The sequence below is a fragment of the Cervus canadensis genome, chromosome 10, assembly GCF_019320065.1.
Source record: "Cervus canadensis isolate Bull #8, Minnesota chromosome 10, ASM1932006v1, whole genome shotgun sequence".
NCBI classification, from domain to species: Eukaryota; Metazoa; Chordata; class Mammalia; order Artiodactyla; family Cervidae; genus Cervus; species Cervus canadensis.
In genome coordinates, this window is record NC_057395.1 from 37181437 (window position 1) to 37312540 (window position 131104).

The 131104-nt window shown below is 43.2% G+C and overlaps 1 protein-coding gene and 1 long non-coding RNA gene across 2 annotated transcripts; one reads left to right on the plus strand and one right to left on the minus strand.

Moving 5' to 3' along the window:
* Positions 1-49266: 49266 nt before the first annotated feature.
* Positions 49267-63929, minus strand: LOC122448516 (lysozyme-like protein 1). The gene is made up of 5 exons (XM_043479866.1): positions 63838-63929; positions 60463-60625; positions 59813-59971; positions 50291-50369; positions 49267-49493 (listed from the first exon to the last, which is right to left on the minus strand). The coding sequence occupies exons 2-5, from the start codon at positions 60599-60601 to the stop codon at positions 49424-49426; spliced, it is 447 nt and encodes a 148-aa protein (XP_043335801.1). The 5' UTR covers positions 60602-60625; positions 63838-63929; the 3' UTR covers positions 49267-49423.
* An 8990-nt stretch (positions 63930-72919) lies between these two features.
* LOC122447845 lies at positions 72920-91632 on the plus strand. The gene is made up of 3 exons (XR_006271398.1): positions 72920-73259; positions 77497-77632; positions 91401-91632. It is a non-coding gene; the product is annotated as an uncharacterized LOC122447845 (long non-coding RNA).
* Positions 91633-131104: the final 39472 nt, after the last annotated feature.

Here is a 131104-nt window from a genome sequence, read left to right on the forward strand (position 1 = left end):
TATTAGTTGGAGGCTAATTACTTTACAATATTGTAGTGGGTTTTGTCATACATTGACATGAATCAGCCATGGATTTACATGTATTCCCCATCCCGATCCCCCCTCCCACCTCCCTCTCCACCTGATTCCTCTGGGTACCCAAGTACTTTCTTTTCCCTTTATTAAGAACTTTCAGGAGACAGGCTGCCTTAATCCAAAGAAAGTATTCCCAGTTGTCGGGGGCTGGGGGAAAGTGCTTTCAGTACATGGCTCTGGCCTCACCCCAACCCATGGTGACTCACTTTTGAAATTGTGGCATGCAGGATCTTTCATTGCAGCGTACAGGCTTGCGGCACACATGCTCCGAGGCATGGGAGATCTTAATTCCTCCCACCCCCACCCCCCAAGCAGGGATCCAACTCTCCCTGACTACTTGACTCTGGATGTAGTCAACATGACTACATGACTCTGTAGAGCCAACTCTACATGACTACTGGAAAAACCACAGCTTTGACTAGATGGACCTTTGTCGGCAAAGTATAAAGAAAGCTGAGTGCCGAAGAATTGATGCTTTTGAACTGTGGTGTTGGAGAAGATTCTTGAGAGTCCCCCAGACTGCGAGGAGATCAAACCAGTCAATCCTCAAGGAAATCAGTCCTGAATATTCATTGGAAGGACTAATACTGAAGCTCCAATACTTTTGCCACCTGATGCTTCAAAGAACTGACTCCTTGGAAAAGACCCTGATGCTGGGAAAGATTGAAGGCAGGAGGAGAAGGGGACAACAGAGAATGAGATGGTTGGATGGCATCACCGACTCAATGGACATGAGTTTGAGTAAGCTCCAGGAGTTGGCGATGGACAGGGAAGCCTGCTGTGCTGCAGTCCATGGGGTGGCAAAAAGTCGGACATGACTGAACGACTGAACTGAACTCACTGCCAGGGATCAAGCCCATGTCTCCTGCATTGCAAGGTGGATTCTTAACAACTGGACCACATTGAAGTCCCACCCACTTTTGATATTTGTGTTGAATGTGGGTATAGGGCTCCATCCCAGTGTACTTTCTGTTTCAGCCTTTGCACTTTGTTCTGGGTGACTCACGGGCCCAGTCCTTCTATTGAATTATTTGGTACATGACTAAACAGCCCTGATTTGACAGCCATGCCATTTGTACCATAAGGTTTGGGTTTTGTGCTGGCAACTTGCTCCCCTCCTGAAAGCTCACAGTTACAAGCTGGGAGATGGTTTCCAAGCGACCTCTGTCATGTTTAGACTTGCTTTTATGTTATAGATAGCAAGCAAAGCAGTTTCAGATGGCGTGTCTACTTTGGAAGAATTTATAAAGAAGGAAAACCTAAAAAAGGAGTATTTTTAGTGGAAATTGTCCTTCATAATAGGGTCAATTGTGAGAGATCTTAAGTGAAAAGGACTCCCTGAGATATTCGGCCAATGTGTGAGGTAGTGAAACAAAACTTTGGATGTAAATTTTAACTTTTGAACTGAAAAATTGAAAACAGCATGTGCTACTGAAGATCAATGCTTCCATTCACGTATTGGCTAGCTTAGCATTTTTCAAGATCTTTCCTCCTCACCCTCAATGAACCAAGGTTTGTACTATACATCTTTTGTATTTTTTCCTATTAGTCATCCCTGGGCCCTCACCTTGAGATGTAATTTCCAGGGACCAAATATTTCAATGTAATTTAAATTTGTCTGCTCTGATTAATTTACATTTTATAAACAGAATCATTTTACTTCCTTCCATCCATCTCACTTTCTGTCAGTGGCGGGATTCCTCAAGCTTCCAAAAGGCAACATTACCTGAGCTTAACGTGAATTTCTGGTTCCCTGAGGTATAGCTCAGGGACATGCATTCCCACTTGACTTTTTAAAACTGGAAAGAGCACCTGGGGAAACACAGAAATGGTTTCAGATTTGACTTACTTTACTAGGTGAAGATCTGGTTTTGGGGGGTACTTATCTTAAAAAGTGATAAAGAATCCGCCTGCCGGTGCAGGAGATGCAGAAGATGCAGGATCCATCCCTGGGTCAGAAAGATTGCTTGGAGAAGGACATGGCAACCCACTTCAGTATTCTTGCCTGGAAGATTCCAGGAACAGAGGAGCCTGACGGGCTGCAGTCCATAGGGTTGCAAAGAGACAAACACAACTTAGCAGTGAGCACCTTAAAAAGGCCAGGTCTGAATGGTGAGGACAGAAATACTGAGAGGGAGATGAGTTTAAAAGGGGTTTGGTTTCTCAAATAGTAGTTTCTCAAATAGATAGTTTTTATCATAAAGGATTAGATAAGAGAAGAATATTGCAGTGACCTAAACTATTCCCCCCACCCACGAAATTCATATGCTGAAACCTTAAGCCCTGATGTGACTATACTTGGAGATAGGCCCTTTGGCAGGTAATTAGAGGCTTTATGAGAAGATGAGGACAAGACTGCTCTCTCTCTGCTGTGTGAGGACCAGCGAGGAAGTGACTCCCTGAAAGCCAGGAAGAGGTCCTTACCAGGTACCACATTATCTAGCACTTTAATCTGGGACTTCCAGCATCCAGACCTGTGAGAAACAAATGTCTTTTGTTGAAACTACCCAGTCTATTGTATTTTGGTACAGCAACCCAAGCAGACTAAGACAAATATGATTTAGAAAAGAGTTATTGATTACTTTTTCCAGTGATTTTAAACACATGAAATGTGCTCAGACACTCAGTCTGACTCTTTGCAACCCACATGGACTGTAGCCCACCAGGCTCCTCTGTTTGGATTCTCCAAACATTGGATTCTCCAGACAAGAATACTGGAGTGGATAGCAATTTCCTCTTCCTCTTCCTGGGGATCTTCCCAACCTCAAGATTGAACCCATGTCTCTTACATCTCCTGCATTGGCAGGCAGATTCTTTACCACTAGCACCACTTGGGAGGCCCAAACACATGAGATAAACATGACATTTTGGCTTTTTACAAAATAGTGTGTTTTTCCCCTTGTGGTCTCATGGTCAGGCATGACATCTTGCATTTCTCCTGAGTCTTAGTTTGGTTCAGTAGAAACTCTTTATCACACCTGTGCAGATTGCACCTAACAATAGGGCTGGGCATATTACAAGGAAGGAAACAAGTAAGTATCACAAGGTCAAGAGAATTGTTTTGCTCACCCCTGAATCTCTAGACCCAGAATAATGCACAGAAATGTAGTTGATACTCAAAACTCTTCTGCTTGTAAAGTAATTAGCCTCCAACTAATAAAAATAAATGGAAAAAAAATAAAAATAAATCAATTTTTTAAAGAAAAAAAAAAAACTCTTCTGCTGCATGAGTAGGTGGAGTGAAGACATGGAGCCTGGGGCTGGAGATGGAAAGAACCGACTTGGGACGCACCTGGGTCAGGATCTGCGTCTTCCAGGGAATAAAGAGATGCAAGGTGATGAGTTCCATTTAGCCTCAATTTCATCTTCAAAATGGGCATCCTAATACCAGGATTGCAAGGTGCTGGTGAAGATTTAGGACGAAAAGTACACAGTGTGGGGCAAGGGCCCAGAGGTGGACAGGGCCCTCTCTGCTATTGCAGCTCGTTTGCAAAAAAAAAAAAAAAACCAAGGGTTGGAGGTGGCAGAAAAGAGCTCATGGAAGAGCCAGAGCTTGATCAGCATTCTAAAGAAATAAGGATAAAGAGAAACAGAAAGATTTCTCATACCATTAAGGGAAATAGATGCTAAATATGTACAAAACATGAAAATCCAATCCAATTCAATATGCTCCAATTCAGTCAAGAGAAGGCAAACCTAAGCCAGTTCAATCCAATCCAATCTAATCTAGTTCAGTCCAGGACAGTCCAATAAATTTCAGGCCAGGCCAATCCAATTACGGCCAGGCCAATACAGTTCAGTACAGGTCATTTGAACCCAATCCAATCCAGGTCAGGCCAGGCCAGTCCAATCCAGGCTAGTGAAATGCATGCCAATCCAATCCAGTCCAATCCAGTCCAGTCCAATCCAATTGAATCCAGCCTAAGCCAGTACAATCCAGTCTAGTCCAATGGGATCCAATCCAGCCCAATCCAGGAAATTACAATCAAATCCAGGCCAGGACAGACCAGTTCAAAATAGGCTAGACCAGGCCAGGCAAGGCCAGTTCAGTTCAGTTCAGTCACTCAGTCATGTCCAACTCTTTGCAACCCCAGGCCTCCCTGCCCGTCACCAACTCCCAGAGTTTACTCAAACTCATGTCCATTGAGTTGGTGATGCCATCTAACCATCTCATCCTCTGTCGTCGCCTTCTCCTCCCACCTTCAATCTTTTCCAGCATCAGGGTCTTTTCAAATGAGTCAGTTCTTGCATCAGGTGGCCAAGATACTGGAGTTTCAGCTTCAGCATCAATCCTTCCAATGAATATTCAGGACTGATTTCCTTTAGGATGGACTGGTAGGATCTCCTTGCAGTCCAAGGGACTCTCAAGAGTCTTCTCAACACAACAGTTCAAAAGCATCAATTCTTCAGTGCTCAGTTTTCTTTAGTCCAACTCTCACATCCATACATGACCACTGGAAAAACCATAGCCTTGACTAGACAGAATTTTGTTGGCAAAGTAATGTCTCTGCTCTTCAGTGTGCTGTTTAGGTTGGTCATAACTTTCCTTCCAAGGAGTAAGCGTCTTTTAATATCATGGCTGCAGTCACCATCTGCAGTGATTTTGGAGCCCCCCCAAAACAAAGTCTGTCACTGTTTCAACTCTTTCCCCATCTATTTGCCATGAAGTGATGGGACTGGATGCCATTATCTTCATTTTCTGAATGTTGAGTTTTAAGCCAACTTTTTCACTCTCCTCTTTCCCTTTCATCAAGAGGCTCTTTAGTTCTTCTTCACTTTCTGTCATAAGGGTGGTGTCATCTGCATATCTGAGGTTATCGGTATTTCTCCCAGCAATCTTGATTCCAGTTTGTGCTTCATTCAGCCCAGCATTTCTCATGATGTACTCTGCATATAAGTTAAATAAGCAGGGTGATGATATACAGCCTTGACGTACTCCTTTCCTGATTTGGAACCAGTCTGTTGTTCCATGTCTGGTTCTAACTGTTGCTTCCTGACCTGCATACAGGCTTCTCAAGAGGCAGGTCAGGTGGTCTGGTATTCTCATCTCTTGAAGAATTTTCCACAGTTTGTTATGATCTACACAGGCTTTGGCATAGTCAATAAAGCAGAAATAGATGTTTCTCTGGAACTCTCTTGCTTTTTTGATGATCCAATGGATGTTGACAGTTTGATTTCTGGTTCCTCTGCCTTTTATAAATCCAGCTTGAACATCTGCAAGTTCTTGGTTCACGTACTGTTGAAGCCTCACTTGGAGAATTTTGAGCATTACTTTATTAGCATGTGAGATGAGTGCAACTGTGCAGTAGTTTGAACATTCTTTGGCATTGCCTTTCTTTGGGATTGGAATGAAAACTGACCTTTTCCAGTCCTGTGGCCACAGTTTTCCACATTTGCTGGTATATTGAGTGTAGCACTTTCACAGCATCATCTTTCAGGATTTGAAATAGCTCAACTGGAATTCCATCACCTCCACTAGCTTTGTTTGTAGTGATGCTTTAAGGCCCACTTGACTTTGCATTCCAGGATGTCTGGTTCTAGGTGAGTGATCACACCATCATGATTATCTGGGTCATGAAAATCTTTTTTGTATAGTTTTTCTGTGTATTCTTGCTACCTCTTCTTAATATCTTCTGCTTCTGTTAGGTCCATACCATTTCTGTCCTTTATTGTGCTCATCTTTGCATGAAATGTTTCCTTGGTATCTCTAATTTTCTTGAAGAGATCTCTAGTCTTTCCCATTCTGTTGTTTTCCTCTATTTCTTTTCAAGGATCTAGGAAGGGCTTCTTACCTCTCCTTGTTATTCTTTGAAAATCTGCATTCAGATGGGTATAACTTTCCTTTTCTCCTTTGCCTTTCACTTCTCTTCTTTTCCCAGCAATTTATAAGGCCTCCTCAGACAACCATTTGGCCTTTTGTATTTCTTTTCCTTGGGGATGGTCTTGATCCCTGCCTCCTGTACAATGTCACAAACTTCTGTCCATAGTTCTTCAGTTCAGTTCAGTCCAGTTCAATACAATTCAATCCAAACCAGTCCAATACAGTCCAATAAAATTCAATCCAAGCTAGGCCAGTCTAATTAAACTCAATCCAATGCAATGCAATACAATCAAATCTGGTCCAATCCAGGCCAGTCCAATCCAGTCAATCTCATCCAGTCCAATGTAGGGCAGTCCAATCCAATCCAATCCATATAATTCAGTCCAGTTGAATACAATTCAATCCAATCCAAAACCAACAGTATGATCTCAATAATAGTTTTTGTTGTTGTTGTTGTTGTTTTTTAAACTTGACCTTAAGGGCATGCACATTTCTGATTGGATGGACATGCTGTTTCAGTAAATTACCTTTGGCTAAAAGAGGGGTAAATTGGAAGGGTGACCATAGGTCTTCAATTGTATTTTTTTCTGTCATATTGTTTATACTTCTAAAAATAAAACAATGCAAAAGAATAAGAAGTGGCATTCTACTAGACTGAAAGGGGAGGGGATTCCAAGGCAGAGGAATACATTACAGATCTATCACCTAATTTTTTTTTTAACATTAGCAAGAGTGCTTTTAAAAAGCACATCAATCAGAAATGTTGTCCTGACTCCCCTTCCTCCATCTTTCCTCCCAACATCAGTTAAAGGGTGTTTCCCAGATCTCCCTTTTCTGAACCTGTGGTTTAAGTAGGTAGAAATCTTATGTCCTGAGCTATCTCACTGGATTTTGACTGTCATGTCCAATACTTGTGTACAAAACAGAAGAGGGTGAAGTTTCTGGAATATGTGATTACCTGCCTTTCTCGCCCCCTTATTCTCTCTTGGCTATTTAATCATGGGGGTGGGGGGAAGAAAAGAGCAGTGACCTTTGTGCTGAGTGTCACAGGCAGGACACAGAACACGACATACTCCACCCTGTCAAAGACAGTTTTTGCAGTTTTTCAACATTGACAACCCTTCCTTCAGAAACCCAGAGATCGCCCTTTAATTCCACACCCTTCACCTCCAAATAGCACCATCATTGGCTCCTTGACCCTTAAAGCTTGCAGGAAACCTGGGGAAAGGCAAAGAGCCCTGGGCCACAGAATGAATTGGCATCAAAAAGGGGTGGAACCCACATCTCCTAACGGCAAGTACAAACCTCCGGCATCCCTGACCTTGCCATCTGCTCCTGTACTGAGAAAGGTCAGTGTCACAATCTGCTGTCTGAGCCTAAGGCTTTTTGCAGCACTGAATGAGTTTGTTTCCCTTTGTGTTTTCAAGGCTGTACATTCCCTGCAAACAGTGCCCTGGCAACGATCTGTCACCATTAGTAATAATAACAGGCAGCATCACGTGGAGCAGGCGGGCTTGACATCAATCAGAGCTGCCCTCTGGCCGTGTAGGGAGAGCAGAGCCTGGGTAGTTCTGAACCAAGAATATGATGTGACTTCAATGCTATTTCTGGTATATACGCCTCTCCAGGGACCCAGGAGTGTACAGAGGGTAGGAGAGCTGATTTTATTGGAATGTCAATCTGTTTCACTTTTTATCACACATGGCATTTCTCTGAGCTCATTTCCTCCACCAAGTGTGGAGCTGTTGTGATTTATGTGGACAGAGGGCTCCCAATCGTGGGATCACACAACCCACGCGGCCAGGCTGGAGCCTGACCTGTTGCCTGCGCTGAGCGTGTTGGGTTTGGCAGCAAAGCCGCCAACCTTCGGATGATGTGCGAGGCAAATGTGTTCAGGCTTTCAGAAGAGGTGTAAAGCCTCACTCCGACCTGGCTTCCCCGGGAAATGTTCATTTGGATGCGTTTTCTGGTAGCTCCTTCTCCTTAACCCAGCTGTGAGGCTCATGGAGAGTGGTCTTGGTCACGTCTTAAAACACAGTTTCTGAAAAACTGAATCATGGGTTTCAGAGATTGCTCAGGGAAACAGAAATTGATGGGACTTCCCGGGTTCCTCTCCAGGCCTCCGTCTGCAGACCCTTCTCCCTTTCAGATAGCCTCCTCCAGAGCCTCCTCCATGTCAAATATCCGCCTCCATCTTAAAATAAAAAAGAATCGCCCCGTTTGCCCCCAAAGCATCCCTTTCTGTGTCACTGTCTTCCCCAGGATGTGTCTGTACTGGATGCCACTGAGTGCTCTGTGACAGTGCTTGGCACCTGCAGTCTTAGTGAATCCTTGCCCCCCGCCCAAAAGCTGTGCCACCTTTTCCTTCATGAAAGACGGGGAAACCAAGCCTTGTGGAGGCAAAACACCCTGCCCAAGGCCAGAGGCTAAGAGCCCACATCCTGGCTCCAAAGAGACTTCTTTCAGTGGTGAGCTCAGATCCCCCCAGAGCTGGCGTGGATATGCCTCATTTGATGAGTCACTAGGGAGAGGGAAGGCCATGATTTGGAACAACTTTGCAGGACATTGGGTCCTGGGCACATCAGAGGATTGGCTGATGTCTTCGCTGTGTTTGGTGGCAAGCCCACCTCCCCCTCTGCTCATTCTGGTCTCTATGTCCTCACGGGTGTTGACCTGAGAGTCCCTCTTGTGAACTGCCCACATGCCAATCTGCGTTCCAGAGCTGACTTGGGGTTCAGTGGGGATTGTTGCCACAGTGTATCTATACCAGGAGACCCCGACCCACAGAAAGGCCAAGCTTACTTCCTCATCTTCAATGTAAAACCCTTCTCCAAAACCACAATTCCTGTGCCAGGATTGGCTTTCAGGGTGATGGACAGTGGGATCGTCTTCTCTCTGGCCTCTGAAGGCAATTTCTCAAACAATGCAGAGCTCCATCAGGAGTTTGTTCTGGAATGTTAGGTCTTAAATACAAATTGACAAGGGCGTCAGCAGCCCGACCCTCACCCCATTTAAGACACATTACAGCTTACCTTCCAAGGAAGGGGCAGTAGTGAAGATGGTTCCTGTAAGCCTTACCCTGAATTCAAGTACTTTGTGTGTTTCTTGAGAACAATTAATTGAAATTTGACAAAAACAATCAACACTTTAATTTTAGGCACAACTAACAGTTTCTTCCTTCCCAAATCAAGAAATTCTCAAGAGGTCACAAAACTATGGGCAACCCCCAGAACACCAGAACAAAGATTTTTCATCAGGTCCAGAAATGTAAGCTTAGATCATCTCTTGCTAATTTGAAAAACCCGCATATGGCTTTTGATTTATGAATATTTTGAGATTTAACTTATCAAGCTTTAGAAAAGAAAGACTTGGGGTCCAGTCTCAAAAAGATCATCTAGTTACACTGCAGAGACATTGATGAATGACCTCATTACAGAGGGATGTGGAAGGGCCTCATTGGAAACTTCACGCTTACATCTCATTACTGTGAACAGCTCTGAGTTCTTGGAAAAGCTGCTCTGTTTTTACCTCGTGGACTTGCCAAATTGCAGAGCTCGAGGAGATGGCATCAGAGTACAGGTCCAGGGATAAGATTGGTTTTGGAAAGAAGTGATAGGACCATGGATGTGCTAAGTCACTTCAGTCATGTCCAACTCTTTGTGACTCCCATGGACTGTAGCCCACCAGGCTCCTCTGTCCATGGGATTCTCCAGGCAAGAACACTGGAGTGGGTTACCATTTCCTTCTCCAAGGACCAAGGTTCCTGAAGGTTAATTTGGATTCCAAGCAAGTTGGACGTTTGGGGCAGCCCCACCTGTGTGGCCCCAAGCATGTGTGGGAGGAAGGTTGTGTTGACTTAAAAAATAGTCACAACCTAAAAATTGAGGGTTATGAGAGAACTTTGTTCCCAGGAAGAGTCAGGTTATACAGAAGTTTGCAACGAAGGGGCAAGTAGTCTAAACAAGAACAGTGTTTTTGTTAATTAAAGAAAAGCAGATATCCCAAGACAACGAATTTAGCACTTTTCTGTGTAAGGAAAGATGCAAGAGTCTGGGCTCACTGAAATCTTTCCTTTCTTATGCATCTCAGCTATGTGGAGCTAGCATCCTGTGTTTTTCACATCCTTAGTTCCTCAGGACTCCCTGTAAGGAGAGGCTGCAGCCTGATGTCTGCTGATCTCAGGGATTCTTCTTCTTGAGTGTTCTGGAGGGCTGGAATCGTTGATGACTGTGACATCCTTGTATATTGCTATGGCAAGAAATACTCTACGTCACAGCTGGCAGCTGGATTCCCTCCACTGGACAGGAAAGGCCCTGAGGGAGAGAGAGCCTTGTCCTTGCATGAGGGAAGGCCCCCTGGGGAAGATGACGATTCCAATCCTGAGGATGTTCTGGACCAGATCAGTGTGGATGAAGGTGAAGGCAGCACACAGAACCCAGTGGCCCTGGAAGAAATTGTTCAGGACAGTGGGTCTTACAACTTTCAGTTCAGTTCAGTTCAGTCGCTCAGTCGTGTCTGACTCTTTGCAACCCCGTGAACCGCAGCATGCCAGGCCTTCCTGTCCATCACCAACTCCCGGAGTTTACCCAAACTCATGTCCATTGAGTCAGTGATGCCACCCAACCATCTCATCCTCTGTTGTCCCTTTCTCCTCCTGCCCTCAATCTTTCCCAGGATCAGGGTCTTTTCCAATGAGTCAGCTCTTCACATCAGGTGGCCAAAGTATTGGAGTTTCAGCTTCAGCATCAGTCCTTCCAATGAATATTCAGGACTGATCTCCTTTAGGATGGACAGGTTGGATCTCCTCGCAGTCCAAGGGACTCTCAAGAGTCTTCTCCAACACCACAGTTCAAAAGCATCAGTTCTTCGGTGCTCAGCTTTCTTTATAGTCCAACTCTCACATCCATACACAACTACTGGAAAAACCATAGTCTTGACTACATGGATCTTTGTTGACAAAGTAATGTCTCTACTTTTTAATATGCTGTCTAGGTTGGTCATAACTTTCCTTCCAAGGAGTAAGTGTGTTTTAATTTCATGGCTGCAGTCACCATCTGCAGTGATTTTGGAGCCCCCCAAAACAAAGTCTGTCACTGTTTCAACTCTTTCGCCATCTATTTACCATGAAATGATGGGACCAGATGCCATGATGTTAGTTTTCTTAATGTTGAGCTTTAAGCCAACTTTTTCACTCTCCTTTTTCACTTTCATCAACAGGCTCTTTAGCTGTTTATCGCTTTCTGCCATAAGAGTGGTGTTATCTCATTTCTCCAAAGAAGAGATACAGATGGCTAACAAACACATGAAAAGATGCTCAACATCACTCATTATCAGAGAAATGCAAATCAAAACCACAATGAGGTACCATTATACACCAGTCAGAATGGCTGCTATCCAAAAGTCTACAAGCAATAAATGCTGGAGAGGGTGTGGAGAAGAGGGAACCCTCTTACACTGTTGGTGGGAATGCAAACTAGTACAGCCACTATGGAGAACAGTGTGGAGATTCCTTAACAAACTGGAAATAGAACTGCCATACGATCCAGCAATCCCACTGCTTGGCATACACACTGAGGAAACCAGACTGAAAGAGACACGTGTACCCCAATGTTCATCAAGCGACTGTTATATAGCCAGGACATGGAAGCAACCTAGATGCCCATCAGCAGACGAATGGATAAGGAAGCTGTGGTACATATACACCATGGAATATTACTCAGCCATTAAAAAGAATTCATTTGAATCAGTTCTAATGAGATGGATGAAACTGGAGCCCATTATACAGAGTGAAGTAAGCCAGAAAGATAAAGAACATTACAGCATACTAACACATATATATGGAATTTAGAAAGATGGTAATGATAACCCTATATGCAAGACAGAAAAAGAGACACAGATGTATAGAACAGACTTTTGGACTCTATGGGAGAAGGTGAGGGTGGGATGATCTGAGAGAATAGCATCGAAATATGTATATTATCAAGTGTGAAACAGATCGCCAGTCCAGGTTGGATGCATGAGACAAGTGCTCAGGGCTGGTGCACTGGGAAGACCCAGAGGGATGGGGTGGGGAGGGAGGTGGGAGAGGGTTCAGGATGGGGAACACATGTAAATCCATGGCTGATTCATGTCAATGTATGGCAAAAACCACTACAATATTGTAAAGTATTTAGCCTCCAACTAATAAAAATAAGTGAAAAAGAAAAGAGTGGTGTCATCTGCATATATGAGATTATTGATATTTCTCCCAGCAATCTTGATTCCAGCTTGTGCTTCATCCAGCCCAGCATTTCTCATGATGTACTCTGCATATAAGTTAAATAAGCAGGGTGATGATATACAGCCTTGATGTACTCCTTTTCCTATTTGAAACCAGTCTGTTGTTCCATGTCCAGTTCTAACTGTTGCTTCCTGACCTGCATACAGGTTTCTCAAGAGGCAACCCTCACATTCTGCTTTTTTTTTTTTTTCAATCTTCTAAGAATGAAGTCATTACCTTCTCCTGTCCGCTTTGCTCCGTTCCTGCTGACCCTTGCCTATAGCCTCCCATCTTGGTACTCTGGCCTCTCCTGAGAGCTGGGTGCTGATGGGGGACACATGACTCTTATGGCACCTGTGACCTTCTCAGGTAACTCCTACCCATCTTTTTTTTTTTTTTTCTTTTTTAAGAAAGCTTGAGAACTTTTTAAATCGACAGTTCTTCATATACACAGATGTCCTTGTAGTTTCTCCTCTCATGTGTAAATAAAGCAAGAGCACTTAATTCTCATATCTCAACAGGAGACAGGACCCCAAGGAAGGGGGTCTACCATGTCCAGCCTGATTCTCCAGGGACTTGCCCCCCAGGGCCTGGAGCAGGCCCCTGGCTCCTAGACTGGCTGGCCTGGAGAAAAAACTGGCCTAGGATGACCCCTGTCTCCCAACCTGCCTTCTTGGGTCCCTGCTTAGAGTATAGATGCATCTCCACCTCCCAGAGCTCTGAATCCCAGACAGCCCATGAGTCCAGGGAAGTGTCCCAGGACAGGAGAAGCCCCCCATCCTCCTTATCCTGTTCCCTGTGCCCCAGGTTTCCAGGAACCATGCACTAAATAAACAAATACTTCAAGAAAGCAGGGAAGCTCCTGGGGAAGGAAGGGGTGAGTGAGCCTGCTCATGGCTTAGGGAGAGACAAATTCACTTGCCCCTAAGAAACTGTGGACATGGAACTGTCAGAGACGGGATGGGGACCCCAGGTGGCCTTATGCTGTAACTGAGACGAGACGGTCCTGCTGAAGAGCAGGCCTGGAATATGAGACCCAGCCCAGCAAGATCCCACACTTCCCAGGCCCCCAAAGGTAACTGCCACGCATCTTAAACTTAGAAGGTGGTGGACTTTGAGAGTATAACCCCTCACTCTCCCCACTTGCTCTCCAAGAGGAAAGTGTTTACGTCTGCTAACCCCCACCTCCTACTCCATCCCTCTGCCATCCCCTCCCCCGTGGTGACCACAAGCCTGTTCTCTATGTCTGTGAGTGTGATTCTGTTTTGTAGATAAGTTCATTTGTGTCATATTTTAGATTCCACATGTTAGTGATATCACACAGCTATAATTACATCTTTGAAGTGAATCTGTCTGCTGAATGAATTTTAGCATGAAGATCAGTTATTTTCTTCTTCTTAGGGAAGAAGAAAATGAAGTTGTAGTCATAATTTTTTCCAATCAGCGGTTTTCAATACACTTGTGAAACTGCCTGTTGTGAAAACAGTATTTTCTTTTCCAGACAGGGGCAATTAACTGGAAGTATTGAAATCTAGGCTATGAATATTGTCACCAACCTCAGGTTTTTATTTTAGCTCTTAAGAGGAAGGTCATAAACATGAGCGTTGAGATCAAGCTTCCATAATTGAAAGAACCTCTGCATAAATTTTTTATGTATGTGAATAACCACCCCATTTGTTGGTTTCTAACCCTGGATTTTACTGTGGGGTATTAAATCCACTTCCTGTTTTTTGCCCTAAATGGAAGGGAATGTGTTACATTCAAGAAACTCAGCTCCACCTGGACTGTTACTCCTGAGTGATCATTGATGACACATATCTCAATGTGCTTTTTCCCTCAATTTCAAGTCATAGTAACCTGCCCCTGGCTCATGCCTGCTTCTTCATTAAGAGCATCTCACTCTTACAACCTTTTCCCCTCCCATTACTGTTTGGGGCCTCAAGTTAACCACTCAGCTCAACATTTGATATAACCTGCTTTTGTCTCATCTTTCCCTCTGCCCCGTCCACTAACCGTCTTGAACAGTAGTCCTCTGGCATTTTGTTCAATTCCCCCTAAAATGATTTAGAAAAATTATATATCTGCTGGCCCACCTTAAGGTTGACACCTAAACTTTTTCCTAATAAATTTAAGTGATTACAAAAGATGTAAATCTCTAGTCTAATCACTGACATTGAAAAATAAACCTGTTATAGTTCTCTTTAAATATATCTAGTAGAATCTGAATATTACAGTTATTTGATACCTGTTCATTTAAAAAATGCATGGGCAAGCATGAGTGGGAAATTTTATTTGAAATCATATTTTTATCCCATTTTCTTCCCTAAATACCACCTTGCAGGCATGCTAAGTTGCTTCAGTTGTTTTCAACTCTTTGTGACCTTATGGACAGCAACCTGCCAGGGTCCTCTGTCCATGTGATTCTCCATGTAAGAATACTGGGTTGCCACACCCTCCTCCAAGGGATCTTCCCAACCCAGGGATCGAGCTCAAGTCTCCTGCGACTCCTGCATTGCAGGTGGATTCTTTACCTCTGAGCCAGTGGGGAAGCCCAAATACCACCTTAGAATACTTTTATTAGGAAATTTCATATTGGTAACCCTCCTGCTTCTCTGAAGCAAAACTATGATTACAAAATCAAAGTTTAAAAATGCTTTCATTTCTTTTCTTCAATGAAACTGTCATTAGTGAGATGTCTATGAAAGTATCATAACTATCTTATATACATCTTATATATATCTTATATAGTAAAAATATATTGGAACCATGCCTCTTAATGGGGTGGCTGCAAAGGGAGTGGATTTGGGGTCTTGATTAGCAAGAAGCCTCACCTACCCCGAAGATTTTATTTTAATTTTTTAAATTGAAGTATAGTTGATTTACAATGTTGTGTTAATTTCTGTTGTACAGCAAAGTGACTCAGTTACACACATATATGCAATCTCTTTTATATCCTTTATCCCTATATTTTAAATGATCCTGTGTTTGATATGCATTGTTATACCTTAGGGCAATGCATACCTACAAAGATGTGAAATGGGAAGAAGCAAGAGTTACCTTAATCAAATGAGAAAAGAGTGACTGTGAAAGAGGAGACAGAAAAGGAGAATCAGAAAATGCAAAATGCTCATGGATGGTTTTAGGGAAGAATACATCGTGGAAGCTGAGAATCTGAGAATGGATCCCCTTTAACAGTCCTCCCCGCCCCCCAGGGTTGTACAAGCCCAGTTCTGAGAAGATCGCCCTAAAGTACTACCATACCACGACCAGTAAGTGGAGTTTCTTCTGCCTTTCTTCTTTCGAGGAAAACTCTTCTGAAAGAATTAGTTACAAATATTTTGAATGTATTGAACATCAAGGTTTGGTGGGCAGGGGAGACTTTATTTCCTGATAATATTAATGTATTTACAAATACATTTTCTATTAAATCATCATATTTCCACTATGATTCTCTGTGACTTTGTCAGATGAATGTGTATTTTGTGTCTATTACCCCAACTGAGCTATGCATTCAAACCCAGGGCAGGTGCTGGCTTGGGCCATGACCCAGTGATGAAGGCGGGTCCCTGGGGATTTCATTCCTTCACTCTGGCCTCAGTGCCACAAAAGTGTTGCCTGGATAAGTTGACATGGACTTGTCAGCTTAACCTGGAATATTTCAAATACATGTTAATTAGTGCCAATTTACCACCATTTCATTTCAGGGGAAAAGAAAAAGACAGGCAAAATAATAAATGTAAAATTATTAATAAAATATCACCATGAGATTTCATCTAAGGCTACTGGCTCATAGATAAATATATCATTTTGGATATAACTTATGATGAATCATGAAAATATTATATATACGATGTATAGCTTGGATATATTAACAGCTTTTAAAATCTATCTTAGTTCTCTTCCAATCTATTATACTTTTTGAAACTGCCCTTATTTCCTTTGGTAATTAGGGCAGTTGTGTTGTTTTTTTTTTTCCTGAGAATCCCATTGGTCTTGAGACTGATTGTTGTTAACTATTTGTCTGCCAAATAATAAGTAATGAACCGTTTGAATTTGCCATCACAATGCTAAAAAGTTAAGGTCTGTTATCCAAAAATGCATTTTTTCTAGATTAAGAGTTATATCAAGGTTGAGTAGACTGAAAAAATAAACCTTACTCCCATTCCTGCTTTTCTGCCCTTCAGTGTGAAAAGCTTTTTTTCTAGCAGCTATCTGTACTATTCCGATTCACAGAGTCACAGTCATGAATTAACTGAACTTGATTTCAAGGTCAATTGATCCATCATCGAGGTTTTGGCATGAAAGTCTCCTTTCTTCTGGTGGAATCAAAGAACTGGAGGGGATTCGAAGAGAGTGGGGAAGAGGTGGGGAGATGCACAGATGATAGTGGCATAAGACTTGGTCAGGAATGTGGGTGTTTTCAGCTCAGGAACACCCTTTGGCTGATGCTGTATTACATTTTCTCCCATTGGGGAAAATTATCTTGAGGTGGAGTTATGTGGTTTGGCACATCTGATTTGTTCTAAGTCTGAAATTAAATGTGCCCTATGTGTTTAATTCCATATGGGAATACCAGAACATGGTGAAATAGGAATGCCAAGTACTCTGTAGGACTGAGCAAAGACATAATTCGATTTCGACCTCATCTATGTTTCTCTGGACTATGTTGTGATGGGAATATGGAAGCATTTTGCTCCCTTTTTTTTTTTAATCTTGACAATGAGAAGTAAGACTTTCTTCAGGGCCTTGAGTGGGATTCTTGCCACTTTGTGCAAGCTATACCTCACAGAAGGAGCATACATTTCTGCTGTCTGGCTGCATAAACTTTCCATGGATCGGAGTGAAATTAGTGAGAAGATCTCAAATTGGGGGTTGGAAGTCAGGACCCTCAAGTCTGTCTCCAAAAAGTCAGCTGACCTTGGGCAGGTTGCTTCCCACCTGTGGTCTTCAACATCATCTTTAAAATGAGTTTTTTTTAATTGGAGTATAATTACTTTACAATGTGTTAGTTTCTGCTGTACAATGAAGTGAATCAGTTATATGTATACATGTTTCCCCTCCCACTTGAGTCTCCTGCCCCACCCCATGCCTAATTCCACCCTCTAGGTAGATCATCACAGAGCACCAGGCTAAGCTCCCTGTTCAGTTCAGTTTAGTTCAGCCGCTCAGTCATGTCCAACTCTTTGCCACCCCATGGACTGCAGCATGCCAGGCTTACCTGTCCATCACCAACTCCTGGAGACTGCTCAAACTCATGTCCATCAAGTCAGTGGTGCCATCCAACTATCTCATTCTCTGTTGACCCCTTCTCCTCCTGCCCTCAATCTTTCCCAGCATCAGGGTCTTTTCCAATGAGTCAGTTCTTCGCATGAGGTGGCCAAAGTATTGGAGTTTCAGCTTCAGCATCAGTCCTTCCAATGAATATTCAGGACTGATTTCGTTTATGATTGACTGGTTTGATCTCCTTGCAGTCCAAGGGACTCTCAAGAGTCTTCTCCAACACCACAGTTCAAAAGCATCCTTCAGTGCTCAGCCTTCTTTATGGTCCAACTCTCACATCCATATGTAACTACTGGAAAAACCATAGCCTTGACTAGATGGACCTTTGTTGGCAAAATAATGTCTCTGCTTTTTAATGTGCTGTTTATGTTGGTCATAGCTTTTCTTCCAAGGAGTAAGCGTGTTTTAATTTCATGGCTGCAGTCACCATCTGCAGTGATTTTGGAGCCCCCCTAAAAATAAAGTCTGTCACTGTTTCAACTCTTTCCACATCTATTTGCCATGAAATGATGGGACTGGATGCCATGATCTTAGTTTTCTGAATGTTGAGTTTTAAGCCAGCTTTTCCACTCTCCTCTTTCACTTTCATCTAGAGGCTCTTTAGTGCCTCTTCACTTTCTGCCTTAAGGGTGGTGTCATCTGCATATCTGAGGTTATCGGTATTTCTCCTGGCAATCTTGATTCCAGCTTGTGCTTCATCCAGTCCAGCATTTCACATGATGTACTCTGCATATAAGTTAAATAAGCAGGGTGACAACATATAGCCTTGACGTACTCCTTTCCCAATTTGGAACCAGTCCATTGTTCCATGTCTGGTTCTAACTGTTGCTTCCTGACCTGCATACAGATTTATCAGGAGGCAAGTTAGGTGGTCTGGTATTCCCATCTCTTTAAGAATTTTCCACAGTTTGTTATGATCTATACAGTCAAAGGCTTTGGCATAGTCAATAAAGCAGAAATATATGTTTTTCTGGAACTCTCTTGCTTTTTCGATGATCCAGCAGACATCGGCGATTTAATTCCTCTGCCTTTTCTAAATCCAGCTTGAACATCTGCAAGTTCTTGGTTCACGTACTGTTGAAGCCTCACTTGGAGAATTTTGAGCATTACTTTGCTAGCATGTGAGACGAGTGCAATTATGCAGTAGTTTCAACATTCTTTGGCATTGCCTTTCTTTGGGATTGGAATGGAAACTGACCTTTTCTAGTCCTGTGGCCACTGCTGAGTTTTCCAAATTTGCTGGCATACTGAGTGCAGCACTTTCACAGTATCATCTTTCAGGATTTGAAATAGCTCAACTGGAATTCCATCACCTCCACTAGCTTTGTTTGTAGTGATGCTTCCTAAGGCCCACTTGACTTTGCATTCCAGGATGTCTGGCTCTAGGTGAGTGATCATCACACCATCATGATGATCTGGGTCATGAAAACCTTTTTTGTATAGTTTCTCTGTGTATTCTTGCTACTTCTTCTTAATATCTTCTGCTTCTGTTAGGTCCATACCATTTCTGTCCTTTATTGTGCTCATCTTTGCATGAAATGTTCCCTTGGTATCTCTAATTTTCTTGAAGAGATCTCTAGTCTTTCCCATTCTATTGTTTTCCTCTATTTCTTTGCATGGATCACTAGGAAGGCTTTCTTATCTCTCCTTGCTATTCTTTGGAACTCTGCATTCAGATGGGTATAACTTTCCTTTTCTCCTTTGCCTTTCACTTCTCTTCCTTTCCCAGCTATTTGTATGGCCTCCTCAGACAACCATTTGGCATTTTTTCATTTCTTTTTCTTGGGCATGGTCTTGATCCCTGCCTCCTGTACAATGTCACAAACCTCCATCCATAGTTCTTCAGGCACTCTATCAGATCTAATCCCTTGAATCTGTCACTTCCACTATATAATCATAGGAGATTTGATATGGGTCATACCTGAATGGTCTAATGGTTTTCCCTACTTTCTTCAATTTAAGTCTGAATTTTGCAATAAGGAATTCATGATCTGATCCTCAAGAGGGACAGCATACATATATGTATACATACACTTTCCATGGGTTGGAGTGGAATTAGTGGGAAGATCTAAATTTGGGAATTGGAAGTCAGGACCCTCAGGTCTGTCTCCAACAAGCCAGCTGACCTTGGGCAGGTTGTGTCCCACCTCTGGTCTTCAACAACCATCTTTAAAATGAGTATTTTTTTTCTCTTATTAAATTGGAGTATCATTACCTTACAATGTTGTGTTAGTTTCTGCTGTATAATGAAGTGAATCAACTATATGTATACATATATTCCGTCCCTCTTGAGTTTCCTGCCCACCCGTCCCCCCATCCCACCCCTCTAGGTCATCACAGAGCGTCAGGCTGAGCCTCCTGTGTTATATGGCAGCTTCCCACTAGCATCTGGTTTACACATAATAGTCTACATATGTCAGTGTGTGTGTATGCATGCTCAGTTGTTCAGTCTTATCCGATGCTGTGACCCATGGACTGAAGCCCACAAGGCTCCTCTGTCCATGGGATTTTCCCAGCAAGAATACTGGAATGGGTTGTCATTTCATCCTCCAGGGGATCTTCCTGACCCAGAGATCGAACCCATGTCTCAAACCCAAGTCTTCTGCATTTCAGATGGATTCTTTTCCACTGAGCCACCAGGGAAGCCCCATATTTTTTCCCTGGGGTCAATTAAATTGCTTTCTCTTCAACCTGTAGTAAACCTCCAAAATTTCCTTATAACTAGTTTTTGTTTTATTGTTTGGTTGTTGACAGCATGCAAGTTCCATGAGGCCAGGGATCCTGTGTCACAATTACTATGTCACTATTTCATAATGACAGTTATGGAATGGATGAATGAATAATGTTAGGACTAATGAGCAGATAAGGAGAAGCATTGCTGTGAAGAAGAACCATGCAACAAAGAATGAAAAAGGACATTGAAGCTATTATGGAAAATTTTCTGTAACTAAAGAACTCAAAGAGCTGGTCTCAGCTGAGAAAAGCCTACAAGGAAATGACACATGTGAGCAAAAGTTCTGTGAAAATAGGGCTCAGGGGGTCAACTCCTTTAGCTGTCTCAGTATTCTCATACTTCAGGAACTCTTGGGATGCTGGGAGCATGGAGAAGACATTTGGAGAAGCTGGATAGCATATCTTTTTTTCCTTTGTTTTAACCTAAGTACCTCAGTCATCCTCTCAGAAGCCTCCCAGAGTCCTTCTAGATTGTAGCATTCCTGCTGGGAAATTCAAAAGTCTTTTGAAAAGTAAAGTGAATGTATTAGTTGTTCAGCTGTGTCTGACTTTTGCAACCCTATGGACTGTAGCCCACCAGGCTGCTCCTCTGTCCAGGGGATTCTCCAAGCAAGAATACTGGAGTGGGCTGCCATTCCCGTCTCCAGGGGATGTTCTGGACCTGGAGATCGAACCCGGGTGGGTCTCTGCATTGCAGGCAGATTCTTCACAGTCTGAGCCACCAGGGAAGTCCTAAGAAGCAGAACATTAAATGAGGGACCAAACTTGATATCCTGAGATGACTGAAATTCAGGAAAAATGTTTATTTTTAGTTCTTCTCCCAAAATTAGACACACACAAAAAAATCCCTTTTAGTATGTTAGCGACAAGATAAAAAGTTAATTATTAAAATGAAGATTTTTGTTTGTTTTATGGCTCAGCTTCCCATTTGGAAAGAAAACATTTTTGAAATTCAATTTCCTGTGGAAAATTCTTTTGAAAAAAAGAAAATGGCTTTTCACAGGCCAAATCTTGGAGTTAAAAAATGTATCTTATACATACACAAATAGATGTGTATGTGTACATGTGAGTGTATATAAATATTTAGTATATACATTTACATTTTAAATCATTTTAGGGGGAAGTGAACAAAAAGCTAACACAGCATATTAGTTTAGGAGAGTTGCCCTGGCCAATATTCCAGTCCCAACAATAGAGATTCCTGCTGCGGGGGGGTCCCCAGCCCACCACCTTAGTTATCCTATTGAGTTCCCTTTTAACTGGGTGAAAGAGGTTGCCAGCAAATATAATCCCAAACTCTACCTCTGAGAAAGTGGATCTTTGCCCATCCTAAGTGAAGATGGAGTTTGTATTTGAAAAGGTATTTGAGGAGATCATAAGAACAATCTAGAGTCCTACCTCTTCTGTCTGCCCAGCCTTTCCCCCAGAAATCTTGCCTTTACATTGATCTTAATTTGAATCACTTTCTGCAGACTTACAGGGGTGGGCATGGTGCACACCTTCCTTTTAACCATCTAATGAGTCTGCCTGCAATGCAGATTCCTGGGTTGGGAAGATCCCCTGGAGGAAGACATGGTAATCCACTCCAATATCCTTGCCTGGAGAATTCCATGGACAGAGAAAGCTAGTAAGTTATAGTCCACGGAGTTGCATAGAGTTGGACACAACTGAGTGACTAACGCTTCCAACTTTCAAGTTAAATCCACTCCAACTTATTTCCTATAATACCTCCTCATTCAGGAGCACTTGCCACATTTCAACTGCGTCCCAGGCATGAGTGAGACACAGGGAACCCAAATACTGAGGACATGGCCTCAGTCCCCAGCAGCCTCGCCCTGCTCAGGAATGGCCATGTAAACACCCACCGTTGTGGCTCGTGGGGACATAGCCCGTCATCCGGAGGCCTGGAGGAGGGATCCCGCCCTTATCTTCTTCATATTTTGCAAAGTTGTTTTCACTCCTGTCTCCCCACATCCTTCGATTTCATTTTTTTTCTGTTTGATTTCACCCTTAGGTGAATTTACCAAGGGACAATTTACCAACCAGCAGCAGTTAAGGAAGCAGAGGCCCGAGCATCTCTCCCTCACGGGCTGTCAGACGAGCAGAGGAGACAACCTGCAGGAGGCATGCCCTTCCCAAAGCACCTGCAGACTCTTGTGTTCAGAGTCAGCCCCAGGTTCCCACCCTGAAACTCCATCCCACCAAAGTCATGGGCATCTGCCTTCTGAGAAAGTAGGCGGGTGGGCCAAGCGCCTTGGAGAGATGTACTCTCAGACTCATTTCCCTATTTTTTTTAGTGTATAACAAGGGTCCCCAACCTCCGAGATCTAAGACCTGATGATCTGAGGTGGAGCTGATGTAATAATAATAGAAATAAACTGCACAATAAAGATATTGTGCTTGAATCACTCCAAAACCATCCCCCTGCCCAGGTCCATGGAAAAACTGTCTTCCATGAAATGGGTCCCTGGTGCCAAAAACGTTGGGGACTGCTGATATATAGGTTCACAGGATTGTGTTTATTTATTTGCTTATTTACTTTTGGCTGCACTGTGAGGCATGTGGGATCTTAGTTCCCTGACCAGTGATTGAATCCTCACCCCCTGCAGTGGGAGGGTAGAGTCTCAACCACTGGACCACCGGGGGAAGTCTCTCATTTCCCTCTTTTGTTTTGGAAATTTCTTTTTAAATTTAAGAGACTCTCCACAGTGGCCAGGGGGTGGGGTCAACTCTGGCATCTCTGTGTGTGGCTACTTTTTGTAACATTCACCCCTGAATCCCTCTTGTTCAGTTCCCTGACCCTCTACGTCATTCTTGCCACGAAATCCTGTGGCTCTCTGCTCTCGCTCCCAGTGTTATTTCTAAGATGTGAGTTGGCACCACGGAAAGCCACCAAATAACCAGGGTGTCCTAGTCAGCCCAGCCTGGCCAGATGGAGTCCCCAAATGGGAACCTGACGGCTGATGAATTAAAATGTCACCCCAGTTGAATTTTGCCTGGATCTGTTCCTCTAAAAATGATGATGAAGTGCAATGGTTCCTATACAACCTGCCCAAGGCTTAGCATGCATCTCTTTTTGATCAGATGCTAAGCATTTAAAATATTCATGGAGTTTTCATACAAACTAGTCTCAGTGGTGTTAAACTTTCTGGGCACTTCGTTTTGCCCAAGTAGGATCTCGCGCACTGGTAACGGTTGCTATGCAGCCGGTGACTAGAATTCCTCCACAGTGCTAGTTTAGGGCTTAGCATTGGTTTTTCTCAGAAAGAGTTCAAACCCTGACTCTCAGATCCTGGGATCTTCTGAAAATTGAAGTTAATCCACAGCTTGATATAACAGGAGGTCATTTCAGTCTTTTATATCCATGCTTAGAAAGCACTGTGCTATTAACATTATTAATTCCCAAGAACATTTTTATACCTGACAGATTAAAGTTTATTTCCCAGTATTGAAAGCAAAATCTTGACCCCCTGGTGATTTCTGAAACTCTGCCTGGTGGGCGTGTAAGTCCCTTCATACTAAAATTAAGCTTATTTTCACATTCTTTAGGTGGGAAGGAACACGGGATAAATCAGTTGTGCCCATAGCTTGAGGTTTGCATTTCTGGAACTTGCCTGATTTTTTTTTTTTTTAAACCAATTAAGTGATATATTTCTGCTTGGGCACCCTGGGCTTGGTGGAGGACCTGATTCAGCTATTCAAGTTTTAAGGGAAGAATGGATTTCTGATTTCTCATGGTGACTTTTGACCAGAGATGCCAACGTTTTTTGAGCATATGGTCCCTTTCAAAAGTAAAAATACAAATGTGCACACATGCCATATTATAAAGCTGTGTTCTTAACAGCCTTTGATGGGAAAATTCACAAGTTACCACAGATTCTAGGACTCTGGTCATAAATCTCTTGTGCTCTCGGTCTCTGGTTAGGGAATCTGGGCTGGAAGAGAAGAAAACCAAGTTCCTGCTGGTTTAACTCACTCCCCGTGGGTCACTAGGAAGGATTTCAAAGGAGGTCTGACCTGATTCCTCCATGGCCTGAAGGGTACACACCCCCCAGTGGGCAGAGAGAGCTTGGACCTGAATCTGGCTCCTTCCCCTGCTTCAAACTTCCCTTGAAAGCCCCTGGGTCCCCCAGCCTGTGGGTGGCATTGTTGGAAGATGAACGCGATGCACAGGCCAGTGATTCACGTCCGTGTGGGTGGCCCCTGAAGGCCATTTGCAGAGGACGTGAGATTGTTTTAAAGCTTCATAAATGAGCAGCACAGGGCTCTCTGGGGGCCTATCCGGGGTTTACTCTTTCAAAGTGGTGTAAGCCAAGTCCAGCTACCCAAGGTGAAGCCAAGGTTAGGTTGCTCTGGCCGCTTCTCCGAGGCGGGGAAATGATGGGTTTCTCAAATGTGGACCTCCCAGTGGCCTTCTGGAAGGCTCTTTGTAGTCGTGGGAGCCACGGGTACAAAGGGAAGCCCTAGCCTCTTCCGGGGAGGGTAACCGCGGAGGCGCGGGAAGATGGTGAGCATCAGTCTTCCTCTATGCATCCTGATGGTTCACATCTGGACCCTCTGGATGCTCCCCTTTCCTTTGGTGGTTTCGGAGGTCAGCGGGGCTCCCCGACTGTGGTTAGGCCCACCTACACGGGGTCCGGAGGCAAACTCACCCCAGAGGCCCGGCGGAGAGTGGATAAGTGGGGAGGGTGTTTGGCAACTTCCCCGCAGCGCTGTGGACTCTCAGAGATACAAGTGGATTCTGTGCCAGACGTGGGGCCGCCCTTCTCCAGGGCAAGGAGCCTGGCCATCCGGGTCCGAGGGGGCAGCTGCCCAAGCTGAACAAAGACCCCGGGGTGGGAAGGAGCAGCCCCTCGAAGGGCCCTGCTTTCCCAAACTCCAGCCTGGACCCCGCAGGGCGGTGGAGGGCTGCCCCACGCCTCCCTCATTATGTAAAACCAGCCCTCCACCATCACTCACCCCAGCTTCCTGTTTTGAAGCGGCAACATAATGGAGCCTCTGTAGTTCGTTTGTTTGACTAAGGAATCTAATTCTGCTGCGTGGCTGGCTCCCAGAGTGGAAAGATAAAATTCAAACTGTCAGGAACTGTCAGGTTTGTTGGTTTGTTTTTTTTTTTTTTCAGGCCACAGGAAGTGGGGATGAAAAAAACACATCTCTTTCAAGTTAGGTTTGAGCATAATTGTAAGTCTATGGTCAGAAAGGTTTTATAAGCCCACCTGGACACAGGAAGGAAGGATTCCCATCCTGCTCTGTCAGGTAAAGGGCATCCTCCCAGGAAATGTGTCTTGGCTAACTCTGTACTTAAGAGCAGATTTCTGGGAGGCATCAACTTTTGCAAGTCAGCGAGCAGCCAGCTTGTGCTAAGTGGGAAATGGAGCATTTGGAGAGAAAAAATAAATTAGCCTTGGCACCACACCTTGACTTTTTCTTTCCCAGGCTGTAGAAAAAAGTCCCAGCGAATGGGCCAAAGATTATAGAGGAGAATGGAATTGAGGAAAATAAAAGCCTCGGAAATACAAAGATGAGAGTTTGGCCTGAGACATTCAACAAACACAGTCACAACATCCCTATCAATATGGTAACAAAGTCATTATGCCATTTATTCTGGGGGCTTCCTCTTCATATGATTTGGGTATGAATTGGCTGGAAAGGAGACTTGGGAAGGCTTCGGAACACCTGTGGTTGGTATTAGAAGCTGAGATGCCTCAGTCCTGGGCTAGTTTCCCTGAAGACAGAGGCAGGGCAAAGGTGACTATAAAATCTTTATCAACGTGCAGTTCTTTATGTTCAGAGATGCAGAGCATTCTTGGCATGAGAAATGCCAAAAAATCTACAATCCCGGATCTCTGAGGAATGGCATGAGCTGAAACATAAGGCACTGAAGAAGGTCTCATCCATGTGTCATGTTCTCAGCGGGTTTTCCAGGAGAAGACTTGTTTGTGGAGCATGTGTAGGTGAAATGGTTGGATCACTTCTGTTCCTCTCCCTCCCTCCACTTCCTCTCCTGGCTTTTGTTATCAGGACTTAGAGTCTAAAACTACAGAGAAGTTACATCCAGTCTTCTCATTCCTATTTCCTCAATTCCCTTAATTCACCTTGACCTTGATGTCAAAGAATGACATCTCTCTTTGTTAAGAGTTAACCCTCCTCCCAGCATCTCAATAGATCCAGCACTTTCAGGAGATGATGACCTGTACTTCATCAATAATTCCTCAGCCTCCAAGATCTCAGTAATACCTTATATATCTCTTCCAGAGTTGAGAAGCAGCAAGGAACCCAATGGGCCTTTATTTTCCTGCCTTAAACACTATAAACTCCCAAGAAAAGATGTGTATATCTGTCAGTGACCTGAGCCCTAAGAGCCCACGCCTCTCTGAGCCACATCAGCACGTGGCAAAGCCAGTAGACCTGCCCACTACCCCTGTATCCCCACCTTGACATGATGGGCAGCAGGATGCTGTGGGAAATGACCAAGTCTGGAATTTCCAAGCCCAGGTTTGGACCATGGCCTTGACACTGACTACTTGTGTGATTTGGGGCAAGTCACTGAACACTTACAAACTCTCCAAGTCTTGGATTCCTCCTCTGTAACAGGGTCATATCTACCTCACTGGGTTTCCCAAGGATGGAATGCTCTATGAAGACCTGTTCAGATGTAAGTTGTTTCCATGCTCATAAGCTGAATGATGAAGATCCTTATTGCCTTGACCTTCTGGTAAATATCATCATCGTCATCAATATTTACAGAATGTTCACAACACACTGGTCTCTGTACTGGGTTATAGGAAAACAAGATTTAATATGTCTAACACTACAACATTATCATCCTTCCCATCTTTCCCATCTCAAACCTGTTCCCCTCTGCTGGACCTTGATTAATTGCATCCCCATCCACCTATTCAACCAGAAACTTTAATGGCACACAACTCATTTCCTTCACTCATCACATTCAATGGGTTCCAAAGCTGATTAAGCAATTTTTTTTTTCCCAAAACACAGATTTCTATATAGAAGCCTAGATGGCTTTTTGTTTTGGCAAACATTAAGTCTGAACTCACTTGTGCTATTGCTTGGTCCATCACTATGTGATTCTAACGTAAGTTTACTGCATCCTCTCCCAGACTTCACTCAGCTCCTCTTTGCTGGTAATGCATGACCAGCTGCTTTCCACAAAGAATAGGCTCTTTCCAGCCTCCACATCCCTCCAGCTGTAGCCTCCACCCAGGAGTCTCACAAGCCAGCCTCCCTTCTTTGCTGCTCTCATCATTTATCTTTCAGTGTCACAGGTTGAATGTGTCATCTGAGAAGCCTCTCCTTCCATTAGAAGTCATCACTTTACCTCTGTTCTCCTGCATCGTTTTTGTTAGTATTACTATAGGGCAAGAAGTGGGACAGCCTTTTGGCAACAGTGTACACACCAGCCCCTTCCAACTTGGAAGCTCTTGAAAGCCCAGATGCTGCAAGTGTAGTAGTTGAATTCCACTTAAGTCCTTTTACTCAAAAAGCTTACATACTATGTGGGAGTCAGGCATTAACCACAGAGAGATCAATGACAATACAACAGACATCAGCTCTACCGGCCCCAAATGAGTGCTGTCTACTGGATTGTGGTGTCTGAGAGCAGGGGTGCAAACCCAGGACTCCCTAGACCCACGTGTGTAACAAACTCTACTGAGCAGCATGGCTTTCTCATCCTGAGCGTGCAGACCCATCAAGGGCAGCTTCTAGAAGGCAGTGCTAGCTTTACACTCAGCCTTTCACTTGTTCATGGGACTTGACTGAATGTCTGCTATATGCTGGACTCTAGAGAGTGAAACAAATCCAGTCCCTACCTTCAAGAAGCTTCCATCCTCCAAGCAAGTTTGGTGATATCATTGCCAAGGGAACCAGTGATTGGAAAGGCCTGAGGATGATAGTGAAACTGACCACTCAGAGCTGATGGTCCTGGATTGAAGGTACCTTCAATCTACCTTCATCTACCTCTGCCTTGATGATCAGAACTCCCAGGGCACCACCAAGAGACAGAAAGAGGCAGAATCACATTAAGCAACACCATGGAAATGTCACTTCTGATGACATTTTCAACCTTGTCCAACAGATGTAGGGCTGATCTGTAGCTGGGGAACTCTTGGGAACCATTAAAGAGATCCTGGGGACATCCCAGCCCACATGGGCTGCAGTGCTAATGATAGCGACCCTCATGACACAGATGACATCACGTTGGTTATGGTCAGATGCACAATCAGGAACAACCGGGGAGAATACTTCAATAGAAGACCATTTGAAAAACAAAAAAAAAAAATTATGGATAAAATCTCAGAGGACAACAAAGGAAAATTTAATTCTTTTTGAAGTAGAGAGCTGACTTTGCTTTTTGATTTTCTCGTAAGGACCTGAGGATCATCTTAGTTTAGAAGATTTGGTACAAATAAAAAAAATTTAAAGCATGAAATTATAAAACCATAGAGATGGTTGAGTCAAATTCTGTAGCTTTATAGAAATTTGGGTAATGAGAAATTTTGCCTTGTCCAAAGTCACGTGACGAGTTAGTGGCTAACCCAGGATGCGATGCCCGGTCTTCCCACTTCAGAGGCTTCTCTTGTTGCAGAGCACGGGCTCCAGAGCACCAGGCTTGGTTGTTGTGGCACACAGGCTTAATTTCTCTGCTGCATGTGGAATCTTCCCGGATCAGGGATCAAACCCATGTCCCCTGCATTGGCAGGTGGATTCTTTACCACTGAGCCACCAGGGAAGCCCGAAGTGTGTTATTTTTAAATACTTGCTCTGTGCAGGAGCCTGGGGTGAGCATTGCAGGGGCTACAGTGATAAACACGATGCTGCTTTTAAGGAATTTACAACCTGTGGGAAATCTGACTCATTTGGGGGAAAAAAAGACTTCTCCAAAGCAGATTGTGTTTTGTGTCATCACAGAGGTAGAAACTAAATGTGAGGCTATGAGAGGTTCAAAGAGATCACAATTATAATTGTGAAGATGGGGCTGAAGATGGAATCAAAAGGGGCCTCTCAAAGGAGCTGCCTTTGACCTGACCTTGAAGGATGGATAGGATTTCAGTAGTTGGCCATGAAGGGAGGGGGTTGTTACGGGAGGGGACCTGAGCCGGATGACCCCTGTCATTACAGACGTTCAAGGCCGAGGTCTGTCAGACACTCCTCACACAGCAGGGAGTCAATAGCATATGTTGATTGATTGCTGCTCTGTACCAGGGTTCCTGTCACTCATCTCTGCCTTGGGCAGGTGAGGTTCACAAGCGCTATGAAGTCTCTGAAGACCTTCATCATGTTCATGAAGCTCTTTGCTTCTCTGCTGTGCCTCTGCAATGTACCTAAGTGCCTGATTCAAATATTTGTCTCTTTCCTGCTCTCAGAACACACCTGACTTCCAGTCCACGGTTGTCAGTTTAGATGTGATGGTGTCCAATTTGCCTGGGCAAAATCTAAACCTAGGTTCTGGGGTTTTAGCTCCATCGTCTCCACAACTGGAGCTTCCTACTCCCTGGCTCCTGGATGTGGCTGCAGACCCTCTGGGTGTGAGGAAAGCACTCATGGGCATGGGCTGTGGTTCTGCCTGCCTTCCTTGCAGTGGGACAGTCAGGTCAGCTTTGTTAACCTGGATGTATTGTGCCTGCTGGACTTTCCTCTCCTGGCCTTTCCCCAGGAACCCATTAATTAAGCCAAAGTCTCTGCAGTGGATGTGTCCAACCCTTTCTAGAATTGGCAGCTGATGTTCTTTTGCTGAAGTGGTCAGACGCCCGATCTCAGAAGCTGAGAGCAAAGCCATTGTCTAGAACAGTGTGGAAATTCACTGGGGAGTTCTGTCAGTGGGACTATGTTGCAAAAATTAAAAATAAATGAAAGTTAATTTAAAAAATAGCTACAAGCAAAAGAGCCTTTAAGCTCAAAAATCACTTAGCAAGAAAAATTAGAAAGGATCCAGTATTTTCCCCGTGATGATGTCACACTCATTTCATGGCCTGGGGTAGGAGAGAGTTGACTTATAGGGCAGCAGGCTGGGGTAATCCCAACACCTCCACCCTGGCCCACGTGGTCCTGATGGGTCAGGTGCAGGGTGGGGCCCATCTGTGTGGCTATTCAGTGACTCAGCTGGTGACCTTCCAGCAGATGACTCTTCAAATGAGACCAACTGTGAACTGGCATCCCAGGTTGAGACAGGGTGGCCTTACTCACTCAACCATTATTCCCTAAAGCCTGTGCCCCAGTCACTCAGTTGTGTCTGACTTCCTTGCAACCCCATGGACTGTATCCCTCCAGGCTTCTCTGTCCTTGAGGATTCTTCAGGCAAGAATACTGGAGTGGCTTGCCATGACCTCCTCCAGAGGATCTTCCCGACCAAGGAATCGAACCCAAGTCTCCTGCATTGCAGGCAAATTCTTTACCATCTGAGCCACCAGGGAAGCCCAAGAATGCTGAAGCAGGTAGCCAATCTCTTCTCCAGGGGATATTCCTGACCCAGGAATTGAACCAGAATCTCCTGCATTGCAGGTGGATTATTTACCAGCTGAGCTATGAGGGAAGCCCTGCCTTTTGGAGCTCACAGTGGATTAAGGTCCCTGTGCTATCATCAGTAGCCACGACCTTGGGCCACATGGGGATACAGGGATGGCACGCCAATTCGCAGATGACTTACAACCTACCCAGACATGATATGAGCAGATCCTTGAAGACTTTGCTCGCTGGGTTTTGTACTTGATTGTGTCTTTGCTACAGTAACTCTGTGGCCTTAAACACTTTCAGGTTCTCTCTCTACATAGGCTGTGCCCATCTCCTGGGATGAGATCAGGAGATGCACCTGGTCACTGACTTACCAACCAACCAGAGGTTCCATCTACTGTGTCACTTTTGTTGAGTCCTGCCCCAAGGCCACAGGTACAAGGCCTTGCACCAAGGACACGAAAGTGGAGCCCAGAACCCAGATCACCTCCTAAGCTGACTGAGCCCCTTTGCAGCCATTGCCAAAAGCCCCCTTGATCATCACTAACAAACTTCCTGACCCCAGATTAGGCAAAAGTGCCCACGCTTGTACTCACCCTGTAGCACCCTAACCAGTCATCTAATGCCAACCTTCCATCAGGACTTTTCTATCTCAAGGCTATAAAAATTGGCTACTAACCCACAAAAACTGTCAACTCTCCCTGGTCTGTCAGGAGTTCGTCCGCTGCACTTGCAACACCTTCATTATCTCTGCTCCTTGCTCTTAATAAACTCACTCCCTTCTGAAATGCTCTGTTTCTGGAAATTCTTCTCCAACCTGCGCTTTGACTGCCTCCAGAACTTTATCTGTAAGGAGAGATCATGACATTTGTCCCTTGGGTCAGCATGGAGGCTCTATGATAAGTGAGTCAATATAGGATTTCTCAGGAAGGCAAGTCATACAGGTTCTTGGGGCTGCTGTTACAAATGACCAAGAACTTGGCAGCTGAAAACAACTGCAATTCATTCTTTTCACAGTCCTGGGAGGCAAGAGTCAGAAATCAAGATGTTGGCAAGATTGACTTCCCCTGGAGTTTCTGAGAGACAATTCACTCCAGGCCACTGTCTAGCCTCTGGTGGCTGCTGGCAGCCTCTGGTGCCCCTGGGCTTCTGCCTCTGTCTCCATACAAGCTTCTTCTCTGGATCTCTGTGCCTGCTCCTCTTCTGTCTTTATAAAGACAGCTGCCGTCAGATTTAGGGTTTGCCCTAATCCAATATGATGACCTCATCTCCAGATCCTTACCTTAATTACATCTGCAAAGATCCTTATTCAAAATAAGGTCAAATTCTGCCATCCTCGATAGACATATCTTTGGGAACCAGAATTCAACTCACTACAGTAATTTATAGTTTTGGGCGATCTTCAAGCATTTACATGGCAGGTAGTCCTATCTGAAGCATCCATACTATCTATTTTGAAAATGCAAAAATAGTTACTATGACCTGAGGTCAAGTCTTAGGCTCAGAAGAGTCAGGACCTGCCCTCCCCTTCCCTATTTTGTTAGTACCTTGAGGAGTTGGCTAATGGTGATGCTCTTTTTTTTCTTTCTTCCCTCTTAAGATCTCCTGCCCGGTAACGTAGAAGGGGAATATATTTGGCTCACATCCATCTTGGCGCTGACCTTCTCTCCCTGCAGAAGAGATTGGTGGCCCTTAGCCAGCAGCCTTACATTCCTTCTTGCCTCTCCCTGCATATACAGGTAATGACAACATTTCTAAGGTTCACAGGAGTATAGGAAGGGGGCTGCCCACAGCCAGAGCTGCCGAGGCCAGGAGCAGGATCTCAGCACACGTGGGGTGCCCTTGCCATGGCCCTTGGTGGATGCCCTGTCATGGGCAGTCATACAGATTGGACCAGAGTGATTGTTCAGTTTGCCACCAGCTTATCTGGACCACATTTGCAATGTTTTACCTAGTGGTGTAACTCAATAAACAGAAACTGCCCCACTGTTTACTTATAAAACTGCATCCCCAAGATGTACGTCCTTTCAAGATTTTTTCTAGTTCTCAAATGCTGGAGAGGGTATGGAGAAAAGGGAACTGTCCTACACACTTGGTGGGAATATAAAATGGTGCAGTCACTACAGAGAACAGTGTAGAGGTTCCTCAAAATATGAATTGATCCAGCAATCCCTCTCCTGGGCATATATTCAGGCAATACTATAATTCAAAAAGATGCATGCACCCTGTGTTCATAGCAGCACTATTCACAATAGGCAAGACAAGGAAGCAACCGAAGTGTCCATTGAAAGATGAATAATTAAAGGTGTGATATATATATATGTGTGTATATAGATATATATATATATGAATATTACTCAGCCATGAAGAAGAATGAAATAATGCCATTCACAGTTATAGGGTTGGACCTAGAGATTATCATACTAAGTGAAATAAGTCTGAAAAAGAAAAATACCATATGACAACACTTATACATGGGATCTAAACAAATATGACACAAGTGAACTTATCTATGAAACAGAAAATAGACTCAGAGACTTAGAGAACAGACTTGTGGTTGCTAAGGTGAAGGTGGGGGGGGGTGGAGGAGGAAAGGACTGGGAGTTTGGATTAGCAGATGCAAACTAGTATATATAGAGAGTAGATAAACAACAAGGTCCTACTGTATAGCACAGGGAAGTATACTCAATATCCTGCGATAAACTATAATGGAAAAGAATATGAAAAAATATATATATTATCATACTTCACTTAGTATGATAATTTCTAGACTCATCCCTGTTGCTTGAATGACATTATTTCATGTGTGTGTGTGTGTGTGTGTGTGTGTGTGTGTATAACTGAATTACTTTGCTATACAGCAGAAACTAACACAACATTGTAAATCAACTATACTTCAATAAAAAACTTTTTTTCTAGTTCTTAATCTTCTTATATAATAGGTCAGAAATCAGTCAAATAGATTGGACCAGTCAAGATAAGCACAAATCACTCAACTGGTAGGTTAAGAAGGAGACGTGCTGACACTAGCTGAAGGGTAGGAAGAGTTAGATTTTGAGTTTAGGTCAGGTCTGAACTTTTTTGAATAATTTACACTCCCTGAGACTCAATTTTTATGGCTATCAGATCAGAACCTTAATACCTGCCCTGATTGTCTAACATGGTTTCTTTCTCAAGAGTTAAAAAATGTGGAAGTTAATTGCATAAAAGCTAGAATTATATTGTTGCTAGTGCACAAAGTTTAAGGAGATATTCTCAGGGCCATGCCTGAGATGTTCTCAGGCTTCTGTTGTGTCACCATAGTTACTAGAAATCATTTCATTCAATAAATAATTAATAATTAATGATGGCAGGCTCTTGAAGCTCCATCAGTGTTCTGGGCATTGTAGGGAATTGATGATTCTGCTTAATGTGGAGATGGGCAGATGGAGGGTCAAACTTGTGATTCTAGAATCATAAAGAGTCTTTTCTTTCCAGTGTTCTATACAAGTTATGCATTTCTTTCTTTATCTGAATTCTAGACTTTAATGATGGACATGCTGGGGTTTTGGGATGCTATCTTTTCTGTCAAAAGGACATCAGAAAGGTAGGAAATATACATTGAGTACTTACTAAGTGTCAAGTACTATGTGCTAGATACTTGAAATGCATTTGTTCATTTAATCCTAAGAATATCACCATAAGGCAAGTCTTATTATCTTCATTTACAGATGAATCAACTGAAGAGATTAAATACATTTCCAACACACAACCGGTAAATGAATGTATCTGTCTCTGACGTTAAAGTTCAGTGTTCATTCTGTTAACCCGTGTAGTTAATGAGGAGGATGTGGAAGACTTCCTGTAACTGCTGTTGGATGATTTTATACAACTGTGTAGGTACCTAACGTTGGAGTGACTGTCGGCTGACAAAACCTAGACGGTATATTAATAGGTGAGAAAGAAAGAGTGAGAATGAGACAGAGGAATGAAGTAGAAAAATCCAAGGAGACACAGACACACATGGTCCACATTCCTCTGACCTCAGCCAGTCAATGGGAGGATTGGATAGAAGTGGGTCCCTTGCAAGACATTGACTTTAGAAAGGTTGTCAGCGAATTCTTCTAACAGTTGTTTGCTGATGATTGCATCCAGAGGCAAACAACGTGAGTGTAAATTATGTCTGAATGTTATGATGTCTAAAAGAAAGGAAGGAAGGAAGAATAAGTGAATGAATGAGGGAAAGAGACAATTTGGAATGCCCAGGACCATTCCTCATTCCCTTGTGACCATATTTTCCCTTGGTCATAAAGAGTAAAGAACACTGATTATAGAAATGATTGAATTCTTTGTGCTCTTTCTCTTGCTGCTTGCCTTCAGTGCTGAATCCTTTTTCTTTTCACAGAAACACACACGTAAGCACACACCCCAACTCATCAACAAACGACGTTAATGCCAAGTGCTGTGAAAGGCACAGTGTGAGGGACTCAGTCCATGTTATTGAAGGTTCAAATATGTGCTTATGGATTCGAACTAAGAGGAGAAACAATGCCTTTTAGGGAAGCAGTTGTGTAAGTGCTTTGTTCTGTTTGAGAATTTACAAAATAGAGTGCCCTTAACACCTATTTCAGTTAGATGTGAATGCATTGAGTATAAAATTAAACTTCTCTCCAGGGGTGGTTGTGAAGCTAAACAAGATTGGCTCAGAATAAGTGTGACCGACAGGACTTGGTGAAAATCAGAGAGGTGGGGAGACAAAAATGTGGGTCGCATTTGCTCTAGTGGATAGAAGGTGCTGGAGTGCTTTCGCAGAGCCAGTCTCAGGATAATTGGTAGATCATCCATGTGGCAGTGAACTTGGGAATGGTGAAGCCCTTCTCAGGCATTTCCTCTGCTCCTGGCATCAGTCTTCGTATTTGGAAAGCATACCCCATGGAATGGTAGTTTCCTAAGTTTTAGGTCCTGACTGCTTTCCTGAGAAACATCAGAATAATCTTTGTTCCAAACTGTCCTTCCATCCTGCCGCTAAAAATCCAACTAAGTAACCACCTCACCAAGGATGTCATATAGGTTCCATATCTGCCAAGCTACTGAAAGAAAAATTTCAGGGGTGGTCTCTCTTGATATCACATCAGATCTATGAGATAAAAGAATAAAGAAAAGGAAAACTATGGGAGGGAAGATGAGGGTAGATGATGGACATATTATCCCAAGTCGGCCACGTGCAGAAGAACCTTGTCTGAAGAGGCAGAAAACTGCATACGGATAGACACAGGCTTTGGAGTCAAATGGATACTTGGTGCTCAACTTCTGGTTCTGCCCTGACTGCTTGCAAAAATTTCCCAGCCCCGCCCCAGTGTCTGCATTTGGAGTGATCTTCATTCCTCATGTAATTAAAAAATATATGTCATTATTATTGGGCTTCCCTGGTGGCTCAGTGGTAAAGAATCCATCTGCCAATGCAGAAGATGCAGGTTCCATTGCTAGGTTGGGAAGATCCCTGGAGAAGGAAATGGCCATCCACTCCAGTATTCTTGCTTGGGAAATCCCGTGGACAGAGGAGCCTGGTGGACTACAGTCCATGGGTCACAAAGAGTTGGACACGACTTAGTGACTAAAACAGCAACAATATTATTGCTATTATTTTATTTATTTTCCAAATAGTGATTTGTTGGTTGTTGCAGAAATCTCTCACTGCCCTAGGACCCTCAGAAATTCTTGCAGCTTAGACATTCTGACCTCCAGCTACAGAAATTAGGCCGTGGAACTTGCCAATGGGTAGATACCTTGATTTCCCCAGTTGCCTTTCTGCAAGTTCTGAGTGTGTTTTTGGTCAGTAAACTACATAATCTACTACTAACCCAAAGAAGAAAACCATTTACATGGCAGCAATGGCTTGAGGTTATGAAACTGGAATTTGAGAAAGTGAAAGGAAATTTCCAATGCCCCCGGATTTAGCCTGGAGCGTCTCAGCCACTGTTCCACAGATGGCCTTGCCAACATTGCAGGGCAGAATGACAAGATGCCTTCATCTTCAAGGCATCTCAGGGATGACTGGGCAAAATCAACAGCCGGAGAAATATTGATGTGTAAATCAGAGAGAAGCCACTTATCTGTGAGCCTCGTGTTTGGTTTAGGGTTCTTTGGAGTTTGAAACAAGAAAGCTGACACTGGCTGGGGCGCTGCCTATAAGCGTGGGAAACCACAGGCTTTGGAGAACCCAGGACCTGCAACCATGTGGGTTTATTTTTTCCACACACTGATAAGTTCTAGCTTTAATTCCTTCATGTACTTATTTTTTATTACTGCCCCTGCTCTGGGTGCCCATTAAACATAATACACAGGCTCACCCAACATTAGCAATAGCAACACAAACCATTGCTTGTACAGTTAATGGAAACCAAATGTCCCAGTAGCTTGCAAGTAACTCTGCATATCATGTTTTTCTTTTCCCCACTGATTTAGGAATCTCTCTCCCTGAGCTAATTTTCTTCCCTGTTCACTCCATTCCTGGGCCTATACATCTAGAGTCTAAAGGTCTTTTGTCAGCTGCACTTAGAGAGACGTCCATCTCCTCCAGGGTGAACTGGCCTGCCTTGGTTCATTACTTAATATGGCCTTCCTCACAGATGGGGATATTGACCTTCTGAAATTCCTGCTGGAGATGAAATACCAGCCCCAGCAGTCCACAGGAGAGTTAACAGACAGCTTCGGCACAGGCAGCCAGACCTCTCAGAGGGGTCAGATTATGAATTTAGGGGAAATTTGGGGGGCGGGGATGGCTAAATGCAGAATGTAACCCACATAATGATTGGCTCTTGGCACTGGGGGGTGGGGGGAAGAGTCCAAGGTAGGGAATATCTCTGCCGTTGGTGAGCAGGAATTAGAAACTTTGAGCTTTTTCTGCAAAGCACGTTAATGCTGTTGATTCCTTCTTGATGGGACTTTTTAGATGCTTTGTTCCCTCTTTAACCATTTAAAGTGGCCCTCATTAAAAGGGCCCTCATAACTGGCCCTCATTTCAGTGGTCTTGGCAGTGAATGAGTTGGAATCACCACCTTCTTTTTTAACCTCCCGTTCTCTTTTGCGCAGTTTCAGACTTTTCTTTTCTTTCTTTCTTTCTTTCTTTTTTTTTTTTAGGATTTTCTAGTAGTTTAAAATATTACATGGATGATCAGTAAGACAGAAATTAGTAAGAAGTTTCCTGGGACATGAGGCATATGTCTCATTGTTATCAAAAGTGGGGTCTGGCTGCTCACCACTCAACAGCCTGTAAAGAGGCAACGATGGTGGAAAGAAAAGTTTGCTTTATTTCAGAGTCTGGCAACAGCGCGGGGAGGGCAGACTCCCGTCCAAACGCTGACTCCCTTCCCCACCACTGACAATCAGTGGGCAAGAGCTTTAATAGGTGGGGGAAGGGGGCTACATGTAGAAACAGCACAGTCAGCTCTGACAGTCATTTTGAAATTGGACCTTGGTGGTCTGACCAGCCTTATCTTGATTGTTTAAAGTACATTTAGTCTTTAGTTTCAGGGTCACTTTATTCTCACTTCTTTGAGGCCAGTTCTCAGAATTATGGCAGCTTATGTCACTGCTTCTTGGCCTTTTGGCTAAGATCAGATGTAGTATGGGGGCTTCCCAGTTGGCACAGTGATAAAGAATCTGCCTGCCAATGCAGGAGACCCAAGAGACAGGTTCAATCCCTGGAACGGGAAGATCTCCTGAAGTAGGAAATGGCAACCCACTGCAGTATTCTTGCCTGGAAAATTCCATGGACCAGGGAGCCTGGTGGGCTACAGTCCATGAGGTCACAAAGAGTCGGACACGCCTGAGCAACTAAGCACATGTCGTGGCTACAGTCTCGTCCTTATGTAGTTAACTTCTTCCACCTGGTGGGAGTTTCAGTATCTATAAGACAGTTCACATGACATGGCTTAGAATATTATCTATAGCCCTTGAGGAGGAAATAAAGATCCTTGATTATAGAGAATAAACTATTATTTAGTCTTGTTGGACTGCTTTCCTTTGTTTCTGCATTTTCTCCCTTCTCTGATTAAATTTTTCTATATGAAAGGGCAGACTGAAGACACAATAGGGGAAGGACCCTGCTCTGCTTCACCATGACTTTACTGGGTCTTGAAGTTACCAAGTTAAGTTACTGGTGGGGGAGCCAGGAATATAGTTGAGAAATGTAGGTCCTCCATTCAATGAGAAAATATGCTCACATATTTATTGTTTTGTAACTAAACAAAGGTTTTGAAGTTTCTAAACATTCTGAAAAATCTGTAAATTTCATTGAAGATGTTGGGCCAATGGTCTCTTGATCAATTCAGTTTTTTCCCTTGGCCCCATCTTTTGGTTGCCTGGCCTTTGGTTATCTTTGTTACTTACTTCCTGAAACAAAGGGAAGGGTCCCAGAGAGAAGGAGAGATAAAAATATGACTCTATATTCTTCCCATTTTGGAATCTGTTAACATTTCTTGTGTATAGTGAAGTCGCTCAGTCGTGTCTGACTCTTTGCGACCCCATGGACTGTAGCCTACCAGGCTCCTGCGTCCATGGGATTCTCCAGGCAAGAATACTGGAGTGGGTTGCCATTTCCTTCTCCAGGGGATCTTCCCGACTCAAGGATCAGACCCGGGTCTCCTGTACTGCAGGCAGACACTTTAACCTCTGAGCCACCAGGGAAGCCCTTTCTTGTGTATAGCAGACTGAAATTCTGGATAAAATGTGTTTAGGGGTGTGTATTCAGGTAGTACAGTGTAATGATTAAGAGTAGTCTAGAAAAAATCTAGACTTGAATTACTTTAATTAGTTAGCCTTGTATGACTAGACTGTTTTACCTTTCTCATTTGTAAAATGGGAGTAATATTAATTTCATAGGATTATTAAGGGAATTTAGTTATGAAAAATCCTTAGCTCTGTTACCAACATATAGGAATGTCTATTAAATATTATTATTACTATTATTATTTTTACTATTGTAATAGAGAAGAACAAATCTGACTCTGTATTGAATCTGTTTCTTTTACTTTAGCCTTGGTATTATGTTGCTTTTACTTCAAGTTAAGAATGGCTTCCCTGGTAACTCAGTAGGTAAAGAATCCACCTGCAATGCAGGAGACCCTGGTTTAGATTCCTGGGTTGGGAAGATCCCCTGGAGAAGAGAACGGCTACCCTCTCCAGTATTCTAACCTGGAGAATTCCATGGACTGTATAATCTATGGGGTCGCAAAGAGTCAGACATGACTGAGAGACTTAAAAAAAAAAAAAAAAGAATGTTGCCTATAGCCTGAAATATACTGGAAAGCCCATTCTTAAGGCTCTGAACTTTAAAAGTATAACGTTTTCCATTCATATAGGTAAGAAAGTTGCAGAACAGAGAATATTTGTCTTGTTGGAGATTTATAGGAACAGTATGGCCTGACCTATATGGACAGCTGCAAGAAAAAAGGATTCAAGCACCAAGAAGTTTGCAACAATCAACCATACCTACTCCCCTTTTAATATAAAAGAAGCCTGAATTCTAACTTAGGTAAAAATGGTTCTTTGGGACACTAGTCCACCATCTTCTCAGTCTGCTGGCTTTCCAAAGACAGTCACTAATCCTTGCCCCAACAACTTGTTTCTTGATTTATTGGCCTGTGGAGTGGTGAGCAGTATAAACTTGGAGTTGGTAACATTATTATTACTACTCTCTGCATTGCCACATTAATCTATCACATATGGAACACTGATGGATCAGCTAGCAAACCATGACCCCACATGCCAAACATTTTATATGCATTGCGGCAGGATATTTTGAGAATCTAGTTGATGGTTTTCTTCCCTCCTCCTTCCTTTTTTTTTTGTTCAAACAGGTAGCAGGTTACTTCTTGGGTACCCAAGTCGGTGGGTACAAACCATGTGCTGTGCCATTAGACACAGCAAAAGTTCTCTAAGTGGATAAAAGGAATGTCAGATCAAATGGACAGATGCCTTAATAATAATTCTGGTACTACATGCATGCTCAGTCACTTAAGTTGTGTCCAGCTCTTTGCTACCCTATGGACTGTAGCCTGCTGGGCTCCTCTGTCCATGGGATTCTCCAGGCAAGAATACTAGAGTGGGTTGCCATGCCCTCCACCAGGGCATCTTCCTGACCCAGGGATTGAACCCGCGTCTCCTGAATTGCAGGTGGATTCTTTACCCACTGAGCCACCTGCAAAGCCCATCCTGGTGCTACATGCTCTCAATTATTCTATTTACCCAAGTCCAGAAAGTTAGGAAACTCAGTAGCATTTTGGAGGGTACATTTGGCAGCACTCCTAGTAAAAACACAAAAGAGAAAGTTCAGAAAATTTCTGCAGTTTCTTAGCTATGCTGCAGAAGCATTTCAGATGCCTCAACTTTGCTAGGATCTACTGTAGGAGCATTTACAATATCCATTGTAAATCAACTATGTTTCAATAAAAAAATAACTTAAAATGTCCAGAATTCAGTAGTGCTCACCTGATTTTTTTTTTCCACTAATTTGGCCAACTTGGTCCAATCCTTGTGGTTGTTTTGTCTGCAGGCTTCTTCCAAGCCCCAAGAGCTTGGTTTTCACTCAGCTTCACATGAGAAAGAAACTATAAGCCATTACAAGACTGCTTGGTCAACCTTACTGTGGTTCCCCAGTTGACTAGGATGGGGCTGTTCAGAACCCACTCAATTTTGGAGTCAAAAGCCCTTCTGGAAGTGTTGAGGAGTGTGAGTAAGAAACCCTTGTGTTCAGCTCCCAGAAACCTTGGAACTGGCCCAGTTTGTGTCCTGACTTCAGCCTAATTAAAGCCAAGAGGTCAGTGATGGTAATTCTCGCTGATGATACTTTGCAGTTCACTGAAGATGAAAAGTATGCAGGCCTTTCTGCTCTGGGAGGTTTGCTGGGCTAACCCATAATAAAAATAATAATAAAAAAGTATGGAGCACTTGCTGTGAGCTAGAGTTCTTGTGAGGCACTTGAGTGCCCATCGCAGTCCCATGGATAACACTATCATCAGATTTGAAGATGAGACAGAGGCTCGGAGGGTCCGAGTCACTCACTAGGCTGCAGAGATAGGGCTGGAGCTGAGGTCTGCCCACCACCTCCAAGCAGGAAGAAGCCTCTGGGGAGCAGGAGAGTTGGCACAACCAGGATCAAAACCTGGATCCCTCCTTCCCCAGCTGGTCCTCTTCCTGTTACATGGTGCTAAAGGCACTCTATATTTTGGATTATTAAACTTTAAGCAGCTTATAAACCCACTCAGTTTCACTCACCCTGCAGCTGGGAGTGATTAGCTTAGTACACGCCCTCCGGTCGGCACACAGATTACACGGGGCCCAGCTTTGCTCTCTCCAGCTCCATCTCCTCCTGTAGCATCTCAACCTGGGTGCCCATCAGAGGTACAGGTTTACAAGTAAACGCTGATACCCTCTGCAGATGAAGTAAATAAGAGTCTGGGGTAGGGTGGGGGCACACCCGAATGTTTTCTGAAAGCTCCAGGTGAGCCCTGTGGCAGTTAGGGTTGGGAACCATGGACTGAGGTGTCAAGGTGTAAATCCTGAAGGTGGCTGTGGAAATGGGACATCATCTCAGTCCTGTATGTGTCTCAGCCAGCGTTGCAGAGGGAGAGATGGGTCCACATCAATTGTTCCATGTAACACTTAGCCCAGGGCCACACACTGGGAATCTATCTGTTTTGGATGCTAATCAGCTCAGTTGCTCAGTTATGTCTGACTCATTGTGAACCCATGGACTATAGTCCTCCAGGCTCCTCCATCCAGGGGATTTTCCAGGCAAGAATACTGAACGCGGTTGCTATTTCCTCCTCCAGGGGAACTTCCCAACCCAGGGATTGAACCTGCATCTCCTGAGTCTCAGTTTTCTTTTTATTTGTAAAATACCGATGTGGTGCAAAAAATCCACCTGCCAATGCAGGAGATACAGGAGACTCAGGTTTGATCCCTGGGTCAGGAAATCCCCTCAGTCATGTCTGACTCTTTGTGACTCCATGGACTGCAACATGCCAGGCTTCACTGTTCATCACCAACTCCCAGAGCTTGCTCAAGATCATGTTCATCAAGTTGATGATGCCATCCAACCATCTCATCCTCTGTCATCCCCTTCTCTTCCTGCCTAATCAGACTAATCAAACTGATCACATGGGCCACAGCCTTGTCTAACTCGAAACTATGAGCCATGCTGTGTAGGGCCACCCGAGACGGCTGGGTCATAGTGGAGAGTTCTGACAAAACATGGTCCACTGGAGAAGGGAATGGCAAACCACTTCACTATCGCTGCCTTGAGAACCCCATGAACAGTATGAAAAGGGCTACAGTCTACAGAGTTGCAAAGAGTCTGACAGGACTGAGCATGCACATAGTCAATGTTAGTTTCAGGTGTATAACAAACGGATTCAGTTATACATATGTTCTTTTTCAGATTCTCTTCCATTATAGAGTATTACAAGATATTGAGTATAGTTCCCTGTGCTACACAGCATATTGTTATTGTTTATCTATTTCATATATATTAATAATAGTGTGTATCTCTTAGTCCCAAGCTCCTAATTTATCCCTCCCCCTCTTTCCCCTTTGGTAATCATAAGTTGTGATTGTATGATTTCTACCCCTTTTCTCCCTGTTTTTTTTTTTAACTGTTTTTCAAAAGCAGTAACCTTGGTTTATAACATTATATAACTTTCATGGGTATAGCATTATATTTCTACTGTATACACTATGGCGTGCTCAACACCAAAAGTTTAGTTTCCACCTCCCCTGTCTGCTTGGATGCCTGGGGTCAGATCCTCAGGTCCAGGGATTGGTGCTAAGCTTTCTGAGGGAAATGGCTTCCTGAGGACCCAGGATGAGGCCAGGGAGATGGGGGTACTTGATGTTCTTCTCCCAATGAGGAAACTAGGACCCAAGAGGCAGAGGAAGGCCTGTCCCCGGCAGGGTCCCTTTGAGTCTCTCTCTGGAAGTTCAAGGCCTTGACCTCACATTAGAATTGGGAGTTAAAAAAAAAACCTCCAGGGAGCCTGGTTAACACAAGTGAGCCAGGCCTGGGCATCAGCATTTTTAAAAAAACCTCCCAGGGATGCTTCTGTTCCGTAAGGGTTGAGGACCACTGCTCTGGCACAGACTCTAAGTCTGCCCACAGGACCCCAGGCTGTCCTTCCCCTGGGAGCTCCTCCTCCTCCCCCTCCTGTGGGTCATTGGAGCTGGGTTCAAAGGGCTCCTCAGGACTGCTTTTTCGGCATAGCATCCTGTGTTAGTCCTCCTGGTAGGGCCGAGAGGCGTTCCAAAGTCCACAGAAAAATCCCAGCTCCTGAAAGATTCTCCTCGTATCTGTCAGCTCCCGGCTGCCTGCACAAAACATTACTGTGGGAGGTTTTTCTTTCTTCTTCTTCTTTTTTAATTCCAAGTTCCTGGCAGCCACTAAAAAGGCAGAAGCTGACTTTGATAGACTGTCAGTGGAGTTGAAAATTGCAACTTTTAACAATTTTCAAAAACCTCACTTTTCTGGTCTGTCTTTTGCTCTGGATATGAGTGTTAGTCGCTCAGTCGTGTCTGACTCTTTGCGACCGCATGGACTGTAGCCCATCAGGTCCCTCTGTGTGTGGGATTCTCCATCAAGAATACTGGAGTGGGTTGCCATATCCTTCTCTGGGGGAATCTTCCCGACCCAGGAATCGAACCTGGGACTCCTGCACTGCAGGCAAATTTTTACCATCTTGGCCTTTTCTTTGGGCAGCTGCCGGATACACACAGTGCACTTCGTGGGCCTGTGTGCCACCCGCCTTCCCCTCCTCCAGCCCCTAGAAGTTAACGCAGCACTGCTGACGCCGTGTCCCTCTCTGCCATCACAGCCTGGCAGTGTTAAAACTCTCACCATCCTGGTTCTGTCTACTCCCTGCCTCAGCCCTTTGGCCGGACTCCACTGCCCGGGTCAAAAGTGTGGCCTCAGTGCCCAAGACAGGAGCCGCAGTGCCCAGAGGCTGTGCCCGCCTCGCCTCATTCTCCCCTTTTCCCCTTCTCCACTTCCTCCTCCAAAATCAGCCCTTCCTCTGCAAAGATAAGGCTCTCTTCTTAATTCTTGCATCCTCTTCCCCTGATTCCCATTTCCCTTTCTTCCTAATGCAGGCGGCCCTTTGTGAAGGGAGGGGGCGTGGGTCTTTGCACAAATATTTAATCTTTTCCAATCTGCCCTCTGCACTCCCTGTCAGTTCCCGGGGCTGAAACCACTCTGTTTGCTTTAGCTGGTAACAGGATACTGTTTTGAAAACTGATGCAGAAGTCCGATTACTTATGAATCTTGGCTTTATTTTGCATGAATGCTTTTCAAGGCCAACTATAGATTTATTTTTTCTTCCCTGCCAAGAATTATGCTGCCAGTGGGGGCGTGGTAGCGGGCGGGTGGGGCAGCCTAGAGATGCCTTTAACTTTTCACCCTGTGGGCTGGAAATCGAGCAGCGCAGCGCAGACCTGGTGAAACAAACTCGGCCTCTGTGTCACTGGCAGGTTCCGTCAGGGAAGATCTCCCCCTCTCTCTCCAGGAAATGCCATTGTTTCACCCAAAATATAATTCCACCTACTGAATTGTCTGCAGTCCCTGTTAGAAATCACCTGTTCAACATACTGGAGAAAGAACAGTGTATCAATAGAAATTAGAATAAGAATAAAGGAAGTCCTTTAGGGAAGCCCTGGCCGCTCAGCGACAAAGAATCTGCCTGCCAATGCAGAAGGTACAGGTTTGATCCCTGGGTTGGGAAACTCCCCTGGAGAAGGAAATGGCAACCCACTCCAGAATTCTTGCCTGGAGAATCCCATGGACAGAGGAGCCTGGCAGACTACAGCCCCGGGGTCGCAAAAGAGTCAGATCTGACTTAGGGACTAAACAACAACAAACTGATTTTTATTAAAAGGGTGGTTTGTGCCATGTGCTTCTAAGTGTGAAAATGTTAGTTGCTCAGTTGTGTCCAACTCTTTGCAACCCCACGGACTATAGCCTGGCAGGCTCCTCTGTCTGTGGTTTTCTCTAGGCAAGAATACTGGAGTGGGTTGCCATTTCCTTCTCCAGGAGATCTTCCCAACCCAGGGATCGAACCCAGGTCTCCCGCATTGCAGGCAGATTCTCTACTATCTGAACCACCAGGGAACCCCTATGTGCTTCTAATACTGTGGCTAATTCCCACCACAGCTGTGTATGTCATATTATTCCCACTTCACAGGAGGGCAAACAGCATGGTAACAGGAGGGTCAGATTTTTCAGAACAGCACCCACTTTAAGTCTTTTCTCTCAGTGTCAGACCAAATGGCCTAATATATATAATTGTTTGGAAAATGTGACCTGATATCATATTTTTCTGTTGAAGTCACCCCCAAAGTGGTCAAGGAGTCTGTGGAAACATAGACCTCATAAAATTATGGACTGAGAGCTTTTGGTGAAGTTTGGAGGAGAATAAGCAGTGGGGAAAGAAAGAGCCCTTTGCAAAAATTGGCCTAGAATCCAGACCTGAAAACGCTCCTGGTTAACCCAAACCTGCAGTAATAAGGGAAAGAGGAAATGAATTATGGGACAGCACAGTCACTATGGTGCTGTTCTCATGGATCACAGATATTTTAGAAAATATTAATTGGGGGAAACCTTGGAGCATAGTAAGTGAAAAGCGTGGCCTACAAAAATAAAGCTCCATAATTCCAATTTTATAAAAAATAGAAAAAAAAAATGGAAAGAAAGCCAGAAGCATTAATAGTAGTTATCATTAAGTGGTTATCATTGAGGAGAATATTTTTAAAGTTTTGAAGAATAGTTTCTATATGTTGAATAATGATTATGTATACTTGTGAAAACCAGAGATCGCCTGATAAAGGGACCATAAGCCAGGAAAGGCAAACACTGTGGTTCAACGCTCATGGTTTCATTTGGGTTATCAAGGAAGCACAACCCATCAATAAGGAGGTCTTGTAAAAATTGTTCAAGTTGCAGCCTTGGGTAAGAAAATATATTCTTTGTCTTTCTTCCCCTTCCCCTCTCCAGTGAGACTATTGGTTACCACCTGACCTCTGACCTTTCTGCTGTTACAGAAGGATCAACTGACACAGATGTGCTGTGTCTCTGTGATTCAGATGGTTTGCATGCGCCTCTTTCCCCCAATCTCCTGAACTGTAGAACTAACTGGATATGAGACAGAAAGAAAACGAGGCACAAAGATGGTCACCTAGCCAAGTCACCATGCTGTGTAGCTGCCTTGAGGTCCCTAGAGGAAGCTCATTGTGGTCCAGAAACTCTGCCACAGCTGGGGCGTCCCTGCATTCCCCTGCACCCCCAGCTCTCCCAGGCACTGGCTCTTTTGGAAGCTGGTTGTGTGAATTTCCATCCAGGACATCATAGCCCATCAGGAACTCCTAGCAACCTGACACTCCGTGGAGCAGCTGCCCTGGATGACGGTGAAGTCTGTCGTGCTTTCTCAGGCCATATCTACTCCTCAACTGAAAGAAATGATTTTCATCTTCTAGATTTGTTTTTTTTTTTTTATGTTGTTGTTAGGAGAAACTGAAAATCTATTTCCAAGTGCCTTAGAAACTGTAGAAGGGAATATAGATCTTAGTTGTTTATGTTAATATAATTTTGTTAAATAAAGATAATTAGGAAATAGGAGCGAGGGCTTCCCTGGTGGCTCAGAGAGTAAAGAATCCGCCTGCAATGTGGGAGAATCTGGATTCGATCCCTCGGTCAGGAAGATCCCCTGGAGAAGGGCATGGCAACCCACTCCAGTATTCTTGCCTGGAGAATTCCATGGACAGAGGAGCCTGGTGCGCTACAGTCCATGGAGTTGCAAAGAGTCAGACCCGACTGACTGAATTTCACTTTTAGAAGCTATAAAAGGGAATATAGATCTTAGTTGTTTATTTTAATATAATTTTGTTAAATACAGATAATTAGGGAATAGGAGTAATATTTTCCTCTTGAATTTCAGAGGGCATTGATTGTGCAAAATTATCCAGGACCATGCATTTTTTATCCTAAATTATTATTTATGGAAACACTAAATGAAACATTTGAGGAGAGAAATAGTAGGTTTGCATGCTTAGAGCACTTACGAGTTTTGCACAGAGGTCAATCAAATTGTAGGGCCAGCCAGTTCCCCTTCATTTTGGATTTCAAAACACTCTTTTTGTTGTTGTTGTTAAAAAAAAATTTCCTCTAGTCTTTGAATGACTGGCACCTGGTTCCACGCCCACCTAAGTCATTAACATGGCACCACTGGTTTTAACAATGCAGGAGATTTGGCTAAGAATGGTACTGTGAGGTGAATGAATGACAATAATAATGAAAAATACATATTTATGGACTTTTGCAAGTACTGATTATTAATTTAGTATAGCTTAATGGACTCTCAATTTTGTAGATTTTCTTCAGCCCTGATAAAGAATTGTTTTTTTGATTCTTACATCAGAAGTTTCAAAAGTTTTTTCCCCCCTATGCTTTGTAATGCCTATTAAATCATCACAGGATTATGTTTGTTTAGACATATATAAAAGTTTATTTGTTTGGCAAGTAGCATTCAGATTTTTTAAAGCCTATTCCTGTGAGAAAAGCCTGTGGATGTGAATTGAGCCAACAGTAAAACCCAGGCAGTTGGCAATGAGAGAGTGTTTATGGGTTACTTTGGTGCTATCATAAAACCCATCGACCTGACTAGTGAGGACTTCCTTCCAACCAGGCAACATATTTCCAAGCATAACCATTTTTCCAACAAACCTCAAGTTAGTGCATTCTCAAGGTCAGATTGCATTCAACTTGACCCTAAAGTTCTAACAAGACAGCCCAACCACTTCTAACTCTAGCCAGGACAGAGAATGGACAAGACAAAACTCAGCATAGCAGAGCCGCCCAAAAGAGAAACCATCTCTGTATGGAGCAGAAAGCATCCTGGGAATATCTTTGGGATCTGGGCTTCTCAGCCCACAGTTTCAGGTAATGAAGTACCTTTTGGATAGTCAGGTCAGTTTCCAGACCAAACGAATAAAATCTAAGTCTAGAAACAATTTTGCCCTGAGAATGTAAGTGTGGTTTTTGATAGTGATAGTAAAAGTTGTTAAGTCGTGTCTGACTCTTTGCAATCCCATGGATTCTGCCCATGGGGATTCTCCAGGCAAGAATACTGGAGTGGGTTGCCATGCCCTCCTCCAGGGGATCTTCCCAACCCAGGGATCGAACCCAGGTCTCCTGCATTGCAGGTGGATTCTTTACTGTTTGAGCCATGAGGGTTTTTGATAGATTAAACTTACATGGATGTTGGAATACATGGGGAACACTGGAGCTAAGAGCTACAACTTAAGTATTTGGTCCCATTAGAATGTTTCTCACAACTGCCTGGAGGAAGTGGGAACATTCTCTCCAGGACAGCTGAGCTGAGAAAGGGCTATACATCCCATGACGAGGAGAAGGACTCAGTGCTCCAGGACAGAGGTCAGCAAACTACAATCATTCCTCTAGTGTTCCCCTGGACCCGAGAATTGTGTTTTTAAAATAAGCAGCCATAAAGAAGAGAAGTTTGTTCCTCCTAGGACTAGAATATTTTATAGGTGACTTTTCAAGTCTTAACCTTGTACTATGATGACATCATTGAAACTGAGTCAGGGTGAAGTCAAGACATTTAAATGGAAATATTTATTTCCTTAAAAATATAGCTTAACTCTCCCTCTCCAACTTTGAGAAGGATCATCAGGAGGATGGAGGACAAGATGACATGACCACTCTCACTAGGGGCTGTCATGAAGCATCCTTGGTACTGTCCAGTTCACGAAACCTCGCATCCCTTTTTCCACTCAGACAGGTCTCTGCCCTCACAGTTCTTCTTCCAGCCTTGCCTGGGGAGGAGAGGGAAGAAGGAACAACAGAGCAAGTGTGACAGTCCAAATGTGCTGAGGCTCAAAAACCATAGACAAGGAACCCACTTAAACAGCAGTGCCCAGGCTTTAGTGTCATTTGTTTCTGGTCCTGATCTAAGTCCTGATCTAAAGACTCCATCCCTTTTGCCTTAAGACTGCCCTCTCCCTGGTTTTCTCCTAGTCTATATGAGCCTCAGCAACAAGCAAACAACTTTTATAAGGATGGGGCATTTAGTTAAACATCCACATCTCTTAAAATTTGGGTTCTGCAAGTGAGTGACCCAATCAGCAACGTTCACAAGAAAACACAGCCACAGAGAGCCGGTGTGCACTGGCTAAGCCATAGCTCACACACCACCTGGGGAAGTTTCCTGTCAATGTCTCATGTAACCAACATGGTTAGTTTCCTCTCACTGCCCCTGACTTCCCAAATCTTATCCAAATTTAGAGCAAGCTGGAACTTTTTCTTCTGGTGTATTGTCTTCATTGATGTTCTCCAGTTCACATGAGAAAATAGCCCTCTCTTCATTGTTTGGAACATCTTGATGTGAAAAGCAATTGCAAATAATTCTGACTCCCTAACCCTCTACTCCCCATACTAATTCCAGGTTCACTGCACATCCACACAGTGATGGAAGACGACATAGACAAGGTCAAGTGGAAATCACTGGACCACTCTGCAGAGGTGAACTTGTTCCCATCCCCTGCAGCTTGGATGGACACATACACTAAGGGTTTCACCCATGTCAGCTTGTCTCCCAAGGAAAGACTCTTACCAGTAGTTCATGCCATCCGTTTCTTTAACAATTTTCTTGGCACAGATAATTGCATCCGTGAGGTCATCAGTGATCAAGGCTATAAGAGAGAGTAGTAGAGGGTTAGTTGAGAATTTGCTGTTGGAGGAGGGGAAGCCCAAATCAGATTTTCTTCATTTTTCTCACTGCATTTTGGAGCAGGAAGAACTATGAGCTGTCTCCTTCTTCTTCTTTTTTTTTTTTTTGTTCCACTTCTTCACAAAGAAAGGATTGTTTTTGTTTCTAGGCCATCCACATCTTAAAGTTTAGGACTCTTTGGTAGAGGACTAGACCATCCCTGAAAGGCTTTTGGAAGTGTGCTTAGGGAAAACATAATGGGAAAAAAAAAATTTTTTTTTTTTTTTGGAAAAGTGTTTAAGGGAAAACACAATAGGAAAATGTTTATCTCCTAAAGAAACATAAAAGCTAGACAGGATAGTAGTGTTTTCTTTACTCATGTTAATTTGGCATGTAAGATCTCTTTATATGTAATGATTAAACTTCTATTTATTATAGCTTTCTGGTTTGTGCATTAAGTTTTTTTTTATACCCAAAGTATTTTTCACATGCAGAAAACTTTAAGCTTTATGTGAAACCTTTGCCTTTATTACTTTTTCTGTGACTTTCAGACATAACAAATCTTTCAACTGAAAATGTGTTAACTCATATCACTTCACCAGAAGTGACCTCAAAATCCGTCTCAACACGAATATGACAAGAAAAGGCAAATAAACAAAAAGGCCCAACATCATTTCTGTTTCAGGTTGCGTTCTCCAGAAGTAGATGTGGAGGTGAGTTTGGGGTGCAAGGTGGTTTTGTTAGGGATCCACACCTGTAGAAGAATGGGTGGAAGCAGGAGTGGGCAGAGGAGACTGTAGCTGTGATCTACGGAGGATATTCTGCTAGACGTGCACGCGGAGAACAAGGGTCCCACTGGGGGTGAAGCAGGTTGCTAGTCTGGAGATGCTGTGGACAGGTTGGTGGGGAGGGTAGGTGCTGCAGGCTCAGTCTGTACAATCCATGGAAAGTGTTTGTCAGCGTCCCACTTTGTTCTACCATTTTATTGCACAAGTGAGATGTTTTGCAAAGACCAAAAAACAAACAACAACAAGTTGCATGGAACCTTGAATTTCTTTGCAAAAATATGTTAAAGGGGTAAGGGGCTGGGGAATAAAGAAACTGGCTGTGGGCTAAAATGTGGAAACACAGTGAAATCACCACAGTGGGGCAGCAAAGGGGCAGAAATGAGCCCAGGGAGCACGTATGTACAAGGACCTGAGCCAATAGTGGCTTCTGCTCAGTGTTCAAATAGACAATTCTGTCCAGTCACACACGGATAAGGAGAGGGTTCTGTTGAATATCAAACATCATTCAAGGGAATCTTTTATTCTCCCCCATCCAACAACAGAAAACAGCAACAATCTACACAAAAAGAACCATTTCTTTTCAGTGGAGTTCTACCGCAAAACCAGCCTCTCCTCAGCATCCCCCTGGCCCCCATAAAAGTGTCACTACCTTGCCCAGAATTTACATCTCCTTGTCGTTTCTGAAGTGGCAACAGCCAACTCAGATACCAGGCTGGTAGGAGAAACAGAGATTGATACAGGTGGGCTATACTAGATACAGGAGGCAATGACTGCTTTCTTAAAATCTATTTTAATAAGGACTAAGTTATTGGAGGGAAACAAAAATGGCTATTGTATTATTATATGCATGTGTGTGTGTATACATAGATATATTTATATCTCTATAGAACAAATACTGTGGTCAAATAGTTTGGGGAAGGTTGACAGCAATTTGAGGCATATGGTCTGGTCTGGGAATGAGAAGAGGACTAGCTTCAGTAGATGGGCATGAGGTGCGTGTACTTTGTACACACATGAGATGCCACCTACGTTGCACACACACCCCAATGTTAGCTTGTTTCCAGGTTTCCATGACGAATAGCCCTACTTCTGTAATCCATGGGACAGAATGACATTGTCGCTAATTATAGACTCTCTGGCCTGAGGCTGGGGGAGGACAGTCATGGAGGGTGATTAGGATATAAAACCAACATCCTGTTTTCTATTTTAAAGCTTTCCCTAAAAATCCCAAGCTCTTTTTATGAGAAAACAGATATGAGTGATCCTTCACCTCTAACCATAAGCCATCTAACATTTTAATTTCTGAGAATCCACTGTTGTCTTGTAAATATACTTTTAGCCCACATTTCGTTAATTGTTCCATTGGACAATATTCAGTTAGTAAACTGCACATAAAGTCAAGCTTGGCCATGATGCACTCGAGATTTTCTCTCCTCCTGTAACAGCTAGACAGCTAGACAATAGGGAATGCAGAATCTTTGAGGGATAGAAACCAGATGAGGTGAGCGTTGGGATTGCTGTGACTTTCTGCCCAGAGGCACTTTCCAGACCACAAAGGTAAAATCCAGGCAGGCCATGGCAATCTAAGTAGAGGAGACAGAGATCAGAGGCCAAGACAATTGGAATTTATGGAGAGGGGTCCCTGTGAGGACAGAGCCACCCAGGAGGGTGCCAGAACTCTGCAGAGAGAGATCTCTGAGTCTTTGACTGAAAAACTCCATGAGAGTAACCAGAAAACTGCTACCAGACACCTCAGCAATTGCAGGGCTCACACAGGGAGACGTGATCTGTTACTGGCCAGAGGAGAGAGATTTTGCTGAGCCCTGGTTTATTCAAGAGATGCTATAGATAAATACCTTGATAGTAAGGCTGCACAAGCCCTCCCATAAAGACTACTCTAGAATGTCCCGGACCAGAATTAACTGCTTGCCAAGATGACCTTGAATAATCCTTAAAGGGACACAGCATAATCCAGACACTCAACAATGTAATATACATGCAATCTAGTATCCAGTAAAAAATTGATCAAATGTACAAAAAGATATGAAAACATAACTCACAGCCAGGAGAAAGACCTAGAAATGACAGAGATGATTGAATTAGATAAGAAATTTAAAACAGTGCTTATAAATATGTTTATTGATAGCAAGGACTTATAGGAAAACATCAATCAAATGAAAGAAATAACTACCTGGCATTGAAAAAAATACAATATCTGAAATGAAACATTCAATTGCTGAATTTAATAGATCAGGCACTTCATGAAAATGATCAGAGATCTTGAACATAAAATGATTGAAAATAAAACACAGAGAGGGAAAAGGTCTGAAAGAAAAAGAGTCTTGGTGACCAATGGGAATACAAAAATGATCTAGCATGTGTGTTATTAGACTCCTAGAAGGAGAAAGTTTAAACACTATTCACTCAGGGACCCAAAATTTTAGTGAATATCAAGCAAAATAAACACACAAAAAATGGGCATTTGTGATCAACTTGCTAGATACTGTTGATGAAGAAATTGTAAAAGGGGATGGAGAAAAAGGACATGATACACACAGGGAACTCAAGTGAGAAAATCACTGATTTCTCATAATAAATAAGTCAAGCAGAAGATAATGGACATATTTAGTAAGCTGAGAGAAAAATATCTGTCAGCTTGAAAGTGAAAATGAAGTCTCTCAGTCGGGTCCGACTCTTTGCTACCCCATGGACTGTAGCCTACCAGGCTCCTCCGTCTATGGGATTTTCCAGGCAAGAATACTGGAGTGGGTTGCCATTTCCTTCTCCATCTCTCAGCTTAGAGTTTTATATACATAGAAAATATCTCTTATAGAAGAAAAGGCAATATAGACATTTTCAGACACACAAAAGCAGAAAGGTGCTTCCTAGAAAAATTCCACTCCAGGAAATTGTTCAAGGATGTTCTTTAGGCTGAAAGAAAATAGCCCTTAACTGTGTGTCCAAATGAAGGCACCAAAGGTATAGAGAATGTGGTAATTGGTAAATGTGTGTGTGCTCAGTCATATCTGACTCTTGTGACCCCATGGACTGCAGCACGCCAGGATCCTCTGTTCATGGAATTTTCCAGGCAAGAATACTGGAGTGGGTTACCATTTCCTCCTCCAGGACATCTTCCCAACCCAGCGATAGAATCTGAGCCTCTTGCATTGGCAGATGGATTCTTTACCACTGAACCACCTGGAAAGCCCCAAATGATAAATATTGTGTGGTAAATATAAAGAGATCCTTCTCATCTGAACATTTTACTTAAAAGATAGTCATTTAAAGCAAAAATAATTAAAAAAATGTACTGTGTCTATACATGTTGTGAGGTGTAGAGCATGCATGTAATGTATGTAGAAATGCATTCATCATGCTTCCCTGGAGGCTCAATGGTAAAGAATCTGCCTGCCAATGCAAGAGACACGGGTTTAGTCGCTGGTCTGGGAATGTCCCACATGCTTTGGAGCAACTAAGCCCATATGCCACAGCTACTGAACCTGTGCTCCAGATCCTGGGGACCGCAACTTCTGAACCCATGACTGCAACTACGGAAGCCCATGCACCCTAGAGCCCATGCTCTGAAACAAGAGAAGCCACCACAATGAGAAGCCTGAGCATAACTAGAGAGTAACCTCCGTTTGCTGCCGCTGGAGAAAAAGACCACATAGCAACAAAGACCCAGCATAGCCAAAAATAAATAAATAAAATTATTTTTTAAAAGCATTGTGAAGTGTATAACATGTGGAAGTAAAAAGGACGACAACTTAGCACAGAAGACATGATGGGGAAAATTGAACCACAGTAGTATAAAATTCTTATGCAGCAGATCCTTGAAAAACATTGGTTTGGATTTTTTTTTGATGAATATATTGGAAACATTTTTTTTTTTTTAGATTTGTGACAGTTTGAAAACACTTGTAGACCACATAGCCTAGAAATATCAAAAGTTAATAAAAAGTTAGATATATCATAAATGCATAAAATATATGTAGGCACTCAGTTTAGTTCAGTTGCTCAGTTGTGTCCAACTCTTTGTGACCCCACGGACTGCAGCGCGCCCAGGCTTCCCTGTCCATCGCCAATTTCCAGAGCTTGCTCAGACTCATGTGTATTGAGCTGGTGTTGCCATCCAAACATCTCATCCTCTGTTGTCCCCTTCTCTTGTGTAGGCACTAGTCTATCCTTAAGAGGCACAAGGTGGGTGTTATTTAATATAAAATTAACAATGTGTAAGCTCTTTTGGGCTTCCCTAGTGGCTCAGACGATAAAGAATCTGCCTGCAATGCTGGAGACCTGGGTTCAGTCCCTGGGTTGGGAAGATCCTCTGGAGAAGGGAACAGCTACCCACTCCAGTATCCTTGCCTGGAGAGTCCCATGGACAGAGAGGTCTGGAGAGCTAAAGTCCATGGGGTCACAGAGAGTCAGACACGACTGAGCAACTTTCACTTTAGCTCCCTTCCTGTTTTATAACTTTGCCTTCAGAGAATTATATTACCGTACAGTATATGTCTCTTTCTCTCATTTAAAAATGCAACAGTGCTTCCAATACTTTATTATGAACATGACTTTAATACTGCGTGCCATTAAAATTTTCTAACCATTCATTAGAGTATAGGCTGGGCTATTTTGAGGCAATTGTATTGATGGCACTAGGGGATCATAAAATGATCATATTGCTGCTTCTCGGTTATTAATGCATGAATCATTATACCTATAAATATGAATTCCTTTTTCACATTATCTTTCATTTTAGTGTCCAGTGTTAGTAATATATATAACATCTACAGTGTTTTGTATCATCTAAAACAAAATTGATGTGGGTACTGACAGATGATTCATCTTATAAACAGGTGATATAAGCTTACAGAATCAGTATATATGATAGAGTAAATGTATTTTCTCTGCCTTATCATTTTCTTAACTTTTTTTTTTCCTCTACCTTATTCTATTGTAAGAATACAGTATATAATACATATACAAAATATGTGTCAGTCATCTGCTTATGCTGTTGGTAAGGCTTCTAGTCAATGGTAGGTTTTAGTAGTACCTTGTTCAAGTGTCAACTTTACTATATGTGAAGTGGTATAATGTTATTTGGAGGTAGAAAGTGATGCATATTGTAAACCCTAGAGGATCTGCTAAAAATAAAACAGAAATGAAGTTAATAAGGGCTTTCCTGGTGGCTCAGATGGTAGAGAATCAATCTGCAATGCAGGAGACCCGGATTTGATCCCTGGATTGGGAAGATCCCCTGGAGAAGGGAATGGCTACCCACACCAGTATTCCTGCCTCAAAAATCTCATAGACAGAGGAGCCTGGAGGGCTACAGTCCGTGGGGTTGTAAAGAGTCAGACACAACTAAGCGACTAATTAAGCATGCACACATATACTTAAAAAGCCAATGATAGAAATAAAATTGAATACTGGAAAATATTCAATTAATCCAAAAGTCAGGAAAAATAAACCAAGAGTAGTTGGATAGATGGAACAAATAGGAAACAAATAACAACATGGTGGATTTCAAAGTAATCATATCAGCAATTACATTAAATATAAATGATCTAAATCAAAGTTCAGTACAAACTATGGCCCACAGACCCACCCTCCATTTTTGCACATAAACTTTTATTAGAACACAATCATGCCTATTCATTTCTATACTGTCTGTGGCTGCTTTTGTGCTGTATGGCAAGTTGAATAATTACAAAAGAGACTATATGGCTCACAAAACATAAAATATTTATTATCTATTCCTTTCAGAAAAAGTTTCCTGATCTAAACATTCCTGTGAAAAAGCAGAGATTGTTGGACAAGCTCTAAAAGCAGCACTCAATTATATGCTGTCTATAAGAAATTAATTCTAAATTAAATATACCAAAGATATTAATAATAGGTTTTTTTCATTTGAAGTTTTCATTTTGCTGCATAATCTCTGCTTTCAACAAATTACTTTTATCTGGTTTTTGTTGTTGGTGGTGGTGGTCTCATTTTCTCATGCCAGTAACAGCCTATGAAGTCTAGTCATTGGCAGACTTCTAGTTAGCTGCACTTATTTAAGAGAAGGATGCTTAAAAAAAAAAAAAGCTGATTAGGAGTCCAGTACAGAGATGGGGATTTTCAACTGTGCATCTCACTGGGGGAGATCTAGCTAGTTTGTCCACTGGGAAGCCCCCACTCAGATTCTAGTTTTCCTTTTCCTCTCTCTGGATTCCCCAGACTAGGGTCTTCTCTTCTGGAAAGATTAGGCTGGCTGCCATCATTCAGGGATCAGAGTGGAGGGAGGTGATTGGAACTACAGGAACTTGACTCCCTCTTAAGATGAAACTCTCACACTCAAATGTTGGTGAGGTCCCTCAATGAGAGAATTTCTACCTATTCTGTCCAAGAGAGAGCTCCAGTAACTTGCCAGGGTTGGGAGGAGCAGTCAATAGATGAACGGAATCAGGAGATGAGTCAGCTGCTGTTCAACTGACTTTCCAATTAATCATACCGTTTTTAGCCTGCCTTCACCCCAGTTTCTGGAAGTAGCTGATGTTGTTGATTTCTGAGCTCTTTTGGGATCCTGTGGTTGCTTTTTGGCTTTCCCATGGTCAGTTTAGGATTGAGGTTTCTCTAATTGCTAAATTAGTCACCATTAGTCCTCTCACTTTCAGCTTCAAACAATACTTATATATCCAACCGCCATATTTAACTGGAAAACTCTAGTGGCAAGCTCGCAGGGTATGCTAATGAGATTAACCAGGAAGGGGAGGGTTTTAAAAAGTCATATCTGTAGAAAAGTGAAGGTATTGAATGTTTTAGCCTGGGAGATAAGATTTGGAGATAAGAAGTACCTCCTAATCATCATTTTCAAATATTTGACAAGTTGAAGGCAAAAGGAGAAGGGGGCAGCAGAAGATAAGATGGTTAGATAGTATCACCGACTCACTGGGCATGAATTTGAGCAAACTGCAGGAGATAGTGGAGGACAGAGGAAACTGGCATGCTACAGTCCATGGGGTCACAAAGAGTTGGACACAACTAAGCGACTGAACAACAACAATATATAAAATAGAGAAAATTTGTTTTTAATAAATCCAGAAGGAGAAACCAGCATTAGTGGGAGAATGCTATGAGGAGATGGATTTTGGCTCAACAAAAGAATGTTCTAAAATAAGGGCTGACCAAAAATTGAGTGGTTGGCCTCAGGAGGTAGTGAGCATTCCATAGTAAAGCAGGGGCAGGGACTACTAATTTATTAGGTAAATTAACACAGTGTGCAGTCATTCATACATTCACACTAGGTTACTGATTATCTTGTGCATGTCTACGAGAAATTAAAAGATTATTTCCTGCTCTTAAGGAATTTGCTGGAGAATATTTTTTTAAATTTTATTTATTTTTTAAAAATTTTTTTTGCTGGAGAATATTTTATGGCTCCCTGTCTTCACCCTTTTGACCTTCCCTCCATTGATTTAGTCAATGAATATTTCTTGAGCTCCAACAATGGCCAGGGAGCATTCTAGGCATTGAGAATGCATCAGTGATTGAAATAGAACTCCTGCCCTCATGGGGTTTGCATTCTACAGGTGAGCAAACAAGACAGTCACTTACTTTACTTCAACCTTCTACGGTTGTCTCTGGCATGTTCTTCTCTATATTGCCAGCCATGACCATCATTCAGGCCTGTTTATTTCTCACCTCAACAATCAAAGGGGCGATTAAACTGTCTCTTCTTTAATCTCTCTCATATCCAGCTTGCATATTCATTTTTCTGAAGCAATGACGAATTAACTGGCCCATTCTGATTTCCTGTTGCGGGCAGAAATCAGCTGAGGGCACTCTCCTCAGCTTGGGTCCCAGCGCCCTTCGTGGTCAGGTGGTCATCAAACTTTCCAACCACATGTCCTGTTATATTTTATGTGCATTTTTGCTTTTTGGCCCTTCCTAACTGGAGTAACACTTCTCTATCCTTGAATATCCAAATCTTATCTATCTTCCAAATATTAAATAAAATATCATGCTACCCATAAAGCTTTCCATAACTTTATTAATAACATCTCTTTCCTCTGAAGCTCGCACCTATTTACAGTCATTTATATAACTTTGTATAAGCACTCTTCCTTAATACCAGAATTCATGTCTAAAGAGTCCTGCTATGCTCAATTCTATGCCCACATATATTTCTTGAATGATTGAATAGAAAGACTTAGAAATAAATTCTAGCATCATTTCTACTGTTGAAGAAGTGCTATGTGAAGTGAATTTGTCTCATTCTGTATAAAGAAGCATCAACTGCATCTTTTGAGTGGATTGCTTATGGAAAGCAGCTAGCGAACAGCTTTCTCCTTCTTAATGAACATATTTAACCTCTCTATGCATGGAAGGGTAGTCAGGTCGTTTGTCCAGGCCCCTGTTTTTGTGGTGGGCTTCATAAAACCCACCCTGGATAGAACAGGCCATCTTTGGACAAGTCGACCACAAGGTTGTGAGTGCCACTTTGGGGAACTCTTGAATAATTTATAATAATTTATTTACAGACCCACTTGCACATCTGAACTTCCAAATTTTGGGTAAAGCAGAAGATGGGTGGATATTCCATGGCCAGCTTTCCTGTCTGCTCCTAAGGGTGATATCTGCGGAATCAGAAGCCTACCTGAGCAGGCCACGTGACAGCGGTTTTTCTCCTGTAGCTTCGCGCTTCTGCACCACGTGTCACTGTTAATCTGAAAGATGCCGTAGTCGGTGCTTCCGTCCTCCAGCCGGGTCTGAGCCGTGGTGTTGTAGTGGCTCTCGTAGTAGGCCATGCAGATCCCTAGAGGGGGAGAATAGCCAGGAGTGTCAATAAAAGCAATTCATTGTTTCCTCCTACCTGCTCTTAGGGGAGCGCTCCCTTACACGTATTACACCCACGCTCTGCTCCCGACACGCCCTGGGGAGTGTCAGGGCAGGTAGCACATCTGAGAGGCACAGGATGGGCAGGGGGGCACACCTAGTCAGTGGCTGACCCTGGCCCAGACTAAACATCAGGTCTGCCCCTTGCAATGCCAGCCAGAGGAAGCTGTTTTCTCCTTTCCTTACTGGTGTCAATCACACAGGACTCCAGGAGTGAGGACAGGATGGGCAGGGAGGAGGAGGGAAGCTCCGGAGAGCAATGGTGGAGGACAGGTAAACAGCCAGCAGCCGTCGCTGGTGGGGCAGAGCAAGGACAGGCTGGAAGCAAACAGAAGTGGGTATGGGAGGGGCCTTTGACATCTCAAGGAAGAGTTAAAGGGCAGAAAGAAAACAGGAAGGGGGAAATCTCACAGTTTCCAAGGCTAAAGCCTCGGTAATTGTCCAGGCTGGCCCTCGAAAATATTTTTGCCAGTTTACATCGAGTGTAGATTTTGGGCTCAATGACTGTGACCAGGCAGCCCATCAGGGCCAAAATACCAGCAGCCTTCATCTCCAGGCCTGTTGGAAGCAGAACCTGTCAAGAATAAGAGACCACATCAGACAACCCAGCTTGATTCCCAAGACTAAGTTTCTTGCCAACAAGAACTTCCAAATCTGCCAGCCTGAATGTAGCCTGTCACTTGTAAACATTGAGGACCAGCATCAGGGAAAATCCAAGTGCCAATAGTACATAGTACAGGGAAGGGATGATTGCAGGCTCTCTAAAACTTTTTACACGGCTATGCATGCGTGTTCAGTTACTTCAGTCACGTCCAACTGTTTGTGACCCCATGGACGGTAGCCCACCAGGCTCCTCTGTTCAAGGGATTCTCCAGTCAAGAATACTGGAGTGGGTTGCCATACCCTCCTCCAGGGGATCTTACCAACCCAGGGATCAAACCTGAGTTTCTTTAGGTTTCCTGCACTGGCAGGCAGATTCTTTACCACTAGTGACACCTGGGAAGCCATTCTACATGCTACTTTCAAGTAAATGCTAAGCTCCTGGGACCTGGCAAGGAAGGGAATCAACCTTCCTTTACTGATGTCCAGAAAGAATCCACAGAGGGTGACACATTTCTCGGATTCCCCATTTTAACTCTATGAATAGAAATAACCAGAGTACAATGAGGTAAGCATCGCCTGTACCCATAGAATCAGACATCTCAACCAGAGATGGATATACATGGGTCTTCATAGACAACCTTAAGATTTATTGTTGGGAGTTTATTGAAGGGAGAAGATTTTTTAAGAAGACAGGAAATGTTTTATTTTTTATGTTTATTTTTAAAAAACCTTTTTATTTTACATTGGAGTATAGCCGACTACCGGGCTTCCCCAGTGGCTCAGACAGTAAAGAATCCACCTGCAATGTGGGAGGCCTGGATTCAATCCTTGGGTTGGGAAGATCCCCTGGAGCAGGGCATGGCAACCCACTCCTGTATTCTTGCCTGGAGAATTTCATGGACAGAGGAGCCTGGTGGGCTACAGTCCATGGGGTCACGAAGAGTCAGATATGACGAGCGACTAAGCACAGCACAGCACATAGCTGATTAACAATGTTGTGGTAGCTTCAGGCGGACAGCAAAGGGACTCAGCAATACATATGCATGTATCCATTCAGAAGGTAGAATATTTAGCACCTTATCTTTCCTCTTTTTTATTTTTTTCACACTTTCATAACTCATTATCTCCTTTTTATCTTGATACTTTTCCAAACATGGGAATGTTGCTTCAAAAATATCAGTGTTATATTGCAAATGCAATATGATATTTTTCTAGGTTCTTCCATCACTGTTTCATGGGTCCCCCTGAAAAGCTTGGTGTCAATGGCAAGCAAGAAGGGGACAAATGATGATGAGTCAAAAGAGGAGAAAGTGCTGGTGGTGGGAGGACATGAAGGAACTCTCACCTAACCATTTAAAATGAAAGTAGGATCAAAAGGTCCCTGCCTTGCTGGCTACTGGTTTTCCAAAAGTGCTTCTTCTCCCAAAGAAATTTGTCTTCCCCAAATAGGACAACCTTGCTGAGATGAGGGTGGAGTGAAATCTCTGGTAATAACTGCTCCTGATTCTGAACCTGACATTCATACATACTTTCATCCAGTATCATTTTCCTCACCTGCCTAGACATTTCTAGAGTTGTTCATTTCTCCTCATGGAGCTAAGTTTCCCAGTTGAGAGGAGAGGCTAAGAACAAGGCTGAATATTCAGCAAGGCCAGAGGGGAATCATTATGGGGGCTTTAAGGTAACTGACCAATAAGGTGACTACATGTCAGATGGGGTGTCCAGATACATACTGGTGAGTAGCAAGGGTCAGTGCTTTTTGTGAGTAAAGTTTTATTAGGACACAGCCATACTCATCCAGTAATATATTGTGTATGGCTGCTTTTTACAGTTGAGTGTTGTGTTGGAGATTGTATAGACCATAAAGTCTAAAATATTCAGTATCTGGACCTTTATAGCAAAAACCCCTGATGTAAAGCAGGGAACTATATCCTAGCACTGCGCCAGACACCAAGAGGGAGACCAACGAGGTTTATGACACAGAGTTTACAAATCCAGTTGGTTTCTATCCCTTATCTTTAGACTCTCACTGGTCTCAAGCAAATCAAAATAAAATAAAAGCCCACAGCAGTGGTGGCCCCAAGTACAACATTCTACATCCTTCTAGCTGGGGGTTGCCATTGTTGATTCTTTGGGACAGATGGCTTCACCAGAGTGATTTCAGTCAGTCAGTCAGTTCAGTAGCTCAGTCGTGTCCAACTCTTTGTGGTCCCATGAGCCGCAGCACGTCAGGCCTCCCTGTCCATCACCAACTCCCAGAGTCCACCCAAACCCATGTCCATCAAGTCGGTGATACCATCCAACCATCTCTTCTGTCGTCCCCTTCTCCTCCTGCCTTCAATCTTTCCCAACATCAGGGTCTTTTCAAATGAGTCAGCTCTTTGCATCAGGTGGCCGAAGTATTGGAGTTTCAGCTTCAACATCAGTCCTTCCAATGAACACCCAGGACTGATTTCCTTTAAGATGGACTGGTTGGATCTCTTTGCAGTCCAAGGGACTCTCAAGAGTCTTCTCCAACACCACAGTTCAAAAGCATCAATTCTTTGGTGCTAAGCTTTCTTTATAGTCCAACTCTCACATCCATACATGATTACTGGAAAAACCATAGCCTTGACTAGATGGACTTTTGTTGACAAAGTAATGTCTCTGCTTTTTAATATGCTGTCTAGGTTGGTCATAACTTTCCTTCCAAGGAGTAAGCATCTTTTAATTTCATGGCTGCAATCACCATCTGTAGTGATTTTGGAGCCCTCAAAAATAAAGTCAGCCACTATTTCCATTCTTTCCCCATCTAATTGCCATGAAGTGATGGGACCAGATGCCATGATCTTAGTTTTCTGAATGTTGAGCTTTAAATGAACTTTTTCACTCTCCTCTTTCCCTTTCATCAAGAGGCTCTTTAGTTCTTCTTCACTTTCTGCCATAAGGGTGGTGTCATCTGCATATCTGAGGTTATTGATATTTCTCCTGGCAATCTTGATTCCAGTTTGTGCTTCATCCAGCCCAGCATTTCTCATGATGTACTCTGCATATAAGTTAAATAAGCAGGGTGACAAGATACAGCTTTGACGTATTCTTTTTCCTATTTGGAACCAATCTAGAGTGATTTTGGTCTTATTAAAAGGATACCTGCCCCAGAGACATGCCTCAGGTGATTCTGGGGAGAAACACCATTCTACTTACCTAATCAGTGATTAGGAGCTCACACAAGCTTCCCGCATCCCACGAAGCCATTCTGATCCTGACCAGGCACAAGGGATCTTGGCCAAACCAAGGACCTTTCTGTAGAGCTTTAGGGAAAGAAGAATTCTTAGCTCTTTTGTTTCCAGCTGTCAAGAGATTCTAGAATTCTATTTCTTGGGACTTATATGATAACTACATTTAGGGACAGGCTACTTCTTTTTCTTTATCTTCCTCACTTCTCAACTCCACTGGGGCCTCCCACCTGACTGAGAGCTTATTTCCAAAATAACAGCCTCCAAACTTTATCATAAATCCCATCAGTAAAGAAAAATTAAGTGTGTATCCCCTGTAGGTATATATTGAATTATAAACCATACTCAAGTCCTTCTGTACTAATATGTTACATAAATTATAAGCACTACCAAACTAGAATTTTTAAAAGGATGTGACAGACATGAAATTAACATTTGAAAGTTGTATTAACAGTACAAAGTGTCTTTCTCTAATTGAATTACTATTATTAATAAAATATTTTTAGTAAGATCAGAATGATTGAATGAGGTTAATTAGCTTTGAAAACTTTGGTTTAGTGCTCTGTGGATCAATAATTAAAGGGCTAGTTTTAAGATCCATTTATTTCCATTCTCAAATTTAAAGGATATTTGAAATTAATTCTCATTATGATATGCAAATCTAAGGAAAAAAGTTCCTGTTGGTTGCACACAATAATCATTACATTCTTTTCTTAAATTCTACATGCCAATTTATCAAAGATTTTTGTTCAACTTTACCTAATAAGTGTTTACTTTTCCAGTTATGTATCTTTGCTTTTGCAACTTAATTAGAAATGAAAATTTAATTAGAATAGAGTTTTCCAGTCTTAATAAAGGATTTTGAAGCCTACTGGATTTTTTTTGGAAATTTTTGAAAAATCTTGGGAAATATTAAGATTTTAGAAGTGTGCAGATATAATACAGTTTTTAATATCAAATCTCAAAATTCCAAAAGCATAATTAGGATAGTAAAAAATTCTCTTTCCCAGCTTCAGAAGCACTAGTTTTCTCCCCCACTGGCAATAGCTGATACAGCTGTATCTTCCAGAGATATGATACATAGACACACATATATAAATAGTCTTTTATATCCCTTCTTAAACTATTCCTGTACCTTATTTTTAAAGCCTGATAGTGTATTTTAAGAATCCCCTTTTATGGCTGTGCTGCTTTGCATTGTGTGACATAGTATAACATATTTAGCCAACTGGGTATTGATGCACATTTAAGTTGTTTCATTCTTGTCTTATAAGCATATTACACTAAATAATCTCCTCTGTCCATGGAATTCTCCAGGCAAGAATATTGAAGTGGGTAGCCATTCCCTCCTCCGGGGAATCTTTCTGACCCAGGAATCAAACCTGGGTCTCCAGCATTGCAGGCAGCTTCTTTACAGTCCGAGCCACCAGGAAAGCCCAAATAATCTTATATATATATATGTTATTTGCATATTTGCAAAAATATGTGTAGGATAAATTCCTGGAAGTGGAACTGCTGAGCCTTGGATTGTTTCCCAGTTTTGCTAGATATTGCCAAATTGCCTTCCACATGGTCCTGTATCAGGAGATGAGATTCCTTCCCTTCTGCCTGGCAGCAGCAGTTATTAAACTTCATAGTCTTTGCCAATCTGAGAGGTAGGAAATGGCTTCTTAACATGGTTTCAATTTATGGCTATGTTTCCTTTCATATGTTTAGGATTCATCTGTGGATCTTTTCTGTGATGAATTGTCTCTAATATGAAAAATATTACAGGTTTGTTCTTCAGATATCTTTTTCAAATTCATTTCAGAACTGGAGCAGGAAAAGTGCAAGATGAGCCTGGAGCATCTTGTTAGTGCTAAAAGTTAAGGAAATACTTAAAAGAAAAGAGAGAGAGGAACAGAGAGGGATTAATATATCAAACAAAGAAAGGAGCCAAATTGAAAGAACTCCCAATGGCCAATGCTGGAGTAATTTGAGTGACCAAATAAATAACTATAGGATTAGATTATAGCTCAGAGAACAAAATAAATATCTATAGGGCATACTGGTATAAATAAATGATTGAATAAATAAATATACAGAGAAAAGAAGCAAATCTTACAGAAGAATTCTAAATACTCTTTTTAGATAGTCTCCCCTCTAGGAAATGGAGCTTAATTCTGAGTAGCGGCTGGTTCTAGTGACATGCTTCCAACAGAGAGAGTATGGAAGGGGGAAAGGGTGACTTTACAGCAGAGAAACCTGGTGGACCCCACCTTAGCCAGTGATGAAAGTTGACCTCATCAGTGCTTAGTCATGTTCTGTAGCCCTTGACATGATGTGATGAGAAGAGCACCCACCTCTCTGGTTTTCTCCCAGCATCCACAACTCCAGTCTAATTGTGAAAATCTAGCCAAACCCTGGTGAAAGACATGCTACAAAATACCCAACCAGAATTCTTTAAATGTATCAACGTCATGAGAAATTAGACCAAGAAATTATTATAGACCAGAAGAGAGAAAGATACAATAATTCAATTTAATGTAGTGTCTTGGATTGGCTTCTGAAATAGAACAGGATAATCATAAAACCCATGAAATCTGAATAGTGCCTGTAGTTAATGCATTGATTTCTCAATTTTGATGAGTGTGTTATGGATATGTCACATGTTAGTGGTAAGGACCTGGGTTAAGGGCATATGGAGATAAATACAAATTTAGTCTAAAATTATTCTAAATAAATAAAACTAAAAGATTAAAAAAATCTGCTAGTTTGCATACCTCTGATAGCCACTTATACCAGAAAAGTTGAGCAAATCTGAAATACTTGTGTGATACTGTGCTTTATAATAAGAAAACATATTTGGTCTTCTTGCCTGTTTCTTGGGATGTCCTAAATAACAAGAGTGAGAAAGTTGTCTGATATTCACAACAAATTCCTTTCAACCACACCTGAGTTTATGTTAATGATATGACTTCTCAAAGCATCTAAGGATGGGGCTGGTTGCTATGGAAACCAACCATGTGATTAGCGGGTTGGAACTTTTAGTCCTAGCCCCCTAGCCCACCTTGCCTACAGCTTCCAGGGTGGGAGAAGGGCTGAGTCCAGTCCTCACTGGCCAACGATTTAATCAATTATGCCTCTGTTATGAAGCCTCCATAAGGACTCAAAAGGAGGGGCTTAGAGAGATTCTACGTTGGTGAACCAGAACATACTCACACGCTGGTGGGGGGGGGCGGTTGGTACCTCCTGAACTCAATGTGGACAGAAGCTCTGGTGTTCAGGACCCTTCCAGACCTGGCCCTGGGGATCTTTTCATCTGACTGTTCATTCGTGTCCTGTAATACCCTTTGCAATAAATGAGTATCTAGAAAGTAAACTGTTTTCCTGAGTTCTGTAAGCCACTATGAGCAAATAATCAAACCAGAGGAGGGGATTGTAGGAGCCTCCAATTTATTTCCTGTTGGTAGGAAGTAAAGCAACAGCCTGGACTTGTGATTGGCTGTTTGGTGGGACAAGCCCTTATCTGTGGGATCTGATGCTGCCATCTTCATGGAGACAGTGTCAGGACTGAGTTACAATACAGGATGTTCACCCAGTGTCCACTGAGAATGAAGAACTGCTTGGTGCTGTTGGGAAAACATACACTTAATGAACTTCTTTATGGTAAAATAAAGATGTTATTTAGTTGTTAAGTCATGTCCAACTCTTTTGCAACCCTATGGACTGTAGCCCACCAGGCTCCTCTGTCCAGGGGATTTCCCAAGCAAGACTACTGGAGTCAGTTGCCATTTCCTCCTCCAGGAGATCTTCCTGACCCAGGGATCAAACCTGTGTCTCCTGCATTGGTAAGCTGGTTCTTTACCACTAAGCCGCCGGGGAGGTCCAAAATAAAGAGGATTAATCTATAAATCTGACACTTTTAACTGCTTTGCTCATGACAAAACCAGAAAACATGGCACAAAAGAATTTTGAGATGACTCTCCTCATTACAAATTATTATGAATACTCTATTATTTAAAGGCCTCATATTTATTAATCATAGTAACTAGTAAGGTAGTTAACCTAATATATCCTGATATTACTTAATTATTTATAAAATGGGTTCTCATTGGTGATAAGCTGGGCCATCTAGCTCACCATATATTACAAGTGGGTGGATGAAAGTGAAAGTGGAAAAGTCAGTTGTGTCTGACTCTTTGTGACCGCATGGACTATACAGTCCATGAAATTCTCCAGGCCAGAATACTGAAGTGGGTAGCCATTCTCTTCTCCAGGGGATCTTCCCAACCTAGGGATCAAACCCAGGTCTCCCACATTGCAGGTGGATTCTTCACCGGCTGAGCCATCAGGGAAGCCGAAGTGAAAGGATATATTCTTCTCAATCCAGTTATCTGGGGCATGTAAATAGGATGAAGGACTCAAGAACAATGTAACTCGTGTGTGTGACAGGTGGCAACTGGCCCCTGAAATTGGAGAGGAGCCCATCTTTACAAAGGATGGGCTTTGATCAACATTCTAGGCTACCCTCCTTTGAAATAATTAGGAAAAAGGATAAAACAATGAAAAAAATGCCTTGGTTCATTTTTTTTTTTTTTTTTTACCGTGTGAGTCTGTTTTTACAGTTTCATTTTTATGAGTAGAAGAACCTGAAAAGGTAAGAGTGCAAGGTCTGGAATCAGACTCCAGGACCTGAATATTTGCCTTTGCCAGCTACTAATGGTTACTTTAACTTCTTTGTGCCTCAGTGGTGTCACACGTAAAATGGATCATAACAGCACTTTCTTCAACAGGGTAACTACTTGGTAGACCAGACGGGCGTGATACCTGTAAGCTGTTGAAATAGCTCCTGATACATAAAGAGCTCAGCATATCCTGGTTACTATCATCATTAGAGAGATGACCAGTATGATTCTTTTTATTACCATGGTGAAGAAAATCAAGTCTTAGGCAACAGCAGTAGGCAGATTTGGTAGCTATTTTGATGAAGAAACATGAGACCTCTCTAAGGAAAAATTCATTCATCAGAAAGGTCTGGAGATACTTTCGAGGTAAGAGTTCTCAGTTCAAGGCACTGGGAGATCTGAAAATCTTTTGCAATTGATTGCAAAGTGAGCATATGCAGGCACACTTCTTTTTCTCCAAAAGCATCAGTTCTTTGGTGCTCAGCCGTCTTTATGGATCAGCTCTCACATCCGTACATGACTACTGGAAAAACCAGTGCCCTAAACACACCCAAATCCTTGAGGCATGGTTCAGGATGGTAGGATAACCTTGATTACTCCATGAAACACACAATAGCACTTTGTGGCAGTCATTCCTGCTCTGGAAGCGTCTGTCTGTGTGTGTGTGTGTGTGTGTGTGAATGTCTAGCTCTTCCTGTCAAATTCCTGCTAACTTCCCCCCAACAAATGTCCGCCTATTGGTAGATCATTTTCTTTGCCATCATCTTTCCAAACCATCCCCATTTTCACCCTCAGATGTCAGCATGTCATGTTATCACCATTTATAATTTTTTTGAAGTCCAAGATAAATGCAGAGAGTACGTGCACTGTGGCTGAACTCTCCTTCACTTTGTAGGAAAATGTCTGTGTGGCATGACTTTTTCCATCATTTAATCCAACTGTGCACTCTCAGAATACGAAAAATCAGATCCCTCGCAGGCTGACAACCACTGGCTCCTGTCAATGGTAAAAAATAGTCATTTCTGGGAGCGAGACGGCTGTGGCATGAGGTCCCAACCACACTAGTCTTGAGTGTGTGTGTCCCCCAAAGGCGGGCCCCAACTCTGCTGGAATCCTGATTATGTTGCCGCTTTTAAGTGGGATGAAATTTTATGGGAATAATCCGGATTCCCTTGCTGTCATTTATTTATTGTATCTGAGGCTTGCAGTAATTTGTAAGCATGTGTTTAAAATTCCAGCTAACGTTTATCTCTGTTCTCGATGCTGGCAGTCTCTGATGGTGAGTGCTAAATTGTCTGGTGACCTTTCCAATGTATAATTTAGATTTGGGAAAAACCCCAGTAACAATCTGGATTCTTCAAGCTTACAAATGAAAGGCAAACTATTTATAGACAATAATAAAACCAATCAAAATGATATTTTTTTCAACCAAAGAAACTTTAGAAACACCACAGTCTAGTGGCGTTCTACTGTCTTTGACCAATTAGAAAGATGAGGTTTGAAGCATTATCTTGCTACATTTTAATATGTAGCACAAAGTTTTGCTCCAAGTCAGCATTCAGTAAGTGCTTGCTGAATGAATCTTTGTGCTTCAGTGAATTGCCATAAAAAAAAGTCTCCTGGTGCCTGGCAACTAGTCAGAGTTTAATAAATACTGAGTTAATAGAAAATGTCTACAGCAATTTGAGGGCTTCCCAGGTGGTGCTGGTGGTAAAGAACTCACCTGCCAATGCAGGAGACACAGGTTCAATTCCTGGGTTGGAAGATCGCCTGGAGGAGGGTGATCCCACTCCAGTATTCTTGCCTGGAGATTCCCATGGACAGAGAAGCCTGGAGGGCTATGGTTCATAGAGTCACAAAGAGTCGGACATGACTGAAGTGACTTAGCACGCATGCACACATGGCAACTCAGTGTAAAACCAACCATAATAAACAACCATCTAATCCAGAGATACAAACCTCCATGAACCAGCTGATTTCACCAATGGCAATTGGAGTCATCAGTCTGCTTTTTGAATGTCGCAATCATCTAGCAGAATTCTAAGCAAGAATTATTTACTGGGCAACATTGATGTTGCCCAATATCCTTCATAGAGTTAACTGGGGAGTATATCTCTGTTCCCAGTGACTGACCCTGATTAAGGGCATTCTGAACCCTTTAGAAATGATCATTTCTTTCACCATCTCCTAGAATCCTCTTCCCATCCCTTCCTGCCAATGCCTGAGTGCTCAGAAGGCTGTCTCTATCTCTCCTCGCCTCCATTCAGTAAGTGGTGGTTCATCCCCTAATTCAATAAGGTACTGCCACCCGGCCAGCTTCTCACTGTAACTGCTCCAGTATATCCATGGCTCAGGATTCTACACTTTGCTTGTTTTTTAAATTAATTAATTTATTTTAATTGGAAGCTAATTACTTTACAATATTGTGGTGGGTTTTGACATGAATCAGCCACGGGTGTACATGTGTCCCCCATCCCAAACCCCCTCCCACCTTCCTCCCCATCTCTTCCCTCTGGGTTGTCCCAGTGCACCGGCTTTGAGTGCCCTGTTTCATGCATCAAACTTGGACTGGTGATCTTAATGGTTTTTTTGACAAAAAGATAACACTGCTTGTAAATCTGGATGGGTTTTCATGGCAGAGTTTCCAACATGAATGAGGTTGCGTAAGAAAAGTCAAGGATCCAAGATTGCATGGAAATTCCACTTGCTGACCCAGATGTGGTAATAATATTTGATATGAGCTCAAGCAAGCATTCCACGGATGTTAAAAAAGTCATGGGTACTTCCAGGGGGTTATTATTTCTAATTTCATTTGGGGATTTGGGGAAACTCTTGATCCTTTATGTTTTTCCTTTGACTGGTAACCCAGTTTGTAGACTATTTGAACCTCCTCTCTCTGGTTTCTGCACACACAAATCCACGCATTTTCCTGGTTATTACATCGCCACTAGCTAGCAGGAAAATGTAGGCACAGGTCCATTTTGTTTTGAAGGCAGCTCTTGTAAAAGATTTCAAAGGAGAAGTTGCTAAAATGATTGGCAAAATCGGGGCTGGGGTTTCTGTGGATTTAAACTAGTTATGCCTTTCCTGTGTCCTGCTAGAAAGAATAATCTTATTTAATTTGGTTTTTGGAGTTGAGAGAGCAATAACTGGCTTTGGGATGATTAAAGAATCTTTGGGGAGATTAATTGAACATTATTTGGGCCATGGGAGAATCTGGTCCTTTTTGTGTTAAAGACACTCTCTTTGTAACTAATTGTACACAGAAGATGAGCATGTGTTTTTATCTATTAAAAATTATTAGAACTTAAATTTTTTCCCTTTTTAAAAAATACTGTAACCATTTTGCAAAACAATACTTCTCTCTTTTGATGGGTTTTGATGACGCAGGTTAGTTTCCCCCCAAAGAATTGTTTGGAAATGTACAATTTCTGTGATTATGCATATCCATGTTCAGTATAAAGCAGAGGCTGGAGATAGTTGGACGGCAAGGATTTTGCAGTATTTGGAAAGCCTGCGCCTTTTAATATGTAAGAATGTTTGGAAATGCAGAGTCTACTTGGCTTGGAAAATCCAAGGACTAAATTTGTACTTAGACATCTCTCCTCCACTTTCTGTAGCGGAGGAGCACGTGTGTATCCGCCAGAGAGTTGGGCTGGCACCAGGCTCGGTTTCCATAACCTCGGGGCAAGGTGAGGAAGCCCGGCCTCTGAATCAGGCCCCAGACCGTGAAATGGAAAATCTAATCACCCCTGCCCCAGGGGAAAAGGGTGCATGGCATCACTGCCTTGAGGGAATAGTCCTCTCCTTGGGGACAGAGTCAAAGGGGACTTTATTTCTGTCTAAAATGAGTTCATAAAATCATGTGCAGGGAAGATGATGTGAAAGTGGATCTTTTGTTCATCTTTGCATGTATCACAGGCCCAAGCATGGACTTTTGTACCCTGTGGGTGTGCAATACATCTGGTTTTTGACTTGTATTATTAAAGATATGAAACATTGTAAAATGTCTTGTTTTTCAAATGCTACTAATAATCACAAAAAGATACGAGTTTAAAGTGATTGTTTGGCATTCAAATTTCTATTTGGGGGGGCGGGAGTATATAAATATTAAAGTGGCTTAGTCTCATTCGAGGTACTAGCTGCATGATATATATGTATAAATATAAAATGCATATAATATATAATATATCTGGCAGTATTGAAAGTATTACTTAATCCCCTGCTTGGAGACAAATGGCTTGGTGTCAGGAACTCTACTGAGAAACAATGTGGATATTTTTTTGCTTTAGTTTATAGCAGCCCTTGTCTTTGCAGGGAAAAAAATTCTGTTATGGAATAGCTTTCTTTTATGAGCGCCGGCAGGGTTTCTTGGAGAGAAGGTAATCTTAAGAGTTTTTAAGGGCTGAGGTTGCAAGAGTCTTAAGTAAGGGCCGGGAGCTTTGTCAGAGCTCACGGCTTCCTTTGCCTTGTAAAACTGCTATCTCCATCCATCTCTGTTTATTTTTCTCCTGCTTTTTAATTTGCCTAATGGACTTCAGCTGAAGACTTCCCTCAACGTCTGAGGAAAGTCAAGTCTAATAAAGCCCTGAGGACTTAGCTGGCTGAGTTCAGCACTTTTGGCTGATTTTGTCTGACTTTCATCTTTGTTGCTGCTGAGTGGGTGTCTGTGGAGCACCCTGGACCTGGCTGGGAGGACCTGGAGCCTGGGAAGCTGACACTGGTGAGTCATTCTTCTCTCTTCTGGAGGGCCTCTGGTTGGCTGGTCTCTGCAGGGCAGGGTCTGCCTCTTTCGGCCCCCTCCCCACCCTCCCCCATTCCTCCCCTCCTCCTTCCCTCCTCCCCCTCTCTCTTGCCCCCTCTCCCCTCTTCTCTCACCCCTTGCCATTTTCCCCCTTGTGGCTCAGCTGGTAAAGAATCCGCGTGCAATACTGGAGATTTGGGTTCAATCCCTGGGTTGGGAAGATCCGCTGGAGAAGGGAATGGCTACCCACTCCAGTATTCTGGCCAGGAGAATTCCATGGACCATAACAGTCCATGGGGTCACAAAGAATTGGACACGGCTGAGTTACTTTCACCAAACTGTCCTCACCATTTTACTAAAGTCTTGGGTGCCTGTCAATCACCTTGTTACCATCCTGGGGATCAGGAGCACAGAGAAATGACCCATTTCCAGGGATATTGTTTTCCATAGAAGCATAAAGTCATTTTATTTCAGATTTTTCTCTCCAGATGTTTTATCATAATACACATTTCAGGGAGAACTCATTATTTGAAATACAGGAGTTGATGGATGGTACACCCTTAATTTCATTTCTATTGCTCTTTCATGCTATCTAGAGAGGAGACTCAGAAAACTGACCACCATATTTGTGATAGGGGCTTCCCAGGTGGCACTAGGGGTAAAGAAACCACCTGCCAATGCAAGAGATGTAAGAGATTATGTGTTAGATCCCTGGATGGGGAAGATCCCCTGGAGGAGGGCATGGGAACTTACTCCAGTATTCTTGCCTGGAGAACCCCATGGACAGAGGAGCCTGGGGGGCTACAGTTCATGGGGTCGCAAAGAGTCGGACACGACTGAAATGACTTAGCACGCAAGCATACTTGTGATAAATGCGGGTAGAAAAGTGGCAAGATCCTATTTACCCTCTTGAGTCAGATGTCTCCAAGACTGGCGATGCTGTTGTTGAGTTGCTAAGTCATGTCCGACTCTTTGTGACGCAGAGTACGGGCTCTAGAGTGTGTGGGCTCAGTAGTTGTGGCACATGGGCTTAGTTGCCCCAGGCATGTGGGATCTTACTGGATCAGGGATTGATCCAGTTCACTGGTCTTATTTTCCTCCTAAACAATCCTAGTTCACTGGTCTTGTTTTCCTTCTAAATAAAATAACTGCATTTTAAAATGAGACTTCTGTGGCTGAGGCTTGAAGGAAGGCCAGTACTGAGAACCACAGGCCCCCAGCAGAAGCAGCACGGATGAGGCTTTGAATACTAAAGAACCCACGTCACTGCATACAGAAGGAAGACGATTCAGTAGGCTGCTGTGACATTTCTTAAAGACCCACCTTGCTGACCAAAGTTTTCTTCATCAAAACCGGAAAACAGCCAAAATATTCTTTTTAGCTGAAAAGTGAGCAGAGTGTGTGAAACATTTGGAAGCAGTGTTTAGCACACTTACAGGGCCCAGCGTATAAGGATGAAGATTCTCTTGGATGTGAAGGACCTGGACGGGAGGGATGGACAATTGGTATCAATCCCCAGGGCCACAGTGGAGTGTCTCCAGTTTCCAGAGTCAAAGCAGAATTGTTGTGTCCGATTATGTCTTAGCTGAAAATGTGCCAACCAGAGATTCCTGGTGAGTGGGGAGAAAGATGTTCAGTGCTAGGAAGTTTCCATCTGCTCCTAATGTATATCCTCTTCTGGTGTAACTTGTACCAACTTTTTAGGAAGATATTTAGGAAGGAAGCTCTGTAAAAAATTATCCCTAGGACGTTTTATGGCTGAAAGGACATATCCATGGAGTCATTAGATTCTGTGTAATCAAAGAGACCACACCGTGTATATATTATAGAACATGTTGGGGGGTGGGCAGGGGCAGGGGCTGGGTGTCGCTCAGTTGCGTCTGACTCTTTTCGACCCCGTGCCCACCAGGCTCCTCTATCCACAGAATTCTCCAGGCAAAAATACTGGAGTGTGTAGCCATTCCCTTTTCCAGGGGATCTTCCCAACCTGGGGATTGAACTCTGGTCTGCATTGCAGGTAGATTCTTTACCATCTAAGCCACCAAGGAAGCCCTATCTTTTAGAAAGTTCTAGAAAATTCTAAGGGTTCTGTTACAACTCAAGAGGCTTTATATGACATTTTAAAAAGTCAGTAAAGAGACCCTTAAGCCCTGTTTCTCCTTATTCTTTCAGCTGACTCTAAGACTTCTATTTCACTTTATGAAAAAACACAAAACTTTATTTTCTGGGAACCTGCTAATAACATCACTGTATCTGACGGGAGTGGAAAGACACTTTGGTGGGAAATTCGTGAGTTTCTTGTTTTCTCAGTGTTTCTGAGGAAGGACTTTGTGGTGTTCCCAGGCAGAAAGTCATGATTTGCATTTTGGAAATAGAAACAAAACAAGGACGGGAATGGAGCTGGGTCCCAGGATGAGGGAACAAAACAAGACACACACACACACTCATTGCAATCATTTATGCTGCTTTGAAAACTAATGAGTAGGAGCCAAAGATGCTGCTCCCGCTGTTGTGTCATGAATCCCCCGCTCATGCTCCCCACTGTTGGTTGTCTTAAAGAGAGTGGGACAAGTCACTAGTCTCATCCTTGCCGCTTTGGATACCCTTTGCACATGTTTTTCCAATAAAACTTCGCCAAGCACCTCGCTGGGTCAATAGCAGAGCAGAAGAAAACATTGCACGCAGCAAAGCAAACAGCCAAGACTCCAGATTGCCCCAGAGGCAAAGCGAGGTTAGGGCTTCATTCTAATTAGACTATTTGCACTCCCTACACACTTCACTTGTTTTTCTTAATTTGCTGAAATTTGCACCTTCGTCCCCTTGTGTTTCTCAGTGTTCTCCCAGCATGACCGAAATGTGTTTCCAATGAGTACAAATCACTTGTTTTCAGGTGCAAAGATGAGGAGAGGAAGATAACCATTCCTGCCTGAGTTGGAAAAATTTCAGGTGCTTTTCACAAACGGGGTGCAAAAAAAAGTCCCTTAGGGACTTCCTTAGTAGTCCAGTGGCTAAGACTCAGCATTCCCAATGCCGGTGGCCTGGTTCGATTCCTGGTCAGGGAAATAGATCCTGCATGCCACAACTAAGACTCTACACAGCCAAACAAATAAAAACATTAGAAAAAAAAAAACAACCCATGTGCCCTTAAATTTCCTGGCATTTCAGCCTATGCTATGGTCACAGCAGCATCCTCTCAGGCTGTGCAAGGAAATCAAGATAACCCCTGGCCTAGGTGGCTGGTCCTAGATGTGCAGAGTCCTGGGTCCTCTCTCAAGGACACTGCTCACTGCACATTGTCGACCTCTCTGTCTCTACCTGTGTTTTAGATACAGGTAGACACACACATCACATCTTTTACACGTCCGTACACTTATATGTAACATATTTGTGTTGAATATGCATTTGTGCTAAGTTATTTCAGTCGTGTCTGACTCTTTGAGGTCCTATGAACTGTAGCCTGCCAGGGTCCTCTGTCCATGGGATTCTCCAGGCAAGAATACTGGAGTGGGTTGCTGTGCCCTCCTCCAGGGGATCTCCCCAACCTACGGATCCAACCCACATCTCTTATGTCTTCTGCACTGGCAGGCAGGTTCTTTACCACTAGCACCACCTGGAAAGCCCTGTATTGACTACATGTGGGGTTTAGTCCTTCACAGTCCTCTTGTGCAAGCTGTGTGACTAGGTGGATGAGGCCTGATGCAGCTCTTGGACACACACGTTTCCACTTAGATGTTAGTTGGTTGTCTTAAAGAGAGTGGGACAAGTCACTAGTCTCATCCTTGCCGCTCTTCACTGCTCTGTGCTTCACGCACCAGAGCAGGATAACCCTGCAAACTTTCAAGGCACTCTAACCTGCCATGGAATTTTTATGTCTTTATAAATTTATTAATTTATTTTTGGCTGAGCTGGGTATTTGTTGCTGTGCGTGGGCTTTCTCTAGTTGTGTTGAATGGGGGCTACTCTTTGTTCTGGTCCACGGGCTTCTCGTTTCGGTGTCTTCTCTTGTTGCAGAGCACAGGCTCTAGAGGGTGTGGGCTCAGTAGTTGTGGCACACCGGCTTTGTTGCCCCACAGCATGTGGGATCTTACCAGATCAGGGACCAAACCCGTGTCCCCTGCATTGGAAGGCGGATTCTTAACCAGTGAATCACCAGGGAATCCCAGAATTTTTATTTTTGAAGACAGCACTCTCAACTTTATTTCCTTTGCTTTTCTAGATCAGCTAAAAACCTGAACAAACAAGCAAATGAAAAAACACCACCCCTCCTCCCCCAACCCCAAAGTCACCCTGACTTGACTTGATCTGTCCCAGATGTAAGGAGTGGATACAAGACCCTGCTCATAGCTGTGGAGGTGAGTGGGGACATGACACCACATGGGAGGGGGCTGAGGTCCTAGGAACAAACCTGTGGATCCAGGTGCAGAAACAGGTGGGGGTTTCCATGTGAGTTTCCAGCTAGGTATTTTTTCAGATATGTAAGAGGAGATTATGAACAAGGTTAGCACTTCTTGGTGGTCCTTCTCATGTCTTCCATTGATATGACTAATGATGAGTTGACACCGGGAGGGAGCGAGGTGTGAAGGAGCGTCTGTGTATGGCTCTGTGCTGTTGCATCCTTCTCCATAAGAAGGGCCCACTGTCACCGGGGAGTGTGACAAGGTGACTGGGCACTCTCTAGCCCTCCAGTTTCTTGGGGGCCAGGCTCATGCCTTAACCATCTTTGTGTGTGACGTAATGTCCCTGAAGAGTGGATGCTCACAGGATGACCACTCAGGACCTACTTCTTGGAGGGGCTCCCCCTTTCCCCAGACAGCAGGTCAGCACACATGGGTACCATCTGGACTTGGTTTCTAGAGCAGCACGGTCCCGTGGGTCTCAGGGCTCCTCCGGGAGGGGAATGAGACTGCTCTCCACCACGCATCCCAAAGAGCCTCCTTGGAAGGAGTGATGGTGCAAATAGGGAAAGGGTCATGTTTGTCATGACACTTTCTGTAAAGTTTGCCTTTGACTTTTGGGAACTGTCCTGGCCCCCATCATCCTTGAGACCAATCCCAATATCTTAGAACCTGAAACCCAACTAGAGGTGGCACAGGAAAGCTTTGCTCTCAGATTTCTGCCATGTTTGCTCAATCTGGGATGCATCTGTCTGTCTCCTGCTGAAAATATTCCCTTGGGGAGGAAGATAAGAGCACCTACCTCTTCACCATAGCTCTTTATCACTTTGTCAAGCATATCAAGGGAGCATAGATGATGGGGTGCAGGGCAAATCCACTGGGGTTCTTGGTGGAGTGGAGGGCAGAGAGAGAAGGATGGAGAAAGGGCAGGTTGGGATTCTGGGGCTTGGATGGGGAGCCAGCAGCAGTGGGAGCAGCAGGTGGACCCTAGGGAGGGCAAAGGCTAAGTGGGCAAAGAAAATCATGAACTTGGCCCCTACGGTGTGGCCTGGAGGGGATGGCACGGGCCAAGTGCAGCTCAGTTCCACATCCTTGAAGATCACACATGAGTGTGGTCCATAGGAAGGAAGGTGTATACGTTCACTGTCAGACAAAGAGGAGCACGCTCCTGGAGAACAGAGGGGTTTATTTCATTAGCTGCCTTGTATCTTTTTCCTAATTATAAGTCACGTGTTTAATGCAATGGGCTTCCCTGGTGGCTCAGCAGTAAAGAATCCACCTGCAATGCAGGAGACGTGGGTTTGATGCTTGCATTGGGAAGATCCCCTAGAGAAGGAAATGGCAACCCACTCTAGTATTCCTGCCTGGGAAATCCTATGGACAGAGGAGCCTGGCGGTTTACAGTCTATGGGGTCGCAAAGAGTCGGACATGACTTAGCAACTAAACAACAAAAACGATTTAATGCAAAATGAATGAAAAAATAGAAACAAAAAGAAAAGGGATATGTATGTGCTCAAAGCAAAAAAGAAAAAACCACTAGTATGTTTCTTTCATACATTAATTCATTTAACACATTTTGAAATTTTTAGCAAAGCACCACTATGTGGCAGGCTCTGTACTAGGACCTGGGGATGAGATAATAAACACCACTGTGGTCTCAGCCTTCAGGGACAGAAAGTGATCATTTACTGTATATTCTGTGTTGTAGTGCTTTTTAGACTTATATAGCATCTTATGTCAATGAATATTCTTCTAGAATCTGAAAACAGCATCCTTATTATTTTACTTAATGGGCTTATAATTATTCATTGACCAAACTTGTAGTTAGACTGCTAGGGTTTTTCTACTCTTCCCTTTTTATTTGACAATATAATATTAAACATTCTTGAATGTACATTTTATATGTATATTTTATGTTGTTGGTTTGATACCAGAATTGGTCATTCTTTTTTAATTGAAGTATGCTTGACTTACAACATTATATCAGCTTCAGGTGTAAACCGTAGCATAAAACAGAAGACATATTTTTATAGCTTATGTACCACACAAAGTTATTAACCAGAATTGGTCATTCTAAGGGTTTTTGTGGATGTTTAATAAAAGATTATTTATCCAAACAATTCAGACATGACAGTTTATGAATTAGTGATATTTCTAGAATTAAACATCATATCCAAATAGCACACTTATTGAAAAATAAAATAAAAATTTTATTCTGCCAAGCATCTTCTGAACACCTACTCTTTCTTTTCCTTTTACTTATGTATTAAGTGACTGCATATATATTACTTGTTTGTGTCATGCTTTCTAACAGTTGTCATCCTCTCAATTGGCTAGGAACGTGTTTTCCATCAAACAAAAGAGAAGCAGGTTTATGTTACCTTAGACAGATGAGGTTTAGTTTTTCTTGTACAAACAGGAGACTATGGCTGCTGAGGGCTCTGTGTCTGGGCTAAAGTTCCTGTTAATCCTCTTGACTTTCTCTCATAGTCACAAAATGGCTGCCCAAGCTCCAGGCATCTATCTTCACTCCAGATGGAAGAAGCAAAGAAGCTGGCAATCCCTTCTTTTTTTCCTTAGCATCCTATGCACAAGCTTTAGTTTTTAACAGCTTTATTGGTATATCATGGATAGACAAAGAATTTCATATATTCAATGTGTACACTTTGATGGATTTGGACGTATGGAAACCTCCATGATACAATCACCATAATCAAGATAATAGACAATTCTAGCACTTTCTAGAGTTTCCTTGGGTCACTTTGGTTTGGTTTTTTGATGAGAACACTTAATATGTGGTCTTCTCACTTAATTTTTTTTTTTTTTGAAGCACACAACATGGTATTGTTAACTGCAGGAACTGTGTTAAGCCGCAGATCTCTGAACTCACACATCAAGCACACTTGAAACAAAGAAAACCTGTGGTAACTGACCCTAAAAAGAGTGGAAATCTATGCATTACCTGACAGAGACTGATGAAACCTCTTCTTGTAGCTCTTTGTACAGATTCACATCACATGGGCACCCATATCCATAGGTCATGAAAGTGAGTATTGAGCTTTTTCCATTTTTAGGGTTAAAATGAATAAAGGAGAAGAGGTTCACCAAGGAGAGTGGGGCAGTCAGCTCATAGCATCCGCCGCTCACACACCCTGATGGTGTATGTCTTTGTTTATGGATTTCTTACTCATCTCCTTCACCCTTTATCCTCTCTCTCTTTCTCTGTGATGTAGAGAAGTTTTGTTTTACATCTGTTGGTCTTCTCCCCTTATGACTTCTACTTCTTTTTTTTTAATTGAAGTATAGTTGATTTACAATGTGTTAATTTCTGCTATAGAGCAAAGTGACTCAGTTATTCATATATATTTTAATATGCGTGTGTATATATACACACACACCTTCTTTTTTACATTCTTGTCCATTATGGTTTATCACAGGATTTTGAATATAGTTCACTGTACTATGTAGTAGGGTCTTGAAGTTCATCCATCTTACATGTAGAAGTTTACATCTGCTAACCCCAACCTCCCACTCCATCCCTCCCCTAAACCCTTCTCCCTATCGCAATCACCAGTCTGTTCTCTATGTCTATGAATTTGTTTCTGCTTTGTAGATAGATTCATTTGTATCATATTTTAGACTCCATGTAAATGATATCATGACATATTTGTCTTTCTCTTTCTGACTTACTTCACTTGGGATAACATTCTCTGGTTGTATCCATGTCGCTACAGATGGCATTATCTGGTTCTATTTTATGACTGAGTAGCATTCCATCCTGGCGTGCTGCGATTCATGAGGTCGCAGAGAGTCGGACGCGACTGCATGACTGAACTGAACTGAGCTGAGTATTCCACTGTATGTGGGCACCACATCTTCTTTATCCATTTGTCTATTGGTGGTTATTTAGGTTGTTTCCATGTCTTGGCTGCTGTGAATAATGCTTCTGTGAACATCAGGATTCATAGATCTTTTTGAATTATAGCTTTGTCTGGATATATGCCCAGAAATGGGATTGCAGGATCATATGGTAATTCTATTTTTAGTTTTCTGAGGAACCGCCTGCCATAGTGTTTCCCATAGCAGCTGCATGAACTTACATTCTCATCAACAGTGTAGGAGGGTTCCCCTTTCCCCACACTTTCTCCAGCATTTGTTATTTATAGGCTTTCTGAGTTTCTACTTCTTGTATCATGCTTAGGAAATCCTTCCCTTCTCAAACAACAACTGTGTAAATGTCAGTAACATTGTCTTGTTTTGTAATCTTATGCTCAATACTTCTCTTTTTAATCCATTTGGAATAAGCCAGGAGGTAAATCTCATAACATGTACAATTACCCTTGTACACCCAGGTGATAATCTATGTGTCCCTTATAAGATGGACACACTACCTTTATCATATACTATTAAACTTTGTCATCTGTTTCTGGACACTCTCTTCTCAGTCCATTGATTTCTTTGTCCACCCTGAAGTTAGTGCACATATGTTTAATTACTGTAGTTCTATAATCTATTATATTGCCTGGCACTGTAAGTCTGCTCATTTGTCTTCTGAAATTCTTTATTGGATTTTCTCATCTGTTTAGTGTTTCTCAAGTCTGAATTATGGTCAGCTTAGTTAAGTTCCCGCTGAGTAGCCTGGGAACCTTGGAGAGTGGTCTGCTCCCATGGCCTTGGATGCTGTAGGCTAAGGAACTGTTCTTGGATGTTCAATTGAGTATTTTTACAAAGTTGACCCTTGAGGTGAAATCAGTGGACTGTTTCCAGGGAAGATTGACCTGGAGATTCATGAAAGCCTCTAGGAAGCATGGATGGGTAGTTGCCCTCAACATATACTGAGCTTTCCCCAGAAGAGGATTCATTCATTCATTCATTTTTCTCCTAAAAATTATAAGATACCTGACTCCACAGGCTCACAGAGAGCATGACCAGGACAACACAGTTGCTGGGAGACATAAACTGATGTCTATAATGGTCAGTACTCCCCTCAGTGGATTTTTTGCTTTAACTGAATCTCTATTTTTAGTACAGGATGAGGGTATTTATAGCCCCATTTTTTCAATGATCAGACACCCCATGCCAGGTATGTGGTTCAGACCATAGGGAAGCTGCCCAAGGAGGTGCCACACACCCCCAGGCAGGACAAGTTCCCTCTTAACGACATATTCCTGGTGACTGCCCAGCTCATTCCAGCATCGTGAGCCATGTGTCAAATTCCTGGGCTTGACACATGTAAAGAGATAATTCACATGATCCCAGCTTGTTTTTGACCTTTTTTTTTTTTTTTTTAATGCAGTAAAACTTTATAGTACGACCGGCATGACTCAATGTTGTTTTTGGATTTCAAAATATTGAGGTTAGATGTGCTAATGATTTGCTCTGGAGCTACTTTTACAAGGCGAGTTGGGGCCCTGCGCTGCCGGCACGTCTGAGAAAGGCCTGCGGTGTGTCCCAGCGCTGCCCCCTTCCACCGGGCACAGCCGTGTCTGCAGTCCTTGAACCGGAGTCCACGGCTGACAGACTTAGGAGCCATGCATGATGTGACAGTCGCCACCTCCAGATCATAAACACAAATAAAACACAATTCCACCCCTCCCTGTCCTGTCATTGCCGCATGGTTGACAGAGGTGGAGGAGTCATCTTTTTAGGGGAAGCCGTTGGATGGAGCAGAGTTCTCCACAAATCTCTGAGTCTCTTTCCCAGGCCCTTCACACATGAGCTATCTCAGCCCAGCTCCAGCTCCCTCTTTTATTATCTCATTCACCCGAATGGCAGGCAAGGTCAAAAAGACTGACCTTGGTTGCTAGAAAATAATCTCCTTGTTTTGACAAGAAAAGTCTTGGCTTCTCTGCGAGTTTCATTTTCTACAAATGTTGCAGCATTTATCTTCCAGAGAAAGACTATTAACAGATGCCCAGAGTCCACCTTATCTCTTAAGTGAAACGTTTTATTTCTGGAGAAGATCGTATGACGTGTCTGGACCCTGCCATTGAATTCTCCTTTCTTTCTTTCTCTCTCTTTTATAAATATAAAGAGAGAGGACTGTTTCAGACCCATAAAAGTATTTACTCAACTTGCTAACCAATTGGTGTAAGGCAAGACAGTTCACATCAACGTTAATGAAAGGTACTTGTTTGAAATTCTCACCAAAAAAAAAAAAACCCGCTCACTAACTTGAGGCTTCCGTCTGCCTCTTCATCTGAAAACTAACTTACACAGTCATCCCTAGTATCCATGCAGAGTTGGTTCTAGAACCCCTGCAGATACCAAAATCCATGGATGCTTTAGTCCCTTGTATCAAATGCTGTATTATTTATTGTGTATAAACTTATTTACTTTATAGTCTTTGGAGCAGAGAAAGGTTTATTGCAGGGCCTAGGAAAGAAAATGGGTGGCTAGCACTCAAAAACCCCAAACTCCTTCTCTTATGTATTTAATCATCTTTTGATGACTTATAATACCTAATACAATGCAAATGCTATGTAAATAGTGATAAACATAACGCCAATACTATGAAATAGTTGCCAGTAAGAGGCAAGTTCAAGTTTTGCTTTTTTATTTTGCTTTTTTGGAACTTTTTGAATTATTTTGGTTGAGCACAGATGCTGAGCCGTGGATAAGAAGGGCCAACTGTCCTCATTCCAACTGACCCCCTTTGGAGCCTAGCTGTGGGGTGAGGGAGGGGCAGGTAAGGGAGGTGGTCTTAGGCTATCTGCATGCATACCTCCCAGCGACTGATGTGGAAAGTCTGGCATTAAAAAATAAAAATAAAAAAAGGACTTGAGCTACAAGTATGCCTGATAGCTTTTCTTTCTTTTTTTTAATGATTTTTTTTTTTGATGTGGACCAATTTTTAAAGTCTTTATTCAATTTGTTAAAATATTGCTTCTGTTTTCTGTTTTGTTTTTTTTGGCCAGGAGGCAGATGAGACCTTAGCCCCCCAACTAGGGATCAAATCCGCAGCCCCCTGCATCGGAAGGCAAATTTTTGCTGTAGTTGTTTAGTATTTACTTACTGACTGCGCTGGGTCTTTGCTGCTGCTTGGACTTTCTCTGGTTTCGGCGAGAGGGGGCTCCTCTCTAGTTGTTCTTGTGGGCTTCTCATGGCGATGACCTCTCTTGCTACAGAGCAGAGGCTCTAGTGTGCATGAGCCCAGCTGCCCTACAGCACGCGGGACCTTCCTGGACCAGGGATCGAACAGATGTTCCTTGCATTGCAAGGTGAATTCTTAACCACTGGACCACCAGGGAAGCCCAGAAGGCAAAGTTTTAACCACTGGACCACCAGGGACGTCCCCGGAAATCTTTCCTTTAATTGAAAATTTAAAGACTCACCCAACTCCTCCTAGGCTGATTCAGAATATCCACAAAATCTCGTCTAGTTTGGACTTCAAGGAGCAAGCTCTGACCCTCCCAGCAGGGAATCTAGCACTCTAAACACAGCTCTGCATCCCACCCCACCCCCACTGTCTGAGTTCTCCTGCTCTGACTGCCCCCATCTCCCTGGAAGCGAGAACCGGTGAAGGAAGCAAGGTCTGTGATAATGGCCAGAACCCAACTCTTAAGCCATTACTGTCAGTGTCTGAGAAAGGAAGTGAGGGTCTTTGACAGGGTCGCTAATGGAATGCGCATTAAATGAGGTGTCTTGGAAGGACGCGTCCCTGAATGACAGGGGTGGGCATCTCCTCTTCTTGACTCCAAATTCTCACCTCGAAAATGTGGTCACTTTTGTCTCTCTGGACTGCTTAAAGATACTTGTGAAAAATTAAGATCTGCCTCTTTAAAGCTGTGCTGCGATTAGTCTGTCTCTTTAAGAGTGAAGCAAATACTTGTTGAAATGCCTGATTTGGAGAAGTTCGGATTTCAATTTATTTATTGCCCAGTGACGTTTTTCTTTGCTATATATACTTTCTCAGATAAAACAATATTTATTACTCTTGCCTACCGCACCAGATGTCCTAATGTTGGGTTCAGAAATTATAGCCAATATATAAACATTGCTTGTCTTCCCCTATGTGTGTGCATGTGTGTGTGTGTGTATGTGTTGTGTACACTGTTTAGATCACAAATGGTTCTGACCAATATCAAGAAATGCAATTGCACTGTGGACGCAATGATAAAACAGAATTCATCTGCTTATCCAGAGCATAAGACAGCACAGTGACCGTCATTAACAAAAGATGCTGACTGTTTCTGAGTGTTTCCAACTATGCCAGCATTTTAGATGGCCTGGGAGTACCTATTCCTATTTGGGTAGTAAAGTCCCTGTGTCTGAGAGCTTGCCCAGCTGAACTGAGCCTGAGTTAGAGCGTGAGTTTCCAGTATATGTGAAAGAGATGAGAAATGCAAACTCGGGCTGGTCACCTTGCAGACCAGTCTGGAGAAGGCATTGCCCCAGCATCCTTGCGCTCCTGCCCCTGCAGGCTGCTTCCTGGGGCTGTGATGCTATCAGCATTCTTGGCAGAATCCATCTAAGTGATGGATGATTCATGAGCTGTAACTACAAAGATCGTTGACAAAAAACAGTGGGCTGAGAAAGTTGGGGGGTTGTGGGAGGAGAGGGCAATGGGGGCTCCTGTTATCTCTAAAAATATCTCTCCATAAAATGTTGAAAGAAGTTCCTTTCTAACTATCTGTATGTGTGCTTTCCTGGGACAGTGCTTTTTTTTTTTTTTTTTTTTTTAACCACAGGCAAGTTTTGCAGAGAAGTTTGTGGCAGGAAGGGGAGAATTTAGGTCTTTTTATTGTCCATGGTTTTCAAAGCAGAATCGGTTTTCTTTGGTAGCTCAGGAGCTGGTGTATAAGAGCATACACGTACAATTCAAACAACAGGGTTGGAAAGTGTATAAGAGGAGGACAGAAAAGTTTGCTTTGGAGAAATTCATTGTCAGGCTCTCCTGTTGCTGGCCTGGGCAGGGTGTGATTTGTTCCAGCGCAGAGATGCTTTCTGTGTCATCAGATTGAAGCACGCTTCACTGCTCTAGGTGTTCTGCGAAACCCAACCTGGGTATATGTCACTGCCAACATGAGTGATCACATTAGCCTTTTAATATGTACTTCTGTCCACGAAACCACTGCTGTAAAAGCCCTTGCATTAAGAACAGGCTGTAAATAATCTGCTGGCTGAGCATTGACACTCCTGTAATTTCTCCCCAAGCCATAGCCTCTCCGCTTAGCAGCGCAGGACGTGAGGTCACCCAAGGTTTGGCCGCAGCAATGTCTGTTTCAGATGACAACTCCAGGTGACTTCATACACACCAGCCCAAATTCCATGCCTTCTCTGGACTCCTGGATCTGGGTCAGCTCTTTGCAATGTGAGCACGTCAGTTTTTCCCTCCTTCCCTCCTGGAGCAGCCCTAAAACGTTGCAGCCATTCCAGTAATTGCACCCCACCCCCATCCCATAAGCAGAGGGGCCAGTGCAGAGCCTGGGTGATGGACCATGCGCCAGCTCCTTTTGGGCGTAGGCATGATCGGGAACAAGATTCTGACTGCCTGCATCCAGGGTGGACCCTGGCACTGTCCACGGAATCTTGCCGAGAACAGAAGAGAGCCCGAGACGGGGACATTTGCATGACCTTTGACTGAATGGAGTAGCCATCTGCTTCCTGCAGCAGCAGGACGGACTGACAACCCTCCAAGGAAATTTCAGATTCCCTTTCAGGATGGAAAAACCCAAGCATCACTTGAGCTCATCTCTGTTGTCTTTTAATCATCTGCCAGATCAATAAACTACTTCTCAAGACTGGGTTTTCCAAGACAGTGTCTGGTATAGATTCTTCGCCTGGTAGAAAGTATGTTGGCTGAAACAGGTCCAGACTTACAGCAGGCTTTCCAGGCCAGCTGACCGAGGTGCTGGACCAGGCTTCCAACTTGCTTCTGCCCCAGAGGCAGGGGCTCTGGGTAAGGGTCACCCTAACAGGGTTCACGAGCAAAACAAGAGGCAGCTCAGATGCTAATACCAAGCACAGTGGGGATGCTCAGCGCCCCCAGGTGGCCTTCCAGGAAGGGGACTCCCTTTGGGATGGGTGAGGGTGGAGTCAGGCTCAGCCACCTTCTTACACAGGCTGATGGTACTTTTCCTACTTAACTGTTGCCCTAATCCTGAGAAATACACAGGCTATCTGGGGAGGCCATTCCCCAAAACCCTTCAGGCAGGATGTTGTAATCCACAAAATGAGGCAACTGATACCTGCCTCATAGGATGGGTGCATGAATCAGGTGCTACCATGACAACACAAGCCTTCATGTGGGGATGTGGAAGATATCACAGCCAACAGGAAACCCTCAGGCTCGCAAGCCTTTCAGGAAGAGACACTTGAAGGGTCTGTGCTCAGCCAAGATGCATGGAAGGTAATCTTACCCCGTCCACTTGTCTTAGAATACACTTCTCCCAATTTCTAAACACCCAGGCTCCTTCACTAGATCTGAGCTGGAATTCCTTTTGGACCTTGCTGGAATTCCATTTATTTAATCAGCACCTTAATTAGTTCTTAATTCTCTAATAATGGTGACAGCCAAGACTGTCTTTAGAAGCAGCAAATCCTGCAAGAGTTATCGTGTCTGCTGAAAATCCAACCTATAAACATGACTAAACCATAAAATAAGCATCGCTAAGACCCATCAAGCTCTTATTTTCTCAAGATGAAGACTTTGATATTAGGTTTGTGTCAATAACTTTTTACATGATTCTTCTGGAAGCTCTTCTAGGCTCCCCACTGTGTGGACCCCCGAAGGATGCTGTTGGTTCGTTTTCACTGGGAAACCCAGCTCTAATTTTCTGTTACCACAACTTGGTTCTCTCAGCCCCCTTGTCAATGAGCTATTAATTCCTAGAGTCAGAAACAGGAGGGGAGACACTTTTGGAAGGCAAGGAGAGAGCAGGGCACAAAAGCCATCATAGTGAATGTTGCTTTGGTTGCCAAAAACAGAAATTTCAGCATAGAGAGGTCACTTAGTCCAGCACATGCTCAGCGTATTCAGGTAAGTTCTGTCGGGTGTCAGGACGAACTGGGCAGAGCATTGGGCTTGGGTCCGAAGATACAGGTGGTCTTATTTTTTTGAAATACACACCAAACACTTTGGGATAAAATGATGGGATGTCTGTGAAATTTCTTCAGCAAAACAAAAATAGACAAAGCAAACCAGAAAAATACTGACAATGACTAAAGCTAGGTGATGGACCCAGGGATTATGATCCATTCTCTCTGCTCTTCTTATATTTGAAAATTTCAATCATTAAAAAAAAAAAAAAAGAAAACCAAATGCTTGGATTTCCATTTTGATGTTGACATTTATCGGCTGAATCACCGAGCCAGTCACTAGACTTCTTGGCTTCCTTAGCTGTAAAATCAGGGATTAACTTTCATCATTGCTTTGAGGAATAGCAGAGTAATGCATAAAAATCCCTTGTCAACCCTAAAGTACTACACAAATGTCAGTTTTTCACTGATTAAAGTAGAAGATAAATCAATCAGATGCTGGCTGAGGCTGCCAAAAAGTGGCTGAACTTCCCCTAACACAGCTCTACTTGCTAATCCTCATCCCAGCTCCTCCCAGATGGTTTTCTAATTGGAACTTGGTGCAGGTTCCTGCCCCCAGAGGCAGGTTTGGACCGTTCCTAGGCGTGTGGTGACCTGGAGTTTATTCCTGGGATCCATTCAGTGGCGTAATTGGGGCGTAAGAAAGGACTAGGGAGAAAGCTTGGTGGCCGCTGGCTGGCAACATGACGGCGGCGCTCTTTCATTTTACTGTTGATTTCAGGCCATCTAATGCTTGCAACTGGCTCTCTTCATTTCAGCCTGGACCACAAAATCTCAAAATAGGAGTGATCACTAAGCCCCCTTGCCACCTCCTCTCTGGGAGAGTGAGGCTGCTGGCAGATGATGACAGCACCCTGGTCTCAGAGCTTCCAGCTTGGTTGTGCTAAGGAGTGAGTGAGGATGTGAGGTCTCCCTCCCGGCCTGTCCACCCTGGGCAGGTGAGGCTGGAATCCCTAATCCACACAACAAGCCGTTAATATTAATACCTGACTTCTAGGATGGCTGCATGAATCAAGCAAGATCCTGACACATGCTGTTTATGGTGTGGCAGGTGTCACAGCACACAGACAAGTCTCAGTCTCAGACATCTTTCTGAAAGCCACATGAGGGGCTCCTCAGCAGGGGGGAGTGAGGAGGGGACATGTTCCCCACCCACTCCCCTGACAGCACCCTCTCCCAATCAAACTTGGGCATCCATCTGACTGTGTCCCTCTTCAGCATCTGCCTTCCCTTCTTTCCACCCTCCTCTCAAAACCTGCTTTTAACCAACTCCCCATCTGAAATAGGTCTCTAGGCTTCATTTTCCCTTTTCCTGAGGGCATTGTGATTTTATTGGGACCACAAATAAAGCCCCCAAATGAAATGATTTTTTCAAACCTGTAGGACACATGGGAGTGGGGGGAGGAGGATCTGGCGTGTAGCTTGAGGCAGGGCGCCCAGCAAGAGCTGGAATGTGCTAACTGGATGCTGCACACACAGTGAGGGTGGGGGAGGGGGCGTCCTGGACACAAGCTCGGTTGACCCTGAAGGCACTTTGCATTTTTCTTGCCTTTCTGGATCCTTGCTCAGCTCCAAAGTGATGTCCATGCTGCATTCATCTCTTTATCTTTTAAAGTCCAAGATTGAAGGGATTTTTACTGATGAAATCTCATGATAGCTACAGACAGACCCTCACAGATGCCACCACGAAGTGACTTTTTTAATGAATTAGAAAATAATCAGAAATAATTAGAGCAGGGGATTGAATATTCGTGTTCCTGAGACTGTCTCTCATGGGAGGTGTCCCATGCTGGCATTTCAGAGACAGGTTCCCTTTTGTGACAGGCTTCCTCTGCTGACCTATTTGGGGTTGTGTATTTGGAATCCAGGGTCCCCACCTACGTCAATGGAAATCTTGTGGGCAGAGGGAGGGGGGGCGTCCGGCATACCCACACTGGACCGGAGTCCTCAAACAACTGGGTGGGGCCAAGCGCTTTGCTCCCAGAGAGAGATGTTATTGTCTGAGACCTCGGAATCCTGCCCTTCATTTAGTGAGAGTGGCTAGAGCTGTCTTACTCAATTTTCAAATGAACAGTAAATTTGTTTGAAGATACAAAAACTTGAAGCATAAATATTTATATCTCAAAGACATTTGTCACGATGTCTAGGCCTCTGGAAGGGCCTGCAAGTGCTAGCAGAGCGGGTTTCCCCTGCCCGAACCTTCGTGGGGCTCTGCAGGTTGATTTGTGAGGAGTGTGAAGAAGGAGGAGACATGGACCCTTTGCCCTGTACCGGAGAGTCACCTGTGTTCTGAGTTGAATGTCTCTGAGGCTTATATGCGTGTGCGTTCAGTTGCTTCAGTCGTGTTTGACTCGGTACAATCCCATGGACTGTAGCCCATCAGGCTCCTCTGTCCATGAGATTCTCCAGGCGGAAATACTGGAGTGGGTTTCCATGCCCTCCTCCAGGGGATCTTCCTGACCCAGGGATCGAAACCGCATCTCTTAGGTCTCCTGCATTGATAGGCAGATTCTTTTTTTTTTTTTTGACAGGCAGATTCTTTACCACTTTACCACTAGCGCCACCCGGGAAGCCCCTCTGAGACTTACATGTGCACATAACTATAGAAAATACACATCTGAGGAAGAGATCCGTCACTGATGGCCAGGTTTTCACCATTGCTTCCTTGACTTTTTCTCATCGCAGGTCTGGTCTCCATGGGGAGCTGGAATGGAATGGACATCTTTCCCGGAAGCCATGATGTCTGAGATAAGAAGAGAGCATTTCAGCTGAATTTTTCTTAGCTTCCGGTACAGTGTCCTTATTTGCTTTAAAAAAAAAAAAAAACCCAATGTATCCTTTATTTGAAATGTTGTTTATTAAATGCACTAGATTTCTTCATGCATCTCTTTCCTGTGTGACTCAGAGAAACTGAAATGTTCTGGTCTTCAGTCTCCCAGCTTTAGTTAAATGGGCTTTTTTCCTGGACATAAAGGGCAAAATAAAACGGAGAATAGTTATTTCTGGGCAAATATGTTGGAGGAGATGCTCCATCCTACATACCCTGTGTTTTGGGAACACGTGTCATTTTTGTCTTCTTTAAATGTGGGGCCCACTGTCTCCCATTGTGTCTTCAAAGGTTCCCAATAAGCCTCAGACTTAAATCCCACATTGTAAAAGGTTCTAGGGATGGGGTTTCTGTGAGAGGGTATTGTGCTCTGGTGAGATGATCTGTTTGGGAAAGATGACCTAAGATCTCTTCCTGTGAGCATCCTGTGGGATTCTACCTAGATCTTTTATTGCACTGAGCACATGCTACCCATGATGGTGTAACCGACTGTGTACATCTCCCTTCTCTGAGATTATGAGCTTCTGAAAGTAAGAGGCATATCAAGCTAACCTTCGCTTTTCCCTGCAGCACATTTCTCAGTTCTTGTCTTATAGCTTAGTCCAGAGAAATGCTTTTTGACAGAAAAAGCAGACCATAGCCATGGGTTTTTAAGGTCAAACCATTTTATGTTGTTGTGGTTGCTCAGTTGCTCAGTCATGTCTGACTCTTTGCAACCCCATGGACTGCAGCGTGCCCGCCTTCCCTGCCCTTCACTATCTCCTGGAGATTGCTCAAACTCATGTCCATTGAGTCACTGATGCCATCCAACCATCTTGTCCTCTGCCATCAGGGTCTTTTCTAGTGAGTCGGCTCTTCACATCAGGTGGTCAAAGTATTGGAGCTTTAGCTTCAGCATCAGTCCTTCTAATGAATATTCAGGATTGATTTCCTTTAGGATTGACTGGTTTGATCTCCTTGCAGTCCAAGGGCTGTCAAGAGTCTTCTCCAACACCACAGCTCAAAGGCATCAATTCTTCAGCCTCCTTTATGATCAACTCTCACATCCATACATGACTACTGAAAAAAATACAGCTCTGCAGATATTGTTGTGGGATTCTTCAGCCACCTATGATAGTTTTCCCTGGTGGCTCAGACCGTAAAGCATCTGTCTACAATGCGGGAGACCTGGGTTTGATCCCTGGGTCGGGAAGATCCCCTGGAGAAGGAAATGGCAGCCCACTCCAGTACTATTGCCTGGAAAATCCCATGGACGGAGGAGCCTGGTGGGCTACAGTCCATGGGGTCACAAAGAGTCGGACATGACTGAGTGACTCCACTTTCCACTATGATAGTTTTTGGTCTTCAGAAGTTAAACAATACAGTGTATAGAGAGAAACAGAAATGGAAAACATTAGAAATTGCTTCAGTCAGGATTTGAATATATTTTCTGAAAAGACAGATGAGAAAAGCAGAAGAGAAAAAATGGTTTTGGAACCGTTGGTCTACCAGTAATGAGGGAAGCAGACCTCATATGCTGTCCTATGAAAAAATAGTAACATATGTACCAGAAGGTCCATAGCAGATTTGTTTATAATAGCCCCAAACTGGAAACACCTAGAATATCCATAACCAATAAAATATAAATAAAATTATGGTGTATTCACACAACAGAATACTGCTCAACACAATAGAGCAAGTAGTGATACACAAAACAACACAGAGACAAAACGCTGAGTGAGAGGAACCAGACATGAGAAGTGTGTAGACTGTACAAAGAAACTTCCAGAAGATTCAAGAACAGTCAAAATGTTTGTTTGGTGGTAGATGTCAGGAAAGGTGGGGGAGGGCAGCATAACTGGGGAGGGGCCATAATGACTCCTCTAGGGTGCTAGAAATGTTCCATGTTCTGATCTGCGTGATGTTTATATATGGTGAGATCCAACAAATTCTTAATTTAAGATTTATGCAATACATACATTTATGTACTTTATTTTATATATATTCAGAAATGCTAATGTTTTTTAAATAAAGGAAAAAAAACACTGCTCTTTATTGAGTGCTTACTATGTGCCAGGTAAAGCGTTAAGCACGTGAGGCTTTAAAAATATTAAGCAATTTGCCACAAGTCACAGGTTCTGTGAGAGAATCTTGACTCAGACCCAAACTCTAAACTCCAAACCTCCGTGCTCTGTGGTCTCCGGTCTCCGGCCTCAGGACTAATCCTCACTTTGCTGGAAGTTGGCCTTTCGGCCTGCGGGTCCTCCAAGCAGACCAGGTGGGCCGGGGAAGCGGCAGCCGTTTTGCCCTAAGTTGTCTATTTATTAACAATAAACCTCTGTTGCAGCATTAACAGGGCTGTTAAAACATTTCCTTTGCTGTTGGCTGAGTCAAGGCCTTGCCAAGTGGCGGGGACAGTGGCCTGACTGTTGAAGGAGGAACAGTGAATGGAGTTTTCAACAAGGCGGGGAGGGAAAAACAGAACACACATTCTTTGTGGGATTTCTTCATGTTTGAAGTTCATTCTGGCCCGGTGCTCTCTAGGGGAAAGAAAACCTCACTCAAATGAGGTTTCAGAATGCATTTCTCCTCCATCTGCTGTTCTCTCCATTTGTCTTAATTCCCTTAGTTTCATTTGTTAGAGTTCTGAAGTTGAACTTACAGACCTAAAGAGTTATTAACATTTAGTGAATGGACCCTGATTATCTTAATATTTATTAAGGAGGGGGTTCAAGTATACGAATCACAACACTCATATATTCTCATGAAATGGAGGAAAAGAGAAACCCACCCTGGCTCAGGGTCCGTGAAACCCTGACTCCTGCGTCTCTGCTTCCTGTTGTCCAAAGGGCTGGTCTCTGGGGCTGCCATCTATGTGCTGGAGAATTTCTGGAATCTTGCTCTCAGGAAATTCTGAGAGGAGATTCCCACCTGGTCTTGCTCCAGATAGCACCCCTGACAACTCACTTAGGACTCCATCTAGTCGGGCAGATCCTGGAGAAATTCCACTTTCTCCCTTTCAAGTCCTGGAATCTGACCTGACAGACAGTAAGACCAGAAAACGAGGCTGTAAGGGGCTTGGTGGCCTTCTTAAGAGTGTTACCTTGGGCAAGACCCTCGGTTTCTATGAGCTTCCTGAGGTTTTGGCTACAAAGTGATGCTATACTAGGCATACACCAGAAAGGTAATTTGCATAGATGAGTGCTTTGAACTTTTGGAAGAAACTCACTGAGGAATGATTCTGATGATGGCTGATTTAATAGAAGCAGCTGAAAGTCTGAGTCTTCACCCCACTCCCCACCCCCAACTCCAGATAAAATATGACAACAGCTTCGATGCCACATATATACTTAGTGACTTTATTTTTTTTACTTGGTGTAAACTAGGCCTATAAAGGCCTAGTCTTCAAACTCTGCTGTGTTCCAAAGATCAGTTAAATGTGAGTACTTTTAAATGAGTCCTTATTGGAAATGGACAACCTTAATAAAGGTAACCAAAATCCTAATTTTCCAAAGCCTGAACTGATTCCTGTTGACATAAATTCAAATCGCCTTTCATTCACAAATTCAGTGTTTCAGAAGTATATGGTAGAGCCTGGTTGTTTCTCTATTACCTGGGTCGGCATGGCCCTGGGACTCTAATGGGACATTCCTTCCCATTCTGGTCCTGCTGCTGTTTTTGCCACCTGTGTCTTTAATTACACTGGGAAATCCTTAAACTCTCTGTCCCTCTAGACTCCAGGCAGCCCAGCCAGTCAACCAGCTGGGCCCAGAGATAAGCACTAGTTTTTGTCTCTGGGCTAGGTCGCTGGTCAGGTTGTGTACCAAGGTTTTTTGTTTTTTTTGCTTTTTACTGCTGCTCTAGGGTATTTTTAATATTTATTTATTTTACTTTTTGTTGTTGAGTGGGCTCTTCTCTAGTTGCAGTGAGCGGGGTTATTCTCTAGTTGTGGTGTGTGGGCTTCCCATTGCAGTGGCTTCTCTCTTATTGCAAAGCACAGGCTCTAGGGCACGCAGGCTTCAGTAGTTGCAGCACTTGGGCTCAGCGGTTGCACTTCCCCGGCTCTAGAGCACAGGCTCAATCGTTGTGGTGCATGGACTTAGTTGCCTCATGGCATGTGGGATCTTTCTGGATCAGGGATCAAATTCATGTCCCCCGCCCTAGCAGGGAGATTCGTTACCACTGAGCCACCAGGGAAGCCCTCTAGGATAATTTTTAAAATCAAATGAAAGCAAGCTATGTTAAGTCTGGGCCTAAGCAAAACATCTCATCACAGGGCTCTGACCAGAATCTGGAGTTCTGAACAGAAATTATGTTGAACCCTGATTGGTTTTTGTTCCTTCTCCCTTGGTCCAGTAGGTGGCACTCCTGAGCGAGGCTTCTTGGCTGAGGTGGTGGACTCAGTCCAGACTGGGCTCCTATGTCCATAGCAGGTGGACAACTGGGAGTCTCTGCCTTCGATGAGTGGGGAGCACGTCCTGTCCCTGTCATCTGAGTGGGGAAGGGTGTGAAGGCACTCAGATGAAAGGGAACACAGTGACACCCAGTGACGTTCCGAGAAAGGGGTTGGAGTGGTGGTGGGTATCTCACCGGAGGATGAGGACTCCTGCTACTCCAGAGTCTACATGCCTCAAGCTCCTGTGGGCAATACTGTTAGATCTTTAAATAAACATTGAGTTGATCTAGAACTTTCCATTCTGCTGCTGCTAGCTAATCTCTTCAATCCAGACCTTACCTCCCTCAATCACCATCCTGTCTGCCCTTTGTGTGAGGGACCACATCGTCTGCACCTGGGACCTCTTCCAACTTTCCAGGGAGGGGAAGGTGCAGGGGCAAGTGGCCTGAGACTCACGTACTCGGCAGACAGGCTCATGTGGTAGGGCCAGAACAGCAAGGCAACTCCTCATTGCCTTATTTTCACCATCTCTTAGCTGCTTTTTTTGATAAGGAAATGGTTTCCAAGTGGCTCAGACGTTAAAGAAACCGCCTGCAATGCAGGAGACCTGGGTTCGATCCCTGGGTTGGGCAGATCCCCTGAAGGAGGTCATGGTAATCCACTCCAGTATTCTTGCCTGGAGAACCCCCATGGACAGAGGAGCCTAGCGGGCTACAGTCCATGGGGTGACAGAGTTGGACACAACTGAATGACTAGGCACATCCACATTTTCAAGACTGAGCTGCTTCAGCTTGTAAACCCCGGGGTACTTTTACCTGGTGGAGTGGGGGCAGCCAACCCACAGAGGGCCAGCCCTCAGGGTGTGGAAATCAGATCTGCAAACAGATTCACCAGGGAGCTATCAGCTCCATGAGCCCTTGTGCTGTGCTTATTTGCTTGGTCTTGTCCAGCTCTTTGTGACCCCATGGACTGTATAGCCCAACAGGTTCCTCTGTCCACGGGGATTCTCCAGGCAAGCATACTGGAGTGGGCTGCCATGCTCTCCTCTGGGCCATGAGCCCTTGGAACCATGTAAAATATTGCTTCTGATGGCAATGAAAAGCCTAAAAAACCCACCAGAATTGGGCTACATCTTTCATTTGTTCCATCCCAGTGAAGACCAGGGTTTCTCAGCCGCAGGACTATTGATGTCTGGGATGATAAGTCTTTGTTGTGGGAGCTCTCCTGTGCTCTGTATCATGTTGAAATCCTTGGCCTCCACCCACCAGATGCCAATAGCTCCCCACTCCAGTTGTGACCCCAAAGGTCTCTAGACATTGTCAAATATCCCCCTGACCAGCTGGAAAACCCAAAGTCTAGACTAATATCTTTTGTGGGGTGCCCTGTGGTTCATATTTGTGCTTTTACTCCATACAGTGAGTTCACGCTCCTTTGCCTATAGTATTCAAGTACATCTCTTTTTCAAAAATCTTAATTTAAAAAAATGACAGTAAGTGGGCGCTGAGAAAGTGTCAAGTTTTGATATTGCCCAACCTGGACGACATGATTGGCACCTTTTATTACGGCTTACACTTTGTGAATGGAAGCCTTTACCTTGTGGGTTCATCTTCTTGTTATTATTTATTGTCATTATTATTGTTATTGCCATTTCTGCACTGTCTTGATGGCTGGCTTTTGGGTTCTGCATTCTTCTACTCCTTTCTCCCCTTTCCTCTTGCATTCGCTGTTTCTCCCCCTTCCCATTCTCTAAGCAATTACTTCCATTTCTAAATATATCAAAGCATGTCACCCACGCCAGTCTCATGGCCCCAAAGCACCTCATAGGGATAATACCTTGATAACTAACGTTTAGTGATAATTACTCTGCAACAGCTGTGTTGTGAGGGGCTGGTGTGAAAAGTTAGTGAGGTGGGGAAAAGCCACATTCAAGTCTCTGTATGGTCTTTCCCAGGGCTTCCCGGGTGGCACAGCAGTAAAGAATCTGCCAGCCAATGCAAGAGACATGGGTTCCATCCCTGAGTCAGGAAGATCCTGTGGAGAAGGAAATGGCAACTCACACCAGTATTCTTGCCTGGGAAATCCCATGGACAGAGGAGCTTGGCAGGCTGCAGTCCTTGGGATCACAAAGAATCAGACACGACCGAGTGACTGAACACTACTATTAATACTACGCTTTTTCCCACAATGGCAGCCCACTCCAGTATTCTTGCCTGGAAAATCCTATGATGGAGGAGCCTGGCAGATTACGGTCCATGGGGTCTGCAAAGAGTTGGACACAACTAAGCAACTTCACTTTTTCCCACACAGTAGTTTAATAGTCAGGGAGAAGAATCTCCAAGCCATCCATCCTGGTGGAGGACACCCCATGGCTGTGACACCTCTGCCTGCCTCCCTCACTAACCCAGCCCCTGGGACAGTGGGGTGGCTTCTCTGGTTGGGAAGGGTACTGGACATGCTCAACTCTGCCTGGGTTTGGAGGGTTGAGGAGCCAGCACTCTGCTGGGAGCAAGAGACACCCACTCCATCTCTCTAATAGCTTCACTCCTACCCCTTCCAGCGCTCATGGCTGCAGACCCCTCTGTCTGGGCTTCGTGAGTCTCTCTCTGGCTGATCCACAAACAACCTGGCCTCTTCCCACGGTACAGCATCCACTGAGCGTGTGTTCGCCTGAGCTCCGAGGCAGCCCGGGGCTGCTGCTTGGCGCTTGTCCTTCATGGAACATTTGATTGCCAGGCATCTCCAAGGTCAGGAGCTAAAGTTGGCAGAGGAACTACTGTTTCAGTGGTTTCTCCCTCCTCTGAATTACTTTTCTTTTAAAAATAAGTTTTTAAACATAAGCCCTCAATTCTATGCCAAGCCACAGAGTTCAATTTAGCATTTTGGGGTAGCTATTTTAATTTATTTTTACCTTGTACACCCGAGCACGCTATCAGGAGCAGAGCATCAAGAACTGGGCATTATTCTCTTGTGACAGATGTGACTGAAAGGACATGAAATATTTCTTTTAATCTTCCTTTTATAGACTCAACGACTATTTTCCTTTGCAATAATCTTATTTGTTTCAAGGTGACGCCATGTCTCAGCATATATTTTAAAACACCTCTTGGAGTTTCCAGAAGGCTGATTACAAGCTTACACAAGGAAAACAAGGTCATTATTTTATTATCTCATTTTTTTTAATAGATGAAACTTTCATATCTTTTTTCATTACCTTTAAAAAATTTTTTATTGGAGTATAGCTGCTTTACAATGTTGAGTTAGTTTCTGCTCTACAGCACACGTATACATGTATCCTCGCTTTTTTGAATTTCCTTCCCATTTAGGTCACCACAAATCACCGAGTTCCATGGGCTGTGCAGTCGGTTCTCATTAATTATCTATCTGATACGTAGTCGTATATACATGTCAGTCCCAATCTCCCAATTCACCCTACCCTCCCTTTCTCTCCTTGGTATCGTACATTTCTTCTTTACATCTGTGTCTCTACTTCTGCTTTGCAAATAGATTACCTTTTCCCCACATCAAGTATCATTTCAAATTTTCTTTTGAAAGTTTTGAGATTCATTCTTGTGGTTAATGAAAAGCAAGGCCGTTTCTAAAAGTAATTTTCCACACATACGTTCTGAGGAAACCTTAATTGCATATGTAGGTTTAGGAATTTTGGTGTAAAAACACAAGTCCCATGGCCTTGGAGATGAACTTCATAAACTTCATAGACTCTCTTCCAATTGTTGTGCCAGAAGCGATTTCATTTGTCACGAGTTTCTAGCTCTGACTGCTTTACTTAAAGAGGAATTAGGAAAGCAAGCCACAGAGCAGGTCACCTGGAAGTTAAGGAGATTAATCTTAAATAAGTTGAGAGGAAGCCCAGGAAACTTAAATCAATGCTATGGGACACTTTTGATGTTTAGTATGTTGCTCTGTATTCATCAGGAACGGGATAGGAGGGTGGAAGTTGGTGATCGGTAAATTAGGGACCACAGGCCCTGTGTACAGTGGGTTCTGCACTGCACAATGGGTGTATGGACAACGTAGAACTGTACGGACAACAGCTATAGCGCCACCCGGGGTTGTCTGGGTGACAACCTCCAAATGAACTGAGAGAGAGGTGTGATGACAATGGAATTTCTAAAAGTAGCAAGGCCTGGCTAGAAAGCTTCCTTCATCAAAAAAGTCAGAAAAATTCTTAGAGTTTGACAGTTTAAATGAAAGTTTAACAGAGGACATGGCTACGTGATTGCTGTAGTTTAGGGGTTCAGGGCCTGGGCTTGGGGATCCCACAGACTTGAATTTGATTTCTGACTCTGTCACTTGGTAACTGTGTGACCTTAGGTGAGTTATATACATTTTCATCAGTTAAAAAAAAAGAAAAAGGGAAGAGCAAAGGGTATTACCCAGTAGGGTTGCTGTGAAGATCAAAAAAGATAATGTCTGCAGAGCACTTGAAAGTGTGCCTGGCACAACACAACTGTTTAATAAATGCAACCTGGTTTTATTGTCAGAAGTTGGAGAATCCACTAACTTCCTGGTACAGGGCCCCTGGACTCAGAGTCCACGATCCTACCAGCTTGAGCTGTCCCCAGGCTGCTGGTTGTCCCACCTGAGATTCCATTTTTCACAAGGCACTTTCAAGAGTGCATTAAAAATTATCTCCATGGTGGCAATAGAACCATAAAATCCTACAGCTGGTGGTAACACAGATGCAAACACAAAAGAACCAGATGTCCAACCTTCCCAGTGCTCAACCAATGGCAGAGGGGGGACACGAAACTCATCTGGGTCCTGCCTGGAATCTGAAGGCTTCCTGTGTGATTCAGATGATGGCCTTTGCTTTCTGATTATTCAAACATCATCAGGAGCCCAATAGAGAACTAAAAAGAAGAGGTAACCAGGGTTGGGGAATAGGGACTGGAGGGAAGAGACGTAATAGTTTCTTATCAACATGCCTTGCCTGGGCAGCCAGATTTGTTTGAGCTGTGAAATAATATTTATTCTGTATGCCACTGACCAAGCTCAGTCATTGCTCTATTTCTCTACTGGAGATTTTCTTTTTTCAAATTTTAACTCATTCTGCTTAGAGGGTAACAAACATGTAATGAACTCAGTGATGAATTCAGAAAGGATTCAGAACATTAACTATGCCCACAGGACTCTGAATCCCTCCATGCTGGTCCCAGGGTCTCCTCTGTGGATTCACCTGTCCATCATTTGGACAGAAAGGTAGCATCTCACTGGGTCCCAGTGAGACTCCTTCCAAGCCAGGATGGTTTTGTATCAAACACCCAACTGAGGGCAGTCTGACTAAATCTAGATCGTGATTGCATTATTAAACATTTTTAATGATATGTCATATTTAACCTAAATGTATCAAAAATATTATGTTTTCATATAATCAGTATGAACATTATTATCAATAATATATTAATGATATGTTGCTCCTGATAATATATTCAAGATACTATTTACATTTGTTGTTGTTGTTCAGTTACTCAGTCATGTCCAACTCTTTGCAACCTCATGGACTACAGCACACCAGGCTTCCCTGTCCTCCACTCTCTCCTGGAGTTTGCTCAAGTTCATGCCCATTGAGTTGGTGATGCTATCTAACCATCTAATCTGGTATTTTCATTTGAAAGTGAAAGTGAAGTCGCTCAGCCATGTCTGACTCTGCAACCCCATGGATTGTAGACCACCATGCCCTTCCATCCATGGGATTTTCCAGGCAAGAGTACTGGAGTGGGTTGCCATTTATCCTTGAAGTCCAGTGTGCATCTTATGGGCTTCCCTGGTGGCTCAGACAATAAAAAATCTGCCTGCAATGCAGGGGACTTGGATTCCACTTCTGGGTCAGGAAGATCTCCTGGAGAAGGGAATGGCTATCCACTCCAGTGTTCTTGCCTGGAAAATCTCATGGACAGAGGAGCCTGGTGGGCTACAGTCCATGAGGTCGTGAAGAGTTGGACACGACTTAGCGACTAACACTTACCTATAGCACATTTCAAGAGACCAGTGCCCACTGTTTTGGACTGTGAAGTTATAGATGGATAAACAGAGGCTTAGGGATTAATGTTACTTCTTGCCTAAGATCACGCAGCCAACGCTTTGCAGAAGAAGAAATTCAGGCAGATCGTCAGTTTGACATGTAGGCATACATAGATCATGACTGAACTTTATTTTTAAACTCCTTCTGAAACAGGCCTTATCTCAAGAAGGTATTTTTGTGTTTCAGTTTCCTAAATGTGTTTCTGGATAAGTTGGACATGGGAAAGTGATGAAGATAGGACCTGGAGTAACTGAGATTTCTCAGCCGGGAAGCCTGGCGCTGGCGGCTGGTATGTCCTGGTCCACTTATCTCAAGAGCATACAGGTTTGAGAAGAGTGTAAGGAATTCCCTTTGGAAGTGCAACAGACAGAATCTGCTTAAAAGATAAGGACTTGCAGAAACACAGAGGCACGTGCCTTGGAGTCACTGGGCAGCTGCCCAAGAAGTTGTCAAGGTCAAGGAAAGGAGCCAGACTTCCTGGACTTAGGTAGGTTCAGCTATGATGCTGCTCTGGGCCCTTCTCAGAGTATCACCTGCTTTTCCACGACCCTCCCTCACACTGGCCAGGATGCATGGTGAGAATAGTTATCCATGCTGGAAACAGAAGCAGTGGACCCAGAACCCCATGTCTTGTTTTACTCATATGGGCTCGGCGTGACCGTGAAAAGCTACTGTCATGTTGTGAGCTTAAGCTTTTTCTCACTCACAAAATGGGACTAGTGATACAGACCTCAGAGGGTGGTTGGGAGGATTAACAAAAAGACTCTGAATCACTTGGTATTGTACCTGGTGAAAGAATAAATGTCAACAACAATAAGGGCAGGGACCGGGAAGAGACTCACACACAACGCACATACTCATGCACACAAACACACACAAACATATACACACGCACAGAAACACACACAAACTCACATACATACACACATAACTCCCCCACAAACTCACACTCACAAACACACACACAAAGATACACACACAACCACCCTACAAACACACACACACACAGAAATATAAACACACACAGACTGACACACCTGTCAACCCAGATTGTCATTGTATTTGGGGTGTTGATGTAACATAGTATCAGTTACTTGCAGGCTGATTAAGGTACCTGGGAGCTGGTTTACACACAAAGGGAGTGAAAAAGCAGAGGTCTTTCTATCAAAAGCAGATAAGCTAACAGAATAGCCTTGCTTGCGGTTTGCATTCAGGCCAGAGCTTTGCTGACTCCTGGCCCAGCTATGCGTTCCCCTCCTGTTGCATGGCGAAGTCAGCCACTTGAAGGTGCATAAAAAAAGCAAAATAAAATTCTAAAGGAAATACCACAGTAGTTACAGCATGTGTCCCGAGATCTCTGAAACTTCGTCTGAAGCTGTCCTGGTTATTCATGTGGTTTATTGGCCACATAGACCCATGTGCTGTGGGTTGCTCAGTCCTGTCCGACTCTTTTTCAACCCCCTGGGCTGTAGCCTGCCAGGCTCCTCTGTCCATGGAATTTTCCAGGCAAGAATACTGGATTGGGTTGCCATGCCCTCCTCCAGGGGATCTTCCCGAGCCAGGGATCGAACCCAGGTCTCCTGCATTGCAGGCAAATTCTTTACCAACTGAGCCACCAGGGAAGCCCTTCTAGACTCTGTATGGAGACAAATCAGCTGCCTTGCTAAGTGGGTGAGTCTTCCTTCTTGGCCAGAATCTGGAGAAGAACACATGTGCTGGCATCAGACAGACCTGCTTTCAAACCCTCACTCCATGGCTTTGTACATGCTTCTCCAGGCAGATGAGTTATGCCTCTCAGATGTGGGTCCCTACTCAGCAGAGTGACTGAGATGCTTACAGTTTAGGTGATGGTCTAAGGCTCAGGTTCTGGAGTTAGACTTGCCTGGCAGTTCTGCTCCATGACTTAGAGTTGTGTGACCTCTAAGTGTCAGTTTTCTCTCCTGTTCAAGTCTTTTTCTTTTTGACTTACTTCACTTAGTATGATAAATTCTACGTCCATCCATGTTGTTGTGCATGGCATTATCTTGTTCTCTTTTATGGCTGAGTAGTAAACCATGGTCTGCATGTACCATATCTTCTTTAGGATGGATAAGCAACAAGGTCCTACTGTATAGCACAGTGAACTTTATTCAATACCCTGGGATAAGCCATAATGGCTAAGAATATTTTTAAAATGTCTTACGTGTATAACTGAGTCACTTTACTGTACAGCAGAGATAGGCACAACATTGTAAATCAGCTATATTTCAATCAAAAAGAAAAAATAAAGGAGAGTAATCATCCTAATGGGCTAGGAGTGAGGCTGGCCTCAGTGGACTGCATATGTAAGGCACTAGACACAGACTGGGGCATACAGTAGGTGCTCAGCAGAACTTCACTGTTATTGGCACCAACGATGCATCTTGTACATATAAAATGCTCATGAAATCAAATTCTTCCCCCACTCCTTTTCTCGCTCTTCCCCAGTGTAAACAATATCTCTAGTTCCAGGTCAAGCCAGGGGCTTACCCTTCTACTCCTCATTTTATCACTGAGTGCCCTCCTACTTTCTCACCCATTCGGGTGACCCAGAAGGTCAGCGCCTCCAACAATGGCCTTTTAGGCAGCAACTAGAACCTTGAAATGCTATTCTCTCTGTTCTGTTAAGGTGATAGGAGACAAAGGATCTTAGAATTGTACATCTGGAAGGAACAGACATCGGTGATGATATGCAAGGAGGTAGAAACCACAGCCCTGGGATGGAGTGGTGAATCCAGAGTTGGTCCAACCAGCAAGATGTTGCTGAGCCTGGGCTGTGTCCAAGGGCTTCCCTGATGGCTCAGATGGTAAAGACTCCGCCTACAATGCAGGAGACCTGGGTTCTATTCCCAGGTCAGGAAGATCCCCTGGAGAAGGGACTGACTACCCACTACAGTATTCTTGCCTGGAGAATTCCATGAACAGAGGAGCCTGGTGGGCTACAGTCCATGGGGTCGCAAAGAGTCAGATACGACTGAGCAGCTAACACTTTTGCTTTTTCACTGGGCTGTGTCCAGATTTAGTCAGCGACTCCTTCCTGCTGGCTGGGAAATCTGAGGGCATTTTGTCATGCGGCTGTCGTTAAAACAAACCCCAAACCAAAAAAGCCTGTTGTGGAATCTAAGGAGCAATAGCTCGAATCATTTATTTATTATAAAATAACTAGTCCCACATGCTAAGAATTACTTTTAAGATTTCAAAATTAGACAAGACCTAGTAATATATCTCTTTCATTATCAACATCGGTGGAAGGTTTATTATTTTAAACCAAGTTGTAATTTGTTTGGAAGCCCTGTCTGGCATGCACAGAATATCGATACCAGCAAACCTGGTGTTGTCTCATCCTGACAGAGAGGGTGTGGGGGGTAGCATATTGGGAAGTGGCATTAGCACTGATGAGTGAGGCCAGAACGGACAGGGAACAGGTCAACTTATTCACCAGTGAGTTTTATGACCTCTCTTGCCCTGAGTGGAACTCAGCTTTCTAGGTAACATTCTGGGCTGGCCCATGACCTTGGTCTCACATGGGTGTCATGTGACCTGCAAGGCAAGTACCACCAGAATACCCTCTGGGATGTTTGCATTCTCTCTGGCAATGAGAACAAATTCACCACCATGACTGGTCTGAATCTCAGCTGCCTGGGGGAGCCAAGAGCACAGAATATTCTGTGCAAGCTGGTTCAGGAAAACACTCCCTATGTTCTGCCCTCTGGGGCTTAGGAGATGCCTCTTCATGAAGCTTGCAAAGTTCTGGTGTCAAAGTTCAGTGCTTGACTCCCCCAAATGAGAAATATTCAGACAGCATGGAAATATATTTTTCACAAAGATATAGCATTTCATTTCCCAGTGATAACTACTGTCAACATCTTGCATATCCTTATAGACTGTTCAAAACACATACATACAATTTAACAAAAGGGAAATTTTACTATATTTCCACTTGGTAATCCTTTTTTTTTCTCTTATAATGTGAAAACCATTACAAAACAATGTCATTACTTTTAATGACTGCCTAGAATTCCTTTGGTGTGTTTTTGACTGATAACCTCTTTCACTTGTTTCTAGATTTGTTTGTTTGTTTAATAAATGTGCTATAATTGATGAACATCCTTTTAGACACATTCTTGCAATTTTTCTTGGGTCAAAGGGCAAGTCATTTAAACTTTTCATACATTGCCAAATTACCCTCTGGAGTGGTTATAAAAATTTCTACTTTCACCAATCATAGGATTTTCTTTTAAAAAATGACATTATAACAGGATGAAAAGGACAGGTGGTCTCTACCTACAGTGAAATGAAGGTTCTTATTCAATTCCTTAATTCTTCATCTCAGTTTTCACTGAACCTCACCTCCAATTCAGAGACCTGGCAAGATTTAGGGGAATCAAGGTTTTTGAAAAAGACCATAACTTGAGCAATGAATACAGAAGTCTTTATCATAGATGGAAATTAACAGGAAAACAGTATCAGAGTGAGAAAAACCACAAACAAGCAAACAAAAAGGAATGGAGAAAGATTTTATACAAATGATCATTCTCTTTGTGCTGTTATAAAATTAGGTACTTCTCAGGCAGAAATTTTATCATAAACTAACACTAACTCTAACCCTCATGTTCAATCATTCTTCTTTGTCCAAGATAAGACAAGACAATGCATTAATTAGAGGTTCCGGATAATATTGTGATAGCCCCATCAGCTGTACACAATCTGATTTTCTAATGTACCACAAACATTTGGCCTTGTGGGAAATACCAGGGAATTCCTTTGAGAATCTGAATAAAGATTAGAAAATTAGAATTTCAGAAAAAGGTTTCAGTCAGTAGATAAGGAGAGTAATAACCCAAAGAAGTTCCTGGTCTTCAAAATAATTAGGTTCAAAGAAGGTTTATTTTCTATTGTTTGCCTATGATCACAGGAAGGTTTCAATAATAGTAATAAACCTGCTGCCTGAGATGTGTCTACAATTTTAACTTCACAAATCATACTCACATGGACTTAAGAAGAAAAGGACCCTGGGAGGCTCTTTACATTAAGATAAGTAGGAAAATGCCATTCCTGTGATAAAGGCCTGGGGACTTCCTTTTAGGGGCAACGCTGCTGGTCCTGATGGGACCCTGTGGAGCCCAACTGTGTACAGAGATAGAGGCAGTATCTTCTGCTTCCACAAGTGTCGTGGGAGATTGCAGAGGTATTTCCCTGCTGAGGAAAGGTTCTTCAGATTTTGTGGGAGGACCCCCTTACTAGGCAGCTCATCATTCTCTGAGTGTTGACCTTCCTGGGCTTAATCATGTCCCCCGAATACTCACACCTATCAGGGAAACACCTGATCAGCTCTAGCCGACAAAGATGCCAGGCTGCTCATATGTCCAATGCTGGACATACAGAGAGAGAGGTCACCACGCACCTTCTGTCCTTATCAGCACTGGATAAGCGCAGGTCAGAGACCATTCCTTCTCTCTACATCTCCACCTCCTCTGTCCTTTGGCATAGGTGATCCCGTCATACCAATCAGAGGCACCTCTGTGTTTAACATCAGTCACGTGGAGTCAAACCCACACACCTCATCAGCTCCCCCATCACAGACCGTCCTCCGCTTCAGCCCTTCACCTCACAGAGTGCCCCTCTGCTTCTCCATCCCTCCCTTCAGATTTCCAGAAGCCAGTTCCAGAGAAGCTTAGCAAGTTCAGGGAGATCGCTCCATGCACATGTCAACCAACATCTGTTCATTCTCACTATTTTCCAGGCACGGTGCTAGATCCTGGGCACAGTCTCTTTCCTCAGGACGATTTAGTCTGAGAGATAAACACCCATGGAAATAATTTTATATTAGTTACCACAGACGTGGGCTGTGTTTATTGTGTGGGTGCTGCCATTCCCAAAATACTGCGCTATGTTTCTCCGTATAGCTGGGTAAAGAACTTTACCTTTTAGGTAACAGGGAGTGAATGACTGGTCGGGTTTCAGGCATGGATCTTTCAGATGGGATGTGCCCAATATATTTGAGGACAGAACTGTGTGCAAGAGGATGGGAGCCTTTTGCACTAATCCTCCTGGAAGAACATCTGTACCTACATGAGGGTTTTGGCTGTCCCAAGAGGGAGATCTGGGATGTGTTCAGGAGGTGAATCAAAGCATTCAGTGGCTGTTTAGCAATGTGGTGGCACAAGGCGGGCAGAACGAAGCGTGAAGAGTGAAGTTTACCTGCAGCCAGGTGAGGCAACCAAGGATGCTGCTGCCACCGCCTGAGACAGAAACCCTGGAAGGAGGGCAAACAGAGGGCCAGTTTGGGGTGTGCTGAGTTTGACTTGCTAATAACTACTGCAAGGGGAAAAAAAATCACAAGGGAGTGGCCTTTAGGAAGTTTGAAGCTCAGGGCGGTGAGCTGTGGCAGAGAAATCTGGGATTACCCATCTCTTATATGTTAACGACTCGTAAGTCTAGGAAATTAGGTGAGCTCAGCCAAGGGAAAGTATAGATGAAAACAGAGCTAAGCACCAAGCCTCTGAGAATACTACCGTATAAAGGAGAAAAGAAGATGAAACAAGTTCAGGAAATGCGGGGCCCTGGAGGGAACTCAAGAGAGTGTTTCCAGAAGCAGGGAGAGATCAACAGTGTCAAGTGAAGTAGATGTTCAATAACATGAAGAGTCATCGTTACAGGGACTTCTCTGGTGGGCCAGTGGCTAAGACTCTGCACTCCCAATACAGGGGCCCCGGGTTCGATCCTTGGACAGGAAATTAGATCCTGCGTGCCACAGGAAGATGAAAGACCTTGTGTGCCACAACTAAGATGCAGTGCAGCCAAATAAATAAATAAATTTTTCTAAAAAAGCCGTCATTAAGAAGGTCCTTGATATCCTGAGGGACAAGGGTAGCCTTGTTGGTGGCGGGGAGAGGGGGCGCGTGTTACTGAGACAGTGAGTGGTGAGGGATGGCTTGAGGAACAGGTGAGAAATTCAAGATGGGAGACAAGAAGTGCTCCACGCTTCCTTCATGAACTTTGGTTGAGGAGAGAGTTGCTATAAAAACGGGTAGTGAAGTCAATGGAACTTGATTATGTTTTTGGAGGAGGAGAGGAGATTGAGTTAAACAATTTTATCAGCCCTGGGGTAACTCGATGAGGTTGGAAAGAGGGGGAGGAGGAGGAAATGGAAAATATGGACCAGAGGAGGGTGGGGAAGGCCCAGTAAGAGGCTTGAGTTCTGGAGGCTGGGATCCCATGACCTTCAACAGAACGAGGCAGGTCTCCTGATCTGATTCTGGAAGGAGGCTGAGCCTGGTGTGAAGGTGGGCCAGTTTGTAGGTGAGGAAGGGCCAGAAGCCAAGGAGATTCACACCCAGAGGCCTGTCTGGTAAGAGTGGAGGGGATCAGGGTCATGTTGTTCTGCCCCAGGGGCGCGAACACTCAGGACCTTGACCTTAAGGTTTGGTGCTGCTACCCCATGGAAATGAATTTCAACTCCAGAAAACTGGAGGGAAGCAGGAAGACTTGAAGTGGTCCTGAAAGGGAATCTGGAAACAGCAGAAGGAGGTGAGGCCTGTGAGGGACCATCAGTGACAGGGCAAGTCTGGGCTCAACTGGCTGCCAAGGACTCGGGTGCCCCCACCCCCGCCCCGAGGTGGTGGGTGAACACATCCAAAGGGCGGAGGAAAAGAAAACTCGGAGCCTTTGTGAACGTCTGCATCAAAGAAGATCGGAAGGGACAAAGCAAGGATGAAGAGCGCCCTGGTGCCTGGGGAGCTGGACCATAATAAGTAGGGGAAGGGCAGACGCAATAGGGATGTCCTTGTTTATTTCTGTTTTGTTCTGTTTTGTCCTTGCTCATCGGGCAGAGTTGAGATTCATTTCCCTGGGCTGTTGAAGTTGGAGGATGGAGAGGGGTCTAAACATCCATCTGTCTGTCTCTCCCGTCCTTAAAGATATGCATGAAAGGACATTCCATGCCCTCCTCCGTCATGCATTCTGCCGCCTCACATCCATCAGGAATTTCCATCCGAGTGTCAGGCTTCAAAAGGTCCATGTTGGAAAATTATATTATGGAGTTCAAAATGAAAAAGAGAGACAGAGGAGAATTCATGTCCTTTCTGGGGGCTTCTAAATCCTCTCTGGCTTTCAATTGGACATGCTATTTATTCCCCATCGCCTGGAGGCATGTCGGAAAGTTATTACCCAGTTTTGATGCACTGAGGCCAATGTCTATTGTGTTTCTCCCCAGACACAGCTCCATTTCGGAGGCCAGCGTGGTTAGCCTTCCTTCCTAGTACGCATGACTTTGCACACACACCCATGTAAATATGTGGGAGAATATGTATGTATTCGACATGAGCATCAGCTTTCCTCTTTATGAAATTATTTGAAAATTTGTGGAAGACTAGAGTTATTAAAATCCAGTTTCCATAAACAAAGTCAGGGTTGCTAATGAGGAGTCCAGAGATGTGACTCAATCCTGGTGACCACAGTTCTGCAATAGCTGCTGAATTTTGCAATTTTTTTGTGGTTGTGGATGTTGTTACTCTGCACTTCAATCTCTGAAGATCCTGAGTCTCGTTTCCTCCGCAGTACTTGCAGCCCTTCTCTGCAGCATCCACCACTTCAGTCAAGAAACTAACACAACTATATGTATGTCAACTATACTCCAATTTTCTTTCAAAGGTGTTTTTCAGAGTTGGTGGGTTAATCGAAGATTTGAGGTCAAGGTTTCTTGTTTTCATGTCTCGGGTGACAGATTGTTTTTTGCTTCTGGTGGGTCTAATAAGCTTGGGAGAACCAACCATCTTTCAGGAACTGAAACTTCCATCCCTTTTTTTTTTTCTGTGATACTAACACAGAAGACTTGACTTCATCCTGGATATGCACAGAACAAGGGAACAGTTGTCTATGTGCACCAGAGCTGTGGAAACTCCCCAGAGAAAGTCATGCTGTTCCTTCCTAATGTGTCTTGGGTTTGGGGCATATACCAACTATTTATAGACAGTTCTAAGGTCGCCTAACTTATTTACAGTGGAAATTTCCTACAGTCCACTGTGAGTTCTTTAGTTCTCTAGATGCTGCCTTCTACCCCTTTTTATTAGCAGGACAAGGGAGGGAATCTTGCCTTCTAATTGCACATCTAAACCTGTCAAACTTGACAGAATTCTCCGGCCTCCTAGTGGTCAAGGTCAAAATTATCTACTATAAAATTGCTGTTTGCTTGGGTCCCCATGATGCTGCACTGGGAAGCTGGTCAAGTTTCCTGTTCAGTAACTTATTCTTTAGCAACTCAAGGGCCATAGTTTCTCCAAGGCCTGAAGATTCTATATGAACCAGATACAGCAACCCAATGAGAGGTCCAGGTCAGTATCAGCCATTCATTCACTCAATCTATATTTCCGAAGCACCTATTATGTATAATAGGGCTTCCCAGGTGGCTCAGAAGAAGACACTTGCCAAGCAGGAGAGGCAGATTCAATCCCTGGGTCGGAAAGATAACCTGGAGAAGGAAATGGCAACCCACTCCAGTATTCTTCTCTGTGAAATCCCATGGACAGGGGAACCTGGTGGGCTACAGTCCATGGGGTTGCAAGAATTGGACATAACTTAGTAACTAAACAACAACAGCAAATTATGTATAATTGAGGACAAAACAGAAGAGTCTCCCCTCTTGGGATCATCTCACTTTAGCTGGGAATTTTCGAGGTTGAAGCCCTTATTTACTGAGCAGCCACTGTGTGTGTTATGCTGTGAAACAGTCGAGATACAAAAATGATTCATGCCATTCACCTTCCACAAGCTTACCAAGAGCTTCCTAATTTCCCAGTAGTGTTTATATTTCAGTATCTCTTCAGAGGCTTCCCTGGTATCTCAGCTGGTAACAAATCTGCCGGAGATGCAGGAAACCCTGGTTCAATTCCTGGGTTAGGAAGATCCCCTGGAGAAGGGATAGGCTACCCACTCCAGTATTTTTGGGTTTCCCTGATGGCTCAGAAAGTTAAAAAAAATCTGCCTGCAGTGTGGGAGACTTGGGTTCAATCCCTGGGTTGAGAAGATCCCCTAGAGGAGGGCATGGCAACCAACTCCAGTATTCTTGCCTGGAGAATCCTCATGGACAGAGGAACCTGGCTGGCTATAGTCCATGGGGTCACAAAGAGTCAGACATGACTGAGCGACTAAGCATAGCACAGCATCTCTTCAGAAGGAAAATGATTCATAGAGGTCTACTTGGTGGCCAAATACAATTTTGCTTTATCTTTTCATCTTCATACCTTCTAATATATCTCCATGAGAGTGGAGGAAATTCTTATGGGAATTGCATAATTGAATTCTTATTTAGGCTAGCAAGAATTCATATGTCTGGTGATTAAAGTTTGGATGTGACCTAAAATTTTAATTTTGAAGATGGCACTAACATACTTGTTATTAGATTAAACTGAATTTAATTAGATCAGCCATCTCTTGACATAAAGAAGGAAAATCCATTTTCTTTAAAAATGTGGCAATTTCTAGGAAACTGGCCCCATAACCCTAAATTAAAAGCAGGTTTCCACAAGTTGGACTCATGCCCCCTTTAGTCCTTGGTATTGTATTTGGTGTGTTTAGTTAGTTAAATAATGGTAACAGAAGAAGGCAGGATGGATGATGTTAAATAAAGGGAAATTTAAGAGAGTAATTATGGCATTAGCCTGGGCCAGAAGGTGAGGGTTGTAAGTAATAAGATATCTGCTTTTTAAACAAGCTGCTATGTCTCCATTTGGCACTGACCCTTCCTGGATAAACTGTATATTTTACTCCATTCCCATAGGCAAGAGAAATTGAACCAGGAGGTGGGTGTTGGGAAAGACATTTATAGGTTCTAAAATATCCTCCGTGAAGTTACTTAACTTTGTCTTAAGTGAAGGTGTTAAAATTCTACCAAAACAGAATATTACAATAAATTACTCTCATATGGGGAGGTACAAAGAGCTTGGTGGCTCTAAGAACCCACTGCATGAAAAGTCTACCTGATTGTTCAGCGGACACCTTGGATGGAAAAAAAAAAAAAACCCACAGGGGAAACCTCAAAGCAAATGAGCCTTGGGAGCTTTTAATTTGATTTTAAAGAAATGAATAATGGAGCTCTGCTGGCAATGCTGGGAGGGCTGCTTCCAACGATGCCTGAGATGATTACTCCTGGAGAGTCCTGCCATGTCCCGAACTTCCACCACAGGCAATGGTCGCTTTCCAGAATGTTGATGAAAAGAGACAGAGAGAGAGAGGTGGATTCTACTCAAAAATTTCCAATTGAATCATCTTCTCTAAGTGTCTTCTCTCCTGACCTTGAACTTAATCAAAAAACTCAGTCTCCTATGGTTGCTGGGGGTAAGGACCAGGGGATGGGATAGTTAGGGAATTGGGGCTAGACATGTACACGCTGCTATATTTAAAACAGATAACCAACAAGGACCTACCGTATATAGTGCAGGGAACTCTGCTCAATGTTATGTGGCAGCCTGGATAGGAAGGGAGTTTGGGGGAGAATGGATACATGTAAATGTATGGCTGAGTCTCTAAGCTATTCATCTGAAACCATCACAACACTGTTAATCAGCTACACCCCAATACAAAATAAAAAGTAAAAAAGAAAAGAAAAACTCAGTTTCAGAGATCTGGCTGTACTTCATGTTGGTTTATTCTATATTCTAAGTCACACAAGCCATGCATCCTTATCTTGGATCTCTTGAGTCAGTTAAAGACCTTTGTCACAAGGCTTTCATCTGCAGCAATATGTAGCATCAGTTTCTGGATTAGGAGATGCTATTTGCTTATTCATAACAGAACTACATTATTAGGTGCTGAAATTGGATTGTCTTATACAAATATTCTTATTTAACCTTTAAACAGAGCCCATGAAATATATACTCTTCTTATCCCCATTTTTAGGGGGGAACTTTTGGAAGGTTAAATTGTTTGTCCAAGTTTACTAAGTGGATGATAAGAGGACTTATCATTAAAATATGAACAAACTGGGGACTTCCCTGGAGGTCCAGTGGTCACAATACCCCCACTTCCCATTCAGGGAGTGTGGGTTTGATCCCTGGCTGGAGAACTAAGATCCCACATGCTCCAGGGCCAAAAAATTTTTAAAATATAAACAAACTGATTCCAAAAGCCTGTGCTCTTACCACTATGAATTTCTGCCTCACAAGCCTCTAGGATGTTCCTAAAGATGATAATTGGTCTCATTCATAAATCAGGAGAAGCCAGTGAGGTAGCTCAGAAAAAGTCACAGACAGATGAAGTCATAACGTTGGCATGAGCCCACACTTAATTTGAGGCAATTCAGATCTCTTCAAGGCATTTATTGGTTTGCCCCCCTAGCTATTTTTGCTGGGTTAGACTCTGGGGGCCTTGCATGTAATCTTGGTCTATATATTGCAAATCGAAACTGGTGTCATTCTTGATCATGAATCAAGGAAATGTACCTTTTCATACAACTTCTTCTCTACTCCTTTCAGAACTGATTAAGCCAATTTTCTGCATGCCCCCTTCTGCCTTCTCAAGGAGATACTCTTCTGTGGGTGACTGTGTGGATGCCTTCACTGTGAGGAATTCCCTTTGGCTTCATACCCTCCTGGTCAACCCCCACCCATCTGACAAATTCCCTTGCAGGTGTCCCTTCTTACAGAGAATTTTCTGTTCACTTCTTGTCCCCTCCCGGCATTTCTTACCTTAACCGAGTGAAATAAGTTCTGTCTTCCCCAGATTTTCATAACATCTTACCTGTAACTTTCTGGTAGCTTTTCTCCATGTGTTCTATGCATGTTCTTCTTTCCTACACTTAGATGGTGAGTATTTTGAAGAAAGGGACTGTGTCTCAGGCATCAGGAATGTTCTGTGGTACCTGGTCCAGTGCTCTTCACTCTCTTGGTAGAGGCGGTCATTATCTGATGAGTGACAGAATGAATGCACAACATCAAGAAAGAGTAACTCACATTCTGGATGTCGCTATCCCTGCCTTGGTGACCATTTCCCCACACCCCAGTTCTCCAAATGCTGCTTATTGAAATTAACTGGCTTCCTTTGCTGTTTTAGTTTGTTCCTGTGCTGTGACTCCCTGGGAACAGACATATATATCTTTAATGAGACCACCTGCAGCCTGCATCTCAAGACCAGTCTTGGTCTTATTGGGATGGTGCAGAAACATTTTATGTGGAAGACTTTTTTTTTCAATTCAGTTCAGTTCAATCATTCAGTTGTGCTCGACTCTTTGTGATCCCATGGACTGCAGCATGCCAGGCTTCCCTGTCCATCACCAAATCCCAGAGCTTTCTCAAACTCATGTCCATTGAGTTGGTGATGCTATCCAACCATCACATCTGTGTGTGTGTGTGTGTGTGTGTGTGTCATCCCCTTCTCTTCCTGCCTTCAATCTTTCCCAGCATCAGGGTCTTTTCCAGTCAGTCAGTTCTTCACATCAGGTGGCCAAAGTATTGGAGCTTCAGTTTCAGCATTAGTCCTTTTTTCAATTAGGAGCAGAAAATCTCATCTCACTTCTCTTCTTTGAAGAAAGAAGCCTTTAAGTTTCTATTGAGGAAAATCTCTTTTCCCTACAAAACATGAATTTGTTTTGCCTTGTGGTCCCAAATGCCAGATATCAACCTCCACCCCCACCCCAGCCCATCCATCAATAGATTTAGTACAGAAATTTTTTGCTGAGGCAGGAAATATTCAATCCAGCAGAGCTGGCTGGTCTCGCCATGGGGCTGTTAGAGCCAACTAGTGTTCTGTACCTCGGGTGAACCCACAAAACCGAGCTGATTTAGAGCAGTTCCTCCCCTGCACTGGCTTGAAACCTGCCTCTCTTTGCCACATGCTTCCTGCTGGCATGTGGCCTAGGAGTTTACAAGTGGCTGACTACTATACATAGAAAGAAATCGAATCAGGCAACAACGAGAGGACAGGGAGGGAGATCTTTGTTTTCCAGGCAATTTAGGTGAAAGCCAACCTCCTAACCACCATCACCATGCAAGCTTCAACAGCATTTTCCACAGTGTTGGGGTTGTGAACACAGTATGTGGATGGATTTGAAAATTGTCCACAATATCCTGCTGGTCTGTTTATCCCCACATGCTGTAGACATTCTCCGTGTTCTGCTGCATTTTCGGAGCAGTTGTAGAGTGTAGTAAGGGCAGCTCTCTGGCTTATTCCACCTTGGGAGCAGCTTTTTATCACACTGAGTGTTTGTGTAGTCATGCATTCAATCAGTAAATATTTACTGAGGTCGCGACTGTGCCCAGGTGCTAGGGACGGAGGAGCTTGCATTCATCAAGGTGATGTTATAGTGAAGGAGAGAACATAAACAAATAAACAGTAAGTGACTGTACACCAAAAACATAAATATGTGAATTTCTTCATAAGTGTATGAACAACATAAAACAGAGTTACTTGGTAGCTATTTTGGGGGGAGAGGGGAAGGGCTGGGGAGAGAGGCAATTGGCAGAGAAAGTTTCTCTAAAGAAGTATTTTCAGAGCCGACCAGGCATGGGTCAAAGGGGCCACGAGCTGCTGCCAGGAGTGGATTTCTGAAGAATGAGAAGGGAATCAGAGGGAAGAGTTCAGAGGCTTATTGGCGGGGGGCAGTCAGCTGAGAGAGGTTGGTGGTTTAGTTGAAAAAGGAAGATACAGACATGGGGGAGAAAGACAGACAGAGAGATGGGTTTATGTCCAGAGAATAGTTCCACAAGGAGCCCAGAGATGCTGGAGATGTTGTAAAAAAGTTTCATGACGGGTCATTATCTCTAACACAATAGGAAAGGTATGAGCTACTTTTGAAGGTTAGTAGACTGAATCACTGACACACCAAAATATTCTTATTTCAGTCCTTTTGCGACACTCGTTCTCCATCCCCCAATTCTGGGTGGTCTGCAGCCCGCCTTCTTAGAGAACAGGATATTTGAAAGATCAGCAGGGAAAATAGACTCTGAGTGAAAACGGTCGGTCTCTAAAGGTATGATTCTGTGTATATGACAGTCTCAAAATGACATAAGTGGAGAGATAGAGGATGAGTCAGTGGTGGCCAGGGATTAAGCAGCCAGTTGGGAGGGTGTGACCATAAAGGTTTGGGTTGAAGGAGTTTCTTTCTCATGGAAGAGTTCTATACCCTAGTTATGGTGGTGCTCACACACATCTATTAAGATGCATTTGATGAAATCTGATAGAAACACACACAACTGGTACCTGTGAAAAATGGTGAAATCAAATAAAGTTTTGATAAATGATAACAAACTGTGGGTGTGTAAGATGTCATCCCTGGGGGAAGCTGGGAAAGGGTACATTAGAACTCTGTGTACTAATTCTGATACTTTTCAGTTCAGTTCAGTTCAGTCTTTCAGTCATGCTGACTCTTTGTGACCCCATGGACTGCTGCACGCCAGGCCTCCCTGTCCATCACCAACTCCCAGAACTTGCTCAAACTCATGTCCATTGAGTCAGTGATGCCATCCAACCATCTCATCCTCTGTTGTCCCTTCTCCTCCTGCCTTCAATCTTTCCCAGCATCAGGGTGTTTTCCAATGAGTCAGTTCTTCAAATCAGGTGGCCAAAGTATTGGAGTTTCAGCTTCAGCATCAGTCCTTCAATGAATATTCAGGACTGATCTCCTTTAGGATGGACTGGTTTGATCTCTTTGTAGTCCAAGGGACTCTCAAGAGTCTCCTCCAACACCACAGTTCAAAAGCATCAATTCTTTGGCCCTCAGCTTTCTTTATAGTCCAACTCTCACATCCATACATGACTCCTGGAAAAATCATAGCTTTGACTAGACGGACCTTTGTTGGCAAAGTAATGTCTCTGCCTTTTAATATGCTGTCTAGGGCTTCCTCAATGGCTCAGCTGGTAAAGAATCTGCTTGAAATGCAGGCGACACAGGAGACACAGGTTCAGTCCCTGGGTGGGGAAGATCCCCTGGAGAAGGAAATGGCAACTCACTCCAGTATCCTTGCCTGGAAAATCCCATGGACAGAGGAGCCTGGCCGGCTACAGTCCATAGGGTTGCATAAAGTCAGACACAACTGAAGTGACTTAGTACGCATGCAAACATTGAGGGTCTACAAAAGTTGCTCAGTCGTGTCCAATTCTTTTCAACCCCATGGACGATACAGTGACTTCATTCATTCACTCAGGTTGGTCATAGCTTTTCTTCCAAGGAGCAAGTGTCTGATACTTTTATGTGAGTCAGTCTAAAATTATTTTCAAAAAATTCAACACATAAAAGTAAAAAAAGCTAATAAATAATGCATTCAGTGTTTATAAAATGCAGTTTTATATCATACTTATTAATTGCCAAGTTTTAGTTTCATATTATTTACAAATAATACAAAGATTAGATTTTCTCATCTTATAGAAATTCCTGGATATGAAAAATAAGAGCCAGTTTTTAATTAAATGCTTTATCCACTTTTAAAAGTAAAATTATTTTTAAAGAATCTGTCTTTTTTAATGGCAAGGAAGCACATCTAATCTAGAGCATATACTCAAATTCACACAAATAGAAAGTAGATTAGAAGTTACTGAGCCTGAGAGGAGAGGAAAATTGAGTTTATTTCTTAATGAACAACAGAATAGCTCCTTGCGGTGATAAAAGTTTCAAAAATGGACAGTGGTGATGGTTGTACATTTGAATGTAATTAATGCCAATAAATTAACTGTACACTTCAAAATGATTAAAATGGAAAAGTTTATGTTACATATATTTTATTCTAAAAACTGTAACCCCTCAGAAAAAGTACATTTACTTTGAACTATGGGTGCATTTCATGTTTTACCTGGTATGGGGTAGGAATCCAGAAGTCAGGCTATCTAGATTTACACAAGTGTGGAGATGATCTTGTATGAAAATAGTACTGAAATTTCTGAAAAATAAATGAGATGACCCAGCAGGTGAAGGCAGGGAGAGAAAGGAGAGGCAGACCGAGCTCTTTTTCATCCACGTTTAGAATTTGTTAAGGAGCAGCCATCTAAGGAGGAAGGGCAGGATTAACCAGTGAGACACAAGAAACCAGGAGGGCAGGGTGTCCTGGAAGTTTAGGGCAGTTGATGTTTCTAGACAGTTAGAGTGGTTGAATAAGACAGGGAAGTGGCATGCCCTGAGGAGGGGGATGGGAGACGTGATGGGTGACCGTAACATGAGCAGTGTCCCCGCCTCTGGACCAATATAACGGGACAGACACTGATGGTTGTGGACTGGGGAGGGCACAGCAGGGGCAGTGGAGACAGTCCTCTGTGGGAAAACGTATAGCAACAGGCATGCAGGTAAGGAGAAATATGGGTTTTAGAATGGTGGTTGTTTCGAGCTGAAACATACCAGAGCACGTTTGTATCCTAGTGGGAGTGACCCAGGAGAAGGAGGTAGAAACAGTGATAAGCCATAGCATTTGATACAAATACTTGAGTGTCCCTGGCGTCACCCTGTCACCCAGGCCCCTCCTCCTGGGAGCTGGAGTAAAACCCAGCTCAGCTCCCCCTAGAAACTCGCCACCTTTCGTCCCTTCCCAGATCCGAGGACTCCAGTTCTTCCTTCTCCAAGGCTGCAACTTTCATCCTTTTCCTTCCAATGGTCTTGGGCTTTTAAAAGAAATTTTTGTTAACTGTCTTTTGACAGTAGAATCCAAACTCTTGGGATATGGAAGGAAATTCCCTTCCATTCTAGTGCAAAGACCCTACAGATGGCAATGGAAGACACAGCTAAACATTCACCACTTTATTCTCTTCCATTAATTTTTAAACAACTCTCATGCTACTTTTGTGTAACTTGCCTTGTTACTCAGTTTGTTAGTAACATTTTCCTACACTCATTAATGGCTGCATAGTGTTTCATGTTTTAGACATACTATAATTTAGTTTACCAACAACTTATTATTGGAGATTTAGTTTCTAATAAATTTAATCTGTTTGTATATCTCTGACTTTGCCCTTAGGACAATTTCCTAGAAGTAGAATTTTGGAGTTAGAGGATAAGAACATTTTAAGTACTCAAGAAAACATCGTCAACAGAATATAAATTGTGTCATGGTTAATTTACTTGGGTCTTTCTGTTTTGTCCATTCTGCTATTAAAACTGTTTTGCCTTCTGTGGGTCCTCACCCTGGTCTCTTTGATTAGGAAGAAGAAAATAGTATTTGTAAAATTAAAAGCCTGCGGCTTTGAGTTTCCAGCCAGCCTTGGACTTGGTTAAGACTGTGGCCATCCTTTCTCTCAATGGAAAGGAAAGAAAGATTATGAGACTTCTTGGAGAATACCAGTTTTTCTTATCCAAACAGTAGGATGAAGTAAGTGGACACAGAAACAGAAACATATAGATATCTTCCTGGAAATATTCAGAGGTTTTATAAAATGAAAAGAAGTATATTTCAAAAGGTGTCTTGAGTTGTATTTGCTGTTGTTGCTGCTCAGTCTCTAAGTCGTGTCCCATTCTTCACCACCCCATGGACTGCAGCCTTCCTCAACACATCAAGAATGTCAGCAAAGGCTTCTTTAGGTCTGGCTTTGCAAGGAAAGGAATGATGATAGACAAGGTTACAGCGTCCACCCCCTGGGACTCATGGTGGGTCCCAACAGGGCTGGTCTGACCAGGCAGCTGACTGGAGACCCAGTGGCCAAAAGCTGAGATGAAATCAGACTTGATGATATGGTACAGAGTCATGTCTTCCTTTAGAAGCCAAGTGGTTTTTCTTCCCCAGTTAACAGAGTCGTGGTGACCTTGGCAAGAATAGGGAGATCACATAGAAATTCTGGGCCAAGTTTCTTAAAAAAAACTATAAGAAAGGGAGGTTGCATTTTTTTGTTTCACTTTCCCATTAGTCTCTTCTGCCCTTAGCCCACTCCAGGGAATATCTTTTGCCTAAAAATGATGAGTGCACTTCATCAGTTATTTCTATTGGATCTTTATAGTTGCTGGCTCAACCAGAAAATGTTTTTGTCATGAAACACTTCCACAGAATTGGAAAGACAAAAACAAAATATAGCAAAACAAACTACCCCCTTTCTTATACATGCCAAGTTGACTTGTTCACTTTTCACAAGCCCCAGAAATTTCCACTAAGTCAGGCCACAGGGCAGCATGTTTGAGAGGAGACCTCAGAGAGTCAGAGATATTTTGAGGAATTAAACAAGTTAATATCTGTAAATTACTTTGAATTATCCTGGTTCATGTAAATGAGGATTACAATATAAACTCCATTGGGGAAAAGGTCTTTTACTGTTGCTATTTCGCTAAGATTTTTTTTTTTTTTTAATGTGGGCTGTTTTTCAGTCTTTATTGAATTTGTTACAGTATTGCTTCTGTTTTATATTTTTTTTTGTTTCTTTGGCCACAGGCCAAAATGCATGTGGAATCTTAGCTCCCCAACCAGGGATCGAACCTGCATCCCTTGCATTGGAAGGTGAAGTCTTAACCACTGGACCACCAGAGAAGTACCCCCAGCAACTGTTGTTCATTGAACAACAACTCTGAGTGCATATTAGGGGCCTGATACATTTTGTTGCCTACTTTCGGCACTGTAGTTTTCATTGGCAAGTTCTCAGTTACATGCATACTAATATTAGTAATAGCAGATATTTATTGAGTCTTACTCTGCCCCAGGCATTGTGCCAAGATTACCTTTCTTTTTCTCTTTTATTCCCTGGATAACCTCATGAGATGTTATCCCTTTTATGCCCCTGTTATATATGTGGATACTGCAAATCATGAGAGATTAAGTCACCTGCCCAAATCCACATAGATAGTAAATTAACAACCTGGATTAAAACCAGAGCAGTCTGGCTCCAGGGCCATGATATGAAATAAAGTAATACTCTGAGGAAAACCAACATGTGAAAGATTAAGATGTTGCAGAAGCCTCATCTTATGAACAAAATCTGGAGCGTCTTGAAGAAACAACATGAAGTTAGGAAGATATCAGCCATCTTTGTCCATGGGGTGGGCTGCTGTTGGCCTCCTAATCTCATCTGGAAGCCAGGATGCTGCCAACCCCCGGGCCTTTCTGCAGGGACCCTGTCAACTGAGCTGTCCTCCTTCAGCTACATTTTAATGTATGACTGAATCTCTTTACTGTCCACCTTAAACTATCACAACATTGTTAACTGACTACATTCCAATACAAAATAAAATTAGAAAAAAATTCTAAAAAAAATAAATAAATAAAAATTCTTTAAAATTTCAAGACAGCAATAGCAGAGTTTTAAACAAAACACAGGACTCTTTTAAAAGCATGAAGCAGCTGGGGCTCCGTAGCTCAGGGGTTAGAGCACTGGTCTCGTAAAAGCATGAAGCACCATATACCTGCACAGGTGTCACACCCATTAACTGCTCTAAATTTGCAGCTCAAGTAAAAGTTCCTAGAAAAATTTAGAAAAGAGATGATGGTGACTTAGACTAGGCTGATGGCAGTGAAAATGTAGGAAGGTACATGAATTTAAATGTGTTTTAAGCAGAAATGGAGACACAGACAAAGAGAAAAAAATGTATAGACACCAAGGGCAGAAGAGGAGGGTGGGATGAATTGGGAGACTGGGATGGACACATATGCACTATTATAAAATAGAGATCTAATGAGAACCTACTGTAGAACTCAGGGAACTTGACTCAGTGCTCTGCGGTGACCTAAATGGGGATGAAATCCAGAAAAGCTGAGATATATGTATACACATGGGCTTCCCTGGTGGCTCAGATGGTAAAGAATCTGCCTGCAATGTGGGAGACCCAGCCAGGTTTGACCCCTGCCTGAGTCAGGAAGATTCCCTGGAGAAGGGAGTGCCAACCCACCCCAGTATTCTTGCCTGGAGAATCCCATGGACAGAGGGGCCTGGAGGGCTACAGTTCATGGGGTTACAAACAGTCAAACAACTGAAGCAACTTAGCATGCACCCTTGTAATCTATAGCTATATTTTATAACTTTTCTTGGTCCAGGATCTAATTAAAGACAACAGATACCATTTCATTGTCATTTCTCTTTATTTTCCTTGAATCCAGAAAATTCTTTCTTGACTTTGACAATTTTGAACAATCCAGGCCAGTTGGTTTGTGGCATGTTATAGAATTTGGATATTTGGAATGATGTAGAATTTGGATATAGCTGACTGTTTCTTCTTGGTGAGATTCAATGTATATATTTGGGGGAAGAATGCCACCCAGGCAATGCTGAATCTTTCTCAGTGGATCACATCAGAAAGTACCCAAAATGTGTTCCATTATTATATTTACTAAGTTGGATTTTTTAATCCAATAGATTTCTTGATTATGAAGGTATTGATAACTTTTCTTCTCTGTAAGTAATTAATAGATTTTGAATCACATTTGAGACCATGTAACCACCCCCTCCTAGACAACTTTCTTCCATTGGTCCTACCATCCTTTGGTGATGCTTGCTTCTGTCAGTTATTACATTTGTAACTGCAAAATGCCTCACCTACATTTGACTTTTTAGAAGGATTATTTGGGAATAAAGCTCCCATCTCTTCTAGGGTTTTTCTGTACTGGTCCAGACAACCTACTACTTCATTGAGTATCTTTTGGGAAGAGAGCTGAAACCTTAAAAAAAAAATTCACTAAGATGTCAAAACCATTTTCATATTCAGCAGTTTTGTAACCAAATGAACTCTAGAGTTCCATATCATGGCTTGTAGTTGCTATGAGATTTTCAATAAAGAGACACATTCTTATGTATCTATCCATTTAAACAAATTATCTGTGGGTTATTTGACACAAGAAAGTGCCAGTGACCAACCAAAGAAGGCAGCTGCCATAACATAAACAGACCATTATTCTAGTTCATCCTCACAGTCCATTTGGAGTTTAACATTATCAACCATAGATAAGGTAAAAAGTAGTCACAAATTAATATAAAATCACTTAGCAAAATACACTCTCTTCCCAGTGTTTGAGTCCTACAAGAAGTCATGACACATTCTCAGAATTGTTCTTTTCCTTCAGTTCAGTTCAGTTCAGTTCAGACACTCAGTCATGTCTGACTCTTTGCGACCCCATGAATCGCAGCATGCCAGGCCTCCCTGTCCATCACCAACTCCCGTAGCTTACTCAAACTCATGTCCATCAAGTCGGTGATGCTTACAGCTGAGATAAAATACTGACAGTGAGAAGGGCAACCTGGTCCTCAGGTTATAAATGTAATAGGAGAGTGGAGTTTAAGCTTTTGGGTTGAGAGACTATAGAAAACATAAATCTTCAAAGTAGTTCAGAATTATTTTCCCACAAAATTAGATTTATCTCTGGGGAGCAACTGGCAATCCTCTGGCTGAAGTCTTGAGATTCACCCTTCAGTAGAGTTCTTCTCTGAGTTTTTCTCTTAATGAGCTAAATTTCTTCTGCATCATTTAAAAAACAAACAAACTAAATAGCCCAGATCTAGGAAGTTTTAAGAACAATGTCAGTTGGATGTCATTTTTCCTCTCCATAGTTCTCAAATGCATTTCATTCTACATCGTAGCATGAAAATGACTAGGTTTGGAATGCCACATATACATACAGTGAGAAAGGAACAAGAAAGGTTATTTAAGCAAAAACCTACTGCATGTAGGCTCTGCCTTCTGGGAAAATAGCCTAATTCCAGTCTGGAGCAGAGAGTTCTTGAATAGACTTAGGAAAACACCTTGATGAAGCTTGACAACACACCCCGGAGGAAAGAATGGCAACCCACTCCAGTATTCTTGCCTGGAGAAATCCCATGAATGCAGGAACCTGGGGGGCTACAGTCTATGGGGTCACAAAGAGTCAGACACGACTGAGTGTCTAACACTTTCACTTTTCCCTCTATCACAACAGTGTCTTCACTGACAATGCAATCTTTCATGTAATTAAATGGTAGCAGTGGAGTGCGCACTATCCATCCATTACTCACTTCCCACAAACCGACCCCCAAAGATTGTAAATGTGATCTGAATTAGTTCTCATCTTTATCTGTTCCACTTTGGGGTAGAATTAAACAGTTTAGTACACATCATATCAGGAGATTGGGGGAAACTGGCATCCCCACATAAATTTTAAGAACAGTCTCAGACCATGAAATCTCAAGTGGGATTCTGAGCTATCTCATCTAACTACCAGGCTAATAACAGCAATAATAACACCAAAATTGTAACAACAATGAACATTTATTAAAAACTTCTAGTGCTAAGTACTTTAAATAGGTAATTTAATATTCACTAAAATTTCATAAAATATATAATATCATCTCTCTTCTATATATAAAAAATGAGGTTCAGCAAGGGCTTCCCTGGTGGTTCAGATGATAAAGAATCCATCTGCAATGCGGGAGATCTGGGTTCTATCCTTGGGTTGGGAAGATCCCCTGGAGGAAGGCATGGCAATCCACTCCAGTATTCTTGCCTGGAGAATTCCCATGGACAGAGGGGCCTGGGGGGCTACAGTCCATGGGGTTGCAAAGGGTCAGACATGACTGAGTGACTAAACACTCACAAGGTTAAGTAACTTGTCCAAATGTCACCTAGCTAACACATGGACAAGCCAGGATTCAACATTAGATGTGCCTGACTCTTTTCTGGCCATGTCTGTCTTTTCATCATTTAGGGGCTCTATGAAGAATTTAATGATATGCTATTGAAGGAGCCCCACACGTGTAACAGGAAAATCTAGCTTTGACCCTACTAACGCCACTCACTAGGCGGGTGACTTGAGTGTACCAATTCTCTCTTTCTCATTCACTTGCTGTGTAAAATGGAGATAGCCACAGATATCTGGTCTACCTCTCTAGATAGTTGGGGACTAAAACAACAATGACATGGCTTATACAATTATTTTGAGACAATTATAAGATCTTATTATTTATAAAGTGAAGTTTGCTTTATAGCAGGTGGTGATAGAGAAAAATTATAATAAAAGATCGCAAGCAAAGTGTCTTCTAGCAGCCTTTGGTAATCTTCTGTACTTTCTAAAGACAAGCAGAGAGGATGTCTCTAGTCTCTGGAATGTATGAAAAAAGTAACCCTAAATGTGCCATTTCTTGAGCTGATTTGCAATTCTCTAGATTTTCTGTTACAAAGTTAATCATATAGAATCATTTTGAATAAGTTGTAGGAAAGTTATGTCCATAAAAACAGTAATTGTAATAATGTAACATTATGACTAATTATACTAAACTATAAATATATATTAAGTACTTGTTACCACAGGAAAGAACAAGAACTCTTTTCAATTCTGAAATTACACTTAACGTCACTCTGGATGACTCAGCTGATTTCCAGCACACAGAGTAAAATGAGTAGATTTTGCTTATGACATGTCTGGTCTCAACATAATGCACTTGTAACCAGGGAGGTCTAAGCAAATCAAAATTATGCTTGTTTTTAAAAAGTTCAAACAAGTATAATTTCCCTGGCAAAAGAGTAAGTGCTTGTAAGATTAAAGCCTTGTCACTCAGCAAAAATACTTGCTCGTGTGCCAAAAGATCTCAGTCACGCCAGGAATCATTAGTATTGCAACAAAAATATTGTTATAGGTAAATCTACTAATTTACTGACCATTGTTGAATGTGAACTGAAATACAAGTCAAAACAGTCTTCTAAAGCCAATATTCAAGACTCTTGTTTTTGTTCTTTCCAAATAGATCATGGAACTGTAAGGATATCCTAATATCTTATTAATGATTATGAAAACAAGCACTTATTTAAAATTTACATAGAACTTGGAATAGTTATAAATATCTTACAAATATCAATCTTTTAAACTTCTCAATAAGCCTATATGATATTGTATATCAATTACTACTTACTACGTAACAAACCACTTCAAAATGCAGTGGTGTAAATAATGCTATTTTTTTTAGCTCATGATTCTGGTGCTCAATCATTTGGGCTGGGCTCAGCGGATGGTCTCGACTGGGCTTATTCTTGTGTATGCGGTCAGATGCTGTTTGATGGGGGGCTGACTGGTCTCAGAGAGCCTCCAGGGGGATTCTGGTCTCTGCTCCATGTTCTCTCTCACTCCTGAGCAGACTAACTGGGCTTGTTCATGTGGTTGTGGGGCACAATTCTGAGAGACAGGCAAAGCAGCCAATGCTTCTCAAGGCTCAGGCTTAGAACTGGCACCTCATCACTTCTGTCATATTTTATTGTCCAAAGCAGATCACAGGTTCAGATAGGATTAAAGAGACTGTGAAATAGACTTCATTTTCTGATGGAAGGATTGTGGACATTTCTGCAGTCTTCTACAAGTAGGTGTTCTTACTGTCTCCATTTTACAATGAGGAAATTGAGGCTCAGAGAGATTATAAAGCCCATTAAGGGTCACACAGCATCCTGCTATTCATTTCCCTCTTTAATCGCAGTTATTTCTATGCTACTTTAAGAAAAAGATATATCAATATATTGAGTGATATTCAATTCTGTGTTATACATGATATATATTTCAGTGATACTGAATTCTGAGGAATAAAGAATTCAAACAAGCTTGAAACTAAACTTTAAAGTGAATTTGCAAAGCTAATTCAAAGTTTAACTTCAACCACAAAGAACACCACATCAGCACACTAGTATATAAGAAAATGTTATTCCTCTTTTGAAAAGAAAGTTAATACAGGGATTTATCATGCTTTGAAAGGAATGAAGTTGGTTTTCCTTTCAGTTTTTAGAAGGAAGAAAGTTCTGCCTTCTGCTTTTCCTCAAATATCACAAATAAATCATGACTCCCGTTTGAGTTGGAAAACAGGGTTTTTCTACACCTTCTGAAGAGTCAGTAACATTTCGTGTGTTTAAATGGTGGTGGGATGCCATGATCCTTCCATAATTCAAAATTTGGCATCAGTAACTATGGAAGACTGGTCACAGTGTTCTGTAGGCAAAGAATAGAGCCTTAAAAGCCTTTCCCGACTCATCTTTTTCATCCCAGTCTGGGGTGGGTGCTCCTTCTTAATTCTATAATACCCTGCACCCCATTGGTACTTCACTCACTGCCCTTTCTGGAATGGTCTATTCAACCCTCTTCTCCACTAGGATGTGAGTTCTTTTTTTTAAATTTCAACATTAAAAAATGTGATTATAATTAAATTCATCAGGGTTTGGTATTTTCACAAAACTAGCTCTTGGATTTAGTTATTTTTTTATTGTTTCATAATATTTATTGTAAATTAAAAAAAAAATTTTTTTTAATTTTATTTTATACTGGAGTATAGCCAAATAACAATGCTGTGATAGTGTTAGGTGAACAGCAGAGGGACTCAGCCATGCATATACATGTATCCATTCTCCCCCAAACTCCCCTCCCATCCAGGCTGCACATAACATTGAGCAGAGTTCCCTGTGCTATACAGTAGGTCCTTGTTGGTTATCCATTTTAAATATAACAGTGTGTACATGTCTATCCAAACACCCTGATTATCCACCCCTCCCCTTGGATGTGAGTTCTTCGAGGACAAAAACTGAGCATTGTGCATATTTGGATGTCCAACACCAGCCCAATGTTCACTGCCATTAAGCAGAGCTCATTAAACAATTTGTCAAGGAGGGAGTGGATGAATGGGATGATATACTGAATTGCCAGTGAGTGGGACCCTCCTTAGAGGCAGGACCCAAAGAAAAATGTCTAGAAAAGAGGTGTGCCTTCTTGCCACATGGTATAATTGCACTGGCCTGCAGGCTGGGCAGGGACTGTTTGCAAGACTGTTCTCCTCCCTGCAAGGCCTGCAAGCATAGCCCCCAGCCTTTCTGGCTCCTGTTCCCCAACTGCTGGGAGCACACAATTTCATGGTACAATGCGGGAAAGGGCTTAAGAGATTCACTTAGCTTCTCAGACATCAAAAAGCTCTTACAAAATAATATTCTGATGAATGAAGGGTAAATTAGTAGGCAACATGTGGATTAGAAGTCCCTGGAGCTCAAATGGATGAGAAACCTGAGGGACCAAGCATCTGCCCTTCTGTGGTCGGAGTTTCTCAAATAGACTTGTCGAAGTCTCCCTCCCAGACACACCACAGGCTTCCCTCTGTGCCATCAGGTGGGCCAGGCAGGTCTCCAGTGGTCCCCACACCAGGGCTCCACACCTAGTGAACGAGGGCCCAGAGGAATGAGATAGGATCTTGTGCTCAGGGAGTTTTTCTTAACTCATGGCTTTACCAGTGGCCCCTGGAGGTCTCTGTTCCTGGTGGGATTATTTTGGGTGAAGCTTCCCTGGTGGCTCAGAAGTTAAAGCATCTGCCTGCAATGCAGGAGACCTGGGTTCGATCCCTGGGTCGGGAAGATCCCCTGGAGAAGGAAATGGCAACCCACTCCAGTATTCCTGCCTGGAGAATCCCATGGATGGGGGAGCCTGGTGGGCTATAGTCCACGGGGTCGCAAAGAGTCGGACACGACTGAGCGGCTTCACTTCACTTCAGAAAAGAGCAGTTTTACTGCTTTGCCGAGTAAAGGGGGCCACAGTGGGCTAACGCCCTCAGAATGTGTGTCCCAACTTGGAGAGGGTAGTGAGAAATTTTATACTAATGGTTCAAAGAGGGTGTGATCAGCTCATGGACTTTCTTTTGATGGGTTGGGGATGAGGTAAGAGGGACTCAGTATTATCACCCTTCAGTTCCAAGTGGTCTGGGGTCTACACGCTTGTGAGATGCATACGGTTGCCTTCTTCCACCTGGAGGGGGTTTCAGTACCTGCAAACTGTCTCAAAGATAGTGTTGTGTGTACCTATTGATGGGGAAGCAGGACTGTGTCCCGAGGCTGCACTATTGTTTCTCTTGATTGTTTCTCCCTGATCTTGCATCCCCTCTCTTCCCTAATTAACAACAACTCGAATCTGTCTCTTGGATCCCAGGGAAGGCCACAGAGGCTAAATGAAGCCTGTTTCCTGTAATCCAAGGAATGGAGGACACAGAACATCTTTGTGCCCAGGAACCCTACAGGGTCCTGCTTGGTATCAGTGCCCAGTTGGAGAAAAACATTCCTGGTTCTGCCAGGGGAGAGATTTGATAAGCTGAAGTGAATGTGAAGATGTGACCAGAAGGATGTAGAAACCAACCTGGAGGAACTGATCTTGGAGGAGGAGAAGGTCGGTGACGGGCTCTGTGTCTGAGACAGTGTCGGTGTGTGGTCCATCACAGTCATCACTGCTCCCTCCTGCTTGCCTGTGTGCTCCCTGGCACTCTTGAGATCCTAGTGGAGAATGTCACATCTGAGCATCACGAGTATTGACTGAAAAGAAAGGCACAGTCTGATCTTTGTTGCAAAACCTCCTATATATCTTGGCCCCTCCCTTGCCTCTTTGGAGCAGTCCCACAGAGCTCCCTGAGAGGCTGTGTCCCAGGCTTAAGTCCTCAGTGCTATCTGCCAAATAAAACATAATTCTCAGCTTTTAGGCTGTGCATTTTTTTTTCAGTCAACACTGAAAAAAGATCAGGCCCTATGGATTGTAGTCTGCCAGGCTCCTCTGTCCTTGGGATTCTCCAGGCAAGAATACTGGAGTGGGTCACCATACCCTCCTCCAGGGGATCTTCCCAACCCAGGGATCGAACCTGCATCTCCTGTGGCTCCTGCATAGCAGGCAGATTCTTTACCACTGAGCCACCAAAAACACCCAGAACATTAGTCAAAAGACTAATGTTAATAAAAAAAAAAAAAGTGCAGACATCTCAAGTGAATAAATTTAGCACTTTTCTATGTGAGGGAAGACACAAGGGCCTGGACTCACTACAGTCATTCCCTTGATGTGTACTGTAGCGATCTAGGGCCAGTATCCTGTTCTCTCCATCCTGAATCTCCTTGGAGTGCACCACTGGTGCAGCTAAAATGTGATGGCTTGATGGCTTGATGGCTGCAGCATCCTTTGTTTACTGATATGGCAAATAACATTTTTTTTTTCATTGACACAAGAGAAGTACTTTTTATAACCCTATGACAGGATGTTATCGAGTTTTTGCTTGAAATTTCTCACTGATGAGAAGACCACTCCTTTCAAGGCAGCCCGTTCTTGTGAACAATTCTCAACATAAACCAACACAACATTGTAAAGCAACTATACCCCAGTTTTAAATAAAAGAAATCCAAGTCCGTGTTACATCGAAACACAGGTTAGGTTTAAAGAATGTATCCGTAGACAGACCTTTGGCCCCTGGGTACCCTCACATTTCCCTGCTCCTCTGAATTGATTTCCAGC

Coding starts and splice junctions, on each gene's coding strand:
- LOC122448516 (XM_043479866.1), bottom strand. CDS start 60,601: ATGAAGGCTGCTGGTATTTTGGCCCTGATGGGCTGCCTGGTCACAGTC. Junction 59,972..60,462: donor AGGCTTTAGCCTTGGAAACT/GTGAGATTTCCC, acceptor CTCCCCCTCTAG/GGATCTGCATGGCCTACTAC. Junction 50,370..59,812: donor CTGTCACGTGGCCTGCTCAG/GTAGGCTTCTGA, acceptor TCTCTCTTATAG/CCTTGATCACTGATGACCTC.